Genomic DNA, 119,642 nt, shown 5'->3' on the forward strand with positions numbered 1-119,642 from the left:
TGTGTCCTCTTGTCTTGTTGAAGGTCGTCTGTGAAAAGAGTCCATTTCCCACCTCGCTACAGCCTCCTTTCAGGGAGTTGTAGAGAGCAATGAGGTCTCCCCTGAGCCTCCTCTTCTTCAGGCTGAACAGCCCCAGCTCTCTCAGCCTCTCCTCATAGGGTCTGTGCTCGAGTCCCTTCACCAGCCTGGTTGCCCTCCTTTGGCCTTGTTCCAGGACCTCTACATCCTTCCTGAACTGAGGGGCCCAGAACTGGACACAGTACTCGAGGTGTGGCCTAACCAGCGCTGAGTACAGGGGCAGAATCACCTCCCTGTACCTGCTGGTGACGCTGTTTCTGATACAGGCCAGGATGCCATTGGCCTTCTTGGCCACCTGGGCACACTGCTGGCTCATGTTCAGTTTCTTGTCAATGCAGACTCCCAGGTCCCTTTCTGCCTGGCTGCTCTCCAGCCACTCTGTGCCCAGCCTGGAGCTCCCCATGGGGTTGTTGTGGCCAAAGTGCAGGACTCGGCACTTGGCCGTGTTGAACCTCATCCCATTGGAATCAGCCCAACTCTCCAGTCTGTCCAGGTCCCTCTGCAGAGCCCTCCTGCCTTCGAGTTGGTCCACACTTCCTCCCAGCTTGGTGTCATCTGCGAATTTGCTGATGATGGACTCAATCCCTTCGTCTAAGTCGTCGATAAAGATATTAAACAGAACTGGGCCCAACACTGATCCCTGGGGGACACCACTAGTGACCGGCTGCCAACTGGATGCAGCCCCGTTCAGAACCACTCTCTGGGCCCGGCCCTCCAGCCAGTTCCTAACCCAGCACAGGGTGCTCCTGTCCAAGCTGTGGGCTGACAGCTTTTTCAGGGAGAATGCTTTGGGGGATGGTGTCAAAGGCTTTTGCTAAAGGCTTTTCTCTAAGTTGCAGCCTCAACTGAAGATTTTAATTGTTCCAACAGCACAAAACATTAAGCTGTACATCTGATTAGAATCTCTGACAAATTTAAACAGTGCAATTATCTATTTGAGGGACACCTGACTTAGACAAGGAGAAACCTCACCCAAGATGTAACTTACATGCTTCATCTTTCTAAAAATGTGTACAATCTAACAGAGAGATCAAACTCTATGCAGGTATTTGACCAAAAGCTATAAATGAAGTGACAGGTTTTCTTTCAGGCAGTAGCTTGAGAAATTAATATTGTTAATAGGGAAAGAAATTGTAAACCTTACAATAGCTCCCTTTCTCATAAAACTACCTATTAAATAGAGAATATTAACAATGTGGCATTCTTAACCATGACAAAGAAAGGATAGGCTTGAAACATAAATTATTCTTGTTAAATCATTTTCAATTATTTGTGTGAAGACCTTCACAGCCCTGCATGTCTGCAAATTAATTCCCATTAACACTGATGAGCAAATAGTGAAGCTGCCCAAAAGGCAGACACTGCAGTTGCCATCTAATACCAGAGCATGCAGAGACACCTCCCTGATATACTTTCCACTAACAATTAAAAAATAAAAAATAAATAAATTGTGATATGAAAACAAAAGCTGCCCCAGCAAGGTAGTATTTTTCCAGGAAAGGCCCAAACGATGCTGTGACCTCTATGTGTCCCTACTACAGAGGGCACAGCTCTGCTCATGGAGGCTCATCCAGGGTCTCTGTTGCTCCATGGTCTCTTCATCACTGGTACCATGACATGGGGACACTTCCAGTCAGCCATCCCAGAACTGCTCTGGGCATTCAGGCTGAGAGCCTCTCAGTTTAGGCCAAAGAAAAAGTAAAAAGAAAGTAAACTCACTACTCCACTGCTGGTCTTGTCAAGGAAGGGGCTCCTGTTGTAGCTGAGCTCCCCCAAGCCTTGTGGAGATCCTGCCTTCCCCGCAGAGGTTGCTGAGCAGCTTAGTGCCACCTGCCTATAGATCAGCTTAAATCTCTTAAGCAAAAGGAAAGAATGAGACCTCCATCTCCCCTCTGCTGTGAGGATGAGCCCCACATCTCAGTGGAATGGCTAATCCCTTCAAACTTTAGGGTAGCCCTTAAATCAAACCCTTACTCACCACCAGAGCATCCCATCGTGCTGCTGTCCCACTCTGCTGTAGGGTGAGGTACCTCTGGGTGACAAGGAACACTTCTTGCTCTTTGAAGCACCACGAGAGAAAAGCCACAGGGAAGAAGTTGGCCTGCCATAAAAACATAGCCTCTTGGCTGTGAACATTCATCATTCTGCCCTCTGAGAAGTAACAAGAACTCTGAAGAGAATTAAGGAGCCAGCAACAATCTGTGCGGGGTAAAATTTAGGTGGGAGCAAGATTTCATTTCAATCTTTCATCTGCTAAATACATCTTTCCATCTGTCTCTGAGTCAGCAGCATCTCCCTGGTGGCTGATGCAAAGCACAAGAGAAACCATACTGCTCCAGAACATTTCCCAACTTATCAAGCCAATATTGGAAAGCATCTGAGGCTCATCCTACTGCAGAAGCAGGGGTTGGAGGTGTCCTTTCTGAACCATGAGTGGACTTGAAAGGAAGGTTCTTTTCACTTCAGTGTGGAAAAGCAGACCTAGTCCTCTAAAGCTACAAAGCCCTAATGCCCTTGATGTCTTAAAGATCATTTAAAATCAAATCAAATCAAAATTAATACCAGATGAGGAGGGGCAAGGAGGCCAGAAAAAAAATTTTTAAAAGTTATTTTTGGCATTTCATATTGGTACTTTAATTTTTTTTTTACCCTTCTGTCTGCTGTGACTAACTAATTCCAAGCTTAACTGGTAGAGACTATTGGCAATTCTGCTCACTTGTCAGATAATCACAGCAGTTAAGTTTTCCAGGTCTTTTATTTAACAGTGCTCAGCAAAGACCTCCAAATTTATTTGCAAATCCTATTCCCTCCCTGGTTATTTCCTTCTGCTGGATCCTCTGAGGGTTTCTGTTCACATCTCACTGCTCACCTGGAGCCAGGCAGTGGGACCAGAACCTGTCCCATGGCAGCCCTGGGTACAAACTTTGTATTTACAGGAGAAAAAGAAATAAAAAAAAAAACAAATTCTTATTTCACAGCACAGAAATAACCATTACGAATGCTGAAGCAACTTGGAAACTGAGAACAAGATAGCACAATTTTCAGTCTTGAAGATTTCCTTAAGGAAATAAAGAATCATGTGCAAAGCCAATGAACGAGCTTATGGCAGGAGTAACTTGCAGCAACTGATATAAGCAAAAACCCACAGACTAAAATGAATTTACACTGATTACTGAGTGAACTTTAAGACACATTCCCAACACAATCTGTCTGGGGTACCTTGGATGTTGGGAGATAAATCCTAAGAAGCTGACAAGGCCCCTTTTTACAATGTTGTTAGTTCAGTCCAACTGAAAACCCAACTAAAATGTAAGATAATTTACTTTAGAGTCTACTAAACATCATGTGGCAGCCTTGGTTCCACCACGTTATTTATTCATACAAGTATATTATATTATATTATATTATATTATATTATATTATATTATATTATTTTTAAGCCATAGGAAGAAAATTAAGGTTCCAAAGCCAAACACTGAAAATTTAGCAAAAAGCCAGAGCTGTCTCTTCCTCTCTAGCACTGCCCACTCATTCCCATACATTTTGGCACTGTCCCCCATGACACCACCACTTACTCTTTTCCCCAGAGAAACCCTCCCCCAAATATTAGATATTTTCTCCCTCTCTCACCCAAAAAGCTGTGGCTCATTCAGTTCTTTGCTGCATAGAAACCTTGCTGCCAAGGCAGGATTCTTTTCTTCAGCCCTTTCCCCACACCTCTGTCTCCATCCTCCATCACTCCTCTTGGTCCCAATCCCTTTGGCAGGTTGTTGCCTTCTATAGTTTTCTCAGGCCCCAGTCACCCAATTCCTCCTGTAATCTCGGGTCTCAACCACACCTAGAGAAGGAAGTTTCCACTGAAATCAGAACTCTGGCAAAAGGTTCAAAAAGGATGGGTTCAATCCTGATTTCCTTGAACCTTTGCTGATGAAGCTCCTTTCTGACTCCTTCAGACTCACTTGAGAGGAGTGAGCCCCAAAAGCCAAAATTTATCATATCCCTGACTGCAAGGAAATGTTAATTTAACATGGTTAATCTTTGAAAAAGAAGCTGCAGTAGCCCTGCCAGTTGTTTTTATAAAAGACACCAGATTCTAGGAAAAAAAAAATGGGTATGGGGTTAAAATCATCCCTTGGAATAGAGAGGACTTGCTTGCAAGGTTAGGGGTATTTCATTTTGCACCACTTTAAGGGCCAGTTCCAAGCAAAACATGCAAAGGAAATAAAGGTAATTTTACAGAAAACAGGCAATGTCAACAGCTTTAGAGCTGTTTATGTGCATTTTCTAATCCAAGAAGAAAAATATGTTACATATCCTGAATTAACTCCCGCCCCCTTTGCACAGTTGAGATTTTTTTTTAAATAACATTAACATGAAATTACACTTTGTTGGTTTATTTTTTTTTAAGCTTAAACACAACATTAACATTTCTCATCTCTACATCAACTGCAAAAAAAAAAAATATACATACTTGGAAATACTCTCTCAACAACACACATTTTCACAGTCAAATCAAAACACTCCTGCGTGTCAAGATACAACTTGTAAGATACTGATGAGCTGCTCAGTCACAAACCCAGATTCCTCTCCTAAAAGCAGGGTTTTCCTGCATCCCTATATCTGCATCCCTGGCCACAACCTGGATAACCCAGCCCAACCAGATGTGGGTGCAGGGCAGCTCAGTGCCTTGGAGGTGCTCACATCATCACCAGCAAAAGTTTTTCTTTGATGTAAGCTGAACAAGCCCATGACAGCAAAAAGGTCCTGACCCTTCAACTGTGCAGAAGCAGCTCTGCTACCAAGCCCCACTTTTGCTTTTTTTCTAACAAATCCTAAAGGAATTGTCCCTGCAGTCTCAGTTTCTGAAGATCTCACAGCCACCAGGAGCACCCAGGGAGCCTCTGTCCCTCCTAACATCAGAGAACATATTTTCATATTTCATATCAGATATATTTTTCCTACTTGCAGCTCTTAGGCTGAGTAAAGTGTCTTGAGTTAAAAAAGAAATAATAAAAGAAAATTAGCTGTACACTGACAAAAAAAAACAAAAAAATGAGTTTGGTTTTATTTCAGCTTTATCAAATCCCAGTGACTTTTTAGAATAATTATTCAGCTGGTCTGGATAAAAAGTAAGATTTAAAACATTTTGAAGTATCATCAGATATAAGACTCTCAGAAATTACACACTGAAGGGTCAGTGACCTACCAATTAGTAAGCAGAGGCAGGAATCCAACTACTCTGAAATCCATCTCCTGACTATGAAGCAGGAGATTAAGCCCTGTGTAGCTGCATGGATAAACCCTTAGTCCTATACACATTATCTATTATTTATTAAAATTTAGCAAATGTTTAGAAGGCCACACCAGCTTAGTGTAGAAGCAACCTAGAACCCAGGAACTTCTGCTTTTTTGTCCTAATTGCTACCACTGCTCATGGTTTGAAGACTCTTTAAAACTGGCATTCCACAGGTGATGGATTTAAACCTCTTTATCATGCTGCCAGCTCTCTCCTCAGCCTGGGAAGGATCCAGCTGAAGGAAAAGAAACTTGGTCAATTCAGCACACAACAGGAACCAGACTAAAGAGAGAAGTTCAGGTCTCCTGGCACTGATCTGAGGGCTCCATCCACAGAAGTTGGATCTCTTTTAAATGCATTTCCATTGGGTTATCTGCCCTGAAATGGGTTTTTTTTCAGTCAGTAAGACAGAAGTCCCTGTGCAGTTAATCTGATCCTAGCAGTGAGGACTCAGGGGACATCACCAAACATGCAAATTGTGTCCCCAGCTCTTTCCTCCTACTTGGAAGGTGTTGCAACCCCATCACAGAGCTTCTCATACTGAGCAACCCTTGTGGATATTGCCATTTACACCACATCTGAAGGTACCATTCTGAATAGCAGGAATTGGAGGACAGATTCCCTTTGCTCTCACTGGAAATCCAGGAAACCTCATTAGGGCTTCCACCATGGAAACTGAAACCCTACTCAGCATTTACCAGTCAGAGGAGTAGCTTTAGTGTGCAAAAGCAGTGTCTCCAAGCATCACAAATCTTGCAGAAGAGTGGGCTGCTGCCTTGGTGAAAATCCAGCCTGAAACTCCTTATTTGCACCTCTGCAGGGGCACCTGTACCTCACTTTCCTCATATCCTTCCACATCCACCTCTGGCTCCTCACTCCTGCTCTCCATAGTAACTTTTTGGGGTGAGGTTATCATTAGTTTCTGTGTTTGAACAGCATCAAGCTTCAGGAATTCCAAATCACAGCTGGGGGCTCAGCACTTTTGATCAAGATACCAAATAAAGATTCTTCTGTTTCCTCTAGAAAAGGGGAGAGGAATGCTGAGATTTGAAGGATTTGACCAAATCCATCTCATTTCCATGGAGTCAGCATTTAAATGTCACACTTACACTGCAAATACAAACTAAGAGCTTCCACGTGAGGGAAGGATCTTGAGCTTTTCAAAATCACCTGAGCCTGAACACACACTTTTCTCACACAGAGAAATTTCTTGATCCAGAAGCCAAACTCCACAAGGAAGCCTCTAATCAGAACAGAAAGACCTTGCCCACTAAGTCACAGTTTCTCCTCCTTAAGTCACTTATTCCCCATCAGATGGAAGAAGAGGAAAGCCAAGGACTTTAAACCCAGCAACTACTCCATCTGTGCAAGAAGTGCCAGAAAACCCAGTGAGGAATGGAAATTATTCCTTTAGAATAGATTTCAGATAGGCAGAAAGAGCACCCCTGTGCATTTCCTCTCTGTTTTCTCTGCTCTTTCAGGAAATCACTATAGAGATACAGAGAAGGGCAGGTGCTTTTATACTTAAGATAAAAACCTTTCTTCAGTTATTTGAAAAGAGAGGAGAGAGGAGAGAAGAGAGAAGAGAGAGAAGAGAGAGGAGAGAAGAGAGAAGAGAGAAGAGAGAAGAGAGAAGAGAGAAGAGAGAAGAGAGAAGAGAGAAGAGAGAAGAGAGAAGAGAGAAGAGAGAAGAAGAGAGAAGAGAGAAGAGAGAAGAGAGAAGAGAGAAGAGAGAAGAGAGAAGAGAGAAGAGAGAGAGAGGAGAGAGGAGGGAGAGGAGGGAGAGGAGGGAGAGGAGGGAGAGGAGGGAGAGGAGGGAGAGGAGGGAGAGGAGGGAGAGGAGGGAGAGGGAGGGAGAGGAGGGGAGAGGAGGGAGAGGAGGGAGAGGAGGGAGAGGAGGGAGAGGAGGGAGAGGAGGGAGAGGAGGGAGAGAGGGAGAGGAGAGAGAAGAGAAGAGAAGAGAAGAGAAGAGAAGAGAAGAGAAGAGAAGAGAAGAGAAGAGAAGAGAAGAGAAGAGAAGAGAAGAGAAGAGAAGAGAAAGAAGAGAAGAGAAGAGAAGAAGAGAAGAGAAGAGAAGAGAAGAGAAGAGAAGAGAAGAGAAAGAGAAGAGAAGAAAGAGAAGAGAAGAGAAGAGAAAAGAGAAGAGGAGAGAAACCCACTGACATAAATGGTTTTATAGAGAAAGAAGTTAGAGATCAGTTCTCAAAACTCAGTTAACCCTAGCCCTGCAGTCGGATGCTCAGATATTCAGTGTTTCATTCTAGGTATCTCTGAACTATCCCCTAGATATGGAGCAAACTCAGTTTTTTTGGTGCCAGGTGTTCTTTGATGAGGCAGCTGACTTGGAGGAAAAAAAGAAATTAAAAAAAAAATAAAGCCAGTGCCTGGACAAGGATCTGGATTCCAACTTCCTCAGAGCCAAGTCAGATTCAGTGGCCATGATCAGAACACCCTTTGGAGAACAATTCCCTTCCTTACTGCACATCTGACAATTCTGGCTTGCTCGAAAATTCCTGCAAAATACAAAAGACTTTTTGGTTATATTTAATCTTAACTGCTACAATCATAAATAGTGCTTTATAATTTCAGGCTGTGTAACCTGTCAAGTACAGGCTTATTTGCATCCCTGACTTTTGGGGTGATAAAACTAGGCAGTTACACCGAAAGATTCCCATTCCATTTCTTACATCAGTGTGTGATTCCCAAGGGAAATGATTCGTTTTCTTGGAGTTTATGCTAAGCTGTGAGCTCACCCACTCTTATAAATGGCTTGTCTGTATAATTGTTACCAATTACATGCAAATTGCTGGTAAATGGCACAGACAGCCCATTTGTGCCAAATGTTGGTTTACACTTTGCTCTCTTTCCAAGACAGTGGGGAGATAAAAAAGCAATTGGATTGATGAGTGGGATGTCAAATATTCCCTCCAGTTTCCATTATGCAGTTAAACATTGCCTCACCATTCTTTGACAAATCCTGGAATACATCCAGAAATCACACTTCATTTTTTTTTTCCAGGATGGTGATCGAATTCCTCCCCAAATCAGCTCTTGTTTATCCTCCAGGCCAGATCTGCAGTTCAGACACTGCAAAGAGCAACTAGATCTGTTTGCCTGCACTATCTGTCCTGTATTTGGCTTTCAATGAGACTTGCCAACCATCTCCAGATTCTTTTCTCTATTTTGGATTCATTATGCATCTAAGGAAGGTTTGTTCCAAAACCAGCAACTTGCCCAATGTCAAGTAAATGCTCTGATCACACAAGTGAACCACAGTTCAACATATTTCTTTTTTCTCTTGCAACTAGAAGTACCAGAAAAGCAACTGAATATGAGAAACTCTTCTTTTTTTCATTTTTTTCTTTTAACTTGGGAGTGGATTTAGATTATACCCCTTCACAATGGGCAGAAAAATTAAGAAACAACACTGAAATTCCTGAAAGAACTTTAGCCTCAAAGGCATTTATTTCAATGGAGCCAGAATTTATGTCAGCAAAGGATGACAGAATGCATTTAGCTTCAAGTGTGTCCTTAAATTGCATAGACTTCAAGGGAACTTAAATATGTGCTTAATTCTGAGCACATGCTTAAGTGCTTTTGGTGAATAGTACTGAACCACAGCATGTCTTTGTAAAGGAGAGAATGCTTTTCAAAGCAACATTTACTTCTCAGGGCACCTTGTGTGTCTTTTAAATCCTCCTTTGATGTTTCTTGGTCTACTTTGTTTTTAAAAGCTCCCCAGAAATCAAAAAGGATTAGTGGGTCATGATCTTGCAAGCTACCTGGGATGGATCAGCCCAGGAAAGGACAGAAATGGAGTTAAGCTGGCAAAGAAAAAATCTTTGCCTGGAGCAGTTTGCAGGACCCAGTTTTCTGAGGCAGGAATTAGTTAAAATCAATGTGGTATTTTTGTTTGGTATCATTAATCATTACAATTCTAAGGGATATTTTAAATAAATAGAAAGCAGATTATAGGGTGCTTAGCAGATCATAACAGGATTATTATTAATGTGTATTAAAAGTGTCACCTATGCCAATGATACCATGCACCACAAGCTGTTTTGTTCACTCATCCTTGAAAATTTTCCTGACCCAATATATAATTATCCCTTTGTTTTTTAAACAGGGGCTTGAACTGATATTTTTATCAAAACATTGATTGCTCATAGGACATTTGAGATCAAAGGCAGAAAATCTCTTGAAAGAGAAATTAAAAAAAAAAAAAGATCTGGGTGCCCATTTCCTCCAGAACTCAGTACTCTGAATGTGGGATCTGAGCAAACACAAGCTCTTGACCTCAAATCTATATTCTTCTCCCAAGTTCATCCATGAGGATAAGGAATGCTGTGTAGTGGTTAAATACAAAACAAACCTGAAATTGGTACCTTCTGAGGTTTTTGGTTCTGACCAGCCTTGGAAACAAGATTGCTTTCAGTCAATTGGTTATTTCAGCACTTGACATCACCCCCACATAAAACAAGGCAAATGGCCAATTAACTAACTGGAAGTTTTCCAGTTCAAAATGGTGCCAAAATGAATGAAGTGGAGGAAAGAGAGGGAAAAAGAGAAAAAAAAAAAAGTTTAAATTGGCTGAACAGTCAGCTCGCTATGGGAAGCTGAAAATAGAAATCAGTTCATGGAACTTGGGAGCTTCACTATCTTCTATTTGAGGAAGATCAAACTTCGGCATTTGCAAGTTAAACAGGGATCCCCAAGGCTTCCAGGGAGTATTTTATAAAAAGAGGTTTTATACAGAACCTGTGTATTTTGAAAACGAAACTGTAGCACATTAAATTCTAATCACATTCTATTCATAGCATCTGAAATTGAAGCCCAAATTTGCTTCCTCTTGGATTATTATCTGGCCTGGAGTTCTAATCTCATACGTATGCCATTACCCCTATACAAACATGGATATATTTTGGCTTTTTCTTTTCAGCAGCATTCAGCTCTTTTGACATTTTAAGTGGTTATGAGTTGGTTTTAAATGAAGGCAGCCTAAAGAAATCAGATTATATGTTACACAGTAGTCCTTGAACTGAGAATACAAAACTGTAGAACGACCTCTTTGCTTGGGAAATAATGTTCAGATTCCAGAAGGAAAAGTAGTTAATCATGTCAACTTTGTAAATATAAATTTTGTGGAAGCACTTAAATACAGCTCAGGCCCTCATGCAAACTCTTAAGCTACATCAGAAATGAGTGCAAGAATTCTAAATAAGAAAAATTCTCCGGCAGAAAATTTCCTATTGCTATAAAATTGCTAATTATGTTAAAGAACAGCAATTTACTCTTCTATCAATACCAAAACACAACCAGGACAGATAAACATAACAGTTCTAGTTAGATAAACCACGATTTATTTTAACAGTGTTGAAAACCACAAGTCGTGGAGGATTTTTATTTTGCTTTAGTTGCAGCTGCTGGGCCAGCTCGGAGCAGTGATCCAAGGTGGATTAGAACAGGGCTTCAGCACCACTTCCAAGTGACACCTAAATCGTTGTTCTCAGATCAACACCTAGAACAGAAACCTTCTGAACAGCACTTTCTACTCTAACTTCTATGAAAAGGTCACAATCATCATGAAGCAAACAGGACCAACCTCCTTTTGTGAAAGAACAAGCATACTCCTAACAGAAAGGCAAAAAAAAGAACATTATTTCAACTGAATTAAATTGCTGTCATCATCAAAAATCAAAGGCGTAGCCAACTTTAAATATTACCATGATATTTTTCATTAGAAACACTATAAAATTTTGGCTACCCCATTCATTATCAGGTGAATTTGCCAGTGTTTACTTTGACAAGCAAATTAGCTCTGCATTTAAAAAGAGGCTTTTGCCCAATGCAAAAGCCCTTTAGTTACAGGGAAACTCAAACAGTGCTTTATGGAACAGGTTTTTTTTTTGGTAAACAGATGTCCAATGATGCAGATAGAGATCACCAACAATACCCAAATTCCTCAAAAGAGCATCCACTTCACATCACCTTTCTAGTGACCTCGTATGCACACTGCAATTATATTTATTGTTTAATTATTCTGGTTTAAATGAAGCCTCATGTGTTTTCACAGCTCTTATGAACTCCCAAAAGAATGATGTATTTGGAAAGACCTTGAACTCATCCTCAGTTCTGGCACTGATGGCTACAGTAAGGGAAAATACCTTCACATTGGTGTTCAGGAGCCAGATGCAATCTGACCCCTCCAGATTTTAGAACCACCACAGGTAAGAAGCTGCATGAATCTCGTAATGGTTAAAAAACATGTTTTAAAAGTACTGGTAACCTGACAGCCAGCCAGACACAACGTACCTATTGGCATCCCCCACCTCACACCAGCCTGACCCTAGTGAGGAGCTGAATTTAGAAAGACTTTTTAACTGTGGAGCTGAATTTAGAAAGACTTTTTAGCTGTGGAGCTGTTTCTCAAGATGGGTTACACCAACTCTGAGCAGGCAGATCACTCCAAGGGTGTGGATCTGTATTAAATCAGGCCCTGAACATGTTTCTTCCCTCCATCTGGCCTCAGCCTCAGGAATGAACACGCTCCCACTCCTCACGTCAATGGACATTAAGCACATGTCACCTCACTTTTGGAAAGTTTCACTTCATTAGGGTTTGTTGAACTGCTTTCAACTCGTTCTCACCTTGCAAGAAAATTTTAAGTGCATTATTGTGGCACATGCTTAAACTCTAAGTGGATCAGAGCAGTGGAACATCACTTATGGAAGCAGAGCAGGCACAGAGGTGGTGGCTCCCCTGCCTCCCCCTTCCACATCCCCCACCAAATTTGTTTCTATCCCTACAGACTCTAGAATTCCCTGTAAAACAGTGTCTCCTCCCTCTCTCCATGCTGTTTAATCCTCCAGCATTACCTCTGACCTTTCTGCTCAGCCTGGTGGAACCTGGGCCATCCCAATAGCAATGACACCCCTGAAGCTGCAGCCACAGCTGCTGCTGCTTCAAAGGCAACGACCACAGCCAAGGATTTAGTCTGCAGCTGGAATCCAGGGGAAACAGGGAGCAGTCCCCAGGGCTGAGCAAAAAGGAAAGAGAGAGGAAAAAGAGAGAGGAAAAAGAGAGAGGAAAAAGAGAGAGGAAAAAGAGAGAGGAAAAAGAGAGAGGAAAAAGAGAGGGAGGGAGAGAGGAGGGAGGGAGGGAGGGAGGGAGGGAGGGAGAGAGGGAGGGAGAGAGGGAGGGGAGAGAGGGAGGGAGAGAGGGAGGGGAGAGGAGGGAGAGGAGGGAGAGGGGAGGGAGAGAGGGAGGGAGAGAGGGAGGGAGAGAGGGAGGGAGAGAGGGAGGGGAGAGAGGGAGGGAGAGAGGGAGGAGAGAGGGAGGAGAGAGGAGGGAGGGAGAGAGGGAGGGAGAGAGGGAGGGAGAGAGGGAGGGAGAGAGGGAGGGAGAGAGGGAGGAGAGAGGGAGGAAGGAGAGGGAGGAAGAGAGGGAGGAAGAGAGGGAGGAAGAGAGGGAGGAAGAGAGGGAGGAAGAGAGGGAGGAAGAGAGGGAGGAAGAGAGGGAGGAAGAGAAGGGAGGAAGAGAGGGAGGAAGAGAGGGAGGAAGAGAGGGAGGAAGACAGGGAGGAGGACAGGGAGGAAGAGAGGAGGAGAGACAGGGGAGGAAACAGCGGAGGAAGAGGAGGAGAAAGGAAGCGAAAAAAGAAAGAAAGAAAAAAAGAAAAAAGAAAAAAGAAGGAAAAAGAAAAAAAAAAGAAAAAAAGAAAGAAAAATAAAAAGAAAAAAGAAAAAAAAAAGAAAAAAAAAAAAGAAAAAAGAAAAAAGAAAAAAGAAAAAGAAGAAAAGAAAAAGAAAAAAGAAAAAAGAAAAAAGAAAAAAAGAAAAAGAAAAAAGAAAAAAGAAAAAAGAAAAGAGAAAGAGAAAAGAGAAAAAGAAAAAAGAAAAAAGAAAAAAGAAAAAAGAAAAAAGAAAAAGAAAAGAAAAAAAGAAAAAAAAAGCTCATTTGTAAGGATTAAAATGTGGACAGGTAATGGATGTAAACGGGGCAGCCAGGCTAGGGCAAGGCAGGAAGAGTGGAGGTCAGTATACAATACAGAGAACCTGGGGAGGTTAAGAGGGGCAGCAAAAGGAGGGGCTGGGGGCACATAAGACAAGAGATTCCTGGTCAGTGTAAATAATACACATGTATGTTAGGAAGGAGGAATGAGAGCAGCTTGGAAATGTAAACAAAAATACCATCAGAGGAGGTAAGGCTTTAACAGAAAGTGGTGAAAAGATCAATGGGAATAAAACAAAAGGATGTACAAGTCAAAGACAGCTAAAAACAGAGATGTAAAATCCATCTGTTAAGCATCTTGAACTGGGACATCTATCACAGCCTCCATGCTGCAGCATTACCTCAAATGTAAAAGCAAAAGTTTCTTATTATTCAGAGTAATAAAGAGCTTGGCAGTCCAAGCTGTGAATCTTTTGGAATGGGAGATTACACAAGTTTTTTAAGAGAAAAGCACTCTTTGGATTTTAAAACCATGCTACATCTTACTTTGGAAGCTGGATTAGGAAGCTGATTCACAGGCACCAGAAAAAGAGGGCTCTGGCAGGGCTCATAAATATTTGAATATACAGACAGAGTTCAGGACACAAATAAAGCATGAAACCTGAGGGTTTTTAAAAAAAAATGTGCTTTGGATGGCATAAACCTTCAGAAAAACTCTTGGAAAAGTTCTCACCTGGTGGTAGTAGAAGCTTTCAGCTTAGTTTTCAGCTGAGTTTTAGTGGAAGGTAAAGCTGTGCAGAGGAGTAAGAAGAGAGACTGGAATCCAGAGTAAATAATTTACAGCAAATTCACACCTACCTTAGGGTAGAAGCATTCTCAGTATCTCAACTTGTGTCTTGGAACTTCCCACATTTGCATGATAAAATATTACAACACTGTCCTTCTCATGTGGTTATAAATTTAAGTTGCATGCTGAGTGGTTTAAAAATGAACCTAGTTTTGTGATGAGCTTGGAATATACCAAAATAATAATAATAATAAATAGCACCTTTTGCTGTCTGCAATATTTTTCTTTTCCTAATAACATAGTTAAAGTAGCTTAACTACTTCATTAAACTATTAATAGTTAATATATAATAACTACTATATATATTAATACTATTAATATATAATAATAACTATTAATAGTTAAATAATTCCAAATATTAAGCACATAACAACATTCACTTGAAGGGCTTTATAATTTTCATTTGTGAAACACAAGTTTCCTTCACTCAGTCCTCACCAGTTTGCTAAATCTCTAAATGTTGTGTTTTACTTGATCAGAAAACACATTCTAGAGTTAAAGCAGAAAACTATTTCTAGTTTGGAATTGAGTTACCTTAATTTTTTTTTACCTCTCTTTAGCTTCCTTTTCAGCTGTGCCAGTAGAGAAAAAAAATCCTGAAAAAGATTGCTAGGAAAGGGAACAGAGGAGAAATGTGATGATCAGAGCAGAAAGCTTTTGATTTGTCACTTACTCTTAACCCAAAAGAAGAGACTTCCAGGCCAGAAGTCATTCAGTTAGTAATTAAAAATGACTCAACCTAATTGATCTATCAACAGTTTCTAATGCATGCTGAATATATCACTCAGCATTTACTACCCAAACTGTTGACTGAGGTTCATCCATATTCATGAGGACATATGAACATATCTATTACTGCAAAAAGCAATGCTGTGTGGTAAGAAAAATACACAAAACCATGAGTATTTTTCAGAACATCCATGGAGACAACTTGAGGCTGCAGGAGAGCACTTTTATAATATAACTTTTTATTTTGAGCATTGTTTCTTACTGCATACAATTTAGACATTTTGCACTATGTATATATATTAATGGAATACTTTCAAATTATCCCTAAATAAAATGTATTAAGTGTTTTAAATTATCCCAAAAATATCTTTTCCAAGTTACATTTTGCTGAGTGCTAGTTCAGATCACAGGAGGAAAAAAAAAAATGGGGAAAAAAACTTTGAAAACACTTTAGCAAAATACCTTTTTATGGTGATGTCTTTAAAAGTATTTTGAATGCAGGATTTTTTCATCCATTTTTGTTCCAGTATCAGTCAAACAGATAGGAGAAAACATAGAAACATAGTTATACTGATTTAAATAAATTTTTTTAAGAATGTAGACCTTAATTTTTTGAAGTGTGGGGTCTCATCTTTGAATTTTTTTTGGTCAGTCAATAAACTGCCTGCTGCTTCTTGGCATAGAGTGGTGCAAGAGTTTCTGAAAGCTCCAATTGCACTGTTGGGATGGTCCCTGTAAAAACAAAGTTCCTTGTAATCCCAGAGCCTTCGTCAAGGTAGAGGCATCTCCAAAGGGATCCAAAGAGAGGAGAACACCACGGTCACTGAACTGCACACATTGAGCTTCTAGGAGGATTAACAGTCCTTGTCACAGGCTCCTGGCTGTAGTTGACAATATCAGCCTTCACCACCCTCTGTCATGAAAGAAAACACAGGAACAATCAGAAAATACAAATGTCATGCTGGCAAAGCATTCATCAGGTATTTCACTGTGAAATATGAAGGGGAAAACTGCAGGCAAAACAAGACACTGTTCAGGGCTTTTTTATATTACCTTACAGAAAGGATTATCAGGTGCTAATTTTCATTCTAAATACCACATTACCCAGTAAACCTTGTAGGTTTTTGTAACACTACAAATGTAAAATAAATTCTTTTTTGCAAAAGTTTTATTTCCATTAAAATTGTCTGGTATGGAAGGAATAAAATCTTGTAGGTTTTTGTAACACTACAAATGTAACATGAATTCTTTTTTGCAAAAGTTTTATTTCCATTAAAATTGTCTGGTATGGAAGGAATAAAATCCTACTTGTTTACCCAAACAATGGTAATGCATTCTTTAAGAAGAGCTGCCTAAATTGTAACTGGAAAATGTACACAGGTTTTCCTTGCTGTCTCTATTCCAGGCACCTCACAGGAAAACATGGACAGAATTCAAAGCAAATTTCACAGACATTTCACAAAAGCTTTGATAGGCAGACTGACTAAAGACTAAATTAATATAAACAGAACCATAAATATTGATTTTCTAATCCAGCCCCCAAAGATATTGCCCATCCTACTTAAAAAGCATTTGAGAAGGCTGTTGGTGTCTCCTATATGAGACATGGAAATGAGGAGATGGAAATGAGATTTCAGTTTTCTGCCCACTTCAATCTGAGACAGCCACGGAGCATTTGGAATAATACAGGAACACAAAGTATTTCAAAGCTTCCATGAGCTATCTGGTTATTAGAAACATCAGGTAATTGCACACAGAGCTCTAATTAATATGTTAAACACTAAAAGTGCCACAAAAGACATTTTTCTAATAGAACTTAAATGTAACAACTGTTATTTCATGTAAAATCAGTACAGTATGAAAGGAAAAAAAAAAAAAACCAAAACCCAAACTTCAAACAACCCAAGTTTTCCATCAATACCTGAACTACTGCATTGAGCAGACTTTGCTCTGGCAGCTGGAAGTGTTGTGATGCTGGTTATCTTCTTCAGGATATTTCACTAGTTCTGCCCTGACAACACGCTGTAAATCATGTACCAACAGAATGGACAGAAGAGGGCAAGGAGAAGAATGTAGAGAGGGAGAAAAATGGAGAGATTGATCAGTAGCAGAAAAGAATGAATGAATAAATGACATAAAGACCATGCAAAAGCAAAACAAAAGTAAAGTGCATTTCTTTTCAGGCCTTAATGCAAGAGCAGCATCTCTAGCTGGAAGCTTTTAGCTGCTCCTCAAGCTGCTTCAAGGACATTGCCCTTCCAAAGCACCAAAGTGAAATGTTCCAACATGCAACCAATAAAAATGGTTAAAAAGGAAGAGAAAGAAGAGAATAAGAAAAGGCATTCAGTGGGAGAAAAGATGACAATGGCCTATTCCTTATAGTCCAGAATACTTAAATATCAAATTGATTCCCATCAAACAACTGCAACAACTGCATTGGGTGTACACATCCACCTTCTCCATTACAGAACTACTGCATTATAACTAAAGATGCAATCAAAACCAGTGACATAAATTAACAACCTCACATCTGAGTGCAAAACTTTTATTTTTTATATGAACTAAAGAAAAATCAAAGGCTCTCATTTTTCCCCTTAAAGACAAACCAACCCATTGAAAGTTTCCTCACTATTAATACAGTGCAAAGGAGAGAAAAAATCATTGAGCAATTTCAGCCAGGTAATAGAGGAGGTAGGACTGCTATGGGGGACACCCCAAACTAGTTAAAATTAATGCATGAATTAATAAATTAATATTTTAATTGAAAATAGTATTATTGAATTAATATTTTAAAAGAAACAATACAGAAATTGGATTATATGAATATATAAACAGTAGATGTTAAAGGTTACCTCTCTAAATAAAACAAATTTGTTCAAAAAGCAACAAAAATTGCCTTGGCTGGTAAGGGATCAGGATTTATTAGCTGCTGATGTACTCTTCTGGAGTTTAATTGATCACATTCATATTATCTTATCTAGTGAACAACATTCATGATTTACTGGACTCCTGGCCTGATGTTATCAAGGGAAAGGTTGCTAAATCCCATGTAAGGGAGAAGTAGGAGTTTTAGCATTAAACAGTGTTATCTGACCTCACAGGACCTAGTTTCTTCATACCAAGCTGAGGGAAAAAAAAAAAAAGAAAGAAAAAATCTTGCAATTAATTGTTCCTTAAAACACTGGCCCATCCTGTAAACACAGGCAGGTTAGTGACCCAAGCTTAGAGCTGTAGCAAGAAACAGACAATCATAAATTACTTGGATTTTCTACAGGAATTTCATCTGTGTAAAAGTGAAAAAAAATACCACTGCAACATTTCTTCTATTAACTTCATGTTAATTACAAATTTGGGGTATTCTGAATCAGTTTCTAAGTCAGGCATAGCATTGTCATGGTTCAAGCCACTGTCAATACCAAGAAATAACCATTCTGCTTGCAAGTGCTCTGAATTCCAGTTCTCACTTACTTGCCAAACATCTTCTAGTACAAAGCTGGCACACACCCCCCTGGTTTGCTGAACTGGCATTTAGTTAAAGAGAAAACTACACATCACTTACAAAAATGCTAACTCTTGCCAATGCCAAGGAACAAAGCTGTACCCCATGCAGCTTTTACACTCCGGTCGAAAGTAAAAAATACAGAAAGAAAAACATTTGATTAGTAAAGGAGCTATTTCCTCAGATTTCATCAGACCCTTGCGATTTAAAAGGGAGAATATCTTAAGGGCTGAAAATAAGACAGAATCTGCAATTTTCTTACTTTGGAACTGTTCCACTTCAAAAACATGTTCTGCTTTCCAGGCACGTACACACGAGGAGCAATCGAGGTCTTTGTTTTTCACCACGGTTTTGCCCAAATGAATTTTGATGAGCAGTCATCTCAGCACGTTACCAGACAAGGCTGAGTAGCTCTAGCTGAGATAGTTTCAAAACTTACCACCCCCAAATGTCTGTCCTATTCCTCTGCTGGAGATCACTGCTGCCAAAGGAGGGCTGGAGGAATGCAACGTGTGCTTGCACCTCATCCGCTTCAGCACCAAGTCTGGCAGCTTCACTTAAAAAACAACTTTCAGCAGCAGTTTAAGCTAAGCTGTTCAACTTCCCCCTGATGTGGCCAAGGCACATGATCACCTTCCATTTTCTGATTCTGCTGTGGGAGTGATAAATTCCAGCAAAAGGGAGGTAACAAATAGCTTGGGTTGCATTAATATCTGAAACTGCTGCGGCTGTTTTCTAAAGTAAGACATGGCAAGTAAGTCCATTTCTAAGGATTGCTCTTGAAGATAATTAACACAAGTTTTGCTGTTAATTTGGACGGGGCAAAGGACCCCCATCCACTTTTCACAAGAGCTTCTGCAGTTCTGCCACTCATCACAGCTTAAAAGCCATGAGTCAAGCCCCACAAATTCATAGGAGTTAAAACAATGTGTTTGGGATTCCTATTGCTTGGTTCTGACCACCTGGGAGTCAACTCCAAAATCTTTCTAGTGACTGGGACAATTCTAAACAATTTTAAATACAAGAAATAGGGTCTTTGGGCATAAAATAAAAAATTCAAGTAGTTTTTTTAAAACATGGAGTATTCCCAATATTAATCATTCAGTAATAATGAAGAAATGAAGTAATAATGAAGAATAATGAAATAATAAATAAAAAATGCAAGTAGTTTTTTTAAAACATTGAGTATTCCCAATATTAATCAATCAGTAATAATGAAGAAATGTGTAACAAAACATCTTTCACATCTAATATTTCACTGCTGACATTTCACACAAACTCAGAATTTTATCTTATACTTTGTTACTACCTTGATTGAAAGGAGACATCTGATGTTTGCTGACAAACAAATTCAAGCAAATTCAAGCAACAACCTTCTCTTTTTTAAAATTATGAAACCCCACATCACACAAAGTATGGCAAATTCAAAGATACAATTGAACATGTAAATAGTGCACACTTGTAAAAACTGAAATGCATTTTAATCTGTTTAAAAATTAGATATAAGTCAACACTTGCATACTCAGTGATTTAAGGACAAGTTACAATTACTATTGCATTTCCCTGCTTCTTTTTAGCATTTATTTAGTTTCCATCCATCTACTTATCTACTTTTATAGTTGAATAGCTACAGTATTAAATGTCTAAAAACTTTAAGGAACATCCTCATGTAACTGTTTTGCAATTTAAGTTCTGTGCATTTTACAAATGGAAAAAAAAAAAAAAACCAAAACACTACATCAAGCAAACAAATCCAAAGCAAGACTCAACCAAATTAAGGAACCTGTATTGGTCATAAAGAAGTCTGTAGTCAACCAGACCCCTACTAATGGCAACATCATCTAACCCCACCTCCTTCTCAACAAGAGACCAGTGCCTTGGGTTTGGGAAAATGCATCAAAACATTATTTCAATTAGTCTAATAAACTTTTCTCAAGAGATTTCCAATTCATCTCCCTAAAGATATGAAGGTTCAAGTTTTCCTCCTCCAATTTTCTGTAGAGAAACTGCTTTCCCTTCCCTCTCTTAAGAAGTGACCAGAGTATTTTGGTTCCATACAATGACCCTTAAGACACTCTGATATGATTCCCATTGGCTTCTCACTGACTTAAATCCAGGCAATTCCACTCAAAAGAGCACTCTGAAAGGAAGGTAAGGCTTTCTGGGGAACAAAGAACTATTGCTTGTGCAGAATGGATTGAAACCACCCCTGATTAGAAGAACCTTGCAACACCAGGCAGCTGCTTCCCAACTCTCACAGCACACAGAGTAGCATCACATAGGGATTTCTTCTGTTCTGAATAGCAACACTGAAGTTTCTTATCTGTCCAACTCCACTTTCCAGCACTGATTTTACATGTGGTGCTGCTTTTTTGTCCTTGCTCTGGATGGGAATTTTTTTTACCCAAATTATTTAAATAATTTTAAATTAAAAATATTAACTATTTAGAGGCTGTTCCTGCTGCAATTTGCATAGGATCAGCTTTGCCTGATCTACAGATTCCACATTCCATTGATCTGCACACAAAAATGAAAAATTGTAATTAAGAGACTGAGATAGGAAGAATCCTGCTTAAAGCCAACACCAACTGAACACCAAAAATTATGTAGTCCTGAGTCAGGGCTCTATGGAGGTTCTTACCTTAAAAACAACATAAAAAGTGACACTCTCTTTAGAAAGCTACTATCTTCTGTAGAACTCCATTTTTCTTTTTTTTTCTTTTTTTCTTATTTTTTAGTAATTTAAGGTATTTGCATACCTATCTACAATCTTACATCTCCAGGAGCACAACACCACACAGCACAGGGAGGTTTTAAGACTGATGTTCCAGTGCTAGATAAGCAACCAAAGAAAAATTAAAGAATTTTTTAGGTGCTGAATTACTGATATGCAAACAATCTCAACTCTGAACAACAGATGTATGGTGCCTTCATAGTAAAAGATCCCTGAAGACAGAATTTACCTATGAATTACAGCTTTCTGAAGCTCCTTAGCTTTGTTAGGTAAGTACTATAAATATACTTCCCATTTTACTGTTTGCAATCCAGTTTTCCAGTTAAAGACTTCAATAGAAAGTTGTAAACACTGCAGCACCAAACCACTTGAAGAAATTCTATGATTCTATTGGGTATTTCAAAAAGCAGAGGACCAAGCTGTACATAAGAAATGTTTTGCCTTTCTTTTAAATAAATTCCTTGCCTTATTTTGTGGTACTTGTTTAATGCTGATATTAACCAGCAGGTTCAGGTTATTACAGGACTGGAATATTACCTTTTGGTTTAATTAAACTTAAAGTAAGGATATTGTAATCTCAAATGTCATTACATAGTAAAGATTGCCACAGGAGTATAACCTTTGTATTTCAGTTTCTGAAATTGGGCTTGTATACCATTCTTTTTGGTTTAAACCTATGCACAGTTTTCCTGGCAGGAGACTTAACTTTAGAAGTAACTAAGAGAAAAGGGGTTATATTAGAAAACCTCTTGCTTGATTGACTATCTGAACAAGTAGCACTGGTCTTATCAATGAAAGGTAGATCAAAAATAAGTTTTTGTTAAGCAAGTACTCACATTTTAATTAACAGAACTATGACCACGTGTTTTTAAATAGTGAAAACATATTTTCTCCACTAAATGGTAAGGTCATAAACCAATGTTTATTTTGCATACATCAATTACTGAACAGCATGGGCTGCAGTTCAGAGGAGGACATGCAGCAAGGTTTTGTTGTATGTAGATAAGGAAATGGCCACAGCCACATCTCAAGCCAATCCAGAACAACAAGTGAAAACCTTTTTTGGTGCCCTACCTATGGCTGGGAGGAAACATTCTGCTCTCTCAGCTCCTTCTTACTGCAGAGAAAATGGCAGAAAATCCCTGAGATAACACCATGCAAAGAACAAACTACAAAACGCCAGGGCAGAAACTATGCAGCTCCTTTTGAAGGAGATTATTTGGGATTGGTAGAGACTGCAGATGCCAGGGAGGCAAAACAGATCCCCAGACTCATGATTCCACAGGTCTCCTGCTGTTGGGATGGGGATACTGAACCAGAAATGGACTCATTATTCACCTGCACATCAGGATACATGGGCAATAGGGACTACCAAGTCAATGGGCCTTCTCCAAGGCAGACAAACACTACTTAGAAAAGTGCTCTTGTCCTGGATTAGACACCCTGAAAACTGAAAATCTGAGATCAACCAACCACAGGATTTGACATCATTAATTCCTGACTCTGTGACTGACAAATAGTATTTTTTCCTGTATGACTGACATTGCAGATTGATTTAGAACATTCCCACTCACAGAAGCTTATGCCTTCTATCACTTAAACTTGTAGTGTTCTCAATGTTTTTAAATATGTAAAGAATTAAAAAAGAAAATCTTAAGAACTGTAACATCAATGTACAGTAACTAGTGCATATGTAGGAGTGTCTTCATGGTACCTGTAATTGTATATATAGAGAGAGATTTTAAAAAGTAAAAGGATTTTAAATACTGCTTTTAAACAAGCAGCCCTCAAACTGATGTTTTTTCCTAATTTTTGAACATACTTTTTCCTGTTTCAGCAAGTTTATTGTGATGGATACATAAAGAATTATGTATTTTTTTAAAGCTGTTGTGGAAGCAAATAATTGACTTCAGACCAATAGATACAGCTTGCTTTAAAGAACACTTATTAATTTGCAATGAGATTATCCTTTAAATCAAATACAAAGGAAAAACAAGTATTTGTGGAAAAATCACCTGTGACTGTTCCAATTCTGCTTTGTTTAATTTGATGCCAAGTATGTCAGCAGCAATTCTCTGAAAACACAGGAGGACCTATGGAAAAAAAAAATTAAATTGCATTTAAATGATTAAAACCAGACATCCTTGAGATATACAAAATTACAACCTGTGCAAGAGAGATCTGAAAATAATCTCATCTTGTACATTCAGTTTTGTTTAAAAATTGGAGAAAATAAATCAACAATGGAACAAGGAATGAACAGTATGCTGGACTGTTAAGCAACACTTCCCTCTGCCTCCAGAGACCAAAGTTTAAACAAGCTTTAACATAACCACCTCTCATACACTACTCTCAGTGCTATAAAAAATGAATAAGGGTATTCAGTAATGTTTAGCACAAAAATATATTATCAGTGTATTGTTCAACAGAGGTGGAGGTTTCTGAGACCAACAGAACTGTGCATTATCAACAAAATCTCTGCTGCACATGTGCAAAAAGCATTAGCAATACAAAAGCCAAGTGAAGATAGATTTGTTCTGAAGAGCTTTGCACAATTTTGGGTGTTATACTGAACAGAAGGAAACAAGCAGGATGGTGTATGGCATGCACAAAGCTCACAGAGTCAGGCTTTGGATGTGGTTTGACAGATAGCATGGGGTGGCAGTGCTATCTTAAATAATTCCTTTATTTCATCTCAGTCCAGTTCACCAATCTTACTGTTTAGGCAGCTGCATCTTAAATAAGATTAGAAAACACAACAGATGTTGGAGAGAAGCAGCCTAAGCTTGCAGTGCTGCAAAACACTATTATCAAGCTACACATTCTATTTTATCTTCATGGTAATTCAACTCAGCTCCCAACATATACTACTACCAATTGCTTTTCATCATGCAGCTGCCACTCCAAAAGGTAAGTGCTTTTTGTCATTTTTAATGAAAATCCAAAAACCCACTATCTACACAATCTCTTACACCTGACATTGAAACTAGCAATGAATTTGTGGCACACCCAATAAGCCACGGTAGCTTCCAAAAGAATTTCTCTTTCTCTGAACTACTTGGTGTAGGACTGGTCTATTCCAGTAGCATCTTCACAGCAAGAAATGAAACCCTGAACACACTCACCTTGCCCAGAGACCTTGAACTCACACCAGGCTCTCAGGAGCAAGAAAACCAACCATGAGGATGCTTTGTGCCCACCACATCAGCCATGAGGTCAGTGCTTTAGTTCAGCAGTTTGGTTGACAGTAAGACATCCTAAATCTTTCACAAAAGTGTTTTTTGGTTTTTTTTTTACCCCTGAGGAGACTTTAGGGCTTTTCTATGCCCATAAAATTATCTTTTGCAAACGAGTCTGTTGGAAAGGTCCTGATGTAAACAAAACAAATCACTTCATTTATCTTAAATGGGTATTTAAGACTCCTCTAGGCTACATATACAGTAGCAATGGATGGCCTCTTCTTAAATCACTGTCTAGGGTAAACACCCTGTCTTTCCTGCCCAACTACCCAAATAAAGGAAGATTTTGAAAGGCCATAAGGGTAAGAGTGAAAGAGTTAATTCAAATGTACATTGAATATAAAATGAACTACTGCAAACTGTATCTGGTGTCTTTTTTGTTAGAAGATAATTAAACAGATTTCTGGCTAATGCTTGCTAGGAATATTAAGATTTACTTTTGGTTTTAAGCAGTAAATTTATAAAAGTACAATCAGCATATATAATGGGATGCTGTTGTAATTAATGAATCAGTTAAAAGATGAAATAAATATTCCTTCATAATTTGTTATGGTAAATATATCCAACTTGTAAAAAGAACTGCTTTTTCTTCTTATAACCAAATTCCAAAAAAAGGCCCCAGGTGGCCAAGAAGGCCAATGGCATCCTGGCCTGGATCAGGAACAGCATGGCCAGCAGGTCCAGGGAAGGGATTCTGCCCCTGTGCTCAGCCCTGGTGAGGCCACAGCTTGAGTCCTGTGTCCAGTTCTGGGCCCCCCAGTTCAGGAAGGATATCGAGGTCCTGGAGCAGGTCCAGAGGAGGGCAGCCAGGCTGGTGAAGGGACTCGAGCACAGATCCTGTGAGGAGAGGCTGAGAGAGCTGGCACTGTTCAGCCTAAAGAAGAGGAGGCTCAGGGGAGACCTCATCACTCTCTACAACTCCCTGAAAGGAGGTTGGAGCCAGGGGGGGGTTGGGCTCTTTTGCCAGACGACTTTCAACAAGACAAGAGGGCACGGTCTCAAGTTGTGCCAGGAGAAGTTTAGGTTACATATTAGAAAGACTTTCTTTATGGAGAGGGTGATCAGCCATTGGAATGGGCTGCCCAGGGAAGTAGTGGATTCTCCGTGTCTGGAGATATTTCAAAAGAGACTGGATGTGGCACTCAGTGCCATGGTCTAGCAACCGCAACGGTGGTTCAAGGGTTGGACTCGATGATCTCTGAGGTCCCTTCCAACCCAGCCAATTCTATGATTCTATGATTCCTTTGGAAAGGAACACATTTTATCAGATGCACACATCATTGACTATAGTATCATGAAATCCTTCTTCTTTCTAGCATAAAAATTTTTACTTTGAAAATCTGTGCCCAAGATTTAAGAGAAACTAAAGGGAGAATCAGGATTCACTGCATTTCTAACAGCAGTATTGTTAGAATTTACAGAACAACTACTGTCTTATAAAATTAGACAGCCTAATGTAGAGGTCCCATAAAAGATCTTTAAGTAAGTGATTCCATTTGTGTTTTGGAACGATACTTCCATATAATTGAATACGCTCTTACTATTCAATAACATAAAAATAAACTAAACTGTGTTGTCAGAAATAGGAGACAGATACAGGACTGTTCTATGGGTATGACATAAGACATGTGAAATGCAAAACACACTGATACAGTCAACTGAGAAAAAAAACTTTTCTTCCACAGGCTCCCAGCTAAAACAAATAACCCAACTAGCCCCGACTCAAACAATTGTTCAAAAACATCTTCTGCAAAGGAATACAACTACCAGAATGTTCACATTTCGATGGCCCTGCAGAGGGAGTGTCCCTCCATGGCTCAGAACCCGTATTAAAAACTTTGATCCCAAGAGGATCTTGTGATGCTACCAAGTGTAGGAAGTTTCTATATTAATGGTCTATAAATGCAACTCCACCTGGACTCAAAGGAGCTCATTTTAACTCATTTTAACTGCAGGCTGATACCCAGCACAGCTCCAGCAGTTTGCAGCTGTCATGCTGATGTATAAGCAAGCCCATTTCCATATTAAAACCTACACCTCCAACTGCAAATCAGAGAAGCCACTGTGATTAATAAAACCCACACACTTACATAAAGCTCTATTTTTCATGCCAGTAGGTAAGCAAAAAAGGACCTACAGCAGCCAAATTTCTCCCTGGTTTGATAGATGAAGTATTGTAATACAGCTACATCATAACACAGAATAATGGCTTTCTGAAAAAAGACATCCAAAAGGACTTTATTTTTCTTACTTACAGAATCTCCTGTCTTGGCTGACACGAAATGGCTACTGAAATTGTTTTCCTGACAAAATCGTTGGTGCCTGTCAACTTTCACTGTGCGCATGTGCTCCAAGTCAACTAAAAATAAGTCAAAAAAAGAAAAATATTACTCCAGCAAAGCCCATTTAGTTAGCTATGTTAGAAATTATTAATTGGAAACACACCAGATCTCTTTCTTTACAGACGCATGCAAATAGAAGTTTCTTTTTATAAGCATTCACCAAAACAAAAGTTATTTCCTCACATTAATTCTAGCTGCAAAACTAAAATGAAAACACAATTAAAATATATCACCAAATGCAATAAAACCATATCTGAAACAAAGGACAAATTTATTTCTGGATACACACAAGAAATTTGTGATAACTTTACTGTAACCACAAACAAAAACCAGAGGCAGAACTAAATTCTGAGCATTCTGTTTGTAAGCATGATGCACACTGGAGATCCCAATGTAATCTAAAGTTTTCACAAAACAGAGTTTACCAAGCACATTTGAATCTACTTTTTGTTTTTCAAAGTAAAAAATACAAATGATAGAGAATTTTATTTCATTGCAGAACACAGTTAAGCAACACCACTCACTATAATAAAAAAAAAACTGAGTAAAAACATTATGCTTAGTTATTTGTCTATGAAGTTTTCAATTCTATAAAAGCAGGGCTCAGAAGATTTAAAACAGTAAAATGTACATTTCAGGAGTCACATGCATTTTCATTTTTATCATTTTACAGCCACTGGAAGTGGAGCAAAGCTTTCAAGTGGTATTTTAGGTTGAAAAGTACCAAAACAACATGAAACTCAAGTCTTGCTCAGGTTTTATTGTGTACATTCCAGTTTCTCCAAATGTGATCCTGAGGTAACTGGAAACTATATTGAACAGTTTCTCTTTTTATTGCATTACAGATCCTATAAGGGTGTTGACTCAATGCTGTGAAATTGTAAGGCAAATATATTCAGAAGGATTTAAGGACAACCAGGCTCTTTGAGTCAATACAGGAAAAAAAACTTAAACTGATTTCCTGAGGAAGGGACCCAACTGACTTGTAAAAACCTGTAAATTTGCAAATCTAGTAAGCCTGCATAATAGTGTCATTTGATTATCAGCTGAAAAAATGCTCTCCTGCTACATAAAAGGCTTTATTTTTAAATGATATTGGAGGTCTTTAATTTGGAGGCTCTGGAGATTTTTCTCTTGGAGATTTTTAGTCCAAAGGGATTCCTACACCCCATTTATACTGCTTACCTTGGTTAATGTGGAGTTTTTGCCACATATTACTGTTCCTTGCACATCAGTAAGGCCTTGTTTATAAGAAAAGACCTAAAACCATCCAGTTACCACAGGCATTAATTCGTGAAGGACTAAAATATTAAGCTATTAACACTGATGTTTTAAGTACAGTTTTTATAATACTAGACATATAATACATAGTTTCACACAAAATAAGAATACACTAAGATAAAGCCAAGACTCGACAACAATTTTGTTAAAACTCATGCAGTCCCTGTAACAGATACTTAACTTTTTTCTCTGAAAAGTAACTACCAAAAGAGAGCCTCTGTTGAAATGCTTTGAAGAATAAAATGCAGCATGCTTCCCAAACATATCATTATTAACTATTATTTTTACTCTCCACATATTAGCTTTAAGTGCAGCTTGGAAAACATAAGTGAGATTACTCTTTGGGGAAAAATAAATATATATTTTCCTTATTTTTATTTGACGAGCTCTTAAAGGAGCCTCCAAATTTCACTCACTGTTTCTTTGACTATAGCTGAACTCCAAAAACCTACACAAGATTATGATGAAAATAAGTGAGAAAGAGGTAAGACAGACAACAGATAAATAGGCAGTAGTAACACTATGTTACTCTAAAATACCATAAGACAAGTACACAACTTAAAATCTCTCTCAAACCCTCTTTCCCAGGAAAGAAAGAATAGGGAGTGGAAGAACAAAATAGTCTGATGAAAGGTTTCTCAGTTTTTAGGAATGCCACTGCCATATAGGCAATCATAACCCCAAATGCCTCCCTCTTGCCTGTTAGAAGAAACTTCAAGCATATATGGTGAGTGGAGCATAGACTTCAGTACAGCATAGAAATGAAAAGCACACAAGTTCTTAGAATCTAACAAACTGGAAGTGAAAATCCAGGTGAAATTATGGTTTCTGAGTTATGTCTGATTCTCAGCCCCTCTCCTCACTTGGAAGTTTTTCACCTTCTGAATTCCGAGCAGTCTTGCAGGGAACTGTAGAGTCCCTGTTGTGCCAGGTACCTGCCAGGTAAGTGTCCACGTGCACACTGCTCAGCCCACAGTAAAAGGAAAGCAATTCCTGTCACATCAGCTCTCAATTAAAGAGGGCACAGTTTGAGTCAAGAAAAGGGTTTCGAGCATTAATAAATATTTAACTGTAAAAACCTGCAGTTTGCAGTCAGTGAAAGACAACTGTGCTAACATCTTCCATTGCCACTGGCTGAGAGCTCAATCAGTTACTGAAGATCAACTAAAATACAGTGAATAGTTGCCCTCCTTTTTTTTTTTCTTCTTTTTTTTTTTAACATCTAAGACAGAATTCTTAGCACCCCAGGAGATAAGTCTTGCCCGGCTTTCATTTAGACATCGCAGCAAAAAGACTTTAAGGAGGGATTTGGAGGAGAAAAATTGTCAATTATTTTCTAAAAAAGACATTTATAAGGAATGCAGGAACATTATAAAAAGAAAACCAGCAGCTGGCCAATGTGGGCTCATGTGATTAGCCAATAAACAGCAGGAATAGATAGTTTGGGATCATAGAATCATAGAATTGGCTGGGTTGGAAGGGACCTCAGAGATCATCGAGTCCAACCCTTGAACCACCGTTGCGGTTGCTAGACCATGGCACTGAGTGCCACATCCAGTCTCTTTGGAAATATCTCCAGACACGGAGAATCCACTACTTCCCTGGGCAGCCCATTCCAATGCCTGATCACCCTCTCCAGAAAGAAATTCTTTCTAATCTCCAACCTAAACCTCCCCTGGCACAACTTAACACCCTGCGCTCTTGTCTTGTTGAAAGTCGTCTGGCAAAAGAGACCAACGTCCACCCGGTTACACCCTCCTTTCAGGGAGTTGTAGACAGCAATGAGGTCTCCCCTGAGCCTCCTCTTCTCCAGGCTGAACACCCCCAGCTCTCTCAGCCTCTCCTCATAGGGTCTGTGCTCGAGTCCCTTCACCAGCCTGGTTGCCCTCCTTTGGACCTGCTCCAGGACCTCGATATCCTTCCTGAACTGGGGGGCCCAGAACTGGACACAGGACTCAAGCTGTGGCCTCACCAGCGCTGAGCACAGGGGCAGAATCCCTTCCCTGGACCTGCTGGCCACGCTGTTCCGGATACAGGCCAGGATGCCATTGGCCTTCTTGGCCACCTGGGCACACTGCTGGCTCATGTTCAGCTTCCTGTCAATCCAGACTCCCAGGTCCCTTTCTGCCTGGCTGCTCTCCAGCCACTCTGTCCCCAGCCTGTAGCACTGCATGGGGTTGTTGTGGCCAAAGTGCAGGACCCAGCACTTACTCGAATGCACTTAAGCCATGCAAAGTTTAAAGGCAAAGACAAATAAGTTTTGGATAGAAAGAATCAGATACACAAATATAGTTTGATTTTACTAGCCAGAAAAATGATCTTGCAGAATATTCCAAATGACTTGATAACATTGCACTGGCCAAGAAAAAGGAATTACTGCAATTAAGATTCAAACTAAGGACATTTTAGCTGTGTTAATGATAGTCTTAGTCTAACAAAGGTCTCAAAGAAAGAATCTGCAAGATCTGGACACACATCAAACACTCAGAAAACAGCCCAAAGTCAAGTTTAGGTGGCAGATTGTACAATCATCCTCCTCATCTCATCGAAAAAATGTGACAACAGCAAGGGAAAATGAAAAACTCCATTTTTACCAAGAAGAATTTAAATTAATGGCTCAAAATTCACAACAAGATGTCAAAAAGAGGCATGAGGATTTTAGTTTGAAAATTGAAAAGAGATTTAACTATTTGGAAACAGTGAAACTCTAAAGCAACACAAATGTTACAAACCAATACTTTGGATTCAGTGCTTGGATCAAGCTCTACATTAATAAATTATGGTTTTTAATCATTTCTAAAGCAACCCCAAGACGTGTAAATTTAACAGAATGCTGTGAAAGCATTTCTTTTATCCAGCACTTTTAAAATACTAAAGATCTTAAAAATGGGACCAACAAGAGTGGCAGTTAAAGCAGAATTAGCAAAACAATGATTAAAATGTCAAAGGAGTACATGAATATTGCTAATGCCTTGAGTATGTGGGCACTATACCACATAGTAAATTTGCATGAAATGGAATCCTTAAATAAACTACATGAAAATTGAGAGGGGGAGAAGCAGAAGGACATTAAGAGCAATGGGAGAGAGGGAGGTCATAAAGCTGCTTCACTGATTGACCTGATGAGGAAGGGGAAAGAGGCTCAACAGTCCTCAGAGTAATTTTGGAGAAAGAAAAAGCAGCCACAACAGAAGGTGCTGCCATTTGCTGATTTATATGCCTGAAATACATACTAAAAACTCATGTGACAAATAAAAAAAAATTTAAAAAAGGCTACCAGGTATTCTCAAAAAATATCTCTATTGTCTTAGTTCTCCTTCAACCTTTTTTCTAACTAACTCAACCTTTTATTTCTCTGGAATCAAACCACATATCCACCTTCAAGCTTGTCTAGTGTCAAAGAGTCATTTCAATTAAAGCTAGCAAGACAAATTGCTGCTTCATAATTACAAGATCCATCCAGACTTGTATGTAGAGGTATTGCCTAAAGATACATAACAGAAACAACTTAGGAACTTCAGTAATTCAGACATTATTTCCACCATGCCAGACACATCCAAGTGAAAGAAAAATCTCATTTCAGAGATGAAATCAGCATAGATCAGTGCCTGCTGCCACAAAAGCAGGTAAGGTTTGCTAGGACTTATTGCTCATGAATTCTGGAGAGTTCAGATTTGATTGGTAGGGGAGATTAAACAGAGATCTAGAAGTGAAAAAAAAAAAAAACAACAAAAAACCCAGAATCTAGGAGACAAGCATACAGCTCCTACAGAAATCCCAAAGATACTCCCTTTGAGGCATTGCTGAAGATGTGAGGGGGAAAAAAAAAAAAACAAAAAAACAAAAAAAACAGAAGAAAAGAGAAAAGGGAAAAAGAAAAGAAGGGAAAAAGAAAAGAAGGGAAAAAGAAAAAAAGGGAAAAAGAAAAAAAGGGAAAAAGAAAAAAAGGGAAAAAGAAAAAAAGGGAAAAAGAAAAAAGGGAAAAAGAAAAAAGGGAAAAAGAAAAAAGGGAAAAAGAAAAAAGGGAAAAAGAAGGGAAAGAAGAAAAGGGGAAAAGGGGAAAAGAGGAGAAAGGAGAAAGGAGAAAGGAGAAAGGAGAAAGGAGAAAGGAGAAAGGAGAAAGGAGAAAGGAGAAAGGAGAAAGGAGAAAGGAGAAAGGAGAAAGGAGAAAGGAGAAAGGAGAAAGGAGAAAGGAGAAAGGAGAAAGGAGAAAGGAGAAAGGAGAAAGGAGAAAGGAGAAAGGAGAAAGGAGAAAAGAGAAAGGAGAAAGGAGAAAGGAGAAAGGAGAAAGGAGAAAGGAGAAAGGAGAAAAGAGAAAGGAGAAAGGAGAAAGGAGAAAGGAGAAAGGAGAAAGGAGAAAGGAGAAAGGAGAAAAAGAAAGGAGAAAAAGAAAGGAGAAAAAGAAAGGAGAAAAAGAAAGGAGAAAAAGAAAGAAAAAGAAAAGAGAAAAAGAAAAGAAAAAAAGAAAAGAGAAAAAGAAAAAACCTTGCAGCATCTATTCAAGGTAAAAGATGTCAATGCCTCATTGGTCACTTCTGGAGAGCAAGTGAGGTTTCAAAGGACAAAACAGTCAGGTTTTGGTTGGACCACATCTTTGGGTGATTTACATAAATCTTCCTTTGAATTCCCACTCTCCATTACTTCCTTGCAGAGAAAAGCTGCTAGATGGTGCTAACTCAAAATGGAAAAAGAAATCACATTTTCAATGTCTGCAAGACTACAGATCCTATCACTGAAAAATTCTGAGGAAAAACTTGAGTTTAGATAGTTATTCAAAATCAAGTCTCTATATAGCTTTACTTGAGAAACTAGGTCACTGAAATTGTAGGTTTTGGGGCAGCATCATGGGATCAGAAAGAAAGCAAATAAAGTGCTAAACACAAGTGGGTCCCTTACAATCTACCCACACACAGCCATTTAACACCAATTCAGTCTTAACTGAATAATTCTATTCTTTTTACTTGAGACTGAAATCATTAATGGTAAATAAATGAATGCCATATTTGTTTCTGCTAGCACTATTTAGAATTTGCAACAAACCACACAGTACCACTGCACAATCATTTGTGAGGCCACAACTCGAGTCCTGTGTCCAGTTCTGGGCCCCCCAGTTCAGGAAGGATATCGAGGTCCTGGAGCAGGTCCAAAGGAGGGCAACCAGGCTGGTGAAGGGACTCGAGCACAGACTCTATGAGGAGAGGCTGAGGGAGCTGGGGTTGTTCAGCCTGGAGAAGAGGAGGCTCAGGGGAGACCTCATCACTCTCTACAACTCCCTGAAAGGAGGTTGTAACCGGGTGGACGTTGGTCTCTTTTGCCAGACGACTTTCAACAAGACAAGAGGGCAGGGTCTTAAGTTGTGCCAGGGGAAATTTAGGTTAGATATTAGAAAGAATTTCTTTACGGAGAGAGTGATCAGGCATTGGAATGGGCTGCCCAGGGAAGTAGTGGATTCTCCATGTCTGGAGATATTTCCAAAGAGCCTGGATGTGGGACTCAGTGCCATGGGCTGGGAACTGCAGCGGGAGTGGATCAAGGGTTGGACTTGATGGCCCCTTCCAACCCAGCCAATTCTATGATTCTATGATTTCCATCCGCTCCACCTCACATCTATGAAAACACAACTCAAGAGGCTTAAATACTGGTTTAGCTCATCTGCTTCACTGAAATGAACTAGAGCAAATATAAGGAGCTCAACAGAGTTTGTTTCAAGGAATAAAGTGTGGTATCAAATCCCACAGCTGTATTGTCTTGAAATTAATTTCACTGCAATATGTATAACAATTAACCAGAGTAATACAACTGGTAAAAACACGAAGCCAGGAAGTATTTATAAATTTGTAACACCACTCAGAAGAGTGATGAATGTTCTGGGTTTTATAATCTTTCAAAATGCTGAAAATTTAAGGATTGCATTTTTCCATTTAAATATTGCCACTCAACCAAATAACTGCACAGACTCTAAAAAAGATAACATCATTTCTGCAGAATGTAAAGGCTCCTACCCATGCTATTTATCTCCCTTCCCCACAGGCCTGCCAGGCTCTTTAATAACATTCCTGGAGAAGCATGTCTACAACTACCTGAAAGGAGGTTGTAATCGGGTGGACATTGGTCTCTTTTGCCAGACGACTTTCAACAAGACAAGAGGGCAGGGTCTCAAGTTGTGCCAGGGGAGGTTTAGGTTGGACATTAGAAAGAATTTCTTTCTGGAGAGGGTGATCAGGCATTGGAATGGGCTGCCCAGGGAAGTAGTGGATTCTCCGTGTCTGGAGAGATTTCAAAAGAGACTGGATGTGGCACTCAGTGCCATGGGCTGGGAACTGCAGCGGGAGTGGATCAAGGGTTGGACTTGATGATCTCTGAGGTCCCTTCCAACCCAGCCAATTCTAGGATTCTAGGATTCTATGAAGAACTCCAAGTAAACCTACAGTATTTTCAAGTCAGAAAAAAAAATCCATTTTTTATGAATCTTCCTTTCAGGTAATTCTGGAAGATACACAAATATGTAACTTGTACAGGTACTTACAAGCAGCTGGAAAAATAGTGACAGTCCTTGTTCAGAATGGCACAAGCAGCCGAGTGGCATGAATAATGCATGGTAAGCAAGTCTGAATGTTTAATAGTTTGTTGGCATCACTCCTGGATGGGGAGATTACACTTGTAAATTATAAAGCACTGTGCAGTCACTGTAGAGTATTATACCAGCGATAAACTCATTTTCTAAACCATTTTTGTGAGAAGAAACATGAGACAGTTCAGAAATCATCAGTACCAGGATGCCTCTCCACCCAAATCTCACCAGCTTTAGCTTTCAAATATTGCAAAGGAAATAACTGTGAGGGAATCTCCTGCCAAGTGGGATTTCTCCTGTTTAAACTAAACTTTTTCTTTTATTGATAATTACAGTATTTGCCATTAAAAATGGAATTAACACAAAACTGAATTTACAACTCTCAAGTTCTGTCGTTATGCAAAATCTAATTTTCATATCTTAATATAACCAAGGGTAATTTTGAAGTTATAAGTAAAAAATCTGTATTCATCTACGGGACTGCACAAAAATATCTTTTTATAGTGTGCTGTGAAAAAACGAAATCGAAAGCTTTCTGCAAAGTATTTGCAGCTGTTAACACAAGGTATACAATTACATAATGTTTAAATAATGAGCTATCATGATTAGCCCACACAGACATGACAAGTAAAATGCTTTAATAATTTATTAATTTGATTTACATGTGCTTAAAATTATGTACATATTTTCTCTCCTGAAAATACTCCAGGGTCATAAAAAAGGGAGCTGTACACGACAATCTCTTTTTCACCCTGTTTTCTGGTATAATTTCAGACTGATTTATTAAGGAAAAAAAACCCTAATCTGAGCACCTGAAAACCCAAAGTGATGAAAACAACCCTGTGATACAGTAATATCTGTACACAGTAATACACTGCTCAACAAACACAGTGAGTTTCATTTTACATAAGCAGAAGTGCAGGAAAAAGGGAATAAAAACTGGATTTCTCCGAGATGTACTCAAATATCCACTGTTCTGAAGAAAAAAAAACCAGAAATCAGGATGAATACTGGGAGCAGCATTCTGGCTACCAGCATTTTAGTGCCCACATTATCAAATCTCTGCCCTTTGCATCTCAGAAGAGCAGAGCCTGGCAAACCCCAGTTCTAATTCCAATTTTGCCATCACTCCAAAGAAAACATAAAGAAAAAAACTCCTCCCTTGCTTTTTATTGCCCAGCTTACCAGTAACCTACTGCTTTCCTACTAAAAGATGAAGCTATTTCATTATGAGTCAGTTTTAAAAGAATATTTGAATGGATTACTTAGAACTTCAAGTGCACTTCATTTTCTAATTAAACACAAAGGTTGTTTCTATATAAATCAATATATCATTTAGTTGATTTTTAGTAATTATTATTCTCTGATATAACATTGTAGAATCACCAGAATTATGCAGAAATAGTAACAAATTAATGTGATAAATTATTCTGAGTTTGCAGTACTCTCAGATATTGTTACCTAGCTTTTTAAAAGTAAGTTTTGATTTGGTACTTTTATATTACTACAGCACACAAGCCTCCAATATCCAAACCTAAATGTTGGGAGTGCAAACTGCAGCTTTTTGTAGTTAATTTTTTATTTATACTTTCAATCTTTTTCTCATCCCAAAATTGTGTTAACTGCCAAGAAAACTCTTTCATGAAATACTGAACACTATGCCACTGCTCTGATGTAAGGAAGCTCAAAAAGAAATATAAATATAGTTCCAGTACAGATTTTCTCAGTAATTTTTTTAGGTTATCAAGAAAACATCTAGAGTGTTGATCTGGTTATACTCATGTCAGACAAACTACATGTCACATTAACTACCTCCAGGAAGTTATTCCAAACACAAAATAAACTGTTTATGCCCCTTCTCAGATAGATAGCATGACAGATTGTTATTAGTTGAAGACAGATGAAATACATTAATTTGATTGCAAGCATGTGTTGACTTTTTCACTGTCATGTACACTCTGCTGCTGATGCTTCCCTATGAGGACACAGGAACAAATCAAATGCAGCAATAGAAAACTTGCTAAGGCAGAAGAATAACTGGTGCTGCACTTTAATAATTAAAAACCAATACAGTTATGATAGGAAATAACTGTTTGCAAAAAGAAAAAAAAAATTGATAGCTTAAAACCACAATTGTAACACTTTCTCCTCCAAAAAAATTAGAATTATCAGCATATATGCTTGTCAGTTATTGAAGAAAAAATATAACTTTCTAAATGTCAAAAATATATAAGCACCTAAACCAAAAGATAAATTCCTTCAGATACAAGACAAAAAAAATTTATGCCAAATGCAGGAAATTCAAGTTAGGCAGTTCTTACTTCCCTGGTTGGTTTTTTACATACCTCTTATGGGCCTGAACTTATTTCTACAATCATAGAATCATAGAATCATAAAATTGGCCGGGTTGGAAGGGACCTCAGAGATCATCAAGTCCAACCCTTGATCCACTCCCGCTGCAGTTCCCAGCCCATGGCACTCAGTGCCACATCCAGGCTCTTTTGAAATATCTCCAAGGATGGAGAATCCACTACTTCCCTGGGCAGCCCATTCCAATGCCTGATCACTCTCTCCATAAAGAAATTCTTTCTCATCTCCAACCTAAACCTCCCCTGGCACAACTTGAGACCCTGCCCTCTTGTCTTGCTGAGAGTTGCCTGGGAAAAGAGCCCAACCCCCCCCTGGCTCCAACCTCCTTTCAGGGAGTTGTAGAGAGTGATGAGGTCTCCCCTGAGCCTCCTCTTCTCCAGCCTGAACACCCCCAGCTCCCTCAGCCTCTCCTCATAGGGTCTGTGCTCGAGTCCCTTCACCAGCCTGGTTGCCCTCCTTTGGACCTGCTCCAGCACCTCAATCTCCTTCCTAAACTGAGGGGCCCAGAACTGGACACAGGACTCAAGCTGTGGCCTCACCAGGGCTGAGTACAGGGGCAGAATCCCTTCCCTGGACCTGCTGGCCATGCTGTTCCAAATACAGGCCAGGATGCCATTGGCCTTCTTGACCACCTGGGCACACTGCTGGCTTACCCAATACCTGGGTAAAATTTTCTTTCCTCTCAAAACATGACATGCAAAGACACAAAATCTGTGATTAGCTTCTTAGAATAAGGGTACTTTACACAATAAATTCAGATGGATGATGGCAATAGTTTGTTCTAACATAGGAAATAAAGAATGTGTTTAGCATGACAAGTTCTCTTTAATTTCTGGGAGTAGTTGTAGCCTTTGCATTAAGTTTTCCTACATAAAAACATACATATGAGACTCTCAAGCAGTATTAAGTAATAAAGGATTGCAGCATTTTTTCTAAATGCTATAAAACAGAGTGGTTCTTGAGCATCCTTGGAAGACAAAAGGTTAATAAATTTAACACTTCCAAGATTTTAAATAGGTTTCAGCAAAACACAAGAGAGCCAGAAGCTGCTGCTCCACCTTAGCAGAGGGAGCACAGCCAACTCCAGGACACAACCAGACAGACTTCTTGCCTAAGAACAAGCAGATATAATGTTGGGTAGATGACAGGTTGTTGTGAAGACACATTAACCTTCACAAAGACAAATATATCTTTCCATATCAAGGAAAATTTCTTAGGAAGACAAAAAGAATACACCCAAGTTTCGTTTCAAAATTAAATGACAGCTGAAGAGAAATTAAGACATTTTTGCTGTCAGCCAGATATTGCTCCTTTTTCAACAAAATCTAGGCAGGAATTCTTGCAACCATTTATCATTTGCCTTAACAGACAAGGATTAGACTGATAGTCAGAATCTGGCTCCTTCTTAGAGGTACAAATACTCCTTTACACCCCTAATGCAAACTGATTTGCAAACAAGGACTTAAAAAGAGATTACATTATTATTATTATTATTACATTATTAAACAAATACACAACTGAACCACCACATAGTATTATTTTACGATCGAAACATAATTGGAACCATGTCCTTTTTTTTTTTTTTTTTACCTTTTTAAAAGGGTACCATAAGGACACAGAAAGCAAGAGAATGAAAGGCATGTGTTGACTGTCATCTCCCCACCCTGCAAATACCCTGAATATGTATCAGCCAGCAGACAGATACATAGCAAAGAGATGACCAAGTTAACTTGAAATGCATTAATCTGGGCACCAGGAGTTGAGATGTGGCAGGACAGACCCTCTGTTCAAATTATTTTACCCTGTATCTCTGTTTACTGTCTGTAGTGTACAGACCTAAATAAACACTCCCTTAGGGTAAGCTTAACAAATCAAGCTGGGGGGGGGGGGAAAGGAGAATAATGAGAATTTTGGGCATGCTGGTATGGAGAATGAACAGCTCAGCTCCAGCAAATTAATGCCACACTCTCTCAAAGCATCCTGTGAACTCACAGGACTTCAATGTTCTCTTATTTCACACCTTTGGTTAATGAGTTTTTACTTTCCACAAAGAAATGCATCCCACAATTACAAGCTCCTCCTGCAAAGATGAAAGTTTGTTGGCTCCTGCTTTTTATCTAGACATGGTCCTTATCACCAGTTTATAAGCACTTTACAATTACCAGAAGATCATTGGTTGATTCTCCTCCCAGCAAATTATTTTCACAAGTGGAAAAAACACAACACATATGAAAAGGTAAATTTGATGCCTTACCTAAGATCACATGAAGTTTCACTGAACCACGAATTTATTGCTTTGTGCACCAAGTCATTTTGCCCCTATACTCAGCCCTGGTGAGGCCACACCTCGAGTACTGTGTCCAGTTCTGGGCACCCCCAGTTCAGGAAGGATATCGAGGTCCTGGAGCAGGTCCAAAGGAGGGCAACCAGGCTGGTGAAGGGACTCGAGCACAGACCCTATGAGGAGAAGCTGAGAGAGCTGGGGGTGTTCAGCCTGGAGAAGAGGAGGCTCAGGGGAGACCTCATCGCTGTCTACAACTACCTGAAAGGAGGTTGTAACCGGGTGGACGTTGGGCTCTTTTGCCAGACGACTTTCAACAAGACAAGAGGGCAGGGTCTTAAGTTGTGCCAGGGGAAATTTAGGTTGGATATTAGAAAGAATTTCTTTATGGAGAGGGTGATCAGGCATTGGAATGGGCTGCCCAGGGAAGTAGTGGATTCTCCGTGTCTGGAGATATTTCAAAAGAGACTGGGTGTGGCACTCAGTGCCATGGTCTAGCAACCGCAACGGTGGTAAAAGGGTTGGACTCGATGATCTCTGAGGTCCCTTCCAACCCAGCCAATTCTATGATTCTATGAAATGTATTTTTTGAAGGTAGGCTCAACCCCTGGCACAACTTAAGACCATGCCCTCTTGTCTTGTTGAAAGTCATCTGGCAAAAGAGACCAACCCCCCCTGGCTCCAACCTCCTTTCAGGGAGTTGGAGAGAGTGATGAGGTCTCCCCTGAGCCTCCTCTTCTCCAGGCTGAACACCCCCAGCTCTCTCAGCCTCTCCTCATAGGGTCTGTGCTCGAGTCCCTTCACCAGCCTGGTTGCCCTCCAAGGTTATTTCTCTTTAGATTACACATCACCATTTTTATAGTAGTTTCCAAACTTCCCTATACCAAACTTTAATGACTGCCCAAGCACTCTGAAACAAAACTTGCTGACAGAAAAATTAAAGCAGGATTTTATTTTTATTAGGATTACTGAAACAACAGAAAATATTGCTTAAATTGACTTATTAACCCGAGATCTACTAGCAAAAAATTGCTGGATCTCAACAGCTTTTTTTCAGAAAATCATTTCCCTCCTTGTAATATTAAATCTACTTTTTAGGACAGAGGCTACAGAAGTATAAAGAAATACAACATTAATTTCTCACTCGTTCAACTACAGATGTTCTGTGTTCTGATTTAATTTAACATTTTCTTAAACTCAGAGACTTAAAAGGATGTGGCAGTGCTGTGATTACTGAAATTCAAAGTTGAGTGAATACCTTAGTGAAAACAAAGCTGTAATGTACTAAACATTCAGAAGATGGTGCTAGTCCAATATATCTGCAAAGTTCAGCATTTCATCACCTCTCTCAATCATTTTCTCTAATTCTGATGTATCTATTACATCATCACTGAATTTATCACTTCCAGGACAAGGTTATTGCCATCTTTGTTGAAATAGCATAAACACTACTAAATGATCTATTCTAAAATTAACACAGATTTGGTGGATTGACAGCCATAAAATACAAAGCTTCATCAGCTCAAGGTCTTGGGATCCCAATGAAAACTTACACACCATTTCTTAGCTCCTACCTTCCCTAAGTCTCATCAGTCTCCTTCTGCAGTCAGTAATGAGAATTTCCAGCCACAGTTTCAAGAGTTACTGATGCCAGCACCAAAACTCAGAAAAATCTCCCCAGCCTGGTTGGTAACTCCCACCTTCATGTCATGGTGCACCCTTCTCACCCACGTGGAAGGCCATGCAACCTGCATGAGCTTATGAAGCTCGATGAGCTGATCCAGGTTAAAAATAGCCATTTCTTCCTGCAATGTTCTGCTTAACCCAGCTCAAGTCCCAGATCTGAGCTCCCATGGGGCAGTGATGCCAACTTCAGGATGTTCAGAGGCTTCACCACAAACCCAACCGATGGTGGAACTGAAGTCTCCAAGAGCTCAGAAGGGCTGAATTCCTTGTCAGCATTCAAAAGGGCAAGCAAGTTCAAGTGAGTCTGACTACTGCATATGGAGAACTGATTTTTTTCATGTTAATGAAGTAAGATATCTCCTTATTAAGAGATTAGATAGTCAGTAATTGTATATCAGAATACAGAAAAAAAAAACACCTTCCTCCCACCAAACTCCCACAAAATGTCAGACACTTGTGCAGTTGTCTATAATTCAAACATTCTACAGTGTTTTGCAAGCTCTATAGAGTTATGCAAGTGTTGGCTTCCAAAACCAGTAAATACAGACACACTATAGCATCAAGTGAAAAGTTTTATCCTTAAATAGCAGTTCTTAAAACAGAGTTCTCAAAATAACGCCCAGGAACATATCTCAGAGTAATGCATTTCATGAAGCCAAGGAAATCAGCTATTAATACAAAACTTCACAGAATCATAGAATATCAGCTTGGAAGGGATCTCAAGGATCATCTGATCCAACTCCTTCCTCTAAAAAGCATTTAACTAATAAATAACACTTCCTCACAGGATCCACTCCAGCATTCTTGATGGCTCCTGCTGCATCCATCTATACAGACTGTTTCCACAGGTATCCTTCTGTTGATTTCATGCCAAGCAGCCATGGTAAAAAACTGGCTATCCTCTCAAGTGTGATGCTTTTATCCAATACTCTGAATTATTTGCTCTTAATGGAGCCAACCCAGGTCAGCTCCAGGGCTCTTTCATGCCTGATTCCATTGTTGCTTCCAGCAGATGTAATAAAGAGTTGGAGACACTTAGTGCTTCTCCTACATATCCCTGTGGGAGCTCTCCCACAACAAAAATTATAAATGAACATGAAATCATTCACTGGGATATAAAAACAAGTCTTAAATGTTCAAAGATCAGGCCAAGTCAGTATTATTGTTATTACAATAAACCTCCAGCATTAAGCAATTTTAAACATCAGTTCTTCTTCCAAACTTTTTTCAATGTAGAGGCAAGATTGGCACATATCTCAGTGAAATTACTCAGTTACTAGGCAATTTATTACTGCTTAACTGTTCCATGTGTATCAAATCCTGTTTGACTGCAGCCCATTTCTTCTTCCATTTGGAAGCTTTTGTAACTAAAAGCTACAAACTGGAAGTTAAAAAATTAATAGTACAACTCAACTTTATATTAAATTGCTTTTTATAAGAAAAAAAGGAGGACTGCTTAGTAAAGAAATATACTTTGATTAACTATAAAAGGGGAAATGAAAACCAAATGTATTCAGATCACTGCAGTCTATTTATCAACTATTTCTTCAACTGGGCCACAGCATTTCAAAGACTACAAAGAACTGAATGCAAACTATTTTTATTTCAATAATATGATCATTTCAAACCAGACAGTAGGACTCTACAAACCTCTTTCACATTTACCAACTCACATATTCCATTACCACCCAGGCAAAAAAAAAAAAAAAACAACCTGAACTTCAACCAATACATCAATCACTGATTCATCAGGGTACTGGAGGACTGTTCTTGTCTCCAAGTAGAATGAGCTTCTTTCTTCCTGACATAAATTTCTCACATGATGTGAACATTTCAGTCCAAAACTTCATTAACTTAATAGAAGGCTATCATTGATTCAGATCCTGAGGAAAAGCTACAAAAATTCTTCTACCTTACTTGTATCTCCTGTTTTTCCAAACAAATTAAAAACAAATAGTGGTCACACTAAGAATATAACTAATATTACAACTTTACAGTACTGAGCAGTCTCAGATGAGCAAGAAGAACTAATTCATCTGCTCCAACTGACTACACAAAAAATCACTAAAAACTTTGTCCAAGACTTTTAAGGTATGTAATGCATAAAGAACCCAAAGGAATAAGAGATGGACTTTGCACATAATTTGATTTTTACAAATCCAACAAAGCAGAGTTCATCCTCTTCTCAGAGCTCACCTGGCTGTGCAGAACAACCCAATTTTCTCATCTCCCAATGAAACAACAACAAAAAGCAACAACAGGAACAAATAAACTTTTATCAATGGTGCAAAGGGAGGGGCTGCCCTGAAACTAAAGTTAAAGAGGTGGTAGTTTCTTGAGCAGCTTAGCTAACATAATTGCAAATGAAATGGATGCTGCTGGCCAAGCACTTCCAAACCTTCTCATGTGACAGCAACACTGCAGAATAAAAGGAATCCATGAGTTCATTCAAAGAACTCCTCCCATGGTTCTGTTTAGTTTAGGTTGGATCAGTGAACTGAACCAAGTCTATCCAGTGCTGCCATGGCTACAGACAACCAAAGAAAAACTAGAGCAACTGGAGCAAGCAAAACCAGCTCTTCAGACTGGCCTGAGAGTTGAGGGAATACAACACTGAGAACAACTGAATTTGGACACACATATGAAGTCTTAAAAAATTCTGTCAGGATTCACTTTAATTTGAAAATGTCAAGCAAGCAAGTTAAGGTTCAGCTGGGACTTTTCTGTAAACTTTTTAAAACCTTTTTTCTAAAAATCCCCCAAACCAAAGTCTCTGCTTTGTTCAGTTTTTATTGGAGTTTGAGAAATCAGCTACATCTGCCTTACAGTGGAATTCAGATGCTCTAAGTGTATTTTCCCAGATCCTTTGGTCAGTCATGACCTCAAACAGTTAAACAAACCTTCTCAACTTTTTATAGTTAGGAGTCCTCAAGGATAAGAGCACTTCCTTTACTAGGTTTGAAAAGGAGAGAATATGAGTCAAGAAGTTAACAAGTCCCTTGTAAATATCCCCAAGATATTATCTACTAAAATTTTAGTACAGCCCAGATGATGACCTTGTTTCTTTTTGAGTACACTTCTCCTCTTCAAATATACATTAAGAGTATGGAGTTTCCACAGGCATCATGTCCATGGGTGAAGTTTTCAGAATTAGGATAGCAAAGAGACTTAAAAAGCCTCTTGACTATGTGAACCATGCACTTAGGCCATCATTGAGCACTCTTTGAAAAACTGGGTCACCATCACACTGGCATTTAAAAGATATTTATAAAAATGTATTAAGCAACATGGTAGATTTTCAGAACTTTGCAGCAAAACAAACTTCTTTAACATGGTCTAGGCAAGAAGTGGGGTTTTCAGCAACATCTGTGTGACTACCACAGCTGAATTTGTCCAGAGCTGATACTGTAAAGACCCTGAAAGCCTAGAATTTATCACTAGGGATCACTAGGATACTCAGTGCCTCTCTCTATCCCACAGACTTCTTAATTACTTTATCCAAAGACTGAAAGATTGAAAAATAAACAAGAGACTGTGGAGCAACCAGCAGAATCCAGGTCACATTTTCTCACCTGCACAGTTCCAACCAGCTACCAAGTAATACATATAAATACAGCTACAACAACCAAAGGCACTGATGGAAAATGGCAAGGAGGGTTGTTTTGTTTGCTGTTCTGGGGTTTTTGTGGGGTTTTGTGTGTGTGTGTGTTTGGGTGTTTTTTTGGTTTGGTTTGGTTTTGGGTTTGGTTTTTTTGAGGGAGTGGGGAACAGGAGTTGTAGCACCTCAAGGTCAGGAATCTGTCTTTTGACAACCTGATATTTGAAGGTCTGGTATAACCCATGCCAGTAATCTGCTTTAAGAAGTACTCAGCAGCAGGTATTGAGTGAGGCAGGGAAACAAGAAATGGTATAGTCAGGGGTGCACAAATCTTCACAAATCTCTGCTGTTCCTTTCTGAACCCATGTGCACTGCTGGTTTCTGCAGCAGTCAATGAATAGGACTTCTATAATTTAGCTATTCACAATGGGGAAAAATACTTTCATCTGTTTATTTTAAGCTCACTGTTTAACAGAATGGCATGAGATTTCCTTAGACTTGCACTGAAAAATGCTATGTAATTGTTCTCTAGTCTCTTCTCATGGTTTTATACACTTATGGGGTTTTTTTCTCATTGTTATCTATATTTTGTCCCTCCTCATATGAAAGCTTTTTCATTCCTCAGGTCATTATTGCCCTCTTTATGCACTGTGTAGGCCATGATCACCTAAACTCCCCATTCTTGATGATAATTCTGATTTATACCCAAAATTCTAATCCCAGCACAGAAACAGTTCATGAAAACTTCCAGTTTGGCACTAGTGATACTCATCATGACAGAAGGAATTACTCACTTGCCATTCTGTTTGTCCTGCTTGTTTCTCTTCCTTTAAGAAATGACAGTGGGTAATTTTTAGGGAATTCTGACTAAACAGCACAAAAATGAGACATTCAAGAAACTGGAAGTGATTAAAAAGCTTTTTAGGCCTTTGCTTGTTATTTGAACTCATAACATACTTAAGGCCTTTAGGCAGAAAACAAAGACAAAATAACTTAAAAGTTAATTGCTACTCAACTCTTCTTCATTAGCTGCCCATGTAAAGAAAATATAGGCATAGAGAGGGATGTTAAATGACATCTGTATCAAACTTTCAAGCCCAAAAAACAAGTCTGCAGACAACACTGCTGGGGGCAAAAGAGAGACTGAATGCCTAACCCAAGTGTGGACACCCCAACACAGCAGTCAGAAGTGTAAAACAGCATCAATACCAAGACAGATTATCTAAATTATGATAGGCTGTAATCTGCTAAAATTAAAACGGAAAAGATACCTGAACAACCTCAATTAATTAAAAAAAAAGAAAAAAAAAAAAGAGATTTGAAGAAAGTTCAAAAGCAATTGATTATTATCATTCTGCTGCTCTATAAAAAATTCTGAATTAATCAGCATGTGTGGCTCATGATCACCTCACCCCAGTGGATCAGCACAAGTTACCATGAGATTATCATCACTCACACATACATGGTGATGTCTAAATGCCACATGGAGCCCAGTCCACCACTGCAGCCACAGATCTGCCAGGTTTCCAAACTCTAGGAAGACAATTCCAGATCCTTCTGCATGCTCTGGATGAGCAGTGGTGCAGACTGACACAGAAAGATTATGTTCAGTGAACTTATTGTCCCCCCCTGCCACATCAGACAGGATCAAACCACACAGCTGGGAAGGAGCTGCAGCCATGACATCCAAGCTTATGGAATGGACAAGCCCAAAGAAACTCCAGAGTTACATGTAGATAGTTATTAGGACATGGCATTTGCCCCACTACTCCTCATCAGTAAAGACAAAATGCTCTTGAAGAAACTATTTCTTTTCTTTGGAAGCTCCTCAGAGATGAGAAGGTGGGTTGAGCATGGAACACTAAATCTCTGCTCTTCTTTTAAATAGTCAACATCTGATAAACTCTCTGCAAGCTTCTGTCCAACCAGTTGGCAAAATTTGGTAACTCAAGACTCAAAAATAGATTCTAATGATTACTTCAAAATGCTGAAGTTATGAGCAGGACTACAGTACCTGCAAAAGATGGTGTGAGGAAAGTTCTTCTGTGCTTGGTCTTAGAACTTGGGCACTTCAATGCAGGAGATCCCTCATTAGAATCAGATGGGGACAGATGTACTCACATGGTGGGTGGGCAGGGATGGATATCAGCCCTTCCAACCTCTCTAATGAGCAATTTCCCCAGATTCAAAGAAAAATTTCATAAAAAGTTAAAGAGAAATGGCAAGTTGCCTCCTATTACCACCGGCCTAACTGCTTGGGCTGCTGCTTCTATAAAACACAGGGGTTTTGTTTTTTTTTTTTTTCAAAGAAAATTATTGTTCAAACCATTTGGCTGAAAGTGAAGTGGTATTGAAAAGTAGAGTCAAACTGGCAGCTTGCTCTTAAAATTCCCCCCACCACTTTTATAAGTATCGTTTTGCTCGTGGCTTTTAACAGCTGTTCACACACACTCCTAAGCTAGATGTGAACTTTTATTTTCCTCAAACTAAATGGGAAGCTTTAAACAGCATCTGATTTAATTTTTTTTTAATTAAAAGTGAAGGTTAAAAGGACCACAGAAATGGATGATGCAGCTGTGTGCTGATGCCAGGGAAAAGAATTCCAGAACAAGAAGTGAGGTAGAGTAAACACACACACGAAGTTTCACAAAACTAAGTGCACACCAGCATTTAAGTGGTTTTATTAGCTAGTGGGAATTTAACTCTATGTTTCTTGAGAAATGTTTTCCAAAATTAAATTAAATTGTATTTTCCTATTGCAGAATTTGGTTATTTACTATGCTCTTCCCTCAGGGCACAGCAATTAAATGGCTTCACAGATGACAATATTATTTCCAACTACATTTGGAACTCAGAAAACTCAGACACACAACTTAGAATAAGTCCATTAATAACACTATATATTTACTGGTCAGGTTCTCAGAAGAATTTAGCTTCCCTTGCATTGAGATGTCTTCTTGGAATACTTAAAACATTTAGAATCAGATCTGCATCACTACTGAGATGCAAGGAGATGTTCCTAGGGGGGCTTTTTAAAGGACCAAAGCAACCTCTGGGCAACTAAGCATTGGTTTAACCCATGCAAATTTTTAAATTTGAAAATCCCACCAGACAGCAGGCTGCACTTTTAAAGACCAGCATCTACACAGAAAATCTGCCCTCTTGGCCTAATTACTTAATACATAGCACTAGGTACCAAAGTCAAATGACATCTAAAAACCTACGGGAAGGAGGCAGAATAAAATACTACAATTTATTTCTGGTTGTACACCCCGAGTACAAAAGCACAATGACATTGTAATAATTCCAGATACTGACACGTGTAAAGGGTGTTTTCTACTAAAACTCTTCAGAAAAATAAAAAAATATTTTTAAGGCTGAAAAATCACAGGATTATGAAGGAAATGCCACATTAATCCCCACAGATGATGTACCCTGCAGACTGTAACAGCTCCAAAAGAAATCATGTCCTCGATCTCTTATTGCTACAATTTAAACCAAAAGACCTTAGTAATTCATCCATCAAGTTTACTCAGACAAGCTGCTAGAATTTTATAAGATGTCTAATGTACAAAAAAAGCATGCAAAGTAACTCATACTTCTCAAAACATAACTATTCTTTTTAAAGAACAAAAACCTGGTGTCCACATTAGGCACTCCCAGAAGATCCCATGAACAACAAAAAAAAACCCAACAACATCAAGAGCATTCCCTCTGCACCAAGCACAAGGGACTGACTAGGTGTTAAGAGACTGGAAAGGATAAAAAAAGTTAAAGAAAAGATACATGTAATCCAGCCTGGACAGCAGAGTCTAATAGAGCGAGGCAGGTGGAAAAATTTAGTGATGCAGTCATGTGTTTGCTTCCCTTGTCCACCCACAAGAAGCAAGAGACTCAAGGATGAGAAACAAAGCACCCATGACAAGTATGACCTAAACCAAACAGGAATCCAGAATATTCTAGTCAGCTCAAATAAAAAACCCTACAACCTGGATCCTTGCCTAGGGTTCCTCAGGGCAATAACTGGATACTCTCTTTGATGATACGAAGCCCCAGTTTTTGTTGAGTTAGTTCCTTGCTGATTCCAAGGCCCAACATTAAGAAATGAAACCCAGGTCAGGAGTAAAACATCTTATGCAGGTGCATATAAATTATATTGGTGCACTTTAACACCTCAAAAGTAACAAATAAAAGTTCACCACAGTTAAACATACTGATACAGCAAATATAGCTGCTTCTGAACCTTCTGCAAATAAAGCCATGCTTTAAGAACTGAGACCACACACCATACACTACTAACAGATAAAATTATTCATAGTGCATCAATTAACAAAACACATTGCATTAGACAGAAAAGAAAATTCAACTTCCATAAGTATAAAACAGTCACTTTTTGTTATCTGCCTAAGAGCACTGCCCTCAGGCATTACAGATATACATAAATCACTTATAAAAGTATCACCCAATGAAAAGATAAAAGGAAGTATCAATGATGAAGGTATATATGGAACTGACAGAAATTCAGTTCCACAAGTTAGCTGAAAAATAACTGGCAAATTCACCAGGTGATCTCAGAAACTGACCCACATTACAAATAAGACCACAGAGGTGAACTCACACTACAAAATGCTCTGAAATGGACAGCACAAAAACAGAAAATGCCAGGTTCCTATGAGATATTTCTTTAGCTGAAGGTTACCAGAAATCCTCTCTTTTCCCTCCTGTAGGATGACCCTAAACACAGGGGATGCTGGCTCCCTAAAGGAAGAAAGAGATTGTCCTGTCTCAAGGAGTCTTAGTTGGAAGTGTTTCTCCTCATGTTAGACACCTTCCACAAAATAACAGAGACATGACATGGTGAAACTACTCACACAGAATGAAAGCACAACCATTTTCATCAATAAAGCAATATAATTTCCTCAGGACAAGGAAAACGGTTCCATTTCATGTTTGCTCAGTGTCTTCTTTGCACTTGGGTTTCCCAATCTCTGACTTGGTTGAGAACTTCACTTTGCCTCCTAACAGCAGCAGGGCTGGGGATGTCAGTAGAGTCTTCATTGCTCAAGAGAAAAACTGATCTGGAACAGTCATCTATTCTAGTTCAGCTTCAATTATTAGACATGAAGAAAGAGAGCAAAATATTACAACCTGTGCCATGCAGATTAAGCCTGATCTCTGGCTAAGATCTCCAAAACTAATCTTGGTGACACTGATGGCAAAACAGTACCACCAAACAGTGGAACTACTGCACACTCAGTTTTGAATTTGTTTTTTTTCAGTTCCCTCTCAAAGCAAATTAATTATTATCTCTAGAGTTTATCCCTACATGCCTGTCAGTATGACAAAAATGTAGGGTACCCTTCATAATTAATCATATATATGTATACCAATCATAATTAAAATAATCCTGTGATCATTTGCTGCAAAATTAAGAGCTGTGGGGAGTTAACAGCTGATCTGGTGCCTTAAAGAGCAAACCAGAGGATTTGTAAGTATGCTTCAATTTTAGAGAAACCATGTACAAGACATTTTTCAGTCCATTTTTTTCTCTCTAGTGACCTGCTTCCATTATTAGTTCATTGTCACATGCCAAGTTTAAATATTTGCTGGAAACTTCAGTGCTCTTTCACTGCTTTTGAAGCCAACGAGACAGCTTGGAACAAGTCAGGAGAGATGTATACTGGGGGATTGTGATGTTGCTATAGTACTTACTCTTTGATGAATAATAATTACTCTAGCAAGTGTGTAAAGCAGACAGGCCCAGTTGCAGAAGGTTCAGGGCAGGTTTTATGAACTGCAGAAAAGCATGATTAGTAGGGAGGGGGGAACACGTTTCACACTTTTATTGTAAAGAACATGAGAATCTCACAGCAAGTGCCAGAACAGATGTTCAAAATTGGGCCCTTAATCTGCAGCACTTTCCAGGTTTTAAGCTATAGTCACTGGTCTGGAGAACACACTCCTCTATTTTTAATATAATTCTTCTGTTTAGGTTTTTTTTAATAAATAAGTTTATAGCTTTACTAGTGTTGCCAGCTGTTCAATTTTGATTTACTGACAGAGTCTGCTTTAATATATAGTGGCTTTTGTGGCTTACCCATATAGATTACATTTTAAGCTTCAAGATATCACAATAAAGCAGCTGGAAAAAGTACTGGCTATGCTCAAAAAACAGCATTATTGCCCTAGTGATCAACCATTTAAACATACAACTACACCAGTAACATTCTCTAAAAACATTTTGGATATACCATTCCCAAACTAGAACTGCAAAACTTTCAGTGTAAGAGGAGGTCATCTTAACATATGGACTTGAAAAAGCCAGACCAGTAATCTTGATAATTATTAATTAGGCAATTTATTAGCTGGCATTAAAAAAGAGAAAAAAAACTTCAAATGAAAAAATAAATAAATTGGAAAAAAAAAATTCCCAAACATCTAAGTTCAAATATTTGTAAGTTCAAACATTTTCAGTAATTGTTCCTCTGTGGTGTTATAAAAAGACAGTTTCTGTAGCATGAAACTGCTGTAGGGATGACAAGAATTAAAAAGTGAAGAACACAAGAACTAACTTCCAGGAAAACCCAGAACCTTCCAGCAGCCTGAACTTCTATTCCATATCTCACAACTGCTTTATACAGCACTTTCTAGAAAATGTCTTTACAGCATTGTTTACTGAGTATTGCTTTGAAAAACTACCAATGCTCTTCATATAGAACCATTTTTAACCTTACAGAATTGCAGTATAACCAAAGCTTTGTTTTCCCCTCCATCTGCAAGTACAGAGTAATGGTATTAAAATAAACTGAAACAACAGAATTCTTGGAACTGAACAATGGATCCAAATCAGAAACTCCAGAAATGCATTATAATTAGATTAGTCAGAACCATCAGTCAAAACTATTAGGGTATTTTTGTTACACTGATAACTGCTCTTTCTGCTCAAAAAGGTTCCTTTTTCCATATAAAACTAACTCCCAAAAAAAATCCCAACCACGAGATCAGAACAGTTTCATTCAGAAAGATAAGTACAGTGCATAATGAAAAGCATTTTTTTTTTGTTCTTTTCTCCCAAGTTTGGATTTGCCAGCAGGACAGTAGCCATGATGCACTCCTCCCACCAAATCCTATGATACCTCAGAAGATGCGATACATAATGGAAGACAAAAGGAAAAATAAAACCAAGCCAGAATAGACCTCATCACTCTCTACAACTCCCTGAAAGGAGGTTGGAGCCAGGGGGGGGTTGGGCTCTTTTCCCAGGCAACTCTCAGCAAGACAAGAGGGCAGGGTCTCAAGTTGTGCCAGGGGAGGTTTAGGTTGGAGATTAGAAAGAATTTCTTTCTGGAGGGGGTGATCAGGCATTGGAATGGGCTGCCCAGGGAAGTAGTGGATTCTCCGTGTCTGGAGATATTTCAAAAGAGCCTGGATGTGGCACTGAGTGCCATGGGCTGGGAACTGCAGCGGGAGTGGATCAAGGGTTGGACTTGATGATCTCTGAGGTCCCTTCCAACCCAGCCAATTCTAGGATTCTATGATTACATCCACAGCACCAAGAGCATAGCCTGGAGGAGAATGGGAGGAGAAGCACCAGCAGTATCAGCTTATCTCAGTGAACTATTAAGTTTGATATTAGTTTAGTAGTTACTCCCATGGTAACACCTTCACAGTTTCACACTGCACAAACAATGAAATACCTTTTTTCAAATACATTATTTTTTCATCAGTAACTCCTGAACTATAAAATGAACCAAAACAGGCAGCAGCAAGACATTGTAGCTCATTCAGGATTTCATCAGGAGACACCATCTCAAACACTGAACAATAAAGAATTCATAACCAGAGCTGCTAATGCCATGAAGGGCTGAATATGTTTAAAAATCTATCAAATAGCAGAGTATAAAAGCTTTTACACTGAAATGGGCATCAAACTCAGAATGTCTCATTATATCAAGTGTGTGAACACAAGCTGAAATAGTGCCATTAATTTCTACTTCTCTTCCAAATCCCAACTAAGCATGGTAATGTCCTGAAAATTATATACCCTTTAAAATATAATTTAACTCATTCACCATACTTTTGCTTCTTTGTTCTTAAGTCTGCAGATACAGCTCATTCTGTAAAAATTATTTTGAAAAATTATTATTGCAACACAGAATAATAATGCTCTGGTATTAACTTTAATCTCTGGAAGAACTTCAAAATCTTCTAAAATATTTTCAGGATGATGTTTCAGAATTGCATTTTTCTTACTACAAACTCCTATTAATCATATTAATGGAGGCTATCCATTATGATTATTTCTCATATTAACACAGGCTATCCATCACCCTCTAAATTGAGCTGAAAAAACCACTGGTTACTTCCAAACAAAATGTTAAATTTTGGCATTTGGTGAAATAAACAGGAAAAGCTTAAGTTTTCCCTGCTTACAGGAAGAAACTTCTCTACCACACTTTCTGCCTGTGCAGAGTAGTAAACACATTTAATTACTATAACCTATTTCAGCTGAAGATGCTGTAAATAATACTGTACAACTCCCAGTGCATGTTATTAGTCTGATTCTGAAATTTATTATGTTTATGACTTAACCAGATTTGAAATAGAAAATAATGCTACAATAGTGCTTGTCTTTTCCCCCACTTCGTCCAAAATCCTGGTACTACTGTCCTTTTCACACTTGAAATTTGGTTATCCTCTCTCATCAACTTCCTTCAATAATAATATATGAGAATATATTTCCACAGTAGCTAATGCAGACATTCCTACAAATCAATGTGCTGCAGTGATAGAGAAATAAAAGCTTATTTCACTGTAATGATGCTTCCAGACTTCCCTCAAGTCAGGTGGTTACTTGCAGTTAATGATCTGTGACATGCCACACAAGTAGTCCTAAAAAGACTTATTATCCACTGCATGTGCAACAATATTTGCTTTATGGATGGCTAAATGAATGAAGACATTCAATGTAACTGTAAAAGTAAAATCAAAAGAAAACTTACAAGTAACATGTTTTCTTTGAGTAAAAGAGCTGTGAACATTTTCCATTAATACTTAACCTTTTGCTGGAGCAATGCAACCACATATAATGCTTGAATCTGTAAAGCCCAAGATCTGCTCAGGGTTAACACTCATTAGCTGCCCCCAATCAAAGCCTGTAACTTTTTAAATTTTCAGGGAGCTTCACTCATGAAATCAAGTTGCATTTGTCATCTGGCAATGGTGGGAGCAGGACAAGAGGCAAAAAAAAAAACAAACTATTTTTTTTTCAAGTCAATAAGACAGACATTAAATTGATTGGGTTCTAAAACTATGTTTTATGCTGCACTGTCTTCCATTAATATACTAATAGTAAAGAATAGCAGTTCAAAATAAGCTACAAACCAAGAGTACAACATCTCCCATGACTTTCAGACTGTGCAGACATTCACACATTTTCTGTTTATAATTTTTTTTTCATTTACTAGACTCAGCTTTTGTCCACCATATGTCCACTGTAGATTAACTATTCCCTTAGGTACAATTAAGGGCTTTCCATTTGTTGTAAGAAGACCTAAGTATGAAGGACGCAGCCAGAAAAAACATTTCTACCTAAACCAAAAACAGAAGCACATTCAGCCTGGACTATGGTTTATGCAGCATCTTTTTTATTAGATGTATGTCTACACTGCTAAATAAACTACAAAATCCATGGAAACAGTAAGAGATCTCTCAGCATTTCATTTGTGTATTATTATAAAAATAGGATACATATACTGTTCCAACCTCTGTATTTAAAAGGTTTCCTTCTATTTTTCAATGGCATCTTTAGAGATTTTTCTGAATTTAAACATAAGTGTTCATGAATGAGAACATCCCATTAACTGGCACTTCTGTCACACTGGTGTTTGTGGTACAACTACACCAACAATATTCTACCAGGTCTTTTGAGTTTGGTCTTAGCTCTTGGTTAGTCATCACAGGTATAACTTACATGCACAAAAAAACAAACCAAACCAAACCAAAAAACCCCCTGAAGTGCAGCCTCACAATTTTAAGTGCAAGAAGAAGCAGCTAGATTATTCATACCAAAAAAAAATTAAGTATAACTTGAGAACTAAGTCTATCAGTTGGACTGGCTCATGACCATCCTTCACTTTCTTGTTAAAGCATCATCAGATGTGAATTAAGAGAAAATTAATTTCAGCAAACAGTTTGTACAAGATCTAAGCTGTCCTGATTCAAATGAGTATAAATGCATTTTTTTTTCATAGAATTACACCTGTTTATATCAGAGCTCTAACTATACTATATATATATGTATACTATATATAACTCTAACTACATATCTCAAACTCAGAGAATCTGCAGTACTGTGATAGATCTGTGTGCAAGACAAACATATTTTTCAGCTTCACCCTTGCACTGAATCCCATAGTGCAGCAGAACAGAAATCAAAAAGCAAACTCACTACTGGTTAATCCTGTCTGTGTTGAACATCAGAAACTGCTCTTAAGACAGGAAGGGCAGATGATGATGATGATGATAATCCCTAATTATCTTTTTAGCAGCATGACAGAAAAGATTTCCCCTTTCTAGTCAAATTTCTAGCACTCTTGCACTGGCACCTGGCTTCTGAAAGCCACCATCAGTATCTGTCCTGTGTGCATGCTCCAGGAATGGAAGAAAGTCCAGAAGTCTAAAAATCTGCCTCCAACCAGGTGATTTAGCAATGAAACAAACAAATCCCTAAGACTGCAATTTTCTATTAATCTTATAAGTTTGTTGAGACAAACATTCTATACATATTTTAGAACAGGGTAGCATTCTATATTTATTCAAATGAGTTGGTAAATTGAGCATAGCACAAGACAAGGTTTTCTTTTTAAGGGAGTCTCTACATATAAGTAGTTTACCCTCCAATCCCAGGAGCATGTGTGAAGCTCAGGTGACTGGACCTGCTGTCAGGCATGCAGGAACTTCAGTTTAATCAGGTATAAAATATAAAAACAGGGATCTTTGCATTTGCTGCTCAATGTTTGTCTTCATTGCACGTGAAGGACCTAACAAGTGCAAGCCCACAGGAAACAAGAACAGAAAACAGCTGGAGAGGTTGGGTGGGCCCAGAGAATGAATGCATAGTTCTGAATTTTAGTAAGCATGAATCTCAGAATTAGTATTAATGAAGAAGTAAGAAATTTTCTGAGTACCACTGGGGATAGTAAGTGTATAAGGCAGTAATAGGAGTCCAAAAGCAGACTGGGTAAGCCTGTTACCAGCCAGATTCATCTTAGCACACAGTACACCAGTCATTTGTATCTGGGCTAAAAAATGTTTGTTTCTGAGCTCAGATAAGGCAGGTCAAAACATTTGGTGTTGTATGTAGATGCAGGTTAAAGGGTACACTAAAATGTAACCTTTAAACTTCCCAATGGAACAGCATCTCACTTCCTCTTCAGGGATAGCACTCCAAGATCAATTAATCACAGCAGAGACGAACAACCGGTCAACATTCTTAATTAGTGTTGATGCATTCTGCTCTGTGCCCTCATCTGTCATGAAGCCTGTTTAAAAATCTGAGTTATTAGTCTTTATTGAGGAGTGGATCTGGTTAATATCTCTAAGAACAGAAATCATTCATCCATCCACTACACACTGGTACCTGATAATTCCTACCCCCCGTATAAGCCACAGATAACCACGGCCCTAAGAGCATCTTGGGAGCCATAAATCCAAGTGAGTGCAGCTCCCATGCAACCTGGGTTAATTTTTGTTTACAATATATCCCCTGAAAACGTTGGTACAACACTTGAGGAGTCTGCTTAGAGATTAGTGCAGAGGAAAATATAGAAAGTAGTGGAGGTAGAAAGGAAAGAAACACATCACTCACACAAAACAGCAAAACCTCTGATTCACAAGAGGATCCACTGTAATCACTGAACTTTGCCAATACCAAATTCAAACAAAGATCCTAAGGGCATGAAACACAATTAATTTATTTGATAACTAGTTTAATTTCTATTATACAATTTCTTCTTATTAATTTCTATTATCTATACAAGTCAAATTATCTGACAGCAACGTATTTATAAAAGTTTCAAGTTACTGCCCTGAAACTCAAAAGCATTTATTAATCTGAACAAGGTTTACTCCCTTATTTATCATGCAATTTAAGCAAGATTAGCACCACATAAAGAAGCACACTTCCAATATACTGCATATTAAATAAGATCAAAATACTGTAAAGGAATTTAAAAGTAAAGTCAAATTTAAGATTCAACACCAACCGTAGATTTTAGGATTATTCACACTTTGTGATTTCCAATTAATATTCTACATTAAATTTTACAATTTTTTTTGTTGGTTATCAAATGCACAAACAAAAAAAAATCTATGTAATGATAAGGAATTAACTGACAATTGGACATAAGTGTAGGAAACCGATGTGGGCTAAATCTTAAATCAGTTTTCTACTCTTTCTGAGAAAATACATAGATCAGGCTATGGAAAAAAAACCTGTGAGAAGGAACAAAGAATGAAAAATAAAATAAGGACCTAAAAGGAAGACAGTCCCCTTAAATCAATCTCAGCTTTCACAACAGATGACTGCATTTTTGATGCTCTTGTTTTCCCAGTTACTTTTAATAAATTAGTGGTACTGACAGGCCTCCATTTTAGGTGACCACAAAAGAGACAGAATAAAAAAAAAAAAAAGAGAGAGGAGTAGGAAAGTTTAGGGAATTTAGGGAATCTCTATTCATAGTACTCTAATAATCTGCAAATTCATTTCTGATGGATGACTGGAGACTGGTTGGAGCTTTGCATGTAGAAACTTTAAGTGGTGGAATGCTGCAGAAATTCCTGCAAACTTAAGACATTTAACAGAATGTTAATAGATACAAGAAAACATTAATAAATGATGGAGTTTCAGAGACAATTTAACAGGTAGTACACAATTATGCACCATATATTGCCATACCTCTAATACTTCACATTCAGTGACAAAATCACCCAAGGAAATGATTTGCACCTAATAGAGTTCATGTATACAGTTTTCTGTATTTCAGAAGAAAAATTTGTGTTCTTCTAAACTTTATTTTTTTAAACTATGGCTTTCTTCCTATTTCTGAAGCACTACAGCAAATATACAACATATATATACCCAAACCAGAAAAATACTCATTTATTTCAGAGAGTATTAGCAAATGAAATGGTAAAATGAGAGCCTACGCCCAAACTCAGTATACCCAGCAGAGCAGTGCCAAATTTAAACCAAGGTTTCAATGTGGATGGTTTCAGATGGGCTTCCCAATTTTTATCTAGCAATCTAAAAACTGGTCCAGTACTTTCCAGTTGCTATGAATTAAAACAACTGCATTCTTGGCATTTTTTTAAGCCTTTTTCAGAAAGAAAGCAAAGCATTAGAATAATTTCTCTAGATATCTTCCTAGAAGACATGCATAGCTCAAGAAACAAGTACAATCATTAGACAGGAACTGATGAAAAATGATTTCTCCTATATGATACATGAAGTCAAATAGCATCAATTCATAAAATGGCTTTTCTTGCTTTTAAACATATTGTTGTTCTTGCATTGTGTATGAGTCTTCACACTGAGTAAAGCTGAGCTAGACTGAACACAGTGATTCCACCTGAAAACCTTGTTGGCACTGATAGCTTTATCCTCTCATAACACACAAAAATCAACATCATCTTTTAATATATAAACTTACCTTGTTTTCTGTTTATGTAACAATAGGAGCCTGATTATTTACCTCTCACAGGCCACCAAAGAATTGAGGTGGAAGCTCTCCTAGAGATTCTGCTTCTATTACAGAACTCAGAAAAGCAATACACTTTTAAAAGCTTGGTTTTTATGATGCTGAAATAAAAATAAAGCAAAAAAAATTTACCTCTGTAAGCAGCATCCCTTGCATGCTAGACATGTGCAACAAACTTCCTCAGGATCAAGGTAAAGAAATAGTTTGGTTTTTTACTTTAAACACAGCTTTTGAGGGAAAATAAGGTAGCAAACACACTGTTGCTTTTTGGCTGTTTTTTTTATAAAATTAAAGAGCTACCACTAGTCAGTGTCAGCCTTTATCTGGAAACTCACCTATGAAACCATATTCTATTTGCAGATGCTCACAAGGAATAATATTTGGATATTATTGAATAGCAGGCATATATACAAAAAAAAAACCACATATATGCTTAAGGTATATATAAAGGTATATAAGGTATATAAACCTTATTACATATAAGGTATATAAACCCCTTCAAATACAAACTACTATCTAATTTTCTGCCTCTGAGGTGTTGTTCCAGCAAAAGAACATTATTTATCCTGTGTTGCAGTGTATCTAACTGTAAATACTTCGTAAGATTTGCAGAACTCCAGCTAGGAAGTCCAACTTTGGGGCAAAATATAAATCAGTGAAAAATACTTTTCATTTGAATTTCAACAGAATCTGTATTATTGACTCTGGTCTAGCAGTACAACACTGTCTATGTTATGCTTTCAGAAGTGCTATTTATATATTGTAACTCTTAAGAGCTTCTATGTTTTCTTCCCACAAAATAAGTAGTCTTTCATAATTAATATCATAAAATGTTCAAGCATTACAGTAGCAATACTGTAGTTAATGGTTCTGAATAAAAGCATTGACTCTACATTGTTTTCAAGTGTTTTTAAACAATACTAACTTGCTAGGTAAAGCTTTTTTCAGGTTTTTTCATGATTCAGACATGCTGACATGGACAAGACTTATTTGAAAAATAAAAAAAAATTTAAAAATCTGGGTTTTGTTGCTTAAAAAAAAACATCCATGTTGCTTTAAAAATTCTGTATGTGTTTCCAAAGTTGCTTTATGCTGCTTTTACCACCTTCAACAGAAAAAGAAAGGAAGGACCAAGACCTCAGATGTGCTAATAAGGATTTTTTCCATAAGATTTCTTAGCTGGAAATGGGGGAATCTGGTACCCATCTAATGAGGAAATCAGCTAGGTGATGCTTATTTAACATGGCAAATTTTGGTGGCCAGAAGAAAATAATTATATCACACATCATCAAAAAGAGGGCAGGGTAAAAAAATCCCAGGACAACAGAAAGTGACCTCATGTGGAGTAGTAGAAATAGCATGCAAATACAGCTTAATAAGCAACTCTAAATATTATGCAAAGTGTGAAGTGCAGTTAATTTAAAAAATATATACCAGTACTTAATTTAGCAGTCTTGTGATAGACAGAACCATGAAATATACCTGCTTTTTAGTTCCAGGAATGCTTCCCAGTTCTCCATTCTAGATGCAAGCCATGGCTATATCCTGAAGCCCTATCAAATTCAAACATGGGTGAGAGAGATCTCTCTACTCCTCTGTGCTGCTCTCCAAGTAAAAGAAAACACAGGTAGAGAGGCTGCAGATCAGGCAGAGCAAGATGCAGCAAATCCCTCCACCTAAATGCCCCAATCCAGAGCACAGATATATCCACATATGTCATCTATATGCCATAACAACAGAATGTATTTAGTTATATTTTATTAAAGATTTCTGCCCTGTGCCACTTCTTCAATAGAGAACAACATTCAGAGCATTTCAATTAATAATGAAATATGAATAACTTACTTTTATTTCCAACCAGAGCCATAAGTGGCTGTGTTTCTGAGTCTTCATTCACTTTTTTGACTGCATTATACCAGTCTTCTAAGTTTTCAAAGCTCTGGCCGTTGGTAATATCATAAACCAAAAGAATACCCTAAATAAAAAGATGCATTTTAAGTGTTACAGGTTGTAAAAGTATTTTAACATGGTCAAATTTACATCAGTTTAAATTATTACTATAAAAAAACAGCACTAACAAATAATGAATTGTGTATTTTGATGAGTAATTATAAGCTTCTGTAAAGAACACATTTTATTACAATATTGCTCCTGCATCTCATGTATTCCAGGTTCAGATGGTAACTGAACCACAAGGGTAGAAAAGAAATGGCAATTCAGTAAAGAACACAATGAGTTTTACTAGAAATTTTCCAAACTTCATTTGCTTTATGAAAAAGCCCAAAAGCACCTCACACAAATAGTAAGATAAAAATCAAATTGCAGCTTTACTGTTAGTTCAGTTAATATTGTTTGTAGCTTCACTGTTCCATTTTTTGGAAAAAAAAAATATAAAAGCAGTTCAGTTGTACTTTTCTACACATTGCCTGTCATGCCTCTGCTCTCCTTTGGGGAGATCCCTTCTTTCCCTGATGTAGAAGACAAGCAAGAAGTACTGGCAAGCTTTAAGTTTTCAAAGATGAAACTAAGAATGTGGTTAGAAGTCAAAAAGAAGGGAGCCCCATATACTTCAGAGGTTTCAGGCCAGGCTACAAGCAACAAAGACTCAGAACTGACATTACCAAGGATTCCTCAGAGCTTAGATCCAATATTATGAATTACAGCCTCTTAACAGCCCAAATGCCCAACTTCTTGCCCCTCCATAATTCTAAGATCAGCTCTCACAAATCACTTCTCTAAATTAATGAGATTTCTCCTCCTGCTTTCCACCACACCCTAATAAAATATCTTGTAAATGAGGAATAAAGTCAGAAGTGCTTGTTGCATTTTCTCATGGAATTCACATCTTGAAAAAAAAAAAAAAATCCCTGCAATTGCACACTGTTCCTCACATGAAATTTTCAAGAATATTCTTAAAAAAACAATACAATGTATAAAAACTTAGATGGTTCAATGACTCCTATGCAATTGAAAAGATTTTTCAAGTTTTTCAGGCTCTGTTTGGCCCCAACTTAGAGTTTAATCAGATAGATGCAAGATAAAGTTAACAGAATCTGAGCATTTAAGGTTGATTTAAGGTGGGTATTAAGTCTCCATGAAAATGTTACTCTCCTATATATCCTCTAGACAACTGCAGCCTACCTACACTATGGAAGAAATAATATTATTAATGATGGATTTATTGCAAAATAAACCACTAAAGAAAGTTCACAGGTAGAGCTCACCTACCTTCTTTTTGGTCTCCTTTTCCATGATATAAAACATTGCCCCTAATTCATATCCTTTCCTGCTCATATTTATTCTTGTCAATATTTGATATACTTGAGAAACAAAGATGTCAGGCATGATGTTAGGGATGCAAAAAAACCCATAAATCATAGCTTAGATTAAATACATAGATGAAATACATCATCTTTCCCACAGAGAGACATTTTGCCTACAACAGGGCAGAGGTGAGTGCTTTTTGGTTGGGAATGACATTTTCAAAAGTACTGCAGAAATCATTTGCTGGGCTCTAGAGAATGTAGATTCTTCAGTACTCATTCTACTAAAAAGACAATTTATGAGGTAATGTACACCAGCTCTTAAAAATACTTTACATTAGGTATTTATGCAGGGGCAGCAATTACAGGTATGAGATGGAAGCAGTTCTGAAATATCACTAAACAGCAGCAGTGCTATTACAGAAGTGCTGCAGCCAGGTAATATATTCACACCAGACAATCAACATTTAAAAGGTGTCAAGTTTATGTTAAGATTTGTCACAATAAAGAAGTTTACAGAAAAACTTAATTAGAACCAAATGTTTTCTTCTTCAGGCTTATCCTCAGCTGCCCTCATCCTATGACTGATTTTAGTATGACTGAACAAAAGCCTCCCCAAAACATCTCTTCTCCAGGTTGAGCCATCCCAATTCTCTTTGCCTCTCCTCATAGAGATGCTCCAGTCCATTAACCACCTTCATGGCCTTTCACTGGATGCTCTCCAGTTGATTCAAGAGATTCCCAGCCTGCATAAGATCATTCTGCTTTAGTAGTTAGATTATGGTGTTGGACTGGATGATCTTGGAGGTCTCTTCCAACCTAAACATTGGGATTCTGTCCCAGGCACAGGACTCTGTGTTTGCCTTCAGTGAACTTCACAAAGCTTCTGTTGGGCCATTCCTCCAGTTGGTCATCATCTCCCTCAATGGCATCCCCCACTCTCCAGTATAATCACCATTACTCCCCAGTTTAGTGTCATTTTCAGATGTTTTGCTTCGTTGTTTAAAGAATGAATTAAAGCCATAACCCCAGCACCAACCCCTAAAGAATATGGGAACCTGCCACAGAATCTGTGGCTGCCCCATCCCTGGCAGTGTCCAAGGCCAGGCTGGATGGTGCTCGGAACCACCTGGGCTGGTGGGAGGTGTCCCTGCCCTTGAGAGGAGCTGGAACTACATGGATCTGTAAAGGTCCTTTCTAGCCCAAACCATTCTATCATTCCAAGCCCAATGTGAAATAATCTTCTGCTTAGAAATAACCTGAAAGCAGCATCTTTCCCAATTATTCATGGTGTTTCATGAACAGATGAAAATATTGTTTTATGAGTCTCTAACAGGTGCTGTTACAAAGCTAATAGAAAAACGTGTTAGAAGTCACCTTTAATGAGAAGAAGCCCATTACAGACATTGGCAATACATGCCAGCAGTGAGAGAGAAAACAGCCATTAGCTCATTAAAAAAAATTAGTTAAGGTTGAGGTGGGGGAAGGATGAAACAGAAAGAGACTAGATGCAGGCTTTTGTGGTTAATATGCACAAAAAGACTAAAAATCAAACTTTTTTAACTTCAGGAATATTGATGTCAAGTTTTTCACTTTTCTGGGGAACTGGAATTAGCTTTTTGACCTGCTCTTGCTGATAAGAAATTCCTAAGTTTATCATCAAATTCAATACAGAAAAAAGCTAAAAGCCTTTTATTTCTTTCACTGAGTTTACTTCAGGCACATGAAACAATTTGTGCTTAATCACTTTCCCTGTCATGGAAGCCACTTTCTCCTGCTGCTTGGTAGATCTTTGACAGGGTAGCAAAATTATTTTATTAAAACTAAGAGACTGCTATAAAATATATGCAACAATTAAAACATTTTGGTATTCTTTGAAAGTTGGAAATATTAAATGGACAAATTTATCTTTATCCTATTAAGTAATAAAACCCAATCTCCTTAACCAGCCATTACTGTCCTGCACTTATGAGTACAAGGCTTCTGCCCAAGAAAGGTTCTAGAATGCCACATTTCTACTGCTTAAAGTACTGGGGGAAAAATAGGTGCCTTTGTTTTCAGGTAAATATAACATTATATAATAAAACATTATGCCTATTGTTCTCATTACAAAATGCAAATTAAAGAACAGAATACATTTTAGGATCACTCATGTTAAGAGGTTTGGCATCCTGCTAAATCATCTCATAGTAAAAGACACTCTTAAAATATTTAGCTCTTAATCCTACCATTCACTTGAAGTTGCTTAGTTAACCTCAAGATAAAATTAATTTTTGTTGGATAAGAGTTCTGCAAAAATATTTAGCTACCTAGTTGCCTTTTTTTGTTTGCCCTCTTATAACCTCAGTTGCATGCATGAGTTTAATAGTGTAGGATTGCTCTTAATTTCCTCCTTCTACTTCTTTTTCCCCAGGAGGCATCTGTTCTAAAAGCAGCCACTATATCTACCATGTGGATATCCACATAGCTTTTACATTTACTGTGATTGCTTTTCTCAACTCAGGACACAAAGACACAAAGAATGGAACCATACATCTGTTCTTCAGAGTTACTCAGATCTATAAATGCACACCCTTGCTTTAGGGCAGCTTGAGAAAATTAACTACAAAGCAAAATTAAACTTTCATATTAATAGCAATTAAGCTTCAAGAGCCAACATATTTTCCAAATATACACTACAACAATTTATAAGAGATGCTTAATTTTAAGAGCAAAGTTTCAATGAATTTTATGTAATTTTTATAGATACAATTCTCATCATTTATACTGTACCTGAGCTCCATAGATGTATTTATCCAGCATTTTGCCTCCTATCGTTTGCCCCCCTACATCCCACACTTGAAGAGTAACATTCAAATTTCCTGAAAAAGAAAATTGTACAGATAATGTATATCCTGGAAAAAATGGATACAAATAAAATTAAATGTGTATTGGCACAGCAGACAATACAGCTCTGACATATCCACAGCAAGTATACACTAAATAGTAACTAAACTTCAACACAAAGATGTAGCATTTGGAAAAAAGTCAATTTTGCCCAGGCAAGGAATTAAGATGCAGTAAAACTATAGCTAGAAACTTAATATTAACAGAAAAGAATAGGAACTGCAGAAATTATGATATTCCTGACCAGAAAAAATATATTATACTACACTGAAGAAACACATAAATCTTTACAGAGAATGTACTTGGAATTGAAAAGTAGCACAATTAATCCCAATTTCACCACATTATTTCATATTCATGCTCTTCTTCCCCAGCTCTTTACAAATCTAGAAGTGGGGAAAACCTGCACAGTGACTGCATTTTGGGAGTGATGCCCTTAGTACTACAAAGCTGGAGAATTAGAAAGCTGACAGTTTCAAAAATGGAAATACTGACACACATCTTAGTTGAGGATGCAAACTATGACTATTCCCCTCACTCACCAGCATAAAGCAGGCAACTAAACTGGATTTACATAATTTTATCTTTAAAGAATTTACACCAAGAACAGCTCATTTCTGTTCTCAACAGTCTTTAACTTTTGCTGAAACTGCTAACAGGTTTGCAAAAACAAAGGAACAAAAAAATCTGTGTAAATACAGAGCATTTAATATCCTACAAGACATCCTACAAGATATCCTACAACAACTCAGAAACCCCCAGACTAAACATACACAGAGCAATCTATGGCACCACATGCATGCAAATATATTAATGTAGCATCTGGCCCATTTTCCATGGTGAGGACTGTTCTCAAAACTGTTCTCATTACCTGGAAGCACCAAACTAATACAGAAAGTATTAATAGTTTTCTAATTAATTAATTAATTCAGATTAATAGTTTTCTAATCTACATACAATTCAGGTATCATGTTACTAACAATTCTTCATACTCATAGATAATTGTAACTGCCTGCTAATTTTACTCCTAATTTTTTTTTAATTTCAACAAGTTCCACATCACAACAACTGAAAGTCAAGTAAATAAAGTACACAATATTTTGTCCTGCTATTTTATGTTATTAAAAATCTTATTTTGCACAGTGTGATCTATTCAGCCAATGTTTTATACCTAACACCCACTAGTTCTGGGAGGGAGCATGCTCCACAGAAATATGCTCCAGCACTCATTGAATATAAACAGCAAATCAGAACAATACAGCTGAATGTATGCTACTTGTGGTATTAAATATACCACATTTTATTTTTATCATGCATCTTGCTTTAATCTGGTTAAATACACAGATTTCTGAAAGTGCTGATCAGGTCTCAGATACATAAAGAACATTTAACAATATCTTTGTAATACTTTTGAGCTATGCTGATTTTTGCCTAATACTAAAATCAAAATTTCTACATGGAGCTTAATAAATGCATTCTAAACACTCCAGTTCAATAAAGGCAAACATTATTTGCATTAACAGTGCACATACTATGTATTAATAACTATATTAATAAGTATGTGTTAATACACATACTATGTAATTAATAATGTTTGTAAAGCCCAGAGCATAAGTGACTGCAAACAATGCAGGAAAGTTTTCTTTAAAGCACCTGGCACAGATGAACTGGAGAATCCTTAATCTGAAATACTCTGGGTTTATAAAAAAAAACATGCTCAAACTCTCATCATGTTGCAGTATTCTATCCCTCCCTCAGTTGTATTAATTCCAGTGAAACTTCACCATGTCATTCATACCACCTATTTGGAAAAAAAAAATTCTAAATATTATCACTTTCAAACCAAAACAGTTTTCAGATTCCTGATTTTGTCTTCAAATGCTTTAAAAAAATTATAACTTCATTATTCCTCCTAGAAGTAGAAATCATGCACAGCATACTGGGCTTAGTATCTGGATGAGTGTCACATTATCTGAGAGACTTTAATGCAGGGAGTTAAAATAAATGGTCTAATATGAATTATTTGCTTAAAAAAAAAAAAAAAGAAACTTGGAAAAAAAGGTTGCAATGTTCCTATAAGGTAAATAGTTTCTTGATTGAGACCTCACTAACAACTGAAATTCACACTGACCATGTCCAGTGGAAAATATTTCATTTTCCCCTTCTTTTTAACTAGGAACTCTAATATTTGCTTTGTGCTCTGATTGATTTTGAGGAGAAAAAAAAGAATGTTAGGATTATTCTGAAAAGGAATTCTGAGAATATTCTGAGAAGGAAAATCTCCAGACAATCTGCCTAACAAACATTTAATTAACAGCTATGATAGTAGCATGATGTTTTCTGCCAAGGATTTTGAAATCTGGTTTTTTTCATGGATTTAAGAGTAACTCACAAACTGGAGAATGGCAAAAAACCCAAAAGGAAGCTATCCATAGTAAAATAGCTCTTAGAAACAAGGTTAACATATAAAAAAAAAAGAATCCTATAAAAGTATTATGTAACACACTGATAAGGATCAAAAAAACTCACTAGCACTTCTTTATTCTGTAGAAAATAATGCACACAAGTGTAGAATTAAAACAACTGAGGCAACACAGTGCAGGTATTGGGCTGGTTCTGGTATGAAGCCACTGATTCAGCAATGATCCTGCAGAAATAAATGTACTTGGTGCATTGGTTAACCTTACTTAAAGTGCTGCACAGCCAAGATGGAATTAAAAACAAGAGTCTAGCCACTTTTTGCACTGATGACTTTTAAAAAAAATCCTTTCAACAGAAGAATCCTGTTTACTGGACTGCACCCACAACCTTCCTGAAAGTATTGGGACTATGGCTCTTAAGAATTCCTATCAGCAGACCCACAAACTAACAGATTCAGTATTTAAGCAGCAGAATCTCCACTGTGGTTGCACCCAGACTATACAAGATTTTGCATCACTAAATACACTGAAATTGCTTTGCATTTGAAAAAAAGTATTTTGAACAAATTGCATGAAGAGAATTTGCCAGCAGTCATACCCTAAAAGTCATATTGTTCAAAATTAATCAAAGCACTGGTTTAATCACAATTAACCCAAGCAATGGTTTAATAATTGGTATTAAACCATATTGTTTTACCACATAAAGTATTTGCTTTTTTCACTGCAAAAGTGCATCAGTAACTAAAACAGCTAGAGACAAATACACCTTGTATTTTAAAGGAGCAAAAAAACCCAGAAACACAGTACTTTATTTTACAAGCTAAAATGCATTTCTGATGTGGTCTAATGTAAACTTCTGTGCAATTCTAAACATCAGTAACTTTAACTCCTGAAATCTTCACTTACATTTTAAGAAGAAAAAAAAATAAATCAAATACTGAACTATATCAAATACTGAACTATAGTTATTTATCAATTCTCCTACTGAATAAGAGAAATGGAGACTTATTTTCCTGCTGATATACACATTATAATTTCTGTGCAGCAGTATGAATTAACCTTTCAAGTAAGCACAGTAGCTCTGCAAGCCCAGAAGTAATCACAAAATTAGAAAAATCCACCTACTTAAGTCATGTTTCCCATTCCAGTATTTAGAACTTTTACCTCACTCCTTCCTTCCTTCCCTCTCCCACCCCACCACCAGTTCAGCTTACCTATAAAGCACATAAATCCATATAGACCTAAGCACATATATAGGCAAAAACAGAATGACAAACGACAGAAAAATGTTTTTTCCTGAATATTAATTCCATAAGTAACTATTTTGTTAGTGATAAATGAGGAAAATAGATGTAGAAACTTTGTTGCTGGTTTGCTACTATTTCCATCTGCATTCTATTATTTCCATCTACATTCTGATTTTATTACAAAATAAACTAGAACATGAATGAATCAATAGTTGATAACTTTCCAACTTTTCCACTCAACAAGAATATTTAGAACCCCAGTAATGTACTAATACCTTCTGTATGCTTAACAGCTGGAAAAAAACCTTGCAAAATACAAGTTCTCAGCATGCACACTGCATGATTTGTGTACACATTCCACTTGCAAGCACTGCTGTTAAGTATTATGCACACTGGTATTTTTAGAGGTATGAGCAGGACAATAAAAAAATTATTCTGTTGATTTTATGGAGAAATAAGTACTAACATTTGGTAATTTATCACTCACCAGACACTAAAAAAGTACAGCAAAATGGTCAAACCAAAATAGTGAATGCAGGAATAGTCTGAAAAGATTATTCTGTTTCACTTAAGAAAATATATAAACATAATCAATAAATCACTGGCAGTGTAATTTTAACATCTTTAAATAAAGATCTGTATATATTTCTTTGTTACTTCAGGTTACAGCTAAAACACTTAATTTCTGGGTTTGTCCTCAACAAGGAAAAAAGAGAGAATTATAGAACTTCCAACAACTTCATCAAATCTCACTACAACTTTTAATAATTACACTTTTTCTACCTTCTGATTTCCAAAACTAGAAGAAAACACACGTAATATTTAAATATTTCCACAATACAAAATTAAGCAACCACAAATCAATGCAAAGACTTCTTTCAAACCCCCAGTTGTTCCAAGACAAACTTATACCAGCAACTATTCTTTTCTTTCATTATTTCTCTGCATTTTCCATGCAGTGTGCTGCAACTGGCATCTAAATAGTTCCTTTGCCGTCGTGAAGTGAAACATCTTGAATGCTGAAACTGTATTTTTATGAGTGCCAAGGGACCCTAAATTTTAGTGGTCTATTAAATGCCAGCAATTTCATGCTGCCTTGCATAAAACAGCATTCACATATTAGAGCCCTGCAATTCCATAGCAGCATTATGCTTCTCTCACACAACTCAAATACAAGGTGTGTATTTCATTTCCAAAAAAAAAAAAGCAAAAATGTTTCTTTCAACACACAAACATTGTCATTGAATATATTTAAAGTTCCATTTCATTGTTGTATATTACACTATCCTCATGGACAGCAAATACACTCATGTAGATAATAGAAATCAAGAATATAGATGGAATTCCTTATCTTTGAATTTAGTGTTTTATTTCAAGATCTAATACCTAACCCTTAGCCACCTGGAAAGAAGGAACTAACAAAATTTTCTCTGAAATTTACCTTACCTAATTTTACTTACCTAATTTACCTTGCCATAAAAAGCACTGTACAAAGCTTACTTAGTACACATTACTTTGAAGACTCTGTTGCTGCAAATCTTTTGCTGCCCAACCTTTCAGTTTTAGTCCCAATTCTCTCTTACCTGGCAACATTATCCTTTTCAAGAAGAAGTCCAGTCCTAGGGTTTGTTTGTACTGTTTTCCAAATGTCTCTTGGGCAAACCGTCTGGCTAAGGATGTCTAAAACAGAACAATGCCAAATTATGTTTTCCTTTTAAATGGAAAGGTTACACCAGAAGTATGAAATACAGTTAAGCACTTTTTAAATCAATGCTGGCTGACAAGAGTTCATGGATTTGGACTGACAGGCATTCCAGCCACCTACAACATAGCACAATGGGTGGTAAAAGCTACAAATGTATGTAAAAAAAAAAGCAGGGCACTTATTTTCTTTGTACTTCAAAAGATGCTGTGATATTTGGATTTAAAAATATTACACAGATTTGTGTGAAGTATCATTGGCACACTCAGAGTGACACAAAAATCCAAGTGACTGCCAAAAATCCACACCTGAAGAGTTTGCAGTTTTTAAAAAGTGTTCATTTCCAAAGCAAGGATCCTTCCCTGGAACAGAACACCATGATCCCTGTCCAGCTTTGGGAGGAGGGAACAGAGATCTGCAGGGTAGAGAGTGCCACAAGGGCTCCAAAGTGTGGCAGGGTTCCTGTCACTGGGCATCAAATGACATCAGGAATGACATGAAGTCTGATAAGAAGAGCACTTTCTTGTAGGAAAACCTAAATTCATGTTAAGAATGAACAATTGGAGAACCATGCTTCTAAACACAGCTCTTGAAACTTAGTTCTTCAATTGGTATTTTGTGCATTTATGAAATTAAACCAATATATTAGACCAATATAGACCAATATATACTGTTGACCTAATAAAGAATCAAGTTGTACTACAGAGTACTAAAAGGAGACACAATTAACCTACATAAAGTAATAAAGCAAAGCATTTCTATTCTTTCATTATCAATTTAAGTTCTCCACATACAGTTAAAAAAAAAAAATGGAAAAAAGAAAAGTCAATTCTGTAGAAAAAGAAGTTTTTTATTGTGGAAAAAAATTAAATGCTGCATTAAAAATTAATGTTGTAGAGATAAAATACATCTTACATCAAAGTAGTGGTGTACACTAACAAATCCCTTGTTGACATGATATCTTAAAATATAAAACCAAGGTAAGTGCAGGAAAAAATAGGATTATGTATTTATATGTATGGGGGAGGGGAAGCTGGGAAGCTGAACAGCCTGACAAAACCCTTACACTGTCTGAGAAAAGTCAAAATGGGATAGAAGGAATTTTTTTATAACTTTCTGTTCATCAAAACCTGAATAAACGAGTCACATCAACTGATATTAAAAATTAAAAAATGCAACAGCAAAATAATAACTTTTGAAAAATTAGAATAGCCAAGTTCTAGTAATAGAATGGTTATAACAAAGTTCTAAAATAAAGTCAAATATACACAGAGAAAAAGGGCAACTTACTCCTTTTTCTGCAAGAAAACATGATCAGCAGAGCTCCAGCATTAAAACTCCAGCATGAATAGGCAGACATTTATTCAACTATTAAATTACCTGTGAAATAACTCAAGATTTACAGTTTTCTTGTTCCTAGATCACATTTATATTCCTAGCACTATCATATATGTAGGAAATGATATTTTGATACTAGAAGAGATGTTTAGGAAGCAATCCAAAAAATCCATTAAGGACTCTGGCAACATTCTCATTTGCTGAACTCAAGCCTATAGAATAAACTAGAAATAGGATGAGGATGCTTACATCTTTATACCCCTGTGAAAAGGGTGAAGACCACAGAGAGTGAATTGTGAGAGGAGTCTTCTGCCTACAGCTATGTGGCAGTAATACTATGAACACACACAAAATAAAATTCAATATAGATTTAGACTGTAGTACTAAAAAAATCAGTAGAAATTATTCTTTTTATTCACTGTAGTTTGCATATCAACTTTACAGACATTCATTTTAATCTGTCATGAACTTAAGGATGTAGACAAGAATAAAAACATTGCAGGAACGCAGTCTTCTTGACATTTTTGTTTATGAAAAGTAACCAGTACCCAGAGCACGGATGAAAATATCATCTGGCTGTATCATAGTATTCTATGGTCTCCAACACACTAATTTAGATCCCCATTAAATAATCAACCATTCCCTTCTTGTTCCAAAGACTCAGTAAATATTAGCTTTATCACTCTGTGACACTCAGTATTCCCTGAGGGTTTCTAGGGGTGTTAGTAAAAATAAACAACATACACTCAATTAATAAGCAACCAATAATCAACAAGTAATCAAGAGCATGGCAGAGTTCTCTTTCCTCTCCTGTGCTCATCAGTGCAAAGGAATTTACAGCAGAAAATCGTTGACTACCTCCTTTTTAATTTTTTTTTCTAATAAATGTTAGAACTAAAGGAAGGTGTTGGATTACAAGACTAGAGTCCTCTATTTATTCACAGAAAAAGCATTTATCCCCAAAATACTAAGAACAGGTCAAATTTCTCCACAAGAGTCAACAGAGAAGTTTTGTCAATGCATATTCAAGTACCTTGAGTACCAAATATTCTCTCCAATCCCAAAATTGTTCTCTGCCATGCTTGCCATATAAGATTCTGCATAAGCTTTGCCTGAAAGGATAAATCAAGTATCATCTAGGTAAAAAATAACCACAGTTCAGTAGAGCTGTAGCTGTTAAAAATATATAAATTACCAGTTTTAAAAAATATTATGGTCCATTCATAATATTTCAGCCATTCATCCAGAGATGGGGGTATGACAAAAGGAAGGAGCTGTGCCTTCACATCCCTACTGAAACAACCAGGACAGCAACTTTCAGAGCTGATTTTCCATTAGACCCAGTCTGGCAGGTTCACACATTGATCTTAAATACTTCAAATCAGATGTTTACATGTTGTTCTGAAGAGCAACACACTATTGAAGGTTGGTGTTACAAACTCCCTTTATACAAAAAAAAAGTATTTGGGTTCTAACATACAGCAATCAAGACAGCAGTAAAAAAAACAATATATAGAAATGACAGCATTTGAAGTGCAGAATACAATGGGATATTTGAGAAGGCTCCTTGGAAGCAAATAGAGATGCAAATCAACCTCAAAGGTGAGGCAAAACAATTTCTTGCTTCTATTTTTCAGTGTCAACAACTCACAGTATAAGCTGCTGACCAGCTGTTTCTGAATACCTACATAGTGAGTAAATAGGGAAAAAAAAAAAAAAAAGCAGTATTTATGAAACAGTAATAGACAACAAAAAGAAAAAGCAATGACAGCTCTGACACTGACTACTCACCAGGACAACATGAAACCTTGCAGAGAAAACCCTGCCAACAATAATTGAGTAAAATCCTACAGAAGAAAGCTTTCAGAAAGCAGTAGCATGGTAATATAGCTGTAAGAAAGAAAAATTAAACCCATATTTCAGTGAAATGCAAGCATACAGTTCTGAGGCCATGAATACCCATTGACATACCAAGTGTACCAGCCAGCTGAGACTCCACTTTCCAAAAAGCAACATAAATCCAGCCCTTCCCTCACCTCCTCCTGGAATGCAATGCTGTTCTCCAAGCACAGTGACATTCACCTCTCAGTCATCTTTATCATCACCAGCAAGGATTTTAAGACAGAGAAAAAAAAACCCACTAAGCTAAACAACAAAATGCTTCAACTAGCATAAACCCATGTAACTGTCCAACTCAGGGAATTTGTCACTCAGCAACCTCGCCTTACAGGGTATTTTGTAAACAAAAAGGAAGGAGTTCTGTCATCTGAACATAGTGGCTTTCCACCCCACTCCCAACAACTGAGGGAACCTTGTTCACTGAAAAAAAAAAAAAAAAAAGAAAATTATGAAGACTTCTTGACCTTAAACACGAGTCTGTGAAGCTCAGCAAATCTGCACAGGACCTCTGATGAAATTTTGCATCAGACTGAAAAGTGACAACAATGGTTTGGTCAGAGTCACAGAATGGTTTGGGTTGGAAGGGACCCCAAAGCTCATCCAGTCACAACCCCCTGCATGGGCAGGGACACCTCCCACCAGCCCAGGTTGCTCCAAGCCCCATCCAACCTGGACTTGGACACTGCCAGGAAGGGGGCATCTAGAACTTCCCTAGGTAACCTATTCCAGAATCTTACTACCCTATGGTGAAGAATTTTTTTCCTAATAAGTAACCTAAATCTACACTCAGTTTAAAACCATTACCCCTTGTCCTGTCATTACCCTTCCCCAGCTTTCCTATAAGCCCTCGTCATGTACTGGAACACAAACGTGGCTTTTGAGCCCATGTGTAGCAAGATCCACAATTTTCACAATGCTCAACAATCTGACATACTAGAAAAACCCTAAACTGGGACACCACTGCTTTCCAGTCAGCGTTTTGGCTCCTGAGAGCATTCTCTCTGTCATTTTGATCATCCACTATTAAGAGAAGTGAAAGGGAGGATGTTTCTGCCACCACACATTAGCCCCAGTTGCAATGGGTGCCAGAAAGACAGAACCTCAGCTGCTTTGCTTTGCCACACACCTATTTTTCAGAAACTCCCTTCCCATTAACAGCTCCAAGATTTGTTTCCAGGGGTCCAAAACATTTCTTCAACAGCAGCAAATCAGAGTTATTTCCATCTCAAATCAGCATCATTATATACTTCAATATTAAGCCAACCTGTGCATAGCCAGAGTAAAAATACCTGGGTTATAATGTCATTTTTTAAATCTATACTAGTACTGCTGGTTTATTTATTTTAATGGAAAATTATTTTGTCTTGGGAAGAGTGGGTTGGTTTAAAATCTAAACGCATAAGGGTGTTGTGTGTATATATGTTCCCTCCTACTACCCAAATCAAAGAGCCAACTGCTATTAATAATTGCAGTTTATTTTCATCTCACATTGTACCTGCTTCTAATTTTTTACAGAGGGTTTTCCTAGTTTGTGTAGTTCATTAAAATCACTGTTACTATCTTCTTTAAAAACTAATCTTGTCTCCCTCCATTTTTTTCAGCAATTCACTATTTCCTTACCATCTCTGTTTTGCCCTAAAACTTTTTCAGATTCTGCTGTCTCACTCCTCTCATTCCTTCTTCCCTTTTCATTCTTCTCTCCTTCAAGCTTGCTCCAGCCATGCTTACTCCTACCCTTGAAATTCTAAGTATCCAATTATTCCTTCAAACACCACAAAACAAACAAATGAAAGCAAAACATCCCTCCTTTGCCTCATAGAGCAATTGCAAACTATTACAAACTTTACCCTTAGCTTGAACTGACACTGATTTGTTTTTAAACTGCTACCAACCCTTCCACAGAACCTGAACCACATCACTTCTATAAAGGGGGGGGGGGGGAAAAGTTTTCACCTTCAGCCAGCTGATTCACAGACTTTTTGGGTTTTTTTCCCCCTGGAAAACTGAAGAGCAGACAGCCCCAGGTGGGGGGTGAAGGTGGAAGATTTTTTTTTTTTTTCTTGCAAGGTGGAAGCAATGGAAAGAAGTCAAATGTGAACATCTCACACTAAAAAGGAGATGCAATTTTTCAAATATATATTCCATTATTTCCTACACTCCATCTGTCCAATGATCCCAGCGACAGGGGAAGAGAAAAACCAATCTCTTGCACACTAAATGAGAGGCTAAGTATCCATGCACGTAAGGACCAGCTGTGAACCAGATGTGAGGCAGGCTATTTAGAGTTGAAAACATATAGACATGCATATGTTTCAACAAGTAAGCAGAACGAGTAGCCAAGAAAGGAGAGGAACCACAACGATTTAGTCTTCTGAGGTGCTTGAAATAGCACGAGGTACATTTTACCCTTCCATTCCATTACCCAATCACTTCTTTATTTTTACAAGATTTTACAATAAATCTGTTCTTGCAAGTGCTTGCTGCTAGGCCGTCGGGATGGCTGGAAGAAGCCTCTATTACAGCATCATCTAGGGGGGACAGGAGGAAAAGCAGCCCACCATAGCATAGCTGCTGCAAAATAAACCACACTGGAAGCACAGGATTCCTAGAGCCAGCAGGAGATTCAATGAGTGGCAGCTCCCATGTGAGAGGTAGGAACCAGCAGGAATATACATCAAAACTCAAGAACGCTTGAAAATCCATGTTTGGCAAGAGGTCTTGCCACAAGGTGCTGAACAGCAGTAGTGAAAGGATTCCTCAGTTTCAATGGAAAGCTCCTGGGGATAGCTACCAGTGAAACAGCACTTCAGCTGTCAATCCTCTGCATTTATTATGCTCTCATCACATAGCCGCCTGGAATTGCCCATCTACTGACTCAGATGAATACAATACCACTTCAGACTGAGCCTGGAATCACTGGAGACAAAAAATGTTTTGTTTCTTCCTAGAGCTTTGCATAAGTGAGCAAATCCATGTAGGTACTTTCACTAAGAGCTTATTTTTATTCATGGCAGGCAGTTCATTTAAACCACCTCCAAGAATATTTCCACTTTCCAGCTGAACTTTGGGGCAAGCAAATTTTCTGCCTGCTTTCAAGTCAAGGAGTCTTCAAATATACAATAAAATTTCTATTTTAACATGTATCTCACAAATGGCTTCTGGATACATATTGAAAGAGGTATTTACACATGCAAGTAAAAGTCAGAGACTGCTTCTATGGGTAAGAATACATTTTGCCTCCTCTGGTTTCGGCTGAAATTTCTCTTTTAAAAAGTACAGCTTGCCTATAAACAAACTGTTTATAAATAGTCGTTAATTACGTCGATTATAGACAGAAAAGAAAACCCACGGAGAAGCCACAAACAAAACCTAAATTAACCCAGAAGAGTGTTTCCAAACTCTGAAAAACAGCGACTCGGAGAGATGCGAACCACTCCATCCATTTCAGGATATCATCAGCTCCCACGACGAAACTCAAGAGAGCCCAAAGTTTAACCCCAACCCCCCAAAAAACACCCTCTGCTCCTCCTTTCGGCAGGAACCGGGAACCCACGTGCTGGAAACCCCAACAAACACACCCCACGACACCGAGAACAACCCGGGGCTGTCCCGGCAACTCCCGGTGCGCGGTCTGCAGGACAGGGGAAGCCGCAGGACGGCAGGAATTGCGTTATTACCCGCTCCTTTTTATTAAAAGACAGCGGATTGCTAAAAGTAAACACCTGGTCGCTGACCAAGCTTCTCGGGGAGCCCCAGGGGGAAGGGAAACCGAGGAGGGAGAAGGAGATGGGCGGCCCCGGCTCTGCCCCCCCCCGCCTGGGAGCACCGGGCCGCCCGCCCCACATAGGCGGGGGAGATAACGGGGAGGGACTGAAGAGAGAGTAAACAGCCAGGTATCGCGACAATAGTATCGCGACAGACTGGACGCTCCTCAGCAGGAGAGCGAGGGGGGGAGGCACCGAAAGGGTCTGGGGGGGACCGCGGAGACGGAGAGGAGCGGCGGGGGCCAGCACTGACCTTGCCAGTGGTACCGTCCCCCAGCACTACTAGCTTGAGCTGGCGGTCCAGACTCTCCTCTTCCTCCGAGTCCGACATGGTCCCTACGCCTCTGCCGGGGAAGGAGAAGAGGTGGGGGGCAGCCGGGAGGGACGGGGTGCGGGAGCGAGGAGAGGAAGGGGGAAAAGAGCGAGCGCTAGGCTCACGGAGACCCCCGCACCGCCGAGGCCGGAGCCGCCATCTTCCCACAGCGCGCCCGCCGTCGCTATGGCCCACGCGGGGCGAAACCAACGCAGGAAAGGGGGAGGGTGGCTGGCGGGCGGCAGCTCCAGCAACTGGGCCCTGGCAAGTGAGCCGCCGCGGTCGCAAGCCACGGGTGGGGGAGGAGGTGGAAACGGGACGGGACAGGACGGAATAACTTTCTTCTGCTCCTCCTTCCCAGCGTCGGGGTGAACGGTTCAGCCCGGCTCCCCGCCCGGCGCCGCGATGGTTTAGCCCCGAAGTGACGCCGCGCACCGTTACCATGGGACGCCTGGGGTCAGGGGACGCGGGTGGGCGGGGCCTGGGGCGGGGCTGACGGCTCCAAGTGTCCTGCGCCCTGAGTGCCTCAGCTGAGGCGGGAGCGCCCTGAGGGCAGGAGGGAGCAGCAGCTTCCCGAGGGGACTGTCAGCCTTCCGAGAGGGCTGTCAGCCTCCTGAGGGTCTGTCAGCCTCCTGAGGGGATTCTCAGCCTTCTGAGGGGATTCTCAGCTTCCCGAGGGGATTCTCAGCTTCCCGAGGGGACTGTCAGCCTTCCGAGGGCTCTTTCAGCCTTCCGATAGGACTGTCAACCTTCCGAGGGTTCTGTCAGCTTTCTGAGGGGTCTGTCAGTCAGCCTCGGGAAGGGGCAGCCCTACTGTCAGCCTTGGAGGCTTGGGAAGGGCAAATGAAAGGCGGGTGACCCGCCCGGGAGGTTCGGTTTGGGAGAAGGGAGCCGGCCACTGGCCCCGCTTCTTTACAGAGCTGATGTGCTTCACCTAAGGAGTTTGTTTCATCTGCATCCACCTGCACGGTCAAGGCCTTTTCTCCTCTGGGATTATACACAACGACAATTTATATGAATATTTTTAGAGAAACGTGGTAAAATAGGTATTAAATGTGATTGTAAGAGCTACAGGAAGTCCAGCCTCATGTCCCTCACATTGGAGCTCAGCCATTCCTCTCAGTGCTTCACCCAAGCTAAACCCACCAGATAGGAACACCACCATTTTCTTGGGTGATCTGCTCAGATTTTTCTATTCCTACGGGCAACTACTAAGAAAATTTGTCCCCTAGCCCTAGCTGATCTTTAAACTATTATTATATTACCCACAAAGACCATGGAGAACAGTTCATAATCCCCTCTTTTCCAGAAGTCTTTCACATATTTGAAAACTTTTAGCATGTCTTCAGTCTTCCATAGACTAAACAACTCTTCCTTCAGCCTTTCTCTGAGTTGCCTTTCCTAAACTTGTGATTATTCCTCCAGCTTTCCTTTGGACCCTCTCCACTTTCTCGAAGTGCTTTGCCAAAACCAGGACACAGTACTTTGGTTGAGGGCTTACGAGTAAAGTCAAAGTATTACTTCATGTGTCTTACATCCAAGACTCCTGGTTATATATCCCACTATGATGTCTGCTTTCTTTACAGTATGGCCTTGCTGACTCAGACTGTTTCTTGAATCCTATTATCAGAATTTTATACACTTTTTGATTTTACTCCTATTTAACTCAAGTGCTTTCTGCATGTCCCCATTGAATTTCAATATTTATTAGATGCTACTTGCACAATTTCTCAACACAGTTCTGTTTATGTCCTTCCAGTATAACAAGTGATAACAATTCTTTGGGCATACTTTACACAACTTTAAAAAAAGACAGTTAGAGCTGTATCTTAATTAATTCAATGTCAAGCTAAGAATTTTTGGAACAACTTGTGTAATATCTGAGTAGAAATCATTCTTGTTTCAGTCTCTCTCAGGTTTTCTTTTTGAAATTTGTGTCAGAAATGTCTAATATTACAGTTTTACTCAATCCTCAGCAGGACCAAGAAGATTCCTTATTACTCATGTATTGCAGAATTGGGCCAAATGCTTTCCCAGTGACATTCTGAAAAAAAAGGGGGGGTAAAGAGAAAATATCTTAGTTTTTAATGGAAAATGAGACACACATCTTTGTCACTTCGTAAGTCAAAACAAATTAAATGTGTTACTCATCAACTATTTTCCACTTCAAATCATCTTTTAGCCTAATTATGCTGCAAGCTTTCTTAACTGGAACTTCATCATGATCAGATCAGCACCAGGGGTCAGCTGAGCAGCATTTATTAGAAGGAAAAGCAACAGGGACAGACTTAAAAATTCCCTTTCTGATTTCTGAGGTACTGAACAGTTGTACAATCATCACCAGATATCTGAAAGCTCCACATCTCACATGAGGGCAGATGCATGACTGATACGCCATTCTTGGTGGCTCTGGTCATATTCCTGTCTCACTCACCTTAAGAAAGAAGAAAAAAAGTGAATTTAAATGCTTCCTGGTGCTTGAGTTCTATTCAGCTCCCAAGATGAGGATTTGGGAGTTTCAGGCTCTATGTGCAGGACAATCAGAGAGCAACATACTCCAGGTCTCCAGGCTACACATATTCTCACTGGAAATATGACAGAGATGTGTGAGTTAGAAGACATCCCCAAACTTAATTTTCTTCTCAGATCACATAAATTTTCCTTCCACAAACCACCTGATTTTCTGAAAACATCATGGCACTGCCTAAATGAGTCAACAATCTAGAAAGAACTGCTTCACCTTGAGCACAGCATCCATGGGCTTTGAATTGAGGCTGCGTGACAGATATTAAGGCATCATTTTAGAAATACAAAATATACCATATATAGCCATATGATATGACTAAACATACATGTTGGCTGCTGCCTACTAAGAAAAAATAAATGCAAATTACCCCAGGAGACAGCACAGTAATCAAAAATGAGGCAACTCCACCCTTAAAAACCTCCTTGCAGTTTTTAAGATGTGTGTCTTCCCCTACATCATCTTGGTCACATTTTTCAGTGTAAGCCATTGCTTTTCATTTCTCCTGTTCTTTTGAGCTGGTAATCAGAAATACTCTTCTTTTTTTTTCCTTCTCTTCTCTTCTCTTCTCTTCTCTTCTCTTCTCTTCTCTTCTCTTCTCTTCTCTTCTCTTCTCTTCTCTTCTCTTCTCTTCTCTTCTCTTCTCTTCTTCTCTTCTCTTCTCTTCTCTTCTCTTCTCTTCTCTTCTCTTCGTCTTCTTCTCTTCCCTTTTCTCTTCTCTTCTCTTCTCTTCTCTTCTCTTCTCTTCTCTTCTCTTCCCTTTTCTCTTCTCTTCTCTTCTCTTCTCTTCTCTTCTCTTCTCTTCTCTTCTCTTCTCTTCTCTTCTCTCCTCTCCTCTCCTCTTCCCTTCTCTTCTCTCCTCTCCTCTCCTCTCCTCTTCCCTTCTCATCTCTTCTCTTCCCTTCTCTCCTCATCTCTTCTCTTCCCTTCCCTTCTCTTCCTTCCCTTTTTTATTCCACCATTTTGTTCCAGTTTAATTAGACAACAACTCTTGGTAATCGTTTTCAGTTTGAAGAAGAAATAGTACAGCTACAGTTTGGGTTTCTTTGCCTTTTTATTCTTAAGTTACCCTGACTGAATTGTTGTGACACACAGAATCTTCTGTGTATGCACATCATACAAAAGCAAGCCAGACTCGTGTGAATGTGTGAAATATTTTAGAGTTTAAGGTTGCATTTCCTTCATGCAAGTATCCACAGAAGAGCCCAAAATCACTACCAGCAGAGGGAATAGCCATATGCTTCTCCCAGACTCAGAAAAGAGGCAAATCAAGCTGGATGGGGTGAAATTCTGGGCTGACAGAAAAAGGAACAGCATGTGGGAGAGCCTGCAACCTTTTTGCCATCCTTTTCAGGAATGCAGGGTCATTAGCTGTGCTGTCCTCTTCAGCACTTGATGGGAACAGCACATTTCTGAGTGATGGACAGGAGCTGTGTCCTCTGTTACCAGCACAAACCATTCTTTTATTTTTTTGTTCTGTTTTTCCTTCCTGTTCTTATACAAACACATATATTTCCCTGTGTGTTTTGTTTGTATCAGTTTTTCTCTGTCAAACCTCTGTAGCTGTTCTTCAGGGTGGAAATTGCCATTCTGTTCGAATGAAAAGCAAAAATTGTTGCCAAAAAAAAGTGGAATGTGCATTAAAAACAACTAAAAAAAAAAGCTATTTACTTGCATAATTGTGTTGGTTTTGCCACTCAGCTCTGGAGCAGAGTAGGAAGCAGCTGTGACTTTTAATTACACCAGAGATCTGCAAATAGAAACCAAACTGTTTCTTCTGCATCAGTATCACCACTAATGCTTCTACCAGATCAGCTTTTCCTCTGCACTGCTTGGTTGCTGTGCCTTGAGTCAGACTCAGTGATTAATGCAGCTGACTAGACTGACAGATGAGTGGAAATGGTAAATAACCACTTGTTTTTATACATGGTAAAAAAAAAGAGTTCCCACTCCCACTGGAAATCCTTACTTTTGGAAGGGCATCCTTCCATCTTGCTTCCTGCTACCCTAAGGTCATTTAAGGAATAACTCCTCCGACTGCTTGTTGAGTACAGAGATGTGAAGGGCTCTGGCCCAGACCCTGCAGTGAACAAGAATTTCCACACAGCAACACAGTTAAACCAAAGGCTGCCATTTTTATGATCTATATTGCCTAATAAAGCAGGGAAGAACTGCTAGCCAGCTGCTCCCCACAAACTGCCCAGTTAAACAGGACCAGTGAGCTTCACCAAGCAGCAGACTTTGGAAGCCAAGCTAAATGTTTCAGAGAAGTCTAACTGCATCCTCCCTCCTGCAAAAGTGACCAAGGCATCTGGTCCCAAACAACCTCCCTCCTTCTACACTGTGCTGTGTAGAGAAAAGTAAGTGGTAGCTTTTTACCTGCACTGTGGAAAAGGAAGTAGCAAACTGACACCTGGCTGCTATTTAAGAGATGAACCACATGTCTTAAATGAAGACATTCTGGCCACAGCTGACATAAAAACCCACTCTGCAAACCTGCTCACCAGTTGTGTGAGTTCACAAACAAGTTCCCTGGTCTTTTCACCAGGCAAATTTGCTAGTAAAGCCACACCACAGTTTTGGTGTGGTAAACAGTTTTTTCTCACTGTTGAGGGAAAGCATGCTAGCAATTCAGAGTAGAAAATCCACCAACAGCCAAGCTAACCAATAACAGTTAGAAAAAGAGCACTGTCATTGGATTTGGTTTTTTTTCCAAGTAAATCCCATTGAGATGGCTACAAGAGTAGCTACAAGAGTAGCCATCTTGATCTTCTCCTACCTGTTAGCTCTGATGTCTTATCTTCTGGGGATTTTGTCCATATTTTTCAAGTGCACTTTAGAAGCAAGATCTTGCACTTAGTATGCCTGAATCTCATCCCACACAAAGTGTTTCAGACCACAGACTTATCCAGTTCTTTTGGCCAAGTACCTCAGCTCCTCCATAGCTTCCCAACATCCTCTTACTGGCTCATCACCCTAGTCCTGTTCTGGGGGGCAGCTCATTAAGAATTGCATCTGAAACTTATCATTGAGGCAGCCCATCCCCTGCCATGGGGAACTTCTGATAATGCCCATCATCAATTTCTCTTTAGCTAGTTCTCCTCTCTTCATTTACTGATTTCCAACTTTCTGACTTAATGAGTAGCCACTTTCTCATTATCTAAGTCCACACAGATGATATTTACCCTCTTCTAAAAATTTTTTCAAGAAACAAAACTGTCATGTTAATCTGACACAAAGTAACCCTGTGTTGCAATGTACCCTGTTTTCCACTTGCCTCGAGGTCCTTATTAATTTTTCTTTTTTTTCAGACAGAACTTTATGCCAGGAGAAATCCTTTGGAAGCACATCAGTAAATGCCTTGATTTAATCCATCAGTCTGTGAAGATATGATCTACTGGTGAACAGTACACAAGAAGACATACACCCTTTTTTTTTTTAATGAAATTAATTGCAGGTGATTTTTAAGACTGTCATGACAATAGATCCCACTCAGCATTTTTATAATCAGCCTCTCCAACAATGATCAAAGTTATTGATCTCCATCCAAGGTACTACACAGATGAGTTGAATGAATCTTGGAAACCCAACCACAATGCCCTTTCTGCCACATCTCTCCTCTGTGCAAAGCTACATATAATGACAGCCTCAAAGGCAAAGTTAGATAGAGCTCAGGGACTCCTACAGTGACCTGTCCAAAAATACATTTATCTTCACCACTAACTGCAGGTGTTACTCATGACTGTTGTAGCTGAGCACGCAGCTCTGTGTTCACTGCACCACATACCAACCACACTTTCTCTGTGCTTAAACCTAATTAGTTCCCCTGACTGCTAGGCTTTATTTTACTAGTCTCTGCATGGCATAGAAAAATATTCTGGGTTGTGATCCACTTGGCAAAACTTGAATCCCTGTTCCAGGAGCTTTTTTCCAGTAAGGGATCTCTACACCTCAGATTATTCTGGCTGTGTATCCCCACAGCTCTTCTGTCCTGCATAGGAAAACACATTATCAGTCTGAGTACAGAAGGACTCAGATGGGAAGAGGTGAGACCCCACTCCTCCCCTTTTTTACTGCTCAACCTTGTCCATAACCTCCTTGCAGATGGGAGGTACTGATGATCCAGTACCATTGTCTGACATATTGAACAAAATTTTCTCATTGTTTCTTGCTTTTCTCCATGTGGCAAGTTCCCTTTTCTTTATGCTTAGGTTGCAATTGATGATTTTGAAGGTTCTGCTGATGATCTGTTGGCTGTTCCTGTGTACATCACCTCGTGAACTGAGATCCTCAGACCTGACTACAGATTTTAGCTGCTATGCATATAAGGGCAGTGCAGTCAGTTGTACATCTCAGGCTGGAATTACTCAGATGGATGAACACTTTCCTGTCAAACCCTCATGGGAGAGGTAGGTTTGCACTGCCTGCAAACACCTCAGCCTGATTTTCTTGAGTAGGCAACTATTCCACTCCAAAAATTATTTGAAATGTCAGTAAAGTGTAAAGGAGCCTCCTACTCCAAGAGTGTGCACTGTTGTTAGTGACTGCATACAGAGCAAGAGAGGATGAAGCCTCCAAAAACCATCCAGCCATTCATTAGCTGTGTCATTTCGGTGCAATGTGTCAGCAAATGAAGGCAAAATGACTGAAGTGCTAACTGCCCCACTCTGCTTTGCCAGAAAATTATTCCCATTGGAATAACCAAATGCAACATGTCTTCATCAGCTTTGAAATGTCTGCTGTGCCCAAGAGGCATTCTTGTCACTAGCCAAGTGACAAGGATCGACAGGAAGCTGAACATGAGCCAGCAGTGTGCCCAGGTAGCCAAGAAGGCCAATGGCATCCTGGCCTGGACCAGGAACAGCGTGGCCAGCAGGTCCAGGGAAGGGATTCTGCCCCTGTGCTCAGCGCTGGTGAGGCCACAGCTTGAGTCCTGTGTCCAGTTCTGGGCCATCAGTTCAGGAAGGAGATTGAGGTGCTGGAGCAGGTCCAAAGGAGGCAACCAGGCTGGTGAAGGGACTCGAGCACAGATCCTATGAGGAGAGGCTGAGGGAGCTGGGGGTGTTCAGCCTGGGGAAGAGGAGGCTCAGGGGAGACTTCATCACTCTCTACAACTCCCTGAAAGGAGGTTGGAGCCAGGGGGGCTTGGGCTCTTTTCCCAGGCAACTCTCAGCAAGACAAGAGGGCAGGGTCTCAGGTTGTGCCAGGGGAAGTTTAGGTTGGATATTAGAAAGAATTTCTTTAAGGAGAGGGTGATCAGGCATTGGAATGGGCTGCCCAGGGAAGTAGTGGATTCTCCGTGTCTGGAGATATTTCAAAAGAGCCTGGATGTGGCACTGAGTGCCATGGGCTGGGAACTGCAGCGGGAGTGGATCAAGGGTTGGACTTGATGATCTCTGAGGTCCCTTCCAACCCAGCCAATTCTAGGATTCTACCCAGTGTGGCAGAGAGCTTTGACTCATGTTCATCAAGCAAACAGCTGCACAATGTTGCCATCCCCTCCGTTTTTTTGCCACCACACCTCTGCCCACACACACGAGAGACTTGGCAGAAATTAACTTGCACCCACACCACAGCCTCTTGCCTTCACAGCAACTCATCTTCATCAGGGACTTAAGCCCATGAGTAGGGAGGCTGGACACAAATCCCTGCTGACCCTTGGGACATCCAGCATCCCCGTCCAGTTCAGCAGCTGGGCTGTTGTAGCCCTACAACATACTTTTTGGGATGTTATTGATATTATTTAACACAGTAAAGCTCATAGCTCACAACTAATGTGTCTCAGCTGGAGGGAGAGGGCTAGAATTTCAAATGCTTTTCCTGTCCATCTTTCTTATTTCACATAATAAACTAAAATGAGAAATAACTGTCAATAATCTGTGAATTGGTACGACCAGCAACTGATGAGTAACTGATTTTTAAAATCCTGCTTTGGACTAGTTTTCTTCTGGTGGGGTACCAAACATCATGAGTCACCCCAAATGCATTCAGGCAGTGTTAGCCTGTGTGCTCCCAAACTAATTTCCTCCCAAGAAATTTTATGGCTGCCAAAACTACAGGCATTCTTGATGGAGCTGGAGTAGCTCTGGCATGATTATCTCAGATCCGTGTTTAGCCAAGCTATAAAGATGTATTAGCAACTCAGTGAACACAGAAAATATTAAGGAAAGGAAGAGACAGTGAGGAGAAGCACACCAGGAAAGATTAAAAGCTAGAGCTGTGATAGAATTTGCATGCCTGATCCTATATTCAAGTAAACCAAGATGAAACCTTGCAAAGAAGGCTCTGAGAATATGTGACTGCTACTAATGAGAGATTAGGTATTACATTCCCTGTTTGAAGGACTCCCCCATGTATCTTTTTAGCATCTAATAGTGGGTTAGATCTTATAGGTTTCCTTTACTCAGCAAAATTCTTGCTGGTTAGAAGCAGACTAAAATTCATGGTCAGTTTGGCAATATATTAAATCAACGAAAAGCTTGCACAGCTTCTTTCATGGACCTAATGAAATACTATGAAAAAAATTACACACTTAGAGTACCACAAGCACTGAAACTCAGACTTCAAATTAGATGTGCTGGCTCTTTCATCTTTCTCAGCATGCAACACGATTTCAAATATTTGGAGTGATATACTGTGGGTTTCTTGTAATTAGAATACATACATTTTTAGGAGAAAATCTTATATGTTGATGGTGTTCCTTGCAATGGACAGGCATAAACTCACCCCCACAGCCTCACAAATTCATGTGAGTGTTGGAGCCCATCAAGTTCTGTTCAATATCTTCACTGATGATTTAGATGAAGGGACTGAGTCCATCATCAGCAAATTCGCAGACGACACTAAGCTGGGGGGGAGTGTGGATCAGCTGGAAGGCAGGAGGGCTCTGCAGAGGGACCTGGACAGACTGGAGAGTTGGGATGATTCCAACGGGATGAGGTTCAACACGGCCAAGTGCCGGGTCCTGCACTTTGGCCACAACAACCCCATGGGGAGCTCCAGGCTGGGCACAGAGTGGCAGAAAGGGACCTGGGAACTAGGATTGCCAGGAAGCTGAACAGGAGCCAGCAGTGTGCCCAGGTGGCCAAGAAGGCCAATGGCATCCTGGCCTGGATCAGGAACAGTGTGGCCAGCAGGTCCAGGGAAGGGATTCTGCCCCTGTGCTCAGCCCTGGTGAGGCCACAGCTTGAGTCCTGTGTCCAGTTCTGGGCCCCTCAGCTCAGGAAGGATATCGAAGTACTGGAGCAGGTCCAAAGGAGGCAACTGGGCTGGTGAAGGGACTCGAGCACAGACCCTATGAGGAGAGGCTGAGGGAGCTGGGGCTGTTCAGCCTGGAGAAGAGGAGGCTCAGGGGAGACCTCATCACTCTCTACAACTCCCTGAAAGGAGGTTGGAGCCAGGGGGGGGTTGGGCTCTTTTCCCAGGCAACTCTCAGCAAGACAAGAGGGCAGGGTCTCAAGTTGTGCCAGGGGAGGTTTAGGTTGGAGATTAGAAAGAATTTCTTTACGGAGAGGGTGATCAGGCATTGGAATGGGCTGCCCAGGGAAGTAGTGGATTCTCCGTGTCTGGAGATATTTAAAAAGAGACTGGATGTGGCACTCAGTGCCATGGGCTGGGAACCGCAACGGTGGTTCAAGGGTTGGACTCGATGATCTCTGAGGTCCCTTCCAATCCAGCCAATTCTATGATTCTATGATTCTAAGTGAAGTGCCTGGATTTTAGCTCCCCACTGGCAATCACAAACCTGTTGGATGCTGTGCAATTCTGTCACTTCATTTTGGTGTTGCAGGGGCAGCTGTAATCTTCTGAATAAAACTCATAAACATGTTCTCATAAACATCTGAGCTCTTCAGCCAAGATGCTTTGCCTACGCACAACTGCCTTCTCCTCAAGTTCTGGTCATCCATTAAAATGTTAGCAGAGATCTCCACTGATCTCATTTTGTCCTGCAAAAACTTTTCCAAAATATTCCCTGCTAGATTTTATCTTCAGCTGAAAATTATGTTTTCATTTATCCTGAATCATTCAATGCCTGTCTCGAGTGCAAACCAAGGAGCCTTGAGCCAGAACCTTGCCATGCACCTGGAGAGAAATTTTTTTGAAAATAAAAGGAGAAACTCTGAAAGGTGATATCACTGCTAACCCTGGTTTATTTTCTGCCTGATGAGAATAAAGAGAAGAATGTTTTATACAATATACAATGCAGACTCAAGAGAAAGCATGAGTCTGTCAGGCTATCACTGACACGAGACTTGCAGACCTGGATCCTGACAAGGACATTTTGTGAGCAAAAGCAGTAACAAGGCTTTAAAAAGCACACATTGAAGGATGATGGATGCTTTAGAGCTCTGCTTGTACAAGTTGTGCTTTAAAAGGCTGGAGGCTTCAATCCGAGCCACTAAAATCCGAAATGACAGAAACTCACCAAATTTTATTGCTCTGCATTTAATAAAATTTACATTTACAAGCTGTCAGTTTGAAATACTGAACAACTCATAGTTTAGAACACTGAACACCAGTTTGGATTGTGCTTGAAGTTCATTGCTTCCTCCTTGCAATCTTTCTGAGATACTCAAAATAATCTTTCGATCTCTGCACTTTCACTGCCTCTCTTAATTCAGCTTTGGCCTCAAAAATATATTGACTTTGCAGAAAGGTCAGGGAAAGACATGTCTCTTGTTGCTATTTAAAAGAAATAGGAAAAAAAAAAAAAAGAAAAAAAAAAAAAAAAAAAAGGAAAAAAAAAAACCCAGGCATAATTAAAAGCCCTCTTCTTGCTTATTTAATGTGCTAATATGAGAACATTAAGGCCAATGTCCCATCTACTGCTTGCTTGCTTGCTCCAGCTGTCTGGATTTTTTTCTTAATTTACGGACTCAATTATGTAGACTCTTAAATCCCCAGCGTTGGTGGGTGGTAAGGTAGATGGTTAATGAAGAAACATAGAGAAGGAAACTCTTTTAATGCCTGTTTTATGTGCATCTTGGGTAACGTTTTTAGGAGAACAAGGATCAAAGATTATAACTTTAAGAAACTCTCAAGACAGGAATAAATGTACATGGTTTTAAGGCACCCCTAAAAATTATGAGATGGCTGTTATCCCCATGATTCTGTGGTCTGTTCTGAAACAAAAATATTAAGCCAAATGTTTGGCTCTGGATAATAAAAACAGATTATCTAATGGTTTCCAGTGGGAAATATGAGAAAGACCATTCATAAAGGCTCCATAATAGTTATGAATTATAAAGACTTCCTCATTTTCAGTATAAACTGAGACCCCAATAGAAACTGTTAGATATTTATTCACATGCCCTCAAAGGGACTGCACGTGGACATTTTTAATTAACATTATTTGCAACACCTTACTCGAGTTGTTCCTTATTAATTTGACATGTTTTGATGTTCTGACCAGAAAGTTTTCATCACTTACTCTAATTACACCATTCTTATATGACTTTAATGCTTCTAAAAGGTTACAGTGACTCGCAATCTATACTTATTTTAATTAAAAAAGAAAACGGTGTTTAAGTAATCTAGGTCATAACATACAAAAAAAAAAATCTGGAAACATTAAATAAACTTTGTGTCATTCTCTTTAACATGCCACTAGGCCTTCTCAGTAAGGAAAAAAAAAAAGTAGAGTATTTAAAAGTAAAGACATGGTTTGGCAGCCTTTTTGCATTTCCAAAGATGTCTCTCTTGTCCCTATTTTACCCTTCCCTTTCCAGCTCCCAAAATGTTTCTATTTAGTAGTCAGTATAATGCAGGCTTCTCACCTTCAGTTCACTGTTCTCACTGTCCAGATGTCTGTGCCAATCCATTCAGGTGATTAAGTTGGTGGAACTTCCTTTTCTTGCCTCCTTTGAATTATTTTCCTTTGCTTTTCTCTTTCATGCAGTTTTCCCAGTTGACTCCATTCACCAAAACTGCACAGCAAGTGTAGAGATCTATTTGAATTTATAGTGGTGGTAATTAAAAAAAAAAAAAATGCAGAAAATATGCAGGAAACTATTGACATGACCTAAATGCTTGTGTCTACAACAGATAAATAAACACTGATAGTTTCTTCTAGAGAGCTGTAAACCTGACTAGAAATAAAGTGCCACTGGAAAGACCTGAGAGACCAGCAAAGAAAGATAAATGGAGAAAAACCTGCTCATCCTTTGAGAAGACCCAGCAGCCTGAAATCTGCTTAAACTTCGCTCTTCAGCTAGAAGGTAAAATATTCACACTTAGTTTGTGACCTATAACGGGCTCTTGTCATCTCCCAGACTCAGCTACACCTTGACACCTTTTTTCTCTGACACCTCTTCATTTAAATTTAAGAGGTTCTGTAAATAATAGCTGGAACTCTACAACACAAGATGGCAGTGTCAGACACCGTGTACCGAGCCAGCCGGGATCACGGACCGGTTCCGCTGGATCTCCTGGGACACAGGAAGCAAGTGGCACTGAGGACTCTCTGCTTTCCGTGATACCTCTGGGGAAATCTTACTGGAAAGCTAGGAGTTCCCACTCTGTATTCCCACAATACTCAGAAAAATACCCTGAAGAAGGAATAAAGAAGCAGCACTCTCTGTAGAAAAGGTCTTGGTTCCTTTCAGAGCCCTGAGATCTCCAAGTTCAAGAAAAGTGTGTTAAGATAGTTTTAAAATACAAATCTTGCAAAGGTGTAGAGAAACTGACCTGTGGTTGGCACATTGTTTTTATTTCCCTGGGATTATTCTAGCAGAAAATTGAGGTTGATTTGGGCTTCTTTGTTCGTTTATTTGTTATATCACCTGTCTCTGTAGCAGGTTACAGAGTTCCCTGGAAAGCTAGGAGTTCCCACTCTGTATTCCCACAATACTCAGAAAAATAACCTGAAGAAGGAATAAAGAAGCAGCACTCTCTGTAGAAAAGGTCTTGGTTCCTTTCAGAGCTCTGAGATCTCCAAGACAGTGAGTTAAGATTTAAAATACATACCTTGCAAAGGTGTGGAGAAACTGACCTGTGACTGGCACATTGTTTTTATTGGGGTTATCCTAGCAGAAAATTGAGGTTGATTTGGGCTTTTTTGTTCGTTTATTTGTTCCAAATTTGTATATCACCTGTCTCTGTTGCAGGTTACAGAGTAATCCATCATCTTCGTCAAAGATAAACAGGAAAATTTATTAGTTCTTAAATGCCATGGGCTTACCTTGTTGGCTGGTTTAGAAATCTCGCTACAATCAGGGACGGTGAACTCCGGAAGGTCAGAATGGAAAAGGTGCAAACTTGATCTAAAACGTGGCAAACCCTCCCCAGATCAAACCCGGCAGAAACGGAGCTGCCTGGAGTTGACACCTGGCAGAGTCTCGGTAGGGAAATAAACTTTAAAGACCTTTTAATCACACCAGTATGTTCAAACACGTGAAGGTCATTAACAATTATTGTTCTGCTGAGTTTGGGGGTTGCTCTCTGGGGTGTCCTTGATGACTTTCCTCGCACTTCTGAGCACCTGAGCCCCAGTCCTGCTCCCACTGGGGAGCTGCAACCCTCCAGTTGCAACCTAGCAAAACTTGCACTGCGTGTCACTACTTGTCACTACACGACACTCAACTCGACCGCTGTTGATCCTCTCGATTTACGATCCTCTGCGACTTCTCCCCTTGACCTAAAACCGAGCAGATCTCTTGGGGGCGAGGCGAGGAAGGTTGAGGAGGAATTTGACGCGGTTCAGACACCAGTGCGAGTCCTCGGTGGTCCTCGGGGTGCTGTAGAGATCGGGACTGGTGCCACCCTTGGAGAGATGGGGTTGGAGTCCCTCATGCCGAGGAGGATACAGAGACCTTGCCCACCTCGTTGCCTTCTTCTGCTGGGTGTCTGGGTCCGACCACGACCCGCGGCATCTCAAACCAGCTTTCCTTTCTCAGGCGAGCAGCTCTGGCTCCCGGCTGCTGGAAACAGCGGCCTCACTAATGTTAAAAATCAGGGCACCGAGAGCCAGCTGCTGGTTTTATCCATCATCGGTTTTACCTCGCAATCGAGGGCTGAGAAAGTATTTCGTTTGGTTCTTGGGGAAACTGCAATAAACACCTTAGACACGTCGTAGAAGTTAAACTAGAATTAAAGCTCCTCATTATAATACCTTTCCGGGAACCTGGAAACCTCCGACGGGTGATCCCCTGATCCGTGTTTTAAAGCAAATGGAGAAATCCTTCAATTTTTTTTCCCTTTAAAAGACAAAAGCATTTCCTCACCCCTACCTGTCCGAGGCAGGTCTGGCTGTGTTGGCTACTTGCGGGGACACCTGGAGGGGGGAATGTGAGGACTGTCCGGGCCATGACAGTGGCTGGGGGGGCCCTGGCATCCCCCACCGTCTGCATCCCCGCAGCATCCTCCCGGCCCCTTCGCCTCCAGGTGGTGGGAGCACGGCGGGGGTTGGGGGGTGACTCTCTCCCTGCAGCCACTTCGCGGGTGCTCAGCGAAGAAACAGCAGAAAAACAACAATAATAATAATTTTAATAAGAACGGTATTGAGACGGAGCCGTCGGGTTTGGGTGGGCTTTAAGCTTTTCCAATGAAGGGAAGCGATGTCCCAAAAGGGCAAAGAGGGGCTGTCCGCGGGGACGGGCGAGTTCACGAGTGGATTGATTAGTAGAAGGGCTCAGGGGACACAACAAGGGGATGAGTGCCCTGAAGTGCCCCGGGTAACACTCGGGCGTGTGGCACACAGACCAGTGATCGCCAGCCCTCGGGCAGATCTGATTTGTCCCGTGGGGAAACACGCGTGTCTTTGCTTCTGTGACCCTGCCTGTGTTTCTCTGTCGCTCTAGATAGGCCTCGGGCTGCTGCGGTGAGCTTTGCATTGGAGGGAGAGCAGCAGAACGTCAGGATCTGACGTTGTCTGCCCCCTCCCTACCCTTCCTCGCAGCTCTGGCTGCGATACCCACAGTCAGTTTATGTCTGCCGAGGAAAATGCTTCCTGTGGGTCTTTAAATGTTAGTGCGGGAGAAATATTTAGGGCTTAGAGACGTGAGGGTTCTCGCTTTGCAGCACTGAGCAGGGACGTTGTGCCTTGGATGTTGGGTTTCTGTCCTGCGGGGCTCCAAACCAAACTCCCCAAGCTCCGATCGTTCAGTCGTTAAAAAAAAAAATCCCCCTCAGGGTAAATCCTTGCCCCCTTGCTTTTGCCAAAACGTGTCCCGATGTGGAGAGGCCGGGGACAGCAGTGTAGGGGAGGGTGCCTCGACGGTCCGAGCTTCCATCGGATGGATCGAGTCCCGCAGAGAGACCTTGCACCGCAATTCCATGGAATTGCGTGGAGATGAACGCCCCAGGAAATCCGATGGATGGGATGGAAAGCACTCCGCACCCATTTGGCAGCTGTCTGGCCAGGACGGGGCGGTTCGAGGCCATTGCCATCCTCACGTCGAGGAGGAGGATGAGAGCTTTTCTCCTGCCCTGAGAGGTGCACTAAGAAACGCAGGGATGTGCCTGCCTTGACTCTGCGACAAGGACAGCGGGAAGGGAACAGCCCGCCGAGATCCCTTTCACTCCCGCATCCAGACGAGATGTAGAACGGACCCGAGGGTGAACCCAACCCGGGAGGGCAGCGGGGTTGGGGGGTGCTGCGATGGCTCAGCCCGAGGATGAGTTCCATCGGCTTGGGGAAGTTCTGGGGGAAGGGGGGGGTGGTGGCATCCCAGGTGCCCCTCTCTCCTCTCGCTGCAAATGTCATCAGGGCCTGGCCGCCGAGCCCGGCGCGTTTTCAAGCCACATATGGTGGGTGGATTTAGGTGTCAAAAGCCGGCGAATTAGAAATGGTAATTGTCCGTCATTATGGGTGAAACGCGATCTATCACAACAACTGGAACATGTCTGGGCGCTAGCAAAAATAATTTGAATGATTAGCGATCATTATGGATGTCAAGCCGCGTCCATTAAGTTGTATGAAGAAATTATCCTTGACGTGCGAAATCAAACTACAAATACACAGGCCTGGCATTGAGAAGATCCCTCCCTGCCGGGACGCGGGAGGGAGCTGCCAGGGCCCGGGAGAGACATCAGGACTGCCCGCGATGTCCCCAGCCTGCGTGGCCCTGCTCACGGGGGGATGGGGCAGGGAAGAAGCTCTGGATTGCTCAGATTCTGCAGGGAGAAAGAGGGGTGCGACGGCGAGATTGTCCCGAAAACCAGCGGGCACCTCCCGGAGGGCAGCGGAGAAATAGTGGGGGTTGGACCCTGCTGGGGGGGATCCTGGGGGATGTTTTCTGCCAGGGACGTGGCTGCATCTCCCGTGGTTGCAGCAGTCCCTGGCAGAAGGGGACATCAGGGGACCCGTTTTCCCCTTTCCTCGGGGAGCCCCGCCGCGCTCCCCCACTCGCAGCCCCCGTTCCCTCCCACAGACTCTGCCTGGCAAGAGCTCTTTGCCACCGCTCTTCCCAAGGCGGGATCGGCTTACAAGTAATTTCGACTTTGCAGAGGTCGCCTATAATTTTTTTTCTAAGATAAAAATGTCTTTTTTTTTTTCCTTTTAAAATGGCGAGTGCTTGCGATAGGTACTTTTCCCCCCCGCATCCTCTTCCTTCGCTTCTAATCCCTCTTCAGCGAAATAATTTTTCGAAAACAAACAAACAAAAAAACACCACACCAAAAAACACTAAAAAAAACCACCACAAAACACCCCCCACACGCACACACACAAAAACCCCACCGAAGTGGATATTTCGGTATGTTTTGGAGGTATTTTTGGTAAAACTGTACCACCGGGATCCCCCGGGCCACGGCCTGACACGGACATGTATTTAAGCACAACCTCTCAGGGGCCGCGGATCCTCGGCGCAAATCGCACTTTCTACAGCACCGAGCAAAAAGCTTTTCCATAAGAGCGAGAAAACCGTCAGTTTCTTGCAGAGATTTTATTTTTTAAAATCCGATAAATCGGTCGGATCTGAGGCAAATCGAAGGAACTTTCACGGTCGCCTGGCAAAATGACGGTCTGCGGAGTAGTGTTTATGACCAGCGAATGAGCGCTTATATTCTTTTCTTGTAATCGCTGGGAAATTGCAATATATCCGCACAAATTCCTTCTTTGTTTGTTTGGTTTTGTTATTTATTTATTTATTCTCAATTGAAGGGAAATACGTATCATCTCTATATATTTTTTTTTTAATTCATTTAAATTAAATTTTAATTTTTTATTAATTTTTAAATTATTATTATTAGCCAATTTAAAAACATTTGTTGGCTGCATTCATTTAGACGTCTCATGAGCGGACACCTCCTTAAATCCTCTCCGACATCACCCCCGGATCAGAACGGCCCCGTGGCTCCTCGCCGGTGCCTTTCGAGCTGCAAAACCCGCTGTCCCTCCCACCTTCCCACCCCTTTTTTCCCCTTTACCTCACTAAAGCCAAATCCCGGAGAAGACCCGTCCCTTCTGGCTGTCCCGAGCAGAGGAACCCGGCACAAACCCCTCCATCCATCCCGAGTGCTGGCGGCAAGAGGCAGAACTACCTCCCAGCCCTCCCACCCTCCCTCCCAGCCTACCCCGGCTTTATTCCTACACTTTGCAAATCTGTATTATTCCCGCACCAGCCAAAAATAATATTAGTCCTCTCCACGCGCATTTCAACCCTAATTATCACTCCAATCCTTTGCGACACAAAGGGTTTTCCCGAACGCTTTAAGAGCAACGTAGATCCATGGGCAAAGCCGGCTGAAAAGCAAATTGTGGGAGGGGGTCCCACTGCAAGGGGGAACAAATCAACAGTGCCAAGCAGGATCCTCATGAGCCGAAATTCAGGGAAAACAACGGGCAGAGCAATCTGAGCCATCACCGGTCGCAGGATTTGGTTTTCCCTCGGGACAATTTAGGAAATAAAGCAGTAAGCCGAGTCCCCCCCACTCCAAGCAGCGAGCTCCTGCCTCTTGGGCGCTCACCCCGGACCGTGGCAACCCACCCCACATCTCCCAACCCGGCCTCCCCTCTGTCCCGGGCCTCCCTCCCAACACGAGGATGCCATCCGGCCCCGAAAAGCTGAAGATCAGTCATTTCTATTCCTTTGCACCCGTTTTATGGGTTTCTAGCCATTCTTTGTCGTGTGGAAACACTTTTTTTTTTTGGTTGTCAAGCGGCCGTGCATGAAAAGGCTGACTGTAGCCTTTATACCTCCAACGTGGTTTTTTTAATTGTTTTTTTTATTTTTTTTTTTAATTCTTTAAGAAAGAAAGAAAGGAAGAAAGAAAAAAAAAACGTTTGAAATATCTACGGGCACTGCTATTACCTAGATATGTATTTTTATTAATAGCCATGTTCCCACTCTGCTGGGAAGGACATCAATCACCATCCCTGGTGGCAACTTGCAGCCCTTTGGAGACAGCAGGTCGTCCCTGCAGGTCTCCTTCCGCCCGTGGCCAGCCGTGGGGCAGCCCCACAGACACACACACGCACACACCCCCATCCCTCATCCCCCGCCGGTCCCAGAGCCGGGTTGCTGCAGTCGTGTTTCCCCGCTACTGGCTTCTATCGGTGTCTTTCGGGAGCCCAAGGGCCCTTCCTCTTTATTATCGAGTCATATTTGAGGCAAAAAGCCATGGGAGCAGCTGAGAGCCCCCCAAGGGGTGTAACCTGCAGCTCTGAAGCCACCACTCCCCCATATTATTTTTTATTATTATTTTTAAGGAGTGTCCCGACAATTGCACTCATCGACAGCATCACCAGGGACCAGCCTTGTGGCTAACACCTTTCTCAGCTCCACTACAGAGCTGGAGAAACAGCACGGGGAGGTTCTTCAGACCCCCCAAGGGAGCCGGCTGGGAGCCGCGCAGGGCTAGGGCAGAAGGGAGAAGGGTAGCCCTGGCCCCGGGCTTGCCTCAGGATGCTGCTGGTCCTCACCGGGCATCCCACATCCCACTCCCGGGAGGGCTCGGGCTTGAGCTTGCCTTTTTTCTTCCTTCCATCCTTCTGGAGGGAGAGAGTTTGCCTCAGGACTGCCGAAATTCTATCCCTAAAAAAGATTATTCCCCTTAAAAAGCCCCAAACAAACAACAAAACAAACCAACCCACCAAACCCAAAACAAAACAGAAAAAAAAAAAAAACAACCAAAAACCACCACCGAAAAACCCAACAACAACAAAAAACACCCAAAACAAAACATAAAATCAACAAATCCCCCCAAAATAATATTAAAAGCAAACGAGCAAAACCCAACCATCCAAACAAACAAACAAAAAAAGCAGCATAAATACAGACCATGTTAACGACAAACCTCACCTGCAGGTAAGAATCCTCCCGCTCCCGCGGACCTTTGGGCGGGACCCGCGGCTCTACAGGGGCAGAGAGGGGCGGGGGGCACCGCAGGCAGCAGCCCCAGCGGGGCCGGTGGTCTCTGGGCGGAATTTCCGCACCCACCGATGTCTCTGCTCGCCCTCGGAGGAGGGAGCAGTGCCCCAGACTGGAGCACTGCGGAATCCCGGGTGCTTAGCACCGTGTGAGTCAGCTGGGAAAGGTTTAATTTGCTCCCAGGTTCATTTTCCTCTCCGGTTAATCGCATCTTTCCTCGCAGCAACAAACAAGGCGGAGGCAGCCCCTGCTTCTGTTTTTTTCCGGATAGATGAGGAGCAGGAGCATCCCCAAGCCTGCGGCTGGGACAAAAAGATGGCCAGCACCTGGGGAGCGGGAGGTGGTGGGGTGGGGAAACCAACCAACCAAACCCTCAAACACACACACAAAACCCAACCAACAAACAAAAATCCCAAACCAAACCAAACAAAAAAGCCCAAAACCTTCCTGTCTTGGGCTGCGAGGCCCTCGGAGCGGATGGGTTTGCTTGCACGGGGAATTTTAGGGATGCGGCCCCGAGGGAGCGGCCGGGAAGGCGGAGGAGCTTTCCCTGCTCCTTCGGGGCGAGTCGCCTTCCCACTGACAGGAGAAGCGGAGCGGAAAAGTGTCTTCCAAAACTCCAGGCCTGCCGGGGAGAGGCCCTTAACCTCCGGGCCACCTTTGGCCCTTGCTCCCTGGAGCCCCTGGGAGGCCGGGCAGGTGCTGAGGGCACTGCCTTGTTCTCCAGCATCCTTCGCTGCTTCTCCTTTTCCCGGGGAACGTGGCTGATTTCTACCTGAGAAACCTATGTGTGTGTGCGGCAGTGGTGGGGAAATCAACGTGGTTTCCTGTTTTATTACCCTGTGAGAGAGCGGGAGGTATCTAAATATAGGCAACCTCCCGGTTTCAGGGTGTTCTCCGCGCCTGTGAGTGTTTAATACACAAACACAGGCGCCTATGGAGACATATGCAAAGATATACACAATTTACATTACATTTCAACAACCGAATTTCTTGTAGTTTCTCTCTCCCTCTTTTTATTGCGACTGTTTTCTCCTCTTTAAGACTGAAGCTTGTCCATGGCCGGATGGAAAATGATTCCCTCGGCTTCTGTGCGGACTCCTTGTTTGGGAGAGACGCCGAAGTCAGGACATCGATAAAGAGATTATTCCATGCTGCTGGGGATGTGCTGATGAATGTGTGTTCGGGGGAAGGATGAAGAGAGCCCAGGTTTTGCCGATGACTTAAACGCCGAAAATCCAGAGCAATTCCTTTGGCCTTGGTACAATTACGCGCGGGTTACTAAGGGCTTCATCATTGAGAAAAGACAAAAAGACTCAGAGCATTTGCTTTATATTTCAAAACGTAAAATCTGCGAGTAAAAACGGGAGTAGAAACGCATCTAAATTCCTGTAAAAATCCCAACAAATTAGCTTTTAAATTTTCCCGATGCAAATTACTGACACTTCTCAAATATCGGATTTTGTCAACGTCAAACGAATACACTCTCAGTGAGTGAATATTAGATACAAAGATAACCCTAAAATTCCGAGTATATTCACTCGGATCCTCTATTTCTGTAATTTTTCTCTCTCGAGTAAAATACACCTTAAGTTTACCGGCTTCAAACTAAAATAACTTCACGCTTTATCCTGCTTCTGATATTCAATGTTTCAACCCGGGACCCCGGGGAGGCTCTAACGACCGACGCTTTCTTTTTATATCACTCCGTTTCCTACAGCCCTATATCCGCCAGCAAGCTTGAAGAAAAATGATAAAACACGGTGCCCTACAGAGAAAAAAAGAAAAATTCGTCGAAATAATCCTCTCTCTCGAACCCGATAGGAACCATAGCCAGCTTCGCCGAAAACCATCCCTGCTGGGGCCAAATCCCGCTGGTGCTGAAGTGTCCCATGGAGGCTGGAATGGGAGAGATGGGGTTGGAAGCCTCTAAGGGGGCTGCAAGGCAGACAAGCATCCCCAGGGGGAAGAAAAAGAGCAAAGTGAGCTGTCTGCGGGGCAGCGGGGGCTCCTCTTTGCTTTCGCAAGTGCACGGAGGGGGAGGCGGCGCCTGCTCCTGCCATCCAAAACTTTCATTTTCCCAGGGCAGAAAGAGGTGGGAAAGGCGGAAGAGAATATTTAAAATAAAAATGAAAAATAGAAGATATTATGGGAAAAAAAAAAAAAAAAAAAAAAAAAAAAAAAAAAAAGAAAAGAAAGGGTGTTTCAGGATCAGGCCTAATAAATGCCAATTCTCCGATATCTTCCAAGGTCTGCGCTGCAGAAGTTTCGAGCTAGGACCTCCAGCTCTGCAGTGCGATTTTGGCCGGCGGGATTGATGACCCGTCCATCGGACCCCCACCAAAACCAAAGCATTACGACCCCCCCACCCTGGGCCCACGACGACGGAGAGCATTGGGATCAGAGAGCTCGCCCCACTCCCTCGGGATGCCCCCGGGGATTGCCAGCCCGGGCGCATCCCCCCGCAGGGCAGCGCGCCCATCCCGCAGCGCTGCTTGCCCAAGCCTAGGGGAGAGAGAGGTTAAAAAACGGGGAGGGCCTGGGCGAGGAAGCAGCTCGGTCGCCTCTTAGGGCCGGAGGGAAGCCCGTGCGAACCGGCGGAGAAGCCGGAGGCGATGGAGAACCGGCAGTGCCTGGGGAAATGTTGTGAGAGGGCTCCACCGGCACGGAGAAACTACAGCAGCTACCAGCGGCTCGGGTCCATCTGACGGCATCCCCCGGCTCCTGGAGTGAAGCAGGACAAGCTCCCCGCCCCGTCCGGCAGCTCCGGTGGCCGGAGGACAGCAGCCGGCGGCGGGGATGCGCTGCCAGCACGGTGCCGGGAGCCCGGGCTCGCCGCGGAGGCTCGGAGAGGGTTCGGTAGAAGGCGGGAGGCTGCCCCAAGCGGCTATGGAGGTTGTATCGGGATTAAAACAACCTCGGCCGTTTCGAGGAGGACTGCAAAGCCCCAGCCTACAAGAGCAGCAGCAGCCTCCTCCTGCCCGCGGCCCCTCGGCCCCGGTTTCTCCGCCAGGTTCCAGCATTGGGAAAGCAAATCGCTGACCTACGCACCGTCCCCGGCAGCTGGCAAGGTTTGAAAACCGATTTGATGTCCCCCAGGCTGCTCCGACAGCACCGCATCCTCACCCTCCCCGGGCAGCCGTGAATGAGACCAGCGGTCCCGGCAGGAGGGGGGAATCGCTCCATCCTGGACACGCGTTATCAAAAAAATCCTGAAGGATTCCGAACCTCTTCGTCTCCTATGCTTTCCACGGAGGCAACCGGCCCCAGGACCTCACTGCTGAAGTTGCCAGTTTCCACCATAGCCTCCGTGAGAGAGGGAAAATGAGTGACATGGCCTGAACTACCAGCCTGAAGTCTGCTGCAGAGAAAAGGCCGTGGGGGAGAAAAAAAAGAAAGAAAGAAAAAAAAAAAAATCCGTGTCTGCTGTCAGAAATGACACAAGCGGCAGAGGTAAGTGTTAAACTAAAGTTTATAAATTAAAAAAAAAAAAATACAGCGGTAGCTTACAAACATTCACAATTCATTTGAAGTAAATAATCTAGTTGAGTGCACAGTGCCATTAAAAGAGATGGGGGGGGAAAAAAAAGCATGGAGGGAAAGAAAAAAAAAAAAAAAAGCAATGAGGTTACCTTGCAAGAAAGAGGCTGTAATTATATTGCTGAGAAAACAGAAATCCACGCCCCTGAAGGAGAGGTCTGCAGAGGAACTGTAAAAGGCACCGATGGCATGAAAATTTCCCGTTACATCTATTTCTTAAAAAGCCTGACTAGAAACATTCACATTGAATATAAAAATAATAACAACTTTAATACAACTGGAAAGTGCGAAAAATCCGTAACTCCTCCCTCCCCGAACACGGAAAGATCTCAGGGAAAAAAAAAAAAAAAAAAAAAGGAAAAGAAGTCTGGAGTTTCGATACAAGTCTCACCCTTTTGTGACATTTATCCTTTGCCAGGGATCATGGAGTACAGGAATAACACGGGTAACAAGAGCAGAGGGGTTCTGAAAGAGCCTTCTTTACATTCAGCACCATATAATGCACACTCAGTTTGCAACGAGTTGGAATACCAAAGACTCAAACAGATGTAAAAAATAATCTTCCTTACAATCCACCGAAGGAGTCCTTGATCTCCTCTTTTGAGTTGCATTTTGTTTGGCAAGTTGTTGGTTTTGACTTTTTTTTTTTCCCTCTCTTTTTTTTTTTTTTTTTTTTTCCTTTTCTCTCTCACTTTCTGCCACACAAGATCAAGTCTCTACCAATCCGAAGAGAAACAGACCAAACAAAAAGTCTACACCAAACACACTGACAACATGGATACCATGAACTAGTCGTGCCGAATCGCGAGAGTCCTTGGCTGGTAGGGTGGGGACAAGGTAAGGGGTCAGGGTAGGGGTGGTTGAAAAGTCCTACGTTTGAAGAAGAGAGGGTGAGGAACCGTCCAAATAATATTAATAATAAAAATAACAATAAAATAATAATAAATACTGTCCAAGGCACTGAGAGCTGCAGCTGGGGCTCTGGATTTGAGAAGATGGATGGGTTTGGGGGGGGGAGGGGGGACAGAAAGAAGATCTCTTGGCTGCCAGTGGGGAGGGGGGAGATGGGGGATGTACGAATGGCCCTCACTGGGTGCCGGCGGCTGCGGCGCAGGTGGACAGAGCCCACCCAGGCAGGCAGTAGTAGGGGTAGTAGTAGGAGGGCTGGAGGGAGAGCAACGAGGGCGGCCGCAGCACCTCGCCGGGGTGGTACTGTCTCTGGTCGTCCCGCACCAGCACCTTGACGGCCACCTTCTTGGCAGCGGGGGCTGCGGCCAGGAGGTCGGCGGCCATCTGCCGGCGTTTGGTTTTGTAGCGTCGGTTCTGGAACCAAATCTTCACCTGAGTCTCGGTGAGTTTGAGAGAGGCGGCCAGGTCGGCCCGTTCGGGTCCCGACAGGTACCGCTGGTGGTTGAACCTCCGCTCCAGCTCGAACACCTGGGCGTGGGAAAAGGCTGCACGGGAGCGCTTCTTCCGCGGCTTCGGCGCCGCCGTCTCCTCCTCCCCCGGCAGCAGCTTCCCGCACTTGCCTGCTCCGTCCTCCTCCTCCTCCGGCGGGCTGCGATCTGCGGACATGGCGAGAGCAGGGACGTCAGGGCTGGCTCTGCGATACCCACCTTCCCCGCGACCCGCTCTCAAAGTTCTCCGCACCCGCGCAGCGCCCGGGCGCAGCGGCGGGGCGGGAGGAGGCCCCACCGAACCGCTCCAGGACCCTCCGCCGACGGCAGCCGGGCTTCCTCACCCTCCTTGAAACCCTCCCGCGGAGCGGGCTCAGCTTGGCAAAAGGTCTGCCGGTTCCGACCTCCCGCGCCCCACGGGGCTTTTTTCGGGGACTGTTGTCCCCGGCAAAGCCCGGTCCCGTTACCCACCCCGGAGGAGCGGTGGAAAGTCCCCATCACCTCCCACCCTCTCTCCTCCTACCTGAGACGGCGGCGGACATCTCGCTGTCACTGAGCCCGGCGGTGTCCTGCTCCGCAGCCTCCGGGGGCCGCACCTCCTCCTCCTCCACCGCCGCCGGCCGCCCCCCACCAGCGGCTTCGGCAGGGCGGGCGCTGCCACCGGCTCCCTCCTCCTCAGTTCGCCGCTCGCCCTCGGGATCCTCGCTGAGCGCCGAATCCGAGTCCCACCCCGCCGGCGTCCGCGGGGCCGGGGCACGGGGGGTGGCGGGGAGCGAGGGAAGCGGCGGACCGTCGGCGGAACCGCAAAGCCGCCAGCCGCCGGCTGCCCCCGGGGGCTGCGTCCGTCCCGCGGCGTGGCGGGTGCGCTCCTCCTTCTTGTTGAGGATGGCCTGGATGGAGAAAGGCGTCAGGGCGCTGCCGCCGCGGACGGCCATGACCCAGCAGGCGGGAGGGCGAGCAGGGGAGAGAAGAGAGAGAGGACGCCGCGTTTTCAGCTGGGAGACCGCATCGCCGGCCGGGGCCGCGCCGGTGCCGGGCCCTTCTCTGCCGACGGGAGGGCGGGCGCCAGCGGGGGCAGCCTCACTGAGCCGCTGCTGCCGGACACACCGCCCATAGGGACGGGGACCGCCGCAACGCGCTCCTCCGGGCACCGCCGCAGGTCCCTGGCGGCGCGGGGGCTGCCTCCTTCCACCACCGGGGGCTGCTTCCCTCCACCACCGGGGGCTGCCTCCTTCCACTACCGGGCGCTGCCTCCCTCCTCCGCCGGGCTCTGCCTCCCTCCTCCTCCTCCCGCTCTGTCCCGCCCCGCTCCCGCCCTCTCCTTTTTCTCCCGGCTGCGCTCTCATCCCTCACCTCCGCCTGACAGGGCCGGCCCCACGCATTCCCATTGGGCAGACCCCGCACGGCCCGCACGCCTATTGGATCCCCGCCGCGGGGCCATGCGGGGCGCTAAGACTTAACCCTTTACGGGCCCCGGGGGTCCCGCTGCCCCACCGCTCCCCCCTTCGGATCTCACCCCCCCACACACACACCCTGCCCCGCTGCCGACCGTGGAGGGGGTGACCCAAGGAGGGAGAGTCCGCCAAGCAGCGGTTTCCAGCTGGAGAGTGCGGGATATTGTTTTGCGGGTGTTTCCCGGGGAAGGGGTCCGGCCACGTCGGGGAGAAAAAGCCGCGGGGTAACGGGGAGAAGGAGGCAAACAGGCAAACTGGCAGGGATTTGTGGTGTGTGTTGCTCTGGAAAGAGCTTCGGGAAATTGCTTGAGTTTAGGGTCTGTCGGGGACCGCGACGGCTCGCAGCTCCGGCCGGCCGCCTGTGAGTGTAAATGCAAAATAAACTCGATTTGTTTTCCGAAATGGGCTTTTCAGCCGTTCGTTTGTTTAAAAAGCGTGGTTGGGTTTATATGACGCTCGGTCCTCGGCCCACGGGGCTCTTAAAGACAGTTTTAAGAGGGCAACTTGTCGCAGATTAAAGAACGCTTTCCTCGAAGCGATGCTTTTCCCTGCAAGAAAATGGCCCTAAACAAGAAGCTTTTCGGAAACTATTGCACTCAGGTGAATTATACAAACGCGACCCATTGCCCAAAACACAATGTGTCCCCAAGCATCGTTCCTGTCTTTATTTCAAACATTATTGGCATTGTCGGAGCTGACAGAAAAATCCTGGCGAGGACATCAAGCAGGTACAGGAGAAATTAAGTGTCAGCTCTTCACGACCGTGAGGTTTCTTTGTGCTGGGGAGTGTAACGAGCCCCCAGATGATAGCCCCAAACTTTGCTTTGCTTCGGGAGGCAGATTCACAGGGTATTAAGCTGCCTCTTCATGGGTTTGAGTTTGCCTCCAGCATTTCTTTCCTTGGTCCCGCAGAGGTGAGCGCCAGTTCGCAGCAGACCACGAAGTCGCGATAATTAATTGTCAACGACTCTGCCACGAATTAAATGTTTTTAATCATCATTCTTACCCGGAAAAATAAACTAATAAATTAATCACCCTTGCACACGCAGCTCGAAGCCGAGAAGCACCTTTGCGGGCTTGAACGAGAACAGATTTTATCCTTCGGAACAAATTCGACTAGTTTTAATAACCTCGTTTGGGCTTAATCGTTATCCTTTTCTCCATCCCTGGTATTCCCTGAAGTTGCTTCTGCCACCCGAGACTTCGGTGTCACGGTACACTCAGGGAATATCCAAAGGGTTTTTCTTTTCTTCTATTTTCTTTTCTTTTTTATTTAATTTATAATTTTCGGAGCTGGAGCGAAAAAAGAAGCATCTGGGGAAGCTGCGCTGATAAGATGTGGAGGAGGTGTAGGAAGGGAGCATTTGTAGGGCTGCTAAACACCCGAGAGATGAAGTTTGGGGTGTGAGAGGAGATGCGTTGACGGAGACATGGGGAGACAAGAAGGGCTCCGCGCTTCTAAGGGGAAAAGGAGAAGGGGAAAAGGAGGTGCGGGTCGGGGGAGCCGTGGTTTGGGTTGAGGGCCGGAGAGGGGCTCTGGGCACGGCGGAGATGGGGAACTGTGGGGCAAAACTTGACGGGGCAGCTTTGAGTGCGTTGCTTTTTTTCGGGCTCTCCTGTTCAGGTGCGGCTGTGCAGGCGGCTTCTTTGGAGCTGGTGGAGCAGCCTGAGGTGGGGAAAAGAGACCCTTCCCACTGCAGCCCCCTTCCAAACACCGGCAGTTTCCAACCCGAGAAATCCCTGATTTACAAAGTTTCGTGTCCGAACTCCTGGAAATACCTGCGGTTAGTTTACAATAGCCCTAATTCTTTACTAATTTCTCCCTGACGACTTTTTTTTTTTCCTTTTATTTTCCTTTGGTTTTTTTTTTTCCCTTTTTTTTCCCCCCTCCTTTTTCCCCCTCTCCCGCCTACCCGGGCCGATCTCTGCGCCCTCTTCCCGACCAGAAAACTACTATTTGGGGGAGGAAATGCCTGGGGAGGGGAGAGGCCGGGAGGAGACCAAGCAGCAGCGGGGGTAAGGCGCAAAGGAGCTGCGGAGGGAGGCTGGGCCGGGCTGGGCTGGGCCGGGCCGGCGGTCCCGGGGCTGCGGCGGCCGGGGTCTAGCTGGGTGGTCCCTCCTCTCCTGCTCTCCATCCCCACCGGGAGAGAGGGAGGGGAGGAGGGAGGGATGGGGGGAGAGAGGCAGCCCCGGCATTGCCCCGCACGGAGCGCCCGGGGTAGGATGGGGTGCGGGATAGGGCTGTAAGCCGAGGGGGTAGGGGCAGCGCCTGCAACGGGGATGTCTGCGGCTCCCCACAACCCCCTCGCTTTCCTCCTCCAATTCCCCGCCGTTCGGAAGCAGCCAAAACCTATATACTACATCGGATCGGTCGCTTTACAGATGTCTATAACACTGCAGAGGGGAAAAACCGGGCACGGCAGCCCCCATCTCCCCGGCTCTTCATCCTACAGCCCACGGAGAAGTCCAGTTCGCCATCCCTCGCCCCCCTCGTTGCCCATCGGCGCGGCCAGCAGCCGGGTTGCCCCACCTAGAGGCGTCCCCGCACACTGCCCGGTCCCGTCAGCCCCCTGGACGACGGGTTCGGCACCCCTGGGAACCCATTTGGGCCATGGGACCACCGGACAGTCAGGGCAATGCCGCTCCATGCTGGGGCAAGGGTGGAAAATCACAATCCTTCTGCCCCATCCCGGTATCCAGCAAAGAGGGGAGAGCAGCTGGAATGGCTGCAGCTTGGTGTGGCTTCTTGCAGCCACCTGGGATGTTTTTGTTTCCAGGTGTGAGGAAAGGAGCTCACAGAAGCCCTGCAGATGGTGCATGGGGCAATGAAACGGGGAAGGATGCGTGCTGCCCATGGGCATCTTGTGAAAGTGTGTGATAAAAGGCAGCACATACACGAAGGTGGTTGCCAAACCTTGAAAAAGCCTCTATAAAGAGTAGACGCTCTCTATACACTATATAATGTTGTATAAAAAGACCCAGATGGTCCCTAGGGTGGGAGTAGCTTGCACCGGGAAAAGAAAATGTTACCACCCTTCCTTCAGGGTAGGATTTGCCTAGGATGGGAAAGGAAACAGGGATGGATCTTCCATCCCCCAGCTCCCAGGCAGATCTATTCCTGCTTCTGTCCCCACCATCTGCTCCCAGAGTCCTTCTCAGCTCTGAGGCAGGTCAAAAAGTTTCATGGCCCAAGGCTGCCCCACACTGCTGCCCTCTTGGCAGCACATCCTAAAGCCAGCACGGTGGTAGGAAACTATTTTGCCTTTTTTCCTAGACAAAAACTTGTTGCTAATTTGCCTCCCAATGTACACACAAAGTGATGCAAATCCTTGCAGTCTCCTGCTGGGTCTTCCAGGGGCTGAGGTGGAAGATGGCAATGGTTCCATCCAAAATGGAAGCTTTTGGTTCATGGTTTTTAGCTCAGATGTGCTTCCCTCTGGTTGCTTAATAAAGACACATAAAGGTGTCCTGGACAACTTGTTGGTTTGGGAGGAAAATCTCAGCTCATCTTCTTTTGAACAGGCTTTGAATCTTTCATTATAATGATATATTTCCAAGAGGATGTAGCTGTAGTTACAGAGTAGATGTGAAGCATTAAAACAAGTTCCTACCAGGATTTCTCTGTGCAGTTTTTAAGAGAACTCATGTGAGTAACTGCTGCAGCACTCTGCCTTCAAATTTCTTTTTCATTTTGACACCAGAATCCTGTGTTTGACACCAAAATTGCTGCTGAGATGTCAACTGTAAGAAGCTTCTGGACTTAAGTGAGAGAAGGACGTGATTTTTAGAATCCCCACTGAGTGTTAAGTTTGGAGAATGTGCAAACAAAATGCTGACAATGAGAACTTTAATCTTAGTAACTTGACAACCTCTTAGCAAATTAGCTGGGTAGGTTTTAGCAGCTGGGTTGTAATCCTGTGCTCTGCTTATATTCCTTATATGGGGAAAAATCCATGTCCCTAAAGGATGGGAGGCTGAGACACAAACGTTCCTATAGGAGTTAACAATCAAACTGAAAGGAACTTGAATCTTGCTGGTTGCACATCCCCAGTGACATGATTTGGCCCAGTTTTATTGCTCAGAGCTGCTGCTTCTGGGCAAATGAACCCAAACATCCCTCTTGTGGCTTCCTCTTCTTCAACAAAAAGTGAAGGCTTGGCATGAAAACAAAACTACCAACACTGCTTTTCGATGCACTAAAGGTTTGCTCCTGAATTATTCCTCCTTGTAAGACAAGGAAAAGTCATGTGGAATATCTAATCATCAGTGGTCCTGAGAAAGAGTGAGGATGCACCCTCATCTCCTCCACTTACTGCCAGAAGCCACCAACTGCATATGGACTGAGAGCCCTGTCCTGTAACTGCACTCAGGTGAGATTATATTTTGAAATAAATCTTCACTTTGACTATTTATTATTATTATTATTACAATTACTATTATTATTACTATTAGTATTATTATTTTTCTGCCAGGCTTTCTATTTTCTCAGTAAACAGCTTTATATTCCTCATCTTCAGATGTATTCATCTGAAATAGAAATGCAACCTGGTCAAGATGAACTTGATTTACTAAGAAAAACCTAACCAGAATGCCAGATGCATCTCATATCATTAATGAAAGCTTCTAAATTTTTCTTTGAAATAAATATTGTGATATGTAGCCTCTGAATTTAGCTTCCCATCTGCTTCATGCAGGTTTTAAAAGGAGGGGGTAGTGTGCTTATTTGCACTCTTGCAGAAAGGGATTAAATGACATGCCAAAGACATAACTGTGAGACAGCCATGGTCTATCTACTTGTTCTGATTTTTTTCCTTATGATTTCCTAGAAGATTTTAATGAATATTCACCATAAGACAGTCGATACCTTTGCTGTGTGCAAGCCTCTAGGCTTTTAAGAACACTCACAGCACAGATTCATCATTTGATGTTTATTTGGTACAACACTATATGAAGTCCAGGTTTCCTTTACCATTGCTCCTCAATCTATAAATAAGTAATAACCTTCCCTACTTTTTGTTTGAAATAGCTGAGTTCCCTTTTCATGTGTGATGGACTACCTTGGTAACTAAATCAATGGCTTCATTGGGGTAACATTTAAATATTTTTATTGCTTCTGACACTTAGGTAAATCAAGCAGGCCTGCCAGCCTCTCAGGGCACTGGAACTGTTTACATTTATAAAGTGATTTCACATCTTTGTCTAAGGGTCACCTCTTCATTCATAGCAAGTCAACAGATATTTTATATTAATTTTTCTCTCTTTATTATTCATATCAGGAGTAGACACCCATCAAAGGTGACATCTGGGAGTGGTCTGGACTTACCACATGGTAAATTTGCACAGATCTCCAATTACTCCAAAACTGCAGAGCAATCAGGGGGGTCAGCTCACCAGGTGGTTGCACAGGGGGGGTTGCTCTGGTCCCTGGGTGTGTATCCATCCATCCATCCATCCATCCGTCCATCCATCCAGGCAGGTTAGGACCAAGCATCTTGCTTGATGGGAGCTTCTTTCTCTGAAGGGGCCCCAGACTCTCTGAGCTTTCTGGCACCTCTGGTGGGAAACAAGGTTTTTGGCTTATGGTGTGCTGGGAACCCATGCCTACAGCTGCCTCCCCCAGCCACGGTGTTGGCCTTGCCCAGCCAAAATGTTTGAGCATGGGCACCTTGGATCCAGTGCTGGGTTTAGGATGTTAGGGCCATTAGCAGGTTCTCTGTGTGAGTTGTTTCCACTGGCAGTGGTTTTGTATGTCCAGTGACTCCACATCTCAGCTCAATACAGTTAAATCAGTAATTCCTTTGGCTTGCTCAGGGAGAATCCAAATGCTTCCCCAAACTTCACAGATGGCTCTTTTATTGTTGGTGTCACCTGTAAATCTAATTGGCTGCCTGAAAATTAGCAAACATGACACAAGTCTGCAGGCAATACAGACATTAGTCATGTTTTCTTTGTGTATCTGAGAGACCAGAGACTTTCAACAAGTCAGCTATGGATGACTGCAAATATTCACTGTCTTGTCCTCATGGCACTCATTCTCTGCTCTCAGAATTCCTCTCTTCATCAGTGTTGCTTTTGCCTAAATTTAGAGTTTCTGACTTACAGGGTGGGCATTTTTATGGTGGTGATGGGAGCACAGTCTGAGTAGGATCTCAGGGTACTCCTGTCATAAAGAAGCTATTTCTGTAATAGCCAGACACATTTGGGGATTTGCCTGAGGAGAAAAAAGATATTAAAGCAGATGCCAAAGAATAAAAATGTGTAATATGACAACAGGAGTTTGCACTGCCTGCAAGTGAAGAAAGGAAGGCAAAGGAGTGCTGGCTGGCTGGACATTTCTGACAATACTTTCAAGATGTCAAGTTGTGATTTCCTGCAGTATGGATGAGGTTAATGTTGGCAGGAGGAATGAGAACTTTCTGCTCTCCCTGCTTGGGAAAGAGGGTTGTGTGTGGTGTGGCCTTCTGGTGCTTGGGAGTATTGTCTGTGTTTTAGGAGAGCTGAATAAAATGCTCTTCTCTGTACACTCAGTGCTCCTACTCCAGACAGTAGGACCAGAGACTGCTGCCTGGCAGAAGCTTTATAACCCAATCTTCAGCCAAAAAACTATCAGCTATCCTGCCATGTCTCTGGAGAAACTGTAATGGGACTGTATTTCTATTACAAGTCAAAGGGATATTTCTGTCTATGTCACAGGGACTCCTTTTGAGAAGGGCTGTGTAGAGGAATGAGCTATTTTGCATTAGGTATTTTCTCTCATAAGGAATTACAACTCTTCCCAAAGCAAAATACCAAAAGCAGCTCTTACCAAAGAGCTCCATAGCTCCAGAAAGTTGTCTGCAGTATAGTCTTCTGCAAAGTATGATAAGAAGTCCTTGTAGTCTCATCTCCTTCTATTGGCACAATGGTTTTCTGGCCATCCTGAGCAGGAATGGTCTCTACTGATCAGTTGTGTCCATGCTGATATTCATATCTCTGATTTTGCCCATAGTTAGAATCATAGAATCATTAAGGTTGGAAAAGACCTCTAAGATCATCATCCAACCATCAGCACCACCACCACCACCACACTATATCCTCAGGTGCTAAATCCACATGATTTTTTAACACCTCCAGGGATGGTGACTCCAGCACTTCCCTGGGCAGCCTGTCCCAAGGCCTGACCACTCTTTGTGTAAAATTTTTCCTAACATCCAATTTGAACCTTGCCTGGTGCAACTTGAATCCATTTCCTCTCATCCTGTCACCAGTTATGTGGGACAAGAAAGCATCCCCACCTCACTACAACCTCACTACAACCTCACTACAACCTCACTACACCCTCCTTTCAGGGAGCTGTAGAGAGTGAAAAGGTCTCCACTCAGCCTCCTCTTCTCCACACTGAAAAAATCCCAATTCCCTCAGCCACCCCTTGTAAGATTTGTGCTCCAGACTCTTCACCAATTTCATTGCTCTTCTCTGGACATGCTTCAGCAACTCAGTGTGATCATGGATGGGGCAAGAATCCTCCAAAGCCAATGGACCTTCACATGCAATAATAAGGGTTTAATTTTAACTATTTTAGTGGCTCCTCAAGAGATCATCATAGAAAATCTCTGCAGCCATAAGGTTTGTTGACCCTGAAACCTTGGGAATTGCTGTCTGGAAGAGTGGCAGCACATTTGGAGAGAAGAGCTGACATCCCTACAGCCTATGGGGGCTGTGGATGAAATTCCACCTTCCAGTTCCAAATGCCTTGCTCCTTGGTCTGCTTTTGTCCAGATGCACTACTACAGCTCCTAGAGATACCTGGTAACACAAGGTGACTTCGGAAGCAGGTCTAGGATGGGATGGAGGAGAAGATAAGACTGTCAGATGTGTAGCTGTCAGGCACAAATCAGCATCGTGCCAGGGGACTGGGCACTGCTTCATTTCAACAGCCATAGCCAGGGATGTGGTAGTGGTGTTTCTCATCCCAGTGCTATATTCTTGCACTTAATAAACTCCTTTTTGGAAAAAAAAAAAGTTGATTCTGAGCTTCATGATAAGAGCAGCTTATGAAAATACTGCATCCCTCATCCTGCTCCCCAGTATCTGGGCCCCATCTGACAGACAAAAATCCCCTGGGCATTTTCTCCAAGCTGCAGAGATGTCTGATGATTGCCTTCAAGAAGAGGCTTTCTTTTCCCACCTCCTGGTTCAGCTGGTGTTGGATGTTGACTCTGTCCCACTTCTTGCTTGCTGGGTCGTGAGAACCTGAAACGTGGTTCCAGTGATATCAGAGTTAACTGCAAAAAAAAGGATGAATAGGCTACTGAAAAGGGGATTATGATTGCTCTAATCTGTACTTTCACTGCTTTTCTTACCATCTTTACTCTCAGTGGCTATTAAGAGTAAATGTAAATGCCCTTTACCCTGTGTCTAACCTGTCTGGGTGTCAGCAGCTCCATGTACTTTTGCCATCCACAGAAGTTCTTGGTCGTGGGAAGAAGATTGAGAGGAGGGGAAAAATGGAGCTGAAGGGAAGAGTTTTGCAGGAAAAAAAAAGGACACAGGCAGAGGAAGAGGCTGGGACTGATCTGAGAGTATGCAACAAACTGGTGAAGGAATGGAAAAGGAAAGATGGAGAAGAAAGGGAGAATTGGGAGATGAGAGGGAACCTGAGGACACAGGGTGGGAAGAAATGAATGCTGAGCATCCAGAGACAGCTGAGAAGTGAGGGTGGAGGGAATGAGACTGGCAAAGCACTAGGAACAAAGGGATGGAAAATAAGTGAAATGGGAAAGTCTGGGCAAAGTGTCTGTGACTGGATGGCTTCTTGTAACCCCCCAAATCCGCTTCCTCAAGAGGTTTGATGTGCCTGTGAACACAGCCCCCTGCAATGCAGAGCAGAGTTTGCATCTTTTGGATCTCTCAGCGTGACACGGGGTGGATTTAGATCTGTGCAAGGGATGCTGGGCAGCAGGTTCCTTGCTACAGAGAAGGGAATAAGCTATTTCTGCCCAAACTGGAGGCATGCTGCCTGTCTGATCTGCGTGCCAGCCCCTCCTGGGTCCCTGGCTTTGCCCCCCAGGCTGGGGATGTGCAGGGTGCGGGCTGCGCTACCTGGCAGGCACCAGTTGCCATCTAGTGGTTATTTTCGGATTAGCTGTGCGTGGAAACCAGGTCTCTTTCAACCCCCAAAACACCCCTTTTCTAGAGAATATTCGCACTATTTGTGTGTCGTTCCCTCCCCCCCATCCTCCTGAGTGACCCCCGAAAAGGGTCGGCTGATGAGGAAGGGGCTTCCCTTGCTGCAGCATCCAGAGATTGGATTTGCTTTGCAACCAGGTGGGTTACTCACCTGTCTGTGGTTATTGCAGGAGGAGAAGTCTGGGAAAATCCCAAAACCAGCTGAGTGAGACCTCAGACCAGCTGGGAAAAGGCTGATTCCCTGGCTGGCAAAACAACAAGGAGCTCAGCAGCACCAGAGTCATCTTCTTGTTATAGCAACTCTGGCCCTCAAGAGTTTATTGGAATATGCTGAAAGTTTTTCTCACTATATTTTAGTATATTCACCCTTCCCAGAGCCCAACTGGACCAGAACATGATATTCTTTGGGCAAACATGGAGCAAATATTTGTCCAATGGGTACATTGCAATTTTGTTCCACATCATCTCTCCCCAGGTTAATGAAAATTGCAGAGCTGGAGCAGATGGGCTGTGTCAAACCTGATGCCTTTGAGTGAGAACAAAATTGAACTTATTTCCTGTTTTTAAAAGCTACCAATCACTTTTATTTTTTTTCCTTTGCAGAAGGAAAATGTGATAGAAGTTGAGAAAATTGGAGAAAGGTGTGAAAAGAGTGAAGGAATGAGATCTGGGAAGGCTGCCCTGTATGCACTGGTGTCTTTGGATAATCCCACTATCTCAAGAAAACAAATGGAAAAGTCTCAAGGAAGAATTAGGTGAATTTAGGTAGAAAAGTTAAATAATATTAATTAAAAAATTATTAGAAGGGAGAGTGCTATGAAGGAATGGAAGGATTTTTCTTCTCTTCCTCACAGAGTTCCTCATAGAATTATAGAATCATAGAATTGGCTGGGTTGGAAGGGACCTCAGAGATCATCAAGTCCAACCCTTGATCCACTCCCGCTGCAGTTCCCAGCCCATGGCACTCAGTGCCACATCCAGTCTCTTTTGAAATATCTCCAGACACGGAGAATCCACTACTGCCCTGGGCAGCCCATTCCAATGCCTGATCACTCTCTCCGTAAAGAAATTCTTTCTAATCTCCAACCTAAACTTCCCCTGGCACAACTTGAGACCCTGCCCTCTTGTCTTGCTGAGAGTTGCCTGGGAAAAGAGCCCAACCCCCCTCCTGGCTCCAACCTCCTTTCAGGGAGTTATAGAGAGTGATGAGGTCTCCCCTGAGCCTCCTCTTCTCCAGGCTGAACACCTCCAGCTCCCTCAGCCTCTCCTCATAGGGTCTGTGCTCGAGTCCCTTCACCAGCCTGGTTGCCCTCCTTTGGACCTGCTCCAGGACCTCAATCTCCTTCCTGAACTGAGGGGCCCAGAACCGGACACAGGACTCGAGGTGTGAACACACCTCAGTACAACACATCCCCACATCCAGTGGTGCCATTTGCTTGTCTTTGCCTTCACTCGTGATGGGTTATTCCAGTTTGGATTCTTGCCATTGTGGTACATTTTCAGAGTAGCAAAAATCATCCAATTGTGCTTTAAGTACTTACATCCTGATCCTAGGGCTGTTTTCAGAAGCAAAACTTCCCCAATTCTGAAAATAAAATAAAATTGCATCAAGACCTATTATAAAATTAGAAGGGTAACTGGACAGTGTTTTGTTCATGCAAGAAAAATGAAGTTAGCAATATGTCTGTAAGAGTAAAGCTTTTGTCTGTGTTATATGGCACAGCTGCCTTTCCCCTTTCTTGGCTGCACTTGAAGAGGCTCCTTGGTCTCTTGGCTTCAGGCTAAGGCAAATTAATGGATACCCACAAAGTTTGACTGCAGGAAAAAAAATCTGAGGCCTTTGTATGAAAGAAGAAGAGAGAAAGAAAATAAAAATAAAATCATAGGTGTCTTAACAGTGGAAAAAAAAATTAACCCTCTTTAAATGTAGAACATTTTATTTCAAAACAGAAGAAAATTCTGCTTTATGCTCCCAAATTGAGCCTTTCCCTGGGCTTCTGGGCTGTCCCATCCCATGCACTGCTGTGGGGAGTGGGGAAGGCAAAGGGAAGGGCCCAGAAACCCTTCATGTACATCCCTGGTGGCTTCTTTCTTCCCCTCTCATGCTCTGGCTCTGTTTCTCATCCCTCCTCTGAGCCAGGAAAGGAGTTAGGATCTTACCAGGAGCAAGTCCAGGAGGGTGAGAATCCTGGTTTGCTTTGCTTAAAGTTTTCCCAAAAGGATGTTTCCTGTGCATGAGGGCTGAACAGAGTTCTAAGTTCAAAATTAGTTGAAAGAAGTTTTATCATAAGTTGAGTTTTTATTTTTTTTTTAATGTGGCCTTACATTGTCTATTTACTTAGCCTTAAAAATCCTGGCAGAATGGAGTTAAATAAGCACTATATTACTGAGCAATTCTTAGCTCTTGTTTATACAAAAGGAGCAGAATGAGCTTATCATTGTCTGAAAGGAAAGTCACATTCCAGATCTCTGCTTGCTTTGGGCACTGAAGTAGGAATGACTATTTAATTTTAACATTTTTAAATTTATATACTGGAACCAGAGCTGGAGTATCATGAATGTGACCACTGAGCCTTTTTCTCTCATGTATTCCTCTTTATTAATTCATCCTTAATCTATGTTGACTTAAATAAATCACTGCACAGCATGGGTGACAGGTTATAGTAAAATCCAGAAGAGGGACAGACATCATTAGAGGGTTCAGTTGTCCTGCTGCCATGAAGAGTGATAGCTTTGTTATTTCTCCAATACATTCTCAGGAGCACAACCAGAGCCTGCACAATCTGGCTGGGTCAAGAGCAAATGGTTTGTGGTTAAAAACAGGGCTCAGTTTGGGTCCATTCATGTCATTCGATGGAGAGGGAGGACCCAAAATCTGTTGAAATGTGTGGCAGAGTGTCTGATACTGCCTGGTCCTGCTGCCTGGTTAAACCAGGGAAGAGCTGCACTTTGTATGTTTTTCCATAAGGAAAAGCCCCAAACAGAGCTTGCCATGGCTGCAGCAGGTATGGAATCACAGAACCACAGAATGGTTTGGGTTGGAAGGAACCTTAAAGCTCATCCAGTCCCAACCCCCTGCATAGGCAGGTACACCTCCCACCAGCTTAGGTTGCTCCAAGCCCCATCCAACCCGGACTTGGGCAAGAATTTCTTCCTAATGCCTATCCTAAATCCATCCTCTTCAGCTTAAAACCATTCCCTCTTGTCCTATCTCTGTGTTCCCCCCCCAGCTTTCCTGCAGCCCCTTCAGGATGCTCTAAGGTCTCCCTGGAGCCTTCTCTTCTCCAGGCTGAACAACCCCAACTCTCTCAGTGTCTTCATAGCAGAGATGCTCCAACCCTCTGAGCATCTTCCTGGCCCTCCTCTGGACTTGCTCCAACACCTCCATGTCCTTCCTCTGTTGGGGGCTCCAGAACTGGACACAGTACTGCAGGGGAGCTCTCATGAGACCAGAGAACTGGAATTAAAAGCCTAAGCACTTCTTTTTGACAGACACTGAATGAGAGGGGGGTACATGTGTGCCCCTAAGATCCATTTCCACAGGGTGCCATGGAGTGGAAGAGTCATCTGGAATATTGGCAGTGAGATCCTGTCCCTGTCTCCTGCTTCAGCAAGGGGGACATGTCATGGGATGGGAAAAAGCTGAACAAGGGGAAGAGCAGCACTCACCTTCATCTTTGCCTTCCTGGAGATGTGTGTGAGTCCATAAAAAAAGCCTTCCTTGTGTTTTTGGAAGAAGGGCCAACAAAGGTCTGTCCTTGGTGAAACCCAAGCAGAGAGTAGAATTTCATCTTCCAGAATTACATTCTTGTCCTTGAGGACCTAATCCAAGGTTTCCTCCAGTTCAGTGCCATCAGCTTCCAGGACAGCTTACTCAGCTTTCTGGATCATATTTGAGGATTTAGGTCTCCTAATATGAGAAGATTTGATGCTCCATTTAAACTCCTACCTTCTTCACAACCCAGGCCTTAAAATCCATTTTAGAAACGGGGCTCCAGTTCCAAAAGAACCCTGAAAAACTTTGCCCCACATCAGAATTTAAAGCATCCCATGGGGAGAGGAGGGGAGAACCCCTGCAAATCATTTCACTGTTAAACCACCTGCACTGCCAAGGACTGACACAGCACATTACAGCTGGGTCTTTAGCTTGGCTTCAGCCTTCAAAAACTGCAATCACCTCTTTTCAGAAGCTCACCAGGAGCCAGCAGCCCAGCATCCACCATCTGTCCTAGCATCCACCAAGAGGAGCATGGTCAGCAGATGAAATGATTCCCCCCCTTTGCTCTTCTGAGACTCCTACCTGGAGTCCTGCATGCACAACCCCATGCAGCGCCACAGGCTGGGGACAGAGTGGCTGAGAGTAGCCAGACAGAAAGGGACCTGGGAGTCTGGATTGCCAGGAAGCTGAACAGGAGCCAGCAGTGTGCCCAGGTAGCCAAGAAGGCCAATGGCATCCTGGCCTGGATCAGGAACAGCGTGGCCAGCAGGTCCAGGGAAGGGATTCTGCCCCTGTACTCAGCCCTGGTGAGGCCACAGCTTGAGTCCTGTGTCCAGTTCTGGGCCCCTCAGTTTAGGAAGGATATCGAGGTGCTGGAGCAGGTCCAAAGGAGGGCAACCAGGCTGGTGAAGGGACTCGAGCACAGACCCTATGAGGAGAGGCTGAGGGAGCTGGGGGTGTTGAGGCTGGAGAAGAGGAGGCTCAGGGGAGACCTCATCACTCTCTCCAACTCCCTGAAAGGAGGTTGGAGCCAGGGGGGGGGTTGGGCTCTTTTCCCAGGCAACTCTCAGCAAGACAAGAGGGCAGGGTCTCAAGTTGTGCCAGGGGAGGTTTAGGTTGGAGATGAGAAAGAATTTCTTTATGGAGAGGGTGATCAGGCATTGGAATGGGCTGCCCAGGGAAGTAGTGGATTCTCCGTGTCTGGAGACATTTCAAAGAGACTGGATGTGGCACTCAGTGCCATGGTCTAGCAACCACAATGGTGGTTCAAGGGTTGGACTCGATGACCTCTGAGGTCCCTTCCAACCCAGCCAATTCTATGATTCTATGATCCAGGCCTGGTGTCCCCAGCATAAGAAGGACACGGATCTGTTGGAAGGAATCCAGAGGAGGGACACAAAGATGATCCAGGGGCTGGAGAACCTCTGCTATGAGTCCAGAGGCTGAAGGAGCTGGGATGGTTCAGCTCAGAGAAGAGAAGGCTCTGGGGGAGCTTATGAAAAACTCATCTGCAGTTTTATTCTGGAAATTTGGGGTTGCACAACTCAATAATGGGATGGAGGAAGGCACTGGCCACTGGGCAGAAGAAGAGGGAAGGTGAAAGGTGCCTTGGAGCTGCAGGCAGACCATGCAACCCCACCCTGGTTAATTAATTGCACGCTCCCTGCCAAAAATCTATTCCTGCCCTTCTAAGTTACAGCCCTTTCAAACCATATTTTTCTTCCCTGGTTGTTTGGCAAGAGTGTTATGTTCCTAGCTTTTAAATACAGCTGTCTAGGGACTCCCAGAGAGACATTTGCTTTTATTATGTTTTTCTTTTGGACTTTACTTACAAAGCCAGCAAGGGTAAGAGCTGAAAAGCTGAGACTGGGAAGTAGAAGGGGATTTAAATCAGAAATAGCCTTTCAAGGAATTTTGATGAAACAACAGAATCTAGAAACAAAGACTAAAATGGAGATAGAATTTCCTTGGTGTTCAAACTTTCACGTTTTAGTAGAACAAAAAAAAAACCCACCCAGCTTGAAACAGACCCAGGATTTTTGAGGAACTGATGGAAGTAATGGAGCGTGATGTGCAGAACTGGGACAAGGAATCTACTGGAAGAAGCAAGCACAGGATCTTGAGGAGGTTGCCAAAACCTGCAGAAGGCTGACACAGGCAATTTTCTCTGAACTAAAGCTACAGAGCCAATGAAATAGATGGAAGGCTGCTGAAGTTGTGAAGTTCAACTTATCCTCCAAGTGCATATGAAGAGGTGCATGAGCATTAGAGTCAGAAATATATTATTATATCTCATATACAATGCTATATTATCAATATCATGATATATATCAACCTATTATCATATATGATATATATTATCTTATATCAGGTATAAACTAGCAGGAGGTTAGTAAGGTATGGCAGAAGAATTAAGGTAGATATCAAAAGGAGTTAACTTCCAGAGCAAAATAGTTTACTTTTTTAGATCTCAAAGCTTGCTTAGGAAAAGAAATTATCTGTTCACCTGCTTTTGCAGTGTATTAAGCCTGGTAAATTGTAATATCCTTCCCATATTGTTTATATACCTCAAATATAACATTTATATTATTGTCAACATTTAAAATAATCCAATAAAACTTATAGACAGAGCTCCAACAAAGCAGTGTTCTACACTGGTAAAACCAAGTTTGACAGCAATGCAATTAAAGGATAATAAAAATATAGCAACTCAGGTTTTTGGCAAACATTTTATAATTTTTATATAAAAATCTCAGTAAGAAACCAAGCAGAATATCTGACGGAAACATCTGCCTTACAACAAGTTCAAAAAAACTTCACAAAAGAAAAAGAGAAAAAAAAGAAAGGTAAAATTCCACACCCACCCCCCCACCCCACCCAAAATCCTTTTTAATTATAAACCAGAATATCAACAAAACACTTAAAATAATCTCAGATTGTTTGGCAACTCATCACATCATAACAAGAGACACATGTGATCATAAGAAAAGTTTAACTTTATATACAACTTCACTTGAACATTTGCTCTTACCAGAGTTAATATACATTAAAAAAAGATTCTGGCAATAATGCCAGGTTCTATTTTTAATACCTGTGTATAAAATGTAACATAAAATGCTGAAGCTTTATAGTTAAGAGAAATGACATTTGATTTCAATGGGTCCCTCTTTCTTGAAAAAAGACAAATGCTGAAAGAACAGGTGTTTAGTTGCAAAATCAAAACTCCTTTCATTTCAGGGCCGTGGTGGCTGACTGAGAATAAATCTAACCCAAATACTAATTATTCCTTGAGGCTGGCAGTAAATCCACAAGCCAAAATGTAATCTAGGGAGATCACATTTTAAATTGGATGCTTTGTCACAAACGTGGGCAGGAAGAAGTCCCTTTCACTATGCTAAACTACTTCAGCGCATGCGAGAAAAATACCTGACCAAATATC

At 41.5% G+C, this 119,642-nt stretch overlaps 2 protein-coding genes across 3 annotated transcripts; both read right to left on the reverse strand.

The window, feature by feature from the left end:
• Positions 1–15,107: 15,107 nt before the first annotated feature.
• RAB28 (RAB28, member RAS oncogene family) lies at positions 15,108–77,290 on the reverse strand. 2 transcript variants are annotated; one of them, XM_030449770.1, is made up of 8 exons: positions 77,034–77,290; positions 69,661–69,757; positions 64,297–64,385; positions 60,107–60,236; positions 26,628–26,731; positions 23,149–23,226; positions 16,822–16,922; positions 15,108–15,813 (listed from the first exon to the last, which is right to left on the reverse strand). In XM_030449770.1, the coding sequence occupies exons 1-7, from the start codon at positions 77,109–77,111 to the stop codon at positions 16,827–16,829; spliced, it is 672 nt and encodes a 223-aa protein (XP_030305630.1). In that variant the 5' UTR covers positions 77,112–77,290; the 3' UTR covers positions 15,108–15,813; positions 16,822–16,826. The 2 variants fall into 2 exon arrangements, with proteins under 2 accessions (XP_030305630.1, XP_030305631.1); XM_030449771.1 differs by lacking the exon at positions 16,822–16,922 and having other exon boundaries at positions 15,129–15,813.
• A 24,262-nt stretch (positions 77,291–101,552) lies between these two features.
• NKX3-2 (NK3 homeobox 2) lies at positions 101,553–102,798 on the reverse strand. The gene is given in 4 exon segments (XM_030450151.1): positions 101,553–101,987; positions 101,989–102,031; positions 102,387–102,492; positions 102,495–102,798. Coding segments are annotated over 4 exon segments (888 nt in total).
• Between the last annotated feature and the right edge of the window lie 16,844 nt (positions 102,799–119,642).

The sequence above is a fragment of the Calypte anna genome, chromosome 4A (genome assembly GCF_003957555.1).
Source record: "Calypte anna isolate BGI_N300 chromosome 4A, bCalAnn1_v1.p, whole genome shotgun sequence".
NCBI classification, from domain to species: Eukaryota; Metazoa; Chordata; class Aves; order Apodiformes; family Trochilidae; genus Calypte; species Calypte anna.

Excerpts from the sequence above, each read along its gene's own strand:
- RAB28 (XM_030449770.1), bottom strand. The coding sequence starts at position 77,111 with ATGTCGGACTCGGAGGAAGAGGAGAGTCTGGACCGCCAGCTCAAGCTA. Across the intron at positions 23,227-26,627 it reads CAGCCAAGACAGGAGATTCT|GTCCTCCTGTGTTTTCAGAG; the intron begins GTAAGTAAGAAA and ends TTTTTTCCATAG. Across the intron at positions 16,923-23,148 it reads CAGAATTGGAACAGTCACAG|CGTGTTGTCAGGGCAGAACT; the intron begins GTGATTTTTCCA and ends CATGATTTACAG.